The 144,179-nt window shown below is 31.8% G+C and overlaps 9 protein-coding genes and 1 non-coding gene across 23 annotated transcripts; 5 read left to right on the plus strand and 5 right to left on the minus strand.

The window, feature by feature from the left end:
- Positions 1–2,292: 2,292 nt before the first annotated feature.
- Positions 2,293–7,353, minus strand: LOC126846398 (FAST kinase domain-containing protein 1, mitochondrial). Of its 3 annotated transcripts, XM_050585758.1 has the most exons (12): positions 7,181–7,353; positions 6,879–6,975; positions 6,012–6,763; positions 5,659–5,945; positions 4,922–5,283; positions 4,515–4,836; positions 4,250–4,401; positions 3,942–4,184; positions 3,279–3,429; positions 3,086–3,209; positions 2,837–3,008; positions 2,293–2,762 (listed from the first exon to the last, which is right to left on the minus strand). In XM_050585758.1, exons 3-12 carry the CDS (start codon positions 6,757–6,759, stop codon positions 2,555–2,557), a joined length of 2,769 nt encoding a protein of 922 aa, XP_050441715.1. In that variant the 5' UTR covers positions 6,760–6,763; positions 6,879–6,975; positions 7,181–7,353; the 3' UTR covers positions 2,293–2,554. The 3 variants fall into 3 exon arrangements, with proteins under 3 accessions (XP_050441715.1, XP_050441716.1, XP_050441714.1); XM_050585759.1 differs by lacking the exons at positions 6,879–6,975; positions 7,181–7,353 and adding an exon at positions 6,998–7,169; XM_050585757.1 differs by lacking the exon at positions 6,879–6,975 and having other exon boundaries at positions 2,294–2,762.
- A 200-nt stretch (positions 7,354–7,553) lies between these two features.
- Positions 7,554–11,381, plus strand: LOC126846350 (ADP-ribosylation factor GTPase-activating protein 2). Its single transcript, XM_050585679.1, has 11 exons — positions 7,554–7,863; positions 8,644–8,835; positions 8,964–9,095; positions 9,188–9,337; positions 9,408–9,524; positions 9,645–9,800; positions 9,877–10,007; positions 10,070–10,216; positions 10,279–10,597; positions 10,672–10,875; positions 11,042–11,381. Exons 1-11 carry the CDS (start codon positions 7,789–7,791, stop codon positions 11,060–11,062), a joined length of 1,644 nt encoding a protein of 547 aa, XP_050441636.1. The 5' UTR covers positions 7,554–7,788; the 3' UTR covers positions 11,063–11,381.
- Positions 11,382–12,003: 622 nt separating this feature from the next.
- LOC126846528 (uncharacterized) lies at positions 12,004–14,547 on the plus strand. Of its 4 annotated transcripts, none has more exons than XM_050586022.1 (4): positions 12,004–12,126; positions 12,508–13,137; positions 13,212–13,644; positions 13,713–14,547. In XM_050586022.1, the coding sequence occupies exons 2-4, from the start codon at positions 12,556–12,558 to the stop codon at positions 13,940–13,942; spliced, it is 1,245 nt and encodes a 414-aa protein (XP_050441979.1). In that variant the 5' UTR covers positions 12,004–12,126; positions 12,508–12,555; the 3' UTR covers positions 13,943–14,547. The 4 variants fall into 4 exon arrangements, with proteins under 4 accessions (XP_050441979.1, XP_050441977.1, XP_050441978.1 ...); XM_050586020.1 differs by lacking the exon at positions 12,004–12,126 and adding an exon at positions 12,135–12,397; XM_050586021.1 differs by lacking the exon at positions 12,004–12,126 and adding an exon at positions 12,135–12,385.
- Positions 14,548–15,692: 1,145 nt separating this feature from the next.
- On the minus strand, positions 15,693–64,669 carry LOC126846061 (transcriptional enhancer factor TEF-1). Of its 5 annotated transcripts, XM_050585167.1 has the most exons (12): positions 64,370–64,669; positions 57,394–57,448; positions 42,187–42,325; positions 28,082–28,387; positions 19,541–19,671; positions 19,092–19,250; positions 18,486–18,523; positions 18,204–18,411; positions 17,839–17,901; positions 17,586–17,752; positions 17,260–17,494; positions 15,697–17,188 (listed from the first exon to the last, which is right to left on the minus strand). In XM_050585167.1, the coding sequence occupies exons 3-12, from the start codon at positions 42,224–42,226 to the stop codon at positions 17,075–17,077; spliced, it is 1,461 nt and encodes a 486-aa protein (XP_050441124.1). In that variant the 5' UTR covers positions 42,227–42,325; positions 57,394–57,448; positions 64,370–64,669; the 3' UTR covers positions 15,697–17,074. The 5 variants fall into 5 exon arrangements, with proteins under 5 accessions (XP_050441122.1, XP_050441126.1, XP_050441123.1 ...); XM_050585165.1 differs by lacking the exons at positions 57,394–57,448; positions 64,370–64,669 and adding an exon at positions 46,482–46,752 and having other exon boundaries at positions 15,693–17,188; XM_050585169.1 differs by lacking the exon at positions 42,187–42,325 and having other exon boundaries at positions 15,694–17,188.
- A 15,825-nt stretch (positions 64,670–80,494) lies between these two features.
- On the minus strand, positions 80,495–102,291 carry LOC126846059 (rabankyrin-5). The gene is made up of 22 exons (XM_050585162.1): positions 102,104–102,291; positions 101,487–101,691; positions 100,991–101,100; positions 100,755–100,899; positions 100,545–100,668; positions 100,304–100,453; positions 85,138–85,508; positions 84,767–84,974; positions 84,585–84,698; positions 84,286–84,505; positions 84,089–84,220; positions 83,884–84,004; positions 83,650–83,823; positions 83,477–83,590; positions 83,249–83,405; positions 82,795–82,995; positions 82,531–82,725; positions 82,339–82,459; positions 82,050–82,274; positions 81,843–81,981; positions 80,963–81,064; positions 80,495–80,891 (listed from the first exon to the last, which is right to left on the minus strand). The coding sequence occupies exons 1-22, from the start codon at positions 102,129–102,131 to the stop codon at positions 80,768–80,770; spliced, it is 3,480 nt and encodes a 1,159-aa protein (XP_050441119.1). The 5' UTR covers positions 102,132–102,291; the 3' UTR covers positions 80,495–80,767.
- On the plus strand, positions 95,793–99,852 carry LOC126846068 (uncharacterized). The gene is made up of 3 exons (XM_050585185.1): positions 95,793–96,190; positions 98,825–98,998; positions 99,074–99,852. Exons 1-3 carry the CDS (start codon positions 96,124–96,126, stop codon positions 99,376–99,378), a joined length of 546 nt encoding a protein of 181 aa, XP_050441142.1. The 5' UTR covers positions 95,793–96,123; the 3' UTR covers positions 99,379–99,852.
- An 842-nt stretch (positions 102,292–103,133) lies between the features above and the next one.
- LOC126846064 (60S ribosomal protein L3) lies at positions 103,134–107,780 on the minus strand. Its single transcript, XM_050585175.1, has 7 exons — positions 107,638–107,780; positions 106,272–106,464; positions 106,035–106,203; positions 105,546–105,681; positions 104,883–105,272; positions 103,981–104,136; positions 103,134–103,387 (listed from the first exon to the last, which is right to left on the minus strand). Exons 1-7 carry the CDS (start codon positions 107,638–107,640, stop codon positions 103,208–103,210), a joined length of 1,227 nt encoding a protein of 408 aa, XP_050441132.1. The 5' UTR covers positions 107,641–107,780; the 3' UTR covers positions 103,134–103,207.
- LOC126847302 (small nucleolar RNA U43) lies at positions 105,896–105,972 on the minus strand. The gene has a single exon (XR_007687045.1). It is a non-coding gene; the product is annotated as a small nucleolar RNA U43 (small nucleolar RNA).
- Positions 107,781–107,993: 213 nt separating the features above from the next.
- Positions 107,994–112,515, plus strand: LOC126846062 (RILP-like protein homolog). 4 transcript variants are annotated; one of them, XM_050585171.1, is made up of 9 exons: positions 107,994–108,056; positions 108,131–108,693; positions 108,762–108,900; positions 108,970–109,097; positions 109,186–109,389; positions 109,591–109,769; positions 111,087–111,254; positions 111,564–111,662; positions 111,748–112,515. In XM_050585171.1, the coding sequence occupies exons 2-9, from the start codon at positions 108,394–108,396 to the stop codon at positions 111,878–111,880; spliced, it is 1,350 nt and encodes a 449-aa protein (XP_050441128.1). In that variant the 5' UTR covers positions 107,994–108,056; positions 108,131–108,393; the 3' UTR covers positions 111,881–112,515. The 4 variants fall into 4 exon arrangements, with proteins under 4 accessions (XP_050441128.1, XP_050441127.1, XP_050441129.1 ...); XM_050585170.1 differs by having other exon boundaries at positions 108,015–108,693; XM_050585172.1 differs by lacking the exon at positions 111,087–111,254 and having other exon boundaries at positions 108,016–108,693.
- Positions 112,516–116,318: 3,803 nt separating this feature from the next.
- LOC126846067 (uncharacterized) lies at positions 116,319–120,956 on the plus strand. Of its 2 annotated transcripts, XM_050585183.1 has the most exons (11): positions 116,319–116,420; positions 117,199–117,265; positions 117,354–117,383; positions 117,449–117,472; positions 117,948–118,004; positions 118,100–118,129; positions 118,219–118,242; positions 118,383–118,433; positions 118,994–119,020; positions 119,710–119,811; positions 120,601–120,956. In XM_050585183.1, the coding sequence occupies exons 2-11, from the start codon at positions 117,205–117,207 to the stop codon at positions 120,873–120,875; spliced, it is 681 nt and encodes a 226-aa protein (XP_050441140.1). In that variant the 5' UTR covers positions 116,319–116,420; positions 117,199–117,204; the 3' UTR covers positions 120,876–120,956. The 2 variants fall into 2 exon arrangements, with proteins under 2 accessions (XP_050441140.1, XP_050441141.1); XM_050585184.1 differs by lacking the exon at positions 118,994–119,020.
- The last annotated feature ends 23,223 nt before the right edge of the window (positions 120,957–144,179 follow it).

A 144,179-nucleotide genomic window follows, 5' to 3' on the forward strand; every position in this document is an offset into this window, starting at 1 on the left:
CAAATGACTTAAAAAGCGTTTTTTTGAAAAATCCGGATTTTCGAATTCCCATCACTACTCTTAACCATATTATACAATAAATATATAAATGATACAATCTTTGCGTACACGTATTTCGGTAACAATTTTGTCATCTTCAATGCTAACGGTAGACTAACAAAGGTAAGTAAGATTTTTGTTTTATTTTTTTTTAATTTTACAAGTGTGAAAATTAAACATGTCCATTTGGATTTTTTATAATAATTTACAACAAATTAATATAGTATGCAAAATGAAGATTATATTGAAAACGGTCGTAAAAGTAGTATACAGAAATACAATACAATATTGAAAAAATGATAAGTACACAACAAATAATCATATATAATACAAATATAAATCAATAAAAAAGGATACACAATTGTGTCCCGTGAGGTCTAATTGGGGGATTTGGCCTATTTTATATAAACATAAATGTTCTTTTGGACGTCTACCCATGAAACACAAGGCGAAAATATTTTTTAATTACTAATTATCTTATAAGGTAATTGCACTCACGCACCAGTGATCACGATTATGTCCATTATTTTTTAATATTTCAGGATACTTAAAACTAGATTTATTTTTTATCAATTTCTAGAAATGTAGTAAAGCTATTTTCGTTCGAAGTTGGTCTGAGTTTAAGCAATACAAATAAAATGTGTTTAACATTTATTCTTAGAAAAACAATAATTGCTTTTTATAATAATTGTATTTTTAGCTTCGATGCGGAGCTGAGAAGGTATTGCTTTTACAATGATGTGTTTTATTTTTGTGTCTGGACCCACGATATCTCGTAACCGCTGAACCGATTTCTTCGTGTAGTAACTCTACAGATCAGAAATCATACCTGGAAGGTACTTAATTGACCAAAAAATTAAAAAAAGTCACCCCTTCCCTATCAAATTCGAGAAAAACACCCAAACAAATTTACAAAATTTTCCACTTAAAATTACGATGCTCTATAACTTTTTAAAAAATAGTCGAAAATGTTCTAAATTGATATGAATTGTTCTTCAAACATAGTACTATCGATAAACATTAACAAACCAAAAAAATATCATAAACCCTTTCCCTAAGAAGGGATAGAATTTTTTCCTTTATTTCACATTTTCAAGCAGTTTTAGAGATTTAGATCTGAAAATTAGACCGAAGGTAGATCTAAAATGGAACTATAACGTATACAATTCGAAGAGTTTATTTAAAAGTGATTTTATCACTTTCAGTTATAATAAAATCTGTAGACCTGTGACCTCTCCATCCGCACTATGCCCTGACCCCACTGTGCTGGCTTTTTACTGTTTATACCTACGTCTTCAATTGTATACTTATAATTGATTTAAAAAACATATAAAAATATTATATTCATTCTTGATAGCTTTAACCAGTTAAATATGCATACATGTACATATTGGTACTATATAAGGGGCACTAAGAGTAGATTTTTTTTTTGTCAATAACTCAGGGTGGTTTGGGTTTATTTATAGAATAAAAATTAACCGTACTATGAGATATCCCGAAAATCCTCTTATAAAAATGGGTCACTTGATTTGTTCAGTATTCTTTTTTTGTTGGGAGGTATATGTCTATGCTAATTCATGTGTTACACCAAAATTACGATTTTGGACACGATAAGTGTAAAATAAAGATGATAATGATTAAATTTTCAAAAAATCGTATTATTTTTAATTGAATTTAAAAAAAATCTACTATCCTATATCAAGTACTATTCCATAGAGTGCAAGATTTGTTTCCAGTACACCCTGTGTATATTTACATTTTAAGGTACACAGTGATTATTGTGTTTATATATGCATATTTGTTTTAATGTAATTTTTAAGCAGTACACACGTGTGACTTCAAAATATTATTATGAACTAATACCAACCAAAAAGGTTTAACTTCTAAAACAATGATAACCATAACATACAATTATTTACTGTATTCAGAATAAAATTCTACCTTAAAATAATCTGTTGTGACTGTCACTATTTTCGGAACCAGAGATAAAAAAAAAGGTTTATGTATTTTATTCTTTGGAAAGATTAATTTGAAGCTGGATATAATTTTACGAGAAAACTAACCATATATTGTGTATACAATTGAAATTTGTTTGTACACAGCGTGAACATTTAGGTTGTCTTTGTAGTTTTTTAATATCATAAAATGGTTTTAGTTAAAACACTATACACACATATTGTAGATTTGTATCTATTATATATTTTATCTTTATAGATTACAAAAATACTATGTGACATTTGATTCATTTAATAACAAAACAAACAAATGTATATTATATCAACAGCTAACAATAACAGGCATGGTTATTTTACTTAAATATACTGAGTGTGTTACACTCCCATATAAAATTATAATAATTTTTTAATAATTACTAACACATCATTAAGAAGAGAGCTTAAAACAATTATATTTCTATTGATTCAAGATGTCTGGTAGGAACTATTTAAAAAAGAAATATAACTAAAAATCAAATAGCATCATCTGCAATATCATTAGTTAATTTAATCAAAATAGTCTATTTCTCCTTAGGCCAAATTAAATTTCTAAGGTATGACATTTTAGCATCTGGTTCAGACATAAACATTGAGTTCCATATGTTCTTTTTAATCCAGATAACTTTGTAACCGAGTATTTCTAAATGCCTTTTTTTCATCATGAAGTATCCTCTTAACTCATTGTCATTTTTTCGTAAATCATTTTCATTTAACAGCATCAAAGCTAACCTAAAATGTTTTAATTAAGAAGAATACAAATATATGTACTTCAACCGCCAACACGCTTAAATTTCAAAACTCACTTATTGTTGTTAGTTGCCTCACTGGAAACATCGTCTGTTTTCAGATTTATTTCAAAGTCTAACTTGTAACTATATGGAGAATACGAATTTGTTCTTATAAAACCATTGTTTTTTATCAAATGCTTTAATCTTTGTTCAACATCTGAATAAAAAGATGATGTATTCCTAGACACTAAACAATTCCAAGATTATATAAATGTATACTTCAAAATTTGAAATACAGAAGCTATAAAATATTGAGAAACCCACCTAAAGATTGTATTTCTTCACAATACTTTGTATGGAACCAGGGAACTTCAAGTTCAGGATAATCTAGACACACAGCTCTATTTAGTACCATTAGAAGTTGTCTTACTTTCTGAGGAAACACTGCCTAAATTAAATGAATAAAAAAAAAATAATTCTATAATTTATGGCATCGAAAATAAATTAAATTAAATACCTTGGCATAACAGTTATTTAATTCATCATCTAATCTTTCTAAAAATTCAACACTAAATAAATAGTTTGTAATAGATGAAGGCAAGGTGTGAAAATAACACAGAGCCAATGAAGCCTTCATGAAATTGAGCCCAGACATTTTATGTTTATCCCTGAAATCAAATATTAATTATTAATCCAATTTATATATAAATATAGGCTCGAAGCATTCAACAACAAATATTAGAATATAAATTATGTTAAGGTTTTTTATTTTTTATATTATAATTCAGGAGTCAGAATATTACATGGTATTTCCGGTTCATCCTCCCAAATTTGTGATTTAAAGATAAAAAATAAACAACTCTGAAATTCTTGTCGCATGGGATATAAACTACTTATGTCATGTTATCATAATAAAAAATTGATACTACCGCATTTCGAAAAAAAAAAAATGCTTTTTTGTAGGGAGTTTTGTTAGGAGTATTTAAAAATTAAGTACAATTTTATAAGTATAATGCTTTTTGAAATACAGCATAAAGTTATTGTAAGCTCAATATGGGACAACATGGATAAATGCATGAATCTCAATATTTGTATACACAATAAGCATAATTATTATTTTCAAAATTTTTTTTTGAAGTAGCCCTGTACACATTTTATACTTATACTATTACTTAGCTACCTATTTATTATTTCAGCTCCATATGGAAGAAATTCTAAAAACTTTTCATCATGAACTCCAAGTGTATAAAAAAGAGTCAATAGTTTTTCAACATTATCGGCTAAAATATACTTGTGATTATTTAAACAATATTCTGCACATGAATTCATTAATTCACGGTCATACCAATCAGAAATAGACAAATTATATGTAAGTTCTCTTACAGAACGTGATGAAAAATCATTGGAAGTGAACTTTTTGAACCTGCAAGATAATATTTAAATGTGTATTAAAAAATATGTTTGATACATGGGTAACGGTTTACTTGCTTATCGAGTAACTTATAAAAAAGTTCAGGATCACCAACATTGTATCTATTATTGTATCCTCGAAACATAGCATTTAATTGATTAATATTTAAATCATCGTTCTGACTAAGTAATTCTAGTGATCGTTTATTTAATGCTGTACCCAATCTAACCTATAAAATAATTAACAATTTAATATTATTGTATACTTTTTAGTGACCAATAATATTGTGTTTTTACAAAGAACCTTGGTTTCTAAATAAAAAAATAATTATACTACACTTACATATTGATCTAAAAATTTGGGCAGTAAGCATTTTTTTTTCCGAATAAATAATGCTGTATGAAGACCTCGGCTAACTATATAGCAATCATATACATTGTATTGTCCCAGATTATTGAGAACATTTCTAACAAATTTTTCTGGAATTTCATTTCCAATTATCTCATTAGGGTAGCTAACGAAAAATGCAAAAATTTTACTGAACCTAGATGGAACATGAGCAGATAGTCCTTTTTCTAACTCATTGTTCAACCACAAAATCATTTGATTTTCAAAAGCATAATGTCTATATGTTCCAGCCATATTGTTATTAAAATGCATGTACCTACAAAACATTTTTTGAAAATCTTAGACATTTAAAAATAATAAATTTAATTGATGGTTGATAATAGCATACATTTATTTGTTACCTGTTGCATAATCTTAATAGCTTGTGAGGTTCTCGGAGAGTAGGTTCGCCAGTTTGTAAGCAATTAAGGACACTAGACCAATATGCATGGCAAATTTTTGTATCAGATGTTTTTAAATTCCTGATAATATTAAACAATGGCCCTACACACGCTTGGGCGAAAACATTATTTTCTAATAAAAATTGCTTTCTTAATAACGCCTCAATTTTTTTTCGACGCACTGGTGTTGCTGATGGAACTATGCAAGATAATAGGCGCAGAAGAGTGATATCAATTTCAGCCTCAGATTTGGACAGCCAGTTTGTTGTTACTTTATGGATTTCATCAAATAACTCGTATGGTTCCAACTGTTTTAAAATAACCTGAAACATATGAACACAACTACTATAAGAATAATATTACTCTTTTGTCAAATATTATTTAGTTGTTTGTTTATTGAGTAAAATTATATTTATAAATTTAATAATGTAAATATTTTCCATTAATGTGATACCGCAATATGATTATGTTTACCTTAAATACAGCGATAGACTAACCAGGGGAGTTTGGAAAATGGATATAATGGACTAATGACAATTCTTCTCAGGTAAATTAGGATATAGAAACCACTTCTGCTTGTTTAAATTACATTTAAATGTAAAAAAAAATATAATATATAGTTGTGAATGTTACTGTTTTTATGATCTAACCACATTTATTACAATAAGATTAAGTAAATACAAAGTTTTATACTTTACCATTTGTAGTTGAATCAAGTCATAAAGAGCTATGTTTTTAATGGCACCACATAGCTGTAGTAACAAAGTTCTAATGAGATAGATATTTTGATTAGACCAGTAAGGGCTGTTCAATAGTCTTAATGACTTTACGGTACATTTTATTTTGTCATCTTCTTGTGAATCATTCAGTAAAATTTCTTTTACTTTTTCAGCATAAATATCCATTATGGATTTATTTAAAAACCATTGTAAATTGTACAAACATATTGATAAATGTCTTAAATCTTCATACGAATCGCATTTGTCTAAATTAAATCAACACATAAATAAACATGCTATTGAAATTATTATTATATATTTTGATTACTCACAAAGTTTTTTTAAAATGATTGGCCAAATATCTTTGAGCATAAACACACTTGATAAATCTCTACGGCTAACGATGGCTACTGTGTACCTTGATAATATGCAAGTATTTATTTCTTCAACAGGAGTTGATATTAATACATTTTTAAGTCTATGAATAAGTTTTTCATAAGTTTGAAAATATGTTTCTACTCCTAATTTGTACAAACACAATACGCAGTATGATAAACATTGATTGTTCATTTGTTCATAATTTTCTTCTAGTAAATTTAATATTTTTATAAATTCAGGATTAGTCAATATATTTTCAAAATTTTCCTTAGAACTCAATTCTGAACAATTTAAGTTCTTTTCGTACATATAAACTCGAAAATATATAATTTGAAGTTCCCTGATCATAGCTAATGCCATTGAAATATTTTTCCAATTAAGTTGTTCTTCGTTAATACGAATTAAATCAAATATTTCTTGCACAGAATTACTTTCACATATTTTTGCTATTAATGGATCATCTTCCTCGGGTAATATTAATGATTTTATATTTCTTTTAAATTCAACTTCTTCGGTATCACTATCACTATCATCTTTAAAAGACTGAAAACAATATCTCCTATACACATGTTGACATGGAAATGTTAGCTTCAGTGGGTTACTTCTTCCATAGAATTTACAACTTGTATATTTGTATCTTGCCAATTGAAAACACCTACCAATATAGCTTAAATTGAAACCAATGTGTTTATAAAATGACATTTCCCTGAAAAAAGGATGACTTATTAATTTATTGCTAAATTTATGATGTTCCTACTATAAGAAATAACTTAGTTATTAAAGTGTAAGCCGTAATTATAAATGTATAATTTAAACTGTACCTCGTCAAGACAAAGAAGCTTCTTTAAACAAATAAAATTATGAAATGTGTAACTAAACAGAATTCTACATTATGGTTTATCTCTATACCAAATAGTCCTATAAACAAAAATGAGCTTACTGCGTCTACAAAATTATCCAATATACATAGTTCAAAATGCAATTTTCAAAAGTCATTCTTCTGTATTAATAATAGGTAGATAAAATGTGTTGTGTATGTCTGTGATTGAGAGAATTTTTTTTAAATTCTAAGTGTTTTACACAAACCAACCAACACACGTTATTTGCATAGTTTTACACTCACGTTTTTAAAAATTATTTGCAGGTTTCCAAATTCATATTTGATTTTTAAACTTAGAAAACAATTTTTGACCGAGAAAACCCGAAAAGAAGATACATTTTAAATTTCATTAGTTGTGCAATGAACAATGTTAAGCAGGTATTGTTTCAAAACAAATGGTTTTATTTTCAAAATTTGCCGACTTCAGATAAGAATGATAGGAGTTCAAAACATAGATATCCGTATATTATAGAATATAGATATTGAATGGGAGCAGGTGGACCACCGGCATAAAATAAAATTTCCTAGTATATAATTTTCGATGACATCATTATGGTCAACGTCATCTTGTGTCATGCAATTGACGGGGTATTTTCTTATCAACAATAGCATACTGCCTACTGCAAAATGTGTATTGCCTTGTTAATTAATTTTTAAGTTTTACGAATAGTTTACCCATTATTATATAGTTCTTAATAATTCTTCGCTATATATCGGCATTCATTTTTTACCATTTTTTAAGTACAATTTTCCAATCAAAATTTCGAAAGAGCCGTGTGTACCTCTCTATTCTTTGTTGCTTTGAGCGATTTTTGTCTTGTTTTCGTTGATTTTTTAACCAGAAGGTCAGTATGTCTGAAACGAAAGTCACTAGTGAAGATATAGAGTTGGCATTCCAAAGGCTCAGAGCCATGCCAGGAAATAAGGTAAAAAAAAAAACAATGTTTTAATAAATAATATTCACCAAATTAAGAGACAAGAAACCTATAATTCCTATTCAATTAGGCTTATATTTTAGGAGGGCAAGTCCATTCTAGGTGCACTAAGTAACAAATTTAAACTTATTGGCATATTAAAAAATCATTTAGAGGTTGACAAAGATATATCTTTATTGGGTGGCCATAATCTGATAAAGGTTTGGAAAAGAAACTTTGTGCCACAGCATATGAGTTAATATTTTTTTTTGGTCAAACTTATTGATCGATCTACTGTTGCACTAAGGAATCTGATAACAGATTTAAATTCCTCAGATTCTCTTCAAGCAGAAGCTTTTCTACTCTTTAAATTTTAGACTTTAAATTGTTCGGTAATCAATTTTATTAAAAATAAACAAACTTAAATAAAAAACAAAAGGAAAAAGGAGGAAGTCATCTTCTAGAAATGTTTAGTTGAGGAATTCTAATTTGTTTTCAGATTCCTTAACATATTAGTAGGTACAAACAAAAACATGTAGGTAAAAATTCCAGTGTTGTGATTTGGACAGACAGAGACAGGAAATAACGGGTACGCAGTAGCCAGTGCACTTAAGATTTTATGCTAAAGTTGAATTCAACTTAGTATGATTGGCGCTAAACACATTAGACATAGCCAACAAGGGGAGCTGTAGAAGTGATACTTCCGGAAGCAAATTTTTCAATTACGACTTTGTAATCAATATGGTTTGAAACAAAATTCAATATTGCCTAACTCCTGGCTTTATTTTCTAGACTTGCTTTGACTGTGATGCCAAAAATCCAACATGGTCCAGCATCACGTATGGTGTGTTTATTTGCTTAGATTGTTCTGCTGTACATAGGAGTATGGGTGTTCATTTGACGTTTGTTAGATCAACACAGCTGGATACAAATTGGACATGGCTTCAACTAAGACAAATGCAACTAGGTGGCAACGTAAATGCTGTGAGTATAATATTTTATAAGATGTTTTAATTTAAATTAAATAATTGCAAGTTAAGTTCCAATAACAACAATAATAATAATAATAATTTATAATTACAATTACAATTAGCTACATTGTATATTTTCAGACTTCATTCTTTAGACAACATAACTGTATGTCTAAAGATGCCCAACAAAAGTATAATTCTAGAGCTGCTCAATTATATAGAGATAAATTATTGCAAAGTGCTAGACAGGCAATGAAAGTTCATGGAACTAAAGTATGTAAAACTTAGTACTATAAATAAATTCATATTATTTTTCAAATTTTAAGTCATTTATCTGTCTCTAAAGTATGAATCTTTTTATTTAGCTGTTTTTGGACCAATCACATATCCACGAGACAGTTGAACCCAAGCATGTTGATTTCTTTGAACAACATACTACTAGTGCTAAGGTTGCTTCATTCAATACAGATAATACTTTTGGTGACAAGTTTGTACCCTTTTTGGATGAAAAACAAGTAATAATTTGTGTTACTTGAAACTCAGTTAAAATTTCATGGTCTTTTATATTTATAATTGTGTTAACAGAATAATGGAGATGTATCACATATGAGAGAACCCAAAGTTCTTTCTAATGTTGAGCAAAAGTCAATTGATCAGAAGTCTTTGTTAGGGGGCCGACAAGCACATAGTAAAAAATCTGGTGTAAGTATTTTAATTTTGAAAAAACTAAATAGCCTATATTTAAATTATGTTAATAGTAAAATACTAAATTTCTTTGTTAAAAAAAAATATTTATATTTATTGTTTTTTATTTTATTTTAGTTAGGAGGTAAACGATTAGGATTAGGTGGTCAAAAAATCCATGCCAATTTTGCTGACATTGAGAAAGAAGCTGAAATGGCAGACAAACTAAAATTTAACAAACCTAAAAAAACAGAAATTGTGGAAAAAGTGAACGATGAAGATCAAGAAACTCAGGTATAAAATTAAATATTAATTTTATATTATGATTATACCTAATATCTATTAATTTAAATATATTTATGATCGATAGATGTCGTCAATGCGACTGGCTTATCAAGATTTGAGTATTAAAAAAAATAAAGAAGAAGAAAAACTAAAACAGATTGATCCTAAAAAAGCGGCCCAACTTGAACGATTGGGCATGGGAAGTACATCAAAAAAGTAAGAGCAATTCTAAGCAAACTTAAAAATATATGGCTAATAATAAATATATTTCCAAACAGTGTCGTTAGCCATTCGGCCTTAAATGATATGATGACATTAGATAAAGAAGAAAAAAAACAGACGTCATTAGACGCAATTACTAATGAAGATAAATTTTACGATTGTTTTGAAGAAGCAAAAGCAGAAGTGTTACAAATGATCAGCAAGTATGGACCCCCCTACAGTAACAATGTTTTTTACTTAGTAATTATATTAATTATGCCTACAGAAATCATCAGCTTTCGAATGATAACTTTTTTGACTTTGACGATTTTAAAAGAAGTGCAAAAACTACTACAACAGCACCCAAAGTTTATGTTATTAAAAACGATTGGGACAATGTTAAACCGGCAAAAAAAGTTACCAAAGAACCAGAGGTTGATAGTTGGGACAATACTGAATCATCCGGAAGGAGAACTAGTAGAAACAATAGGATGAGAAATGCGGCTCCTGCTTCTACTCCTACAGAAAACAATGAAGCCTCAAAAAAGTTTGGTGGAGCTAAATCAATATCTTCTGCCCAATATTTCGGCAACAGTCAAACTTCAGTAAGTCATCATTACTGACTAAAAAATTATTTAACTTCAAATGCATACATTGTAATTAAAAATTTCAATTTTAGACCGAGAGTTCAAATTTGTCACGTTTTGAAGGGAGCAATAGTATTTCATCAGCTCAATTATTCGGCAGAGAAGAAACAACAGGAATAGATTCATCTTATCAAACACCAGATTTAGATGAAGTTAAAGAAAGCGTTAAACAAGGAGTTACAAAAGTAGCTGGGAAATTGTCATCTTTAGCTAATGGTGTGATGTCTTCTTTCCAGGTATAACTTTATTGTTTGTTGATTTATAATTGTGAACCAAGTTGGAGGTGTATTACCTTAAAGTTTTAAGACTCTTTGTATTAAAAATTGTATCAATTACAATAATTATAAATTTAAAAAAAAAGGATTTTTCAGTTGTATTATTATATATATATTTTTTTTACAGGAAAAATATGGTGGATATTAATACTACAATAACCACTCAATGAATAATTCGGCTGTTACATATAATTTCCAATGAGTTACAGATTATTATTATGACATTTATACACTGCGTATTATATATTTTGTAAAAATATGTATATTTTTAAATTATATACATAGAAATAAATATACATAATTATTTTAAATAAAATATTCCAGTAATAAAAAAACATGAAGGTTTATTTTAACTCATTTAATTGTTTTCATTTACACTAATGTACATTCTAAATATCATTGTAATTAATATTTTGTTTGCCAACTTTTTTATATCATTAAATGTTGATATCATATGAAGTTTTGAATTAGAACAAATAGTATTTTTTTTAAACAATAATACAAAATAAAACTAATGAATTTTACTATATATATATATAAAAAAAGTATAAATATCAGGATATTATTATAATATTTAATTAATATTTTTAATTATTTATTAAAGGGCCTCTACAGTCTATGTATTGTGGAAACTAACTCCGAATTTTAACCTAAATCTGCAACGTGTAATCTGACAAAAGTTCTGAAAACAAATAATATACATACTAGCCTAATGCATCAATCCAACTAAAATTTTAATTTTATTGTACAAATTATTTAAATAAACAATAATTGCAGTTTTTCAAAACAAGAGTACGAAGAATTTAAATGTTTTTGCAAAATGTACATATGAGTGTATTCTTAGGAACAGTATGTTTATTGGAAACATGTTTTTAAGCAAAAATAAGGCCTATAAGGTTTACAAAAGTTGAAATATCAAAATAGATGCCCTTTTGCTGTATTATTGTAAGAGTTAACAAATTTTAGCTTAATTTATTGAAAAATTGCATAATATATAAAGATAGAGGTCCTTATCTTGTTCATTTCCCCATGATAAGCTAATCTATTATCACGGACTATATTTTTTATCTATGCTAAATTGTAAAATAAATTAAAAATCATTAAACACGAACAAAAATATCATTATTTTTTGTAATTGTCCAATTATTCTATTCATATTAAATAATATTCATAATAGAATATATCTTCTAAGGCCGTGGTTATTATTTATTCGTAAGTAACTGTAACGTACCAACGATAAGACGTGATAACAGTTGTCAGTTAAAAAAAACGAAAATATTGTTTAAAATAATTTATTTAGTATTGACAATGCTGTTTAGACTTCTCACTTCAGTGTTCGCTCTATTAACATTTAAGAAAGGAAACCCTAAAATTGAAATACGAAATATTCGACTTTGTTATTAGTAATTCTGGATCTTCACACTAGTAAATTCATTGAACTAACGGATTTTTATAATAAAAAAAACATTTGGTAAACTGTAAAGTAAAATACTATCAATTTACACACATTCTTTTTCATAAAAAGTTTTTAACTAATTTTAAAACTGGACTAGAAAATAAATGCATACATTTTTTTTTTAAATTTCATTGCAGTGTAACGAACCAAATGTACCCGTCACAGTAGGTTTGTAAAACGCTAAAATGTCTGAGTTTGAATACACGGAATCAAGTGGAAATGACTCTAGTAGTGACGAAGACATACCTATAATTCCAATTAAAGGCAAAATAGATAACACGGCAAAAATATCAAAGGAATTACATTTATGTTATTCAAACTTATTCATTGATTGCTTTAACGTATTGGACACCTTTGTTAAAAGTCGAGTACTGACGTATTCTTCATTTTTGAACACATTTATTTCTACAAATTTTCATCATATATATGCTAAACGTAAAGGTAACCAAAAAAATCTATTTATTTCACCACATCATTACATCATGATAGCTCAAGAATCATTGGCTGCTGCATCGAAATTTTTACGATCAAAATGTAAAGACGTACGCATTGGAGCCGTATATCTGTTGTACACAATATACAAAACACAGCCATTAAAACAATACCAACTAAACGTGAAAATGAAACCCATTGATTATAAAGCAACAATAGAATTAGTCAAACAATGTACAAATGAAGGATTATTGTACCCTGCCTTTTGCTTTTACGAACTTGATTACAAACGAAAAATAACAATAACAGTCAGCACTATAAGTCCTTGCTTAGAAGTAAATAATAATCCAACTTTTTAAAATTTAAACAAAGTCGTAACATTAAAGTAACAATTTAAATATTTTTCTAGGCTAGTTACCCAAGAAAGTCTGTGAGAAAATTAATGGGACGAACTGCTGAAAAGTATTTTAATCTTGAGTACGAAGAGCGTGCAGAGTTAGATTTTGGGAAACTACAATTGATGGAAAGCCAATTACGTACTGAGTCATCATACATAAAAAAATTGGAACAATTGGTTTTAGGTACTGAAACAATACACGAATACAAGTCTGATCTTACTCGTTCACTAGAGGCTATTAAAGTCTCAAAAAAATGTAATACTACAGTTAAAGAAGATGACTTAGAATTATGTTCTAAAATTAAACGGTATAAAAATAAAAAAAATGTAGCTTTCCCGGGCAAAAATGAAGATGTACTCGAAGACATGATTACTACAGCACAATTACAAACAGAAACATCGGCCAGCTGCAGTCGTAAAGAGAATACAAAACATTTGAGAAAAAGTAATAGAAATATTCTTAATTTTTTTCACCTTTGATAATACTGTTGTGATGTAAACATTTTGTTTTAGGAAGAAAAATTGGCGGAATTGAAAAAACTAAAACCACGCTACAAAACCTAAAATCTGAACCTAGCGCATTGACAGCTTTATCTGACTTAAGCGACTCGAGCTCTAGTACAGAATCTGAGATGTCACAATGCAGCATGGATAGCCTGGAAAACCAAAAGAATGATGATCTTATTCGGCGTGTATTGGAAGCAAGTGATAGCGATGAAGCCAATCACAGCAGTCAAATCTAAATTTAAGTTCTATATATTTTTTATTGATGTTTTGTTCATTTTGTTAAGTTTAAAAAATCTTAAAAATGTATAATTACCAGCTTCCTCGATAGTTACCATAGTATTATTTCCAATAACATCAGCTAATTTTTAGAATAATTGTTTAGCCTATTTGAAAGTCTCGATTTTAATCACCATTCCTTTAAACTATAAATTTTCTTAACCATTGTAAAATTAAAATCGTTTGATAACTAGTAACTACTGAACTGATTCCTACGTTTAATTCCTTGAATAAAAGTTTTTGACAGAATGTTAGAAGAACTAAGTTTTCTGAAGTAAAGAGAATTAGTTGATACAAGCGGATAGGCGAAATATTTTGTTACTAGGAAAATACATAAAAATCGAGCCAAAACTATACTTATAAGTACACATGACCAACTCATGGGAGACTTCGTTTTATAGTCACACCATAATTTATGTATTTCTTTGAAATACTTTTATTATGCACATACCATGTATAATACATTTTTTTAAATCTAAATTTAAATAAAAAAATGTAATTTGTTTTGTCGAGTCTCAAAAAAAGTAATCAATATTGAAATAAATATAAAAAGTGTAATTTCTGTAAACGTACATTTTCAAAAATATGTTAAAAAATATAAAATGTTATTTGCTATTGTTATTTTCAGTTTTTCTTTATCATTCTATTTGTTTTGAATCAAGGGAAATATTTAAAATTATTATCTATTAGTAGCATTGAGCATAATCAATGTTAGTAGGTATGACGTGTGTATATTTTCACACATTCAGTAGCTGATAATTAAAATAAAAATAAAAACATTTAACAGAGAAAAGGTCTTTTGAAAATAGATTTTCCCTGTATCCAGGTAGGCGGGTGGCCCTATCCGCTTAGTGCATGCCATAGAGTAATAATATATCGCACTCACCGCATTGTACCGTAACAGGTGCATGACAATCACTCAATTTGGGTAAATTGGTAAAATGTATTTGATATTATTTGCATTTCGGAGTCTGAGAAATACTTTTATTAAACACTGTGAGGTTAAACTTCAGAAATATATCATAGGCCAGAAAATTCAATATATGTTTTTTTCAAATTCTAATGGTAGGTTTACCACATCAGTTCAACAAACATTTGTTTGTATATTAAGTGTAAGTATTAAAGCGGTTAAAATAATTTCATTCAAGCAACAGCTGAAGGAAGTTATGTAAACAACTTCATGAAACAATTTGTGCAACAAGTCTTAAATATTCAGGTAAAAAAGAGCCTGGGTTGTTACATTTTTTTTGAACATTTGACTACAATATGACTGAAATCATTAGCTACAATCTTTGCAAAGATAACAAGATTTGATAAATATTTTTAATAATGATCGTTTTTAATATCATGTCTTATAAAACAAAAGAAAATCAGAAAATATTTATACTTTTTGGTTTTTGAGGAGAGAATTTACTGAATTTCAAAAGACATGAAATATTATTCAATAATTGATCGAGGTCCAATGGACGAATAATTGTTAAAATTTACATTTATTATAAGAAAGTAGTAATGTAGTTTTGATTGAGCAAGATAGATAAAGGTTACAGGTAATCAAGACGAGGCTATCAAAAAAATAAATAATTTTTTTATTCATTTCAAAAAAAAAGTGTACAAAGGCAATTCAGGAGACGTTTGTACACCACACACATTTTGACTATATGAACACAAAAAAAAATTATTTGCAATTTTTTTGAGACAAAAGAATCGATGTTCGAAAAAAAAAGGTTCAACTTAAAATTAAAATATATAAATAAAATATAAAATATACAAAATAATATTATTAAAACGTTTATAACATTGCACATTAACATAAAATAATATGCTTAAATAAATCATCAAGAATACTGATAATAGCTGTCAACAGTAAACCAGTAATAATTCTATTATGACAATGTAACATAGAACTGAATTCATATACATTAAATCTATACATCTATTTATTATGTAAATATTGATTTGATGTTAAGTAGAAATTTTCAATTTGCTTTCACTGGACTTCATAGTTTATACAATAATATATTGAGAAGAAATTTCGGATTGGTAACAATTTAATAAAATTATTTTTATAGTACCCAAGTAAGTAAATGATGGTAAAGTTGTATGCTTTTATAAATATTATCAATCATATCAAAAAGAAAAAAATATAAATAAAATAAAAATATACCTCAAACGTCCGTTTCTAAATAAAATTTGAAAAAAAATAAAACAAGTAATGGTATTATTGTTATTTTTGTTATTATTATATTGTAGTCAATTTCAAACCGACTGTTTGAGAAAAATTCCAGAGATCAAATGAAATCATTTCTAAGTATAATATAATTTTACAGTGAAATAAAACTAAAAAATATATATCGGGAACAAAACGACAAAAAAAAAAAAAGTTAAACTACATAAATATAAATTTTCTACAAACGTTAAATGTTAAAATGTTTTACATATTTCTTTTCGTTTTATTTTAAGTTTTAAAAATAATATAATATATTTTTATTATATACAAATTAATCTACATAATTAAAAATTACAATTATAATTGTATATACATATATAACCAATTGCAACAGGATTCAGTCGACCTAGTTTTTAAAGAAAAAATAATTTTATTTTATTTTAAATGTTAAAAAACCTAGCCTCTTGTTTATACTTAATGATGTCCTGGTCTGTTTGGATTTAATGCACTACCATCTACTACTCTATAATAATAATAATTATATAAGATCAAATAAAATGTTTCATTTTATAATTTATAAAAAAAAAAATAAAACTAATGTAAAACAAAAATTGGTAAAAATCAAAAAGGCGATAAAGTAAAGTAAAAATAATACACAATAATAATAATAATAATAATCAATAATGATGTCCAATACATATAAGAACGTATGTCAGATTGCATAACTTAAAGGGGGAAATGGTTAATATTATTTCTAGGTAAACATTACCTATGTGCAATAATAGTATTTGTTTTTGGTATTCAGATGTCAAAAACTACTAGTATTAAACTTTGTTAATTGATAGGTCGTTTGACGAACAAGAAGGATCGACTGAAACCGAGCACCGTCATTCGACGCGACCGACAGTAAAATATTATACAATATTTAGTCTTTGACGAGTCTATACATATGATGTTGTGCGCCATGTTCAGACGTAGACACTTCGAAGACGTAAGCGATGCAAAGTAAAGTCTCTTGGGTCTCTCGGTTGGTAACCACCTATGAAGAAAAAAAATAACAATTGAAAATATAACTATTCTGAGTAGACAACAAAATGACTCATCCATTACTTGTAGTATAGTGAAGTTTTCCAGCACAGAGTTCATCATGTATTTTTCGGGCAAATGTTTGAGCTTGTGTATGAAATTAATCATGTATTCGCACATGGGCGACCTGTGTATGCGGTAAACAAACCGCCCGTTCTCAAACCGAGCATATTCCGTCTCAACCTTTTCTACAACTTGTTTACCAAACGAGCATACTTTGGTCGAACATGTTATGGTCATGTTTTCAGAACTCTCGTACCTATAAAACGTATTTTTTTTAAAAAATAACTCAAAATGAGACAAGTCCATAACTCCTATGCCTCGTTTACAAATCATGACTATTAACTTACTGGCTAGTGACGCCGTAAAAGGCACCAGCTTCATCGTGAATGTTTGAATTGAGATCAGCCCAGAATTTGACGAGGAAGAATGCGTTTTGAGGGCCTTTGTCGTACAATTCCTTCAGACCACCTTTTTTCTCTGGAAATTTATCGTAGATCTGCCTAACATCCACAGACTATAACAAAAAAAAAAACGCCGACAAATTAGGAACAACAATTTCATTTCACAGTGGTGTTGTAGTTGAGGAACAGTACTACTTACTTCTAGCAGAGGATCGGAATAGCCGACGGGTCCTCCGATGTGTACAAATAAATGCTTTTGGTACTGTAAAAAAAAAAAACAATTTAGCAAGGTAACTTAAGTTGCTTCATTAGTGCATTCTAAGATTATTATCGTACAATTAGTAATACCAGCTAGCAAATTAATATATATTCAGAAGGTATTACCTAAGAGTTAAATAATCTTTCATTAGATTTCGATGGCATTTAAGTGCAATACCAAGGCCTCTATTATTACAAATTAGTTCACACTTTTCTTGTCTAGAAACTATTCAGATACGTCGACAAACAAGTGACGCTACAAACGCTACTAGTTGTCTTAAATTATTTATTATTTTTCACGCTTACGATTTCGGGTTCGCGTTGGTGTTCCATGAACGCGGAAAACTCTACCAGGCGCAACTTGTGAGTGGCTATGGCTCGGCCGTCCCAAGGTGGCACGCTGGGCGGTTGGATTTCCGACGACACTGTCGTGGACGGAGGTGGCTTAAGACCGGTCGACCCAGCACCACCACCGCCGCCGCCAGCCGGATATCCTTGGGCGAACGGTTTGACACTGTCAACACAAACATCCAGAAGGTTAGCGAAATGTTTTCTTAGTAAAAAAATACCACGCTGTGTTATACTTACTCTTGCGACGTGCCCGGTTGCAGTCCCGGCTGCCAGAACTGTAACAGAAAAAAAAAAAACACTAGTTCAATCACAGTTCACACACACTCACGATAGTAGTCGTCGCCGGGTAAAAGCTCCGTAGCGGATATTGAAAAGCTCTCAACTATCTACAGTATACCATGATTATTTTAATTTTAAACAAACAATACAAAATGTATTTTTAAATACTCCAATTGAAGTGGTGAGCCACGACGAGTACTGGTGACAATTTTTTGAGCTTTTGATAATCAACAATTTGCCAATGAACTAGTGGCAATCGTTCGCGAGAAGAGACATTGAAAAAAATCATTTTTCATTTTGTTCCCGTGTAAAAATCACCTATCCCTTTCTCGGCGGTACTCACCGATTTTCAATTGAAATACCTACCCATCTCTCTATATTTTGTGTGTATATAATTTATAAGGTATATGTCGATACAGCACACAAGTAGAAAAAGCGACGACGAGGCCATTGCGTATAGAATAATGTAAACAATATTTAACTATTATTATTTAAGAAAAAAAAAGTAAAAAGTTAAGAGGTAGCGTGCGTTGGGAGCGTCGTGTAGCGTTTTGGTATACTCACCGGCGGGGGCGGCGCGCCGGGCGGATAAGAAGCCAGGCTGGCCAGTCCTTTGGTGTGTATGGCTGCGACGGTAGCTGAGGCCGACACGATCTGAGCGCTGGACATGGCCGACATGGTCTGCAACGCTTTCTCCTTGGCCGCGTGCTCGGTGGGCACCACCTACAGCCCCACAACACACGTTACACTCTACCTCTAACACACACTTGTACAACAGCAGTAACAGTAATGGTAATAGTAGTATACGGGTAGAAAATCAAGAAGAGAAAAAAAAAACTAAAAAGAAAAAAGCTAAAACCGTTTGTTAAACGGTTTTTGCGGAAATACAAAGAGCCGTCGGGGCAGCTCGAAAAAAATTAATAACCAACACAACGACAACGTGTATGGGGGCAGAGGTAAGGAATAGGAAACGGACTATGTGGGCGGTGGTGGTACAGGAGAGGGACACTCACCACTTTGAGTTTGGCTTGTATCTCGCGCAACTTCCGACGAGCCAACACTTGAATGTGAGAGCTGACTTGTTTCCGCGTCCGTGTCTTGCCAGTCCGCAGTTTTATGTATCTGGCTATCAGTTCGTTACGTCCTGTAAACACAAAAAACCGACCACAACTATTAGATACGGTATTTTTACTACTTCGAAATCGTGTTTGAACTCAAACCCAATGAAAATATAACTGGGTTGATTATGATGTTTAAGCCTAGAAACTGTTGTTCAGTATTTACCACCCAAAAATATTGTTTTTACAGACTCGACTGGGTCAGGCTTTATGAAATCCATCGTTTTTCTGAGGAGGGAGAAGCGACTTTATGATGATTTCCTTTTTTTTTTTTTTTAGCTAGTTTTAAAACCGATTTAAGGATTTTTTTTAAAAAAAGAAGGGGTTCGTTCCATACAAATTAAACGACATTCTAGTTTTGTTCCTTTACACAAAAAATATATTTTGTTTCGCATACGTTCCGAAATTTTGAACGAGTTCCATGAACACGTTTTTTTCGAGCACCAGTTACATACCATCTGTTTGGATTTTTGGAAACAAAATTAATTTTCTACCAACATCGAAAATGCTTGACGGACTAGTCGTGTACAAATATAATAGTACATACTAACTCAAGTATAAACTCTTGCCCGGTTTAGCTAGCCAAAAATATGCACATAATCGATCCAGATGGTCAGACCACCAGTCTCAAATCTCAAAAAATCTGGCGAACATATTTTTTACTATTGTTCGTTTGTTTATTTAATGCAGCATATTTTGCCCTATGCTTAAGGGTCATGCACTACAAACCGATCACTGGCCAATTCTAATAATTGCAAGCCCCAATCTGATTTGATCATACTCTATACGTTGGCTATTGCGTACATGAATATATATATAGTACATATAACGTTGCAACACATTGGGGCGTTTCGTCACAACCGCAAAAAAAGGCAAATAATAATAATAAAACGAAATTACTGTCATTACGATAAAATGATGTATAATTGTGTTATTATTAATTAGAAGAGATAAACCCGAACGATTTAATCGATAGCAATAGTACAGACATTATACGTCTTCGATGCCGAGTGCTGGACCATATCGCCGTTTAATTATCATAATGATATCAAAGTTAAAAACAAATTACCCAATATTTTGTCACTATATAAATACTATCATTATATTATAATAGTATACTACTATACCGAAGCAACCGCAACGAAACGCTAAAAAAACTTGCGTCTTACAACAAAAACGTTTAATTGTAACATTATCAGATATAGACATTGTGACTACATTAATACATTGGTTACTTATAAACTTTAAACGTATAATATAATCTTTGAAAAAACATTTATAATGTAAATTACTACGTCCACCAGCAAGTATAAAAGAGAGATAAGAGGAGGACTGATATTTTATTTGTTTCCATTATGAGATTCAATTGTTTGATTATTAATTATTATTATTAGTTTATACAACAGAACAGTATTATTATTAGAGTATTCAGCGATCCAACCCGTATTGTAACATATAATTCGATTTAAGAAGAGAGGAAATTTATTTGTTAAACGCTTACCCAATAGATTAAATAAATAATATTAACCTCAACCCTTTATGAAAGAACACACAGCGCATACGTCCCTGTGTAACGAATACATTTAACGCAACTGATACTTATTGATTTTCGTGCCATTGATACTTTGATTGCTCATTCCACCGCATCCGGGACACTTATAAGTACGCTCAAAATCGTGTATCGACAAGTTAAGACGTGTGCCGACAGTTGGTAACAACACTATTAAGTATCAGATTACAACGAAAGGCTTTAAATATAATATAATATGTACGTCGAAAAAATTATGGAGACCAAAATGTAAGTATGAAAAAGGGGGTGTTTTTTTTTTGTCAACGTTGTTTTTATGTTACCTATCCGCACCACTTTTACTCATATACGTGTGACTTAACGAGGATCCGCGTTCTAGGTCCGTTTTTGAGCGAACTCTCGGCGGATTCGTTTAAATTATCCGAGGAAAAAAACCGAGTGTGGTTAGCGCTGCTAATGCATTACACGTTACAAGAGCAAATCGCGATTTAAGATCTCTATGTGCGGTTAAGGCAACGCGGAAAATCGGGTCAAACCGAAAGTAAAAACGCGAAACGGCCGCCGCAACGATCCGTAATTATAAAAATGGAATACATTAGACACAGAGACTGTATCAGCTGCTGTACACCACGGTAGTGCACTGTGGAAAAAACACAACCAAAGTCTGTGTATTTCTCATCTATTGCTGCTGCGTGGGACACACAGGTATCCAGAGGTACATCCCGCGTGTACTAGAGAGGCGGTCACGGCGGTTTACGGGTTGACACAATACATACACTCTGTGTGTCATCGTTCTTGCATTATATATATATATATATATATTTTTTTTTTACCATTTTACTCGTTATTATTACATAACCGCCCCGGCTGCCGTCCAGCGTGCACAGACCGAGTTTTCAATAGTAAGTACATACGCGCGCGGTTATTATTATCATTATTATATTACTAGACTAGTACTACTACAAAAACGGTGGTACACGTCATCGCATCATCATCACGGTCGTCGTCGACCGTCGTAGCCATTATAATAAATATAATAATATGGTCGACTCCGCCACCGTTAACCGAAAGGTGAACGTTCCGGCAGCGACTGCTAAAGAGTGTGTGCGAGCGCGTGCAAGTGTACCTCCTGTATGGCTGTACAATAAAAACACATTATATATACTTCAGTACAGTGCTTCGTTTCACACACACACACACACACACACACACACACGGTGTCTTCTGCCCTTTATTTCCAAAATGCCCCCCCTCCCCTCGGAAACGGTACGGATGATTTTGTTTTTGTTTTTTTTTTCTGTCGAGTGTAATGTTTGTACGACAGAGTTGATGTCTCTCAATATTATTTATGTAAATGAAAGCGCGTTATGAGCACTGAAAACCGCTAACCCAGGCACACCTCAACTATATTATTACTACGACGACGACGGCGATGTATACACAGTATAGAGAAGAAGGTCGGCCGAGTAGAAAATAAACATACATAATAATATTATGTTTGCTTTATTTACAGTGCATTCGACCGACCTTAAACCAGTAAACGAAGTGTAAACGACATAATCTCCGAGACGATGATAAAACGGTTGTTATCGTCGTCTGGATATAGCAACAACGCGCTTAGCAGCCGTCGCCAATAATTACATTTTTATTAGTTATTGGTTATAATTTACAAACGGCATTTTCGATTTTAATACAACTACTGATTAGATTTTAGTCAAACTACTGATGTTATCACGAAGATGCCGTCTGAATATTTTTAATTGGCGGTGAAAAAAAAAATTAATAGATTGGATCTATTAGCTCAAATATTATATATACCGTTTGAATAACCATCGTGAAAATTTCTTACTGTAATACATACACAAAATATGTATTATACAAACTTATTGTATATGCATATTTTATTATATATTATAACCTAAGGAGATTCCAAACTTAACCGTTTTTCATGCTAAAAAGGCTTATTTTCATTCCAAGATAAGGATTTTTAAAGCCGGTTTGGATTCCTCATCTTGACTTCTTAAGACCCTACAAACAACTTTTAACAATTTTGGACTTACTACGCTTGTCAACATTTGATTTTAAAAATGTTTCTTTAAAGTTATTTAACAGATTATTACGCTTCTTCAGATTCATAAATGGAAAAAGTTGTTTATAGGATCCAAAGTATACGAGTACTAAGATGTTCAAAACAGTTCTCATTATCAAAATCGCATAATGGAATGAAAATTGACATTTTTTTTTATATTAAACTTTCGCTACAATTCAAAGAAAAATAACTTTAAAAGTTTTATAAATAAAAAAACTTTATTTTTCACCATAAAATCAGTCGGTATACCTAAAATGGCTACATCAATTATTGTTAAATATTGCCTATCCTTTGCCCTTTAATAGCTATTTCGTATTCCCATATATTGCTAAAATTGTCATTAAATATTAACGCATAATGGACATCACACGTTTATCACGAATAAAGGCTTTTAAAAAATATAATTTAATTTCAAGATGAATTGTAAAAAAGTGCACAATTTTTGTTATGTTAAGATAACAAAATAATTTGTTTTTTGCATTGAATGCATTAATTGTGTTATCTATTTGGGTTCAGTTTATGTATTAATATAATTAAAACACTATGCCCTAAAGGCATTATTATTCTATTACATTTAAGTAAATAAATTGAATTCCGGTTGAAACGAGGAAAAAATGCAAATAATAATTTATTTTGTTTTTGAAAGTTTTTTAAATGCTATCATTACGGCCAGTGACTAATATTAGATATTATATTTTTATTAGGCAGTTTTCGCTGGTACCTAGTAGACTTTTTTTACAACCGGAAACCACTCGTTACAATAATCTGAGGCTGTTGATAAATGTTATCGATACGTAACGGCGATATCGTTAAAATAATAATTTGTTTTTTGCACAACTCCTTTAGGGGCTAAAATAATAATTGTATTCGCAGAAAATATCAATGTTTTCATCGTTCCCAAATATATAAAAATAATTTATTTGTATACAACGAAAAAAAAAAAAGGCGTACTTGTTGATATATATTATATAAATATATCTTTTCCGGAGAAGAAAAACAAAACGAAATGATATCTGGTAGTTCTTATTATTTAATATTTGTTTTTTCAACAAAAACACGACCACGGAGAAATCATCACCGGAAGGTTGTTTATTATTATTACATTTTTTTTTTAGGGGTAGAAACAAAAGCGTACATAGGCGTTGCGGTACATGGGGTCCTGCTTTTCCCGAGACATATAATATCGTTTATTAAAGTGGTACTTTAATAATACAAATAAAAAACATCTCGAGCATTTATATTGCAAAATATTTAGGGCGAGCGAGGGACAAAAAAAATATATTAATATGAAAAATAAAAGAGAGTATCGTGGGATTACCATTGTTTATAATATACTGTAAGCGTCGACATGTGTATTGGCGGTGGTTGAGGTCCAAAATACCATACCGCCGTCCGTCCAATCTCTTTGTTGATCGAACGACTGCTTATTATTTTATTAATTAAATATAAACTCGAGGAATGCGGAAAAATACATTTTATTTCATCTAAGGAAAATAGCCAAATCTGCTACAACAACAACAAGTTAATAAATCGTCTAGCGAAATATTTAAAAATTAAAAAGAAAAAAAGGAAATGATAACAAAATTTTGGTTACCCTTATTTTCCTGTACTCCACGTTGATTCTGATAGCGGTAGCGTATTCTATGTTGTAAAAGATTAATTTGTTTCGGGAAAGAGTACTCTGTCGCATACATTTGTGTAAAGTATCGTTTAAATCAATCAGCTTAGCGTTCTATTAGGGGGGCCGTGGACGTGGTAGACATTTAGACAATGACGAGGACCAGTAGTAAGACGAAATTTGAAGTTATACTGGATGAAGCAATCAGCTCATACAGGGATGTAACTTCAGGGGTTTGGTGCAGTTTTATTTGCCACCGACGAGGGTATACACAATAGGATAAAAGAGAGGTGGTTGTGATACCGCAACGAGAGCAGAAAATCGCTCAAACAGTTTTGTGTGTGTGTGTGTATGAGAGTAAAAAGAGGCGAACGCGAAGATTACGGTGTTAATGGTGCGGCGGTGAAGCTCAAGATTCTATAAGCGAACGCAAAGGGGAAGGGAAGGGCGGTTAAAGGAGTAGGCGCAGCGGCGGCGGTGGCGGTCTCGACCGAGATGGCCTCTTATGTCTTTCTTTCATTTCTTATTACACTCCGAGCGAGGCGCTCGCCGAAGTCAAGGGTGAATTATAGCGGCACCCCGACGACCGTGTGTATATACACACTAATTGCACATTCTTGGCATAGTTCGCGTCCATCGTCTCCTCTTCTCCCCCGCTCGTATCCTTTTCATCCGTTATAAGCGCAGATCCCTTTCTCTTTCACTCCAACAGTATATACCATACACACACACACACACAGTCATGTATATATAGGTATACATAGTTCTTCACCCGCCCCAGCTAGGGGCCTCATCGCTGTCATTCGCCGACGCAGCGAAACAACCCCTTTGACCCGTATATAACCTACCCGCTCTATCCAGCCAGAGTTTACAGCGGCAGCTCTTACCCCACACCGCCGTCCTTGCGGGAAGCGCACGGTCATTTTCCCTACACACAAATCGGCGAAACATTCGACCTACCCCCCTGTTGCCGCCAACCAAACAAGGGTTTTCCCGTTCCCTGCACACACCCATTCCGAGAACTTCAAGCGTATCAACACAAAATTAAATTTATTGCGATGTGTTTATTAAATTTCTCTCTCTCTCTCTCTCTCTCTATATATATAACAAAATATATAAATAGTATATACCTATAGCATATACAAAAAAATATGAAATTAAAAAATCGCTTTAACAGTTTTCCACGACCGGGCATGAATAACGTTGGTACCGAGAACCGACAAAAGCAAGCAAAAAAAAAAAAAACTTATTACGAGACATGTAAAACGTCTGTAACTATGATTTTTTTTTGTACATTTACCAACAAATTTACTTAGGCGCTCCGCACCGATGGATAATGAAATTCAGTTTAAAGTGAAGGCCCCCTCCCCAAATTCGGGGACGATCTAGTGGTATCAGCAATTTCACTCTCCGATGAATACATAAGTTAAACTTTTGGCTACCCTCCACGTGACCCCTTTTAACAAACATCTGCGTTAGGGAACCCTCCCAATTCTTTTTTTTTATTGAATCTGTTTGTTGGATTTTCATGAACAATTATTATTATTATTATTATTATTATTACTAGACACCCTAATCGGTGCAAAGACACCGCTATAAAAGTGTATACAACGTTCTATTATGGTGCCTGGTGGCGATCGAGGTCTATGGCCGGAGAGGGTGAAAAATCTTTTCGCGCAGTCGAGTGGCAATGACATTATTTAAGGTTTTAAGTTTTCGGTGGCCAAATGAGTTTTGACTAGAGACAAGACAAAAGGGTGGTAAACTTACGCAGAAGACAAAAGCTTTGGAGAGTCGAAGAAATTTACAGAATTGCCGCCATGTTAACGGGCTAGCAATAAATTTACCAAAAGAGGGTCCGAAAAGTTTGGCGGTGGTACAAAAGAGAAATGTATAAGAAAATAATAACAGGTGTGCGTTTATATAATGCAATTCAAAATCTTCTTGCTGAAATCTTTTAGCGGCGCAGAAGGATTTTTAAATTATTGTTTTACAAACTGTATATGTTAATATTTATTATGCATGTGTGAAAACAACGTTCTCAAACGTTTCTATACATTTTTTCCACGGCAATAGCAAACATTTATACTTTGTACATCCAATGTTGATTCTATTTTTGAGCGATGAAACCAACAAGTACATTTAACCACATTAACACACACAAAAAAGACTAAATAAATAAATAAACCAATATTAAATACACGAGCGTAATTTGTGTGTATACAACAACATTTAATAAATGTAAAAACATATTTTAGGTTTTAAAAATATGCTGTTTCTTTCTCTATAGCTCTTCAATTTTGTTTTATTCCAGTGCTAATCGTTTTACTGTATAACGCCCGCAGTTTTATATAGAAGCTATAATAAATCCAACTAATAAATACAAAATGAGATAGTGTCCAGAATAAGAAACGCGTTCACTAAATATGTTTAATTATTCAGAAAAGCTAAATTCTCAAAATATACATCTTTTTACCGGTTTTGTATGCAAACCCGGCTATAAATATATACATTTTGGATTTGGGCATTTACAAAAACCGTTCTAACGGTTGTCCAACACTGAATGATCAACACAATGAATGATATTATCTAGTAGTTATTACAAAGTTATATGTACACATCATTTTACATATGTATTATAATTTTGATACTAATAAAATAATGATGATATTTAACTTTACCCATCGAAGAGTTTTGTAATGGCATACATTTTTTTTAGTAAACTTTATAAGACATTTTTACTACCAAAATGACTAGAACTCGTAGAAAAAATTACACTTTTAAAAGCTTATACAAATTATTCTAGTATTTAGTTGACACAATTGAAATTTAATTTAGTAAAACGAGCTACATTTTGTTAATAAATGGTCATAGCTGTTGGCCCTATAATAAATAAAGTCTCGACCCAGGTAACAAAAATCCAAACAATTAATTGCACGATATAAATTTTAGTTTACACTTTTAAATGATTGAAAATGTCAGGCAGTTTATTTTTCCTTTTCCCACAACGTTTTTTATTTTATTGATAATTCGTTTGTCGCTCAACAGTTATTATGGACTTTAACCACATACCTAAGTCCGGGCTACAAAATGAACTTGGAAATGTATATTGACTTCCTAAATCTTTACTGTGGATTCATGCAACTCGACCGGCACCAGAGGTTCCAACCAGGTGGAAAATACACAAAATCGGTGACTTACCATACATTTTGCCCTCGTCGGACAGTATGATTTTGCGGCGTCCGCAGGGTGGGTATATGGCCAGTGCTTCCTGGAAGCTCTGTTCTATGTCTGGACTCCAGACGCCCTCCGCGTCGGCCGCCGACAGTTCCTTGTCATCGTCGCAGTCGTCCACGTCCAGGCTGAGGTTGCTGCCGGCGTTCACACCCGCCGCGCTCCTCATACCGTTACCGCCGCCGTCCGGCCCGTCCGGGTTGCCGCCCGCTGTACCCCCACCTGGCGTCCAAGGCGACGACACCGTGCTACAGCTCGACACCACCGCAAAACCTAAATTGGTAAAAAAAAAAATGCTTCAATTAAAATAAAATAACAAAAAAAAAAAATTGTACAAAGAATTCTCAAATATTTCAAGCGAGTTGCGACACAGATATTTTTCGGTAAGACTAGCAACACGTCTGTTTTCTAGTCAGTTCATTAAAAATTGTAGTTAACAGCTGGTGTGCAAAACACCAAGCATGGACGAATGAAGTGACTCCTAATAATTTTGCAGAAGAATAGCCTTTACTCTTACAAACAGTCACGTGCAAAAGCTTAAACAACCTAGATTATCCAAGTCCTTTGAAAAATCGTCAAAATATGTTTGTATTTGAAGGTGTTTTAGGGTGTTTGTGACTTAACAATCCAATAGTATATCGATAAAATATATAAAGGCGTAGAGAAATAAAAAAACTATATAGTACACAATCAATATACGCACACGTGCATAGAATTTCTCAACTAATAAATTTAAGCAATTAAGAGTAAAAAATATGTATTTAATATAATACTCGACCAGTTTAACAACTAAAATGATACGAGGTCTGTTTCAAATACAGGTTTCGTTTTTTTAATATTTATGAAAAGCTATCTAAACCATCCATTAATATTTATATAGGTACATACCAAAAAAATAATTGGGTTTTATTTGATTTGAATATGAATATAATTTAATTTGAATTTTTGACTATTGAACATTTTTATTAGTAAGACGTGGATATAATAAAAATGTTAACAGTAAACTATTACAACTTAATTAAGAGATAACATATTAATAATAAGCAACTATCATAGAACAGGTATGGAGATTATTTATGGTTAGTTTAATAAGTTTAACGTAATTAATATTTACACATAAATTATAATTCCAAACACAAAGTGACCAGTATAGAAAGCACATAGCACTAATTTTTCTTTAGTTGTTCATGTTAACAAGATTTATAATCTATAAGACATTCTTAGATATCAATTAAAATTGATTTACATTAGTTCCGCGAAACAAAATTTCCATAACGAAGATAAAATAACAAATATTGATTTACATCCATACGACAAGTTATATTTTCTTTACTATAGAAACAATTAAATAGCAAACATCGCTACAAATATTATATTGACTTACTCAATTACTAAAATAAATGTTTAAGGAAAGAAAAAATAAGTGATGAAATACAAGCGTATGGTTTTTAATTATTTCATAATATAACATAAGCTGCGTTGAAGTACATATATATAACACATTATCAATATGTCTCCATATTATAACAACAAAGTGAGAACTCAGTGTTCAAATATACTGTGCATATGAGAACTATTAAAAATGTAAAAATACAAATATATAAAACAAATTTTTACAATATGTATAAAGGTTAATAAATATTTTAATAGTTGTTCAGTTTGATACAAAATGTGTACAACGTTATTAAAATATCATTTTAATAATACTAGTTTGAAAGCATAAGATCGAGTTTTAAATGTGTAGCAGATCATAATCGGTTTTATTGGAAATATTAAAAATTATAACTAACTATTAATTAAATAAAATAGCAAATTTTATGTTCAATTAAATAAAGTATCTATGAAATATTCCCTACTTATTTAATTTGTCATGTTATTGTAAGTACTGACAAATTAAAACTGTTAATAAAAATAAATTGTAATAAATAATAATTCTCATTACGATGAATAAAAAGCATTCAAGTTCGTCTGTGGTAAGATTGAATAGTAAAAAACATTATATTTGTCCGTTTGATATAGTTTATTAATCAAAAACAGGTTTTTTGTTGGTGTTGAATTACTTAGATTACTTTAAACAAAAAACGTTTTCTTAAGGTTTCGCGAGTTAAATTTAAAGGCGTTTCTATTTTCCGTCAAAATAAATGAAAATTTGTTACCTAATATTTTTTTATGAACCCCTGAAATAAATTAAATCAATAATATCATTTACTAATTTCCGATTACAGGCTAAATTAATAATTTGTTTATCGAGAGCACTATGTTCTGCTGTATGATTACCCTATATTCTGACGAGTTCATAATTATTATTTTTTTGTGAAAATTTTAGACATACAACACTTTATGTCGTACCACCTCCATCGTATGCTAATGCCATTTTTAGCTGTATACGCTTAGTTTAATTAAAAATTGTTATAATTTAGTATAATATGCCCACGGTTACTCGTAGTTACTTCAATTTTTTCAGACACAATAAAAAAAAATGGCACTTCATATTTGAATTATAAATTTTAAAGAACTCAATAAACAGTCACGTGATTTTTTCACTAACGAGATGATATTATTATCAGTGTACAGGTATTATATAGATAGTATATCCTATATGTTTATTAGGCTAACAAAACAAATATCGATTCGGGGCATTTTCAAAAAACATAGAAATTAAATTTAGAAGACTAAAAAAAAAAATTAAAATGTTATAAATTAAGTTAGGGGTTCTTAAAACATACTAGATAACAAGTTTGTATTTATTATGGCGGAAATCGGTAATAACGGTGACGCCCAAATTTAAAAACAGTAGACAACGTAAATGCATACTAGCCAACGATTAAATAACAAATGATTTACCAATTTACTCATATGAGGTATGCACGTGCAATTTCATTTAGGTGCTTATTTCAGGTTTAATTACTAACACTAATCAGCTACGATAGATTTTCCAAACGCCAAAGGAAATGGGGTCTGTCGTGTTTGCATATGTGTGTGCACAAAGAGCGACTAGCAGTCAGAGTGCGCTCATTTATGTAGATTTGAAATTTATTTACTAAAACCCATTGCCCGTTTAGGCGAATAGTCAAGCACAAACTCCAGTTGCTCGCGTTTCCGTGTCTATTCACACAATTATATGCAAATTCAAACATTCTTTTTATATAATTATTATTACTATTAGTCATAATATAAGTCCGGACGTTTTAATTGTCATCGCGTGTAAAGCGCGATCCGGTCTAATACACACGGACGGTATTATTTATGAAAATATTTGAATAAATTCAGCTCTATAAGCGTGTGCAAAAATTATACTTACGTTTGTATAAAAATGTGTGCACTATAATATGGACAAATGGTCTCTTAACGTTCCGTTAGCCGATCACATAATACGGATTAACAAGAGACTATTTTCTGGATAGTCGTTTTTTGGAGATAATTAAGATAGTAGTAAAAAAGTAGCAGATAGACTGACCAAGAGCCGATTTTAAAAGAGTATAATTAAAATAGTGCAACATTAGTTGTAATCCTTTTGGGTGTCAATCGTGCAATTTAAAGTATAAGCTGTTAGGTTTGAAAAATTATAATTTATCATCAATTACAATTTATTAATATTATCTCATAGAAAAAAAAGACATTTAAGTAGGTCACACGCGCTTTATATAAGTACATAGAAACAAAAATTTGGTAAAAATCAATTGGGCATTCATCAAGAATAATAAAAAAAAACTGTAAATTACTTTTTATTTTTAAATATTAATTTTCGGTAATACTATTATATAATACCTACGTATTATTGTTGTGCGTCGACAGGCGCCGTTGACCGTCAAGCCATGTATGAATAATAAAACATTTGCTCATAATGAGGTGGAGAAGTACATAGAAAAAAAAGAAAACGTGACACAATGTTTCTATGCTGGTCGACGACCATCCCTGAACGATATCGTGTTAACGTCTATACGTAATACTGATAATGAATATAATACCGAGAAAGATTTTTACATTTTTTTTTTATGATATTGTGTATGGAGGAACGACAGACTTAAATCCTTTATAACCGACCACAAGTGTATAGGCGTTTTTGTTTCCGCGCGATTATTCGATATTGTTAATTTTACACGGGGGAGAGTTTCGTAAGTAGACTAGAATGATCCAAGGTCGGCGGCAACGGTGTTCTGCTTTCACCAATACGGTATAACATAGTATTTACCCTATCTACAGCAGTAGTAGCACAGTACTACATGCACCGCTTGCCATTTCAAGGTCTTCCTAGAGAACACATTACCGGAGTGCAGTAATGGTCGCGCTTATTATTACTTTGTTATACTACATATTATTATTGTAAGTTATAAAAAAGTAACAACAATACCGAAATTATAATCAATATTTTTGTATAATACTATTTTATACGGTTTAAAACTAGGATGATACAATCGAGAGTAACCTACATGTAATCAGAATAATTGGCAAAAAAAAAATACAAGTAGGTTTTAGTACCTACAAAATTTAGTACCTACGAGTAAAAAATTCCAGGATTTTGTGTCATCGCCGAATTTATTAACTGTTATTACTGTTATTTTCAAGTGTAATTGAAAATTAACTAAAAAAATATGGTTTAAACAACGCGATAAATAAGGGGTGGTGTCAACCGCAGGGGTTTTATTATAATAACAATTATGAGCTTAAGCGCGACGATCGATCCCATTGTAAAGTGCAAGGGAGGCTGAAACTTTGTTGTTATTATATCAATTGAACGCGTGTGTAATGGCCGCAGCCCAATGGAATTTATGGGAATTGGGTTCGAGGAATTCGGCGGGTTTCCTAAAGGGTATAATGACATAGACACATACCCGTTAGCGATTATAACCGTGGGCGGAGGCGGAAGTGGAGTCGCACGCAATATAGTTTATATACAAAACACAATAAAACGGGGGCTGCGCCAAAAAGAGATTATCCATAATTTACACTGGGCTATTGTTTTGCGACAAACACCATCGCGAAAACACTTGTTAATTAGTCGGCGTTTTTATTTGGTCGACAAGAAATATAATAATCGCCCTCGTCCACATTATTTATAACAATGCAGTGTAGTTAAAATAATAGTCGCTTTGAGCGAATGACACCAGACAAAACATGCAGGTATAGAATGTAGACTACTAGACTGTAGTAAAATTATTCATTTAGTTTTTTGTGTAACAGTGGACTCAGTGGATCATTGGAACATTTGGATGTTAAACAAAAATATGATAATTTAGTAAAAAATAAATAATTGATATATTATAATAAATATCGAACTATAATATTGAGCACGAGTCAAAATTATTTATTATAAGGTAAAAACCAGAGTTGGGAACTGAACGCATTTGCCACTTCTATGGCAGGGGACTCAAAATCTGGTTTAATAAAAAACCGTTTCATAATAACAATTAGTATGTCAAATGCAATCATTTGAATAGGAGGCAGAAGCATGCCTACATTGTGGTCTTGGGAGACGGATAATCTTCTATCAGGTCACCAAAAGTTAGTCTACCGTAATTTTGTTGGAAAAAGCATTAATTTTTTTTCAGTTTTAAATAGAAAAGGATCCGCTGAAAATTATTTTTTATTTAGTTAGGTTAGAGGCTAATAACTTGTTAGAGACCGAGTACGCCAGGGAGCAAATTCTATTCCTGCTTCCTCCGTAAACAAGTCAATGATAGCAGGTATATGTTTGCATATTATGTCGACTTTAACTGATTTTTATTTACCTATGCGGCGTGTAACCCTAAAAATAAATTTAAGAGCTGGGTGCAACAACCAGACCTCTATTTATTTTTATTTTTGTTAAGCATCAGCCAGAGGTAAGGCATAAATTATTTTCTCTCTCTAATTGTGGCGAATAAGCAAGATTAATTCTTTATACTCCGTCTTGAAAATGTTTAAGAATTGTAAATATCTGGTTGAAATAAAATACTAAAGTAAAGACAACGAAAGGAAAGCGAGTCAAAGGAGTGTAGTGAGATTAGCGAGGTAATTGAGCAGAACCTATGTGTGGTTACTAGTTAGGGTACTGGATAATTATTATTTAATAAAATACAACGGGAAATGATCTCGTTTGAAAAACGAAACATGTATAATTTTGAGAGTTAAGACCCTGTCACTGTTAAATACAATGATATACACAGCATGTTAGCACTACCAACATACACTATTTCCAAACACGTACTTTTTTTTCTGCGTCTGGTATTAGATGAAAATTGCTGACTATTTAAATTACAAGAATATAATATATACATTGTATAATAAAAATAATAATAATAACAATAATATATGTTTTACATGCTGGCTGTAGCCTGTAAATCATAAAGAACAGTATTTGTTTTAAAGCACACATGCTGACAACCTACAAGGTGTTGGTGCGCGATCGACGAAAATGATGAGAATGCCACGTGAAAATAAGTATACCGAGCGAAAAATGTAATATTTTATTTGAAAACGAAAACGTTAATAAATGTTAAATAACATAGTGAACTGTTTACGGACAGTAATTTCGGCGGTAGATTCGCAGAAACACAAATTCGCCAAAACTGAAATACAAATATTTTCAGTTTTATTTCGAATAGGGTACAAAATATTTGAAATAGCGGCATCCCTCAGGGTTGTGATAACCCCGATTCGTAATACCGGGAACAGCATCTTTTCCCGCTAGCGAACAACAGCTATTTAGTAAAATACAAATTAAATTGCCAATCATGAACGAAGCTCTACAAAAACATGTATTTAATATTACAAATAGAACCGAGCAAAATCGGAAATTATGCAAAATAACATTTATGTAACACAATAAAATCAACGAGCGCCGTCATGACACCGCACTGTGATAAATCCGTAACCTATCCTCATTTGTGATAATTCATTTGATATTTCTTTTTATGCAAAAAAAAAACACAAGCTGTAATATATACATAAAAAATATATAATAACACAAATGTAGAGAAAAAAACACTATCGTTGGACCATATGTGTACTTCATACACAAATATACTGTCTGCTGTTATTGCCAACAAAAAGGATAAAAAGGAGTTTTAAAACGTGCCTCATAAACATTGAATTCACAGATAGTCTACAAGTAATCGGTCCTTGATTTCTTTTCGGTAATCGACCATATAAAATTATTTTATGATAAAACCATCTGCTTTGGTACCAGTAATATTTAAGAATTTTTAACCAGTCCAATAAGAAGTTAGAATTTTAAGTGTTAGGATGACCACTGGTTAGTGATGTAATCACTATTAAGAAAACCGCTTTGAAACAACGAATTTATAACTATCGGAGAGTAAGAAATTATTTTTTATTAACTCCATAAACGTAAACTGTTATAGTGTTAAAATTTGTAAAAAAATATTTTTTGTTGCATGTCATGCATCATCATGCCATCATTTATCAGTGATTGTATAATTGAGGAGATAGATTATATTATAGTGATCCGTGATCTTGCATTATGCGATGACTATTTTCTGATGATAAAATGTAAATAAATAATTAATTTTGTTCAGTCTAGTCTGGCCTCCCCGCGAGAAATCAACATGGCGGCGGGTTAACTAAAAATAAGTATCGTGTGTCCGCCGCCGAATAAACTTGGCCGTCGGCCCGTTTTCACGTGTCAAGTAAACTTAGTGGTGGCACCGATGGAAATTAATTACACCGAGTTGCGACCGAATTAATTTTTCATTATTCTTGTTTTCATTTTTATTATTATCATCGTCGTCAGAGTATAGTATAGTAGCAGTAGTGACGGACGGACAACTATTGTGGCGTCGCCCACGCTTAGGTTTCCACACTCGACAATAAAAACTGGATTCGAAGAGCCGTTAAGGGAGGCCAAGAAAAGACCGAGCCCCTTATGTCGACACACCTTCAAAGACACTATTGTCACTTATCTGGACGCTCTTGGGGTTTATCTATAACTGTGGTAATATCAAGACATTGGAGTTAAAAAAATATTACACCTACACATATTATGTACGACCATATAAACATTTTATTTCAATCGAAATTTCATAACATACAATACACGTACTTCAAATCAAATACAAAACGAAATATACACAACAATTCGCGTTTAAAAATACACGTTCAATTTCTTTTAAAACCTCATAATATTATAATATTTATTGATGTTTACCATATCGCAGCTCGTGGCACGATATTCTAATGAAATTGCTATTCTATTTGAAATTTTAATCTAACAAAATTGGTCACATAGAGCGGAAAAAACGGTGATCGCGCGTCACGTCAATTCATTACTCGACGGTCGTTATATATTTATGGAAATTATCATTTTGCGATAACATAAGTTATGTTCGCTAGTAAACCGAAAAGACTAAAGTCCGATAACGCTAATAACGGGTAGTTTGGCGAATAGCTATAATGATATATATATATATATAGCTACAAAACACTAACAATACATACATTTTTTTGCCAATAAAAAGGTGACAGTGAATATATTATAAATAATAGGAAAGAATCCGTTATCGAGGCGTTCAATTTTCTGATTGCACGCATAAACACACACACACAAAACATTTGTCGTCACCTCGAATACATTATATTAAAGAAATGATCGAAATCGTCTAAAAATAATACTTTATCCACTCGTCGTCCCGTGATAGGACAGTGTATAAAAAAATAAAAGCGATGACGCCATGAATGAACAGTGGCGGCCCGTATGGAAATAGCCGTGTTTTTGTGGAGGAAAAATCGTCACTCCTTTAGAATCCGAGCCAACATCGTGCGGCTTTAATCTAACGAGGAACGTATGCCAAATCGTGTATAATTAACTTGACCGGCGGCGGCAAATAAGCCGAAAAAAAGACCGGGACAGCCAACAAAAATCTCACACAGACACACGCTGCGAGATTTTTAGCGAGGAGGCCCTTTCGTAGGAGTACTACAACTATTGCTTTTGGCACTTGAAGCTTGAACACTGAAAAAGCGCCTTAAGTCGTAAAAGCACGATATATATATATATATATATATATATGATTATGTATTATACGTTAATATAAATAGTATTGTAAAGTGTTGATAAACGTCATTAACCCCCCCGAAAAAAACGCATCCCATGCAGAGACCGCGTGACCGCCGCCCTTGAACATGTTTATTTTAAAAATATTATGAACATTCATTCGACAGACTTCGAAAACGTGACGGTTATTGCCTAAAGTATACAAGACATTTTTTTTATTTTTATGACACACATGTTTGTCGCAAGTCGCAACCAATACGGGCAATTAGCTTTGCACGAACAATTATACTGAATATCTGGATGACGGATTTTTTTAATAAAGGCAACAAAATTAACTGCTGCAGAGCTCGTCATTGGAGCTTTGTGCAGAGGGGTAAAAGTTGACAACTCTCGTTGTGGTCACGACCGGGAAGGTAATTGAAAAACTATTGTCTACAGGAGCAGCAATGTAAATATTTGCGACCTAAATAGGTCGGCTGATGGTAATCGGGTAGCGGTTGCCGTAATTCTAGAATTTACATATTATAATTATCGTTGATCGTGAAAAACCACCGTGAATCCTCTTACGCACACGTACAGACGAATAAATAAGTATGTATATGAATTACACAAAGGATAGAAGCTTGTTGTATCTTAGGATTAAGAAGCGTAATTTATATTATTATATGTGTGTTGTATTATATACGGTTACGCCCCGCGGAGAACCGGCTAAAGATACACACGGTCGTCTCTCATCGATACCGTCTATATACCAAACTCGCGCTTGGGTTGATTCAGTGTACGGTTATTACATGTTAATTCATAAAAAAGTGTATAATATACAATCGCCTTCGATTCGGAAAGAGAAGAAGCTGATTTTCAGATCACGAAGATCTTCTGTTAACTATCGCATGACCGCTACCGCGGTAGTTTATATAATGAGTCGTACATTACAATACTTAATAATATTAAACGGGCGAGGGCACTTGTTATTTTAATGATTTATGATCATTGATTATCAATATATAATACATAATACCCAATAGTTTTGACGTTTACTACTTAGACTAGCTACAGTTTTCACCATTTATTCGTCGACTAAGGAAATTTAATAAATATGGCTCTAGGTAGTCTTACAAAGATTTTAAAGAGACGAAGTAAAAGCGCGTCCCCTAATCACACAATAAGTTAATAATGCTCATTAATAGGAAGGCAAGTAAATCATTTGATTACGTAGTTTTCAGTGGCGAGCTGCCTAATGTCTATAGGCAACATAATATCACCAAATGGAAATCGAAAACACCACTTAAACGTAAGTAGAATTACAAAGAAATTACTGTTTAACCAATTGTTGTTCAACTGTATGTTAGGTATGTTACACACACAAAGCGTCTTCGATTACTCTCACTGAGAGTGCACGTTTTATACCTAATACTTAAGTCAGTACTTCGCAGGAAAAACAAAATCGTCTGATTGTCACTGTTCCCAGGGTGTTGCCTGGGATGATTAAAATCATGACAAAAACAACCAAAATACTTTAGTTTAATTTGACGAGAGTCAGTGAGTGTAATCGGAAACGCTATAACGATTGTTTGTGATTGGAACGTGGTAATATTATAATATAGATTATAAGTTAAATGTGTTTCAGACGTAGACAGTTAAAAAATCCAAAAAATCAGCAACTGATATTTTCGTTTAGACGACAGGAATGATACTAAAAAATCTTGGCGATGTTAAAATATTATCTTCTAGTGTGTTGTTTAAGCTATTTTCCGGGTTGTGTGTTTTATGGCCGCTGTACAAATTTATCTCTACTGTATGGTTTTTATACCTAGAGAGACGACAAAAAGTAAATAAATTTCGAGGCAATCACCAAATCTCTCAAGAGAAAAAAAAGTAAAACGACCAAGGGAAAAGTACACATGGTATACAATATTATTATCGTTTCCTTTCGATAACGTCGCTGTCCCTCTGTCCAACTCATACATTAGGCAACGCCACAATGATAAACAGTCCACTGCTGCCGTCTCCTCACCCCCAACCGATGACGTCCAAACCAGTTTGTCCACTCATTCGTCGACTCCGGACGATAATTTTTCTCGTCCTAAGATTTTTAAAAACCTTATTTCCGTGCGTTTCTTAAAGGTTCTTCAAAAGCAAAAACTAGGGCTGTTCTTAAAGATATGAGTACTCAAACGGGCCGGAAAACCCCGTACTGATACTGATGATTGATTACTAACTCGAGCTTTCATCCTTTCGTTTTCATAAACATAAAAGCGGCTAACCCTGCGCCTGTGACGACAGTATATCCAACCGGAGGAGGAGGATATTATGCGAACACTGTTGTCGAACGACCGAGGATCGTGAGAAAGCAAAGGATAGTATAATAAAAAAAAATATATTTTAATTATTTATGTTTTGTTGTGCTGCGCGTATGTGTGTGTGTATAAAATACAACATGTAGGAGGCAGCATACAGGTGTCGTCCGGAACGGAAAACCGGTTTTGTGGCAGAGTCGTTCACCACAATAGACGGGCGGCGGTGGTTTTTTTTCAGGTAACTCGTGTAAGGCGACGTTGCCAACTCGACGAGTCCCTTGTGGTCAGATGAACCGCCGCCGCATGTACACGATTTATATATATATATATATATATAATACATTACTTATAATAATTATCGTCTACGGTGTGGAGGAAGAGGAGAAAAACGGTGTTGCGCGTATATACTGAGGACAGGTCAGTCGGACCTAAGCAAAGAGAAAAAGAAGGAGCAGCGACAGATACAACAGGGGTGAAAAAAAGGTCGGTTTCCACGGTCGTAAGGTATCCGCTGTTGTCTGTCTGTCGTCAATGGATGTGATTATATTTATATTTTATTATTTAATTTTCATTACAAACGAAATCAATTTAATAAAGAAACTATTCTGCTAGCACTCGAGGTCGGTGGACCATTATCCGTGCGGCCAATTAATTGGGTCAAAACGGAAGGAACACAATACACAAATGTGGAAACCCTGGAGAAAAAAGTACATGTACTACGCGAGGAGGCCGTATTAAATGTAATATTATGTACAAAAGAACTACTCGAGAGCCACTATAACATTATAATAATCGACTATTGCCAATATCGTCAACAAAATGGCGAATTTCTTTTGAAACGTCGGGTTTTGTCCTCGGGTACAATATTCTTCTTCTCTTGCCGTTTTAGACGGCTTCGTCATAGATTTTTATTACATTTTTTTCCCGAACGCTCACGACGTCAAAGATAACCCATAGATTTAATATTATATACTAACGATGCACATATATATTAATTTGACGCACCTTTTTTAATATCATAGTAGTTTTACCACAAAGAAATAAACATTTAAGGGTATTTGAATAATTCTGGAGAAAAAAACGTCGCCAATACATTAAATGTGTTCTATCTTATATGTAGTTAATATTTATAAATATAATTATATAAACCTATAATTTCGACAAAAATATACATTTTTTAATGATTTAAATCGGATAAAACTGGAGGAAATCCACCTAATGTTTTATAATTTAATTTAAAGAGGCAACATGATTTATCAGATAGACTTTGCTTGGTAGTTTTATTTTACGAACAAAGACATTATTTTTATCGTCGAGATATCTATGATTCAATTATGTCAGGTAGGCTGTACTCGGAGCGCGCATTTTCCTACTCGTGTTATAGAAAATTACAGCTGTATAATACCTATACCGGCGAAAATATTATTATTATTATTTCCAAGAGACCTTTTATTACTGCCAACCATACGAAGGATGGGCGCTAATATGTCGTCGATGTGTATCAATGGGAGAACTCAGAACGTGCGTGTGTATTATCGTCGTTTATTTTATATTGTTGTATACACACACACATACACACACACACACACACACACACACACACACACATACTCGTACACACCCCATTGAACGCGCTGGTTCTGAGAAAAACACACGTACGGTTTTAAGGTTTATTATTATTATTTTTTTAAAGGACCAAGAGTGATTCATCGCGTTGTGTGTGTGCGCACCTGCGCCTTATTACTCGGGGCAGCAACGACAGCAACCTGTACACGACGTGAGGTACAACAGAACTGTTATATCGTCGTGATGATCGTCGAGAAACGCAGTCTTATCACATATTAGGAAATGGACATCCGCGTATCCGGTCCGAGATTGACTGGAACAAACATATTTTATGGAAGCAAAATGTCTCGTATACTTTAGGTACCTCATCAAGTCAAGTTGGCAACAAACAATTAAAAACACCAATCGAAATTACTTTTAAAGAAAACTATTAAAATTAGATTTAAAAGAATTTTTAAGGAAAACATTTCTGATTTCTACATTCCGTTATTCTGTTATTTTTACTTCTTCATTCATGATTGAGATTCTCCCTCATACTGTGACAAACCCACTTTTCTCTTAGTATAAAATTCGCAGTCCATACTTTAATAAATCATCTAGTAGAAACAATAATATTGATATATTGCCTGAAGACGACAACAGTGGTACACGACTAGCAATAATAACAATATATTATATAACTTATATCATGAAAGGGACCCGCCAACGAGTGGGGTGGAAAATAGAACCCGAGAGGAGAGGTGAACACAGACATTTCAAAGGGGTTACAATTGGAATAGGAACACAGACACGAGCAAGCGTTATAATATCATACACAGTTAAAAAGATGAAAATATTTCAAATGCAGCATTCAGTCATATTATTGTAGAATTCGTTTCATACAGATAAAAAATAATCGGATAGAGAATAATAGGAATGTCGCCAGTCACACACACACACACGTGGAATATTAGATGACATACGCTTAAAAACGTCGAACTTGTGTGTGATGCGTTCCCGAACGTAACAATGAGCGACCGCCCGGAGGAGGTCATTGGACGTGTGAAGTCGAATGTCTCGACCTTATACAGCGTCCAATATAATTTATTTTTAATATTAATAATCGAATTAACGATTTTTTCAATCGAAAAATTCGTTTTAAGCATACCACGTGGCCGCCATTTGCTTGTAATATTATTATTATTTGTGTCGTGTTAATGTTTTTTTATTGCACGTACCTGGGGACGTCATGCTATCTTCCTCCGACAACGGGTACATCTGAGAAGCTGGCTCATGAACATATAACCCTTTGCGGACTCGTAATACGCCGCTGGCGGCGAACGCTTCGCGGTTACACTGCAACGCTCTATGAACGGGCTGAGGGCGAAACAGAAAACAAAAAAACAAAAATAAATAAACAAAACTACATTCACACAAAAAAAAACACGTCTAAAAACTAAGGCAAAGAAAGTTTAAAAAAAAAATAGTAAAGTAAAAGGACAGAGTTTGTCGGTAGGTTCGATCGGATATGAACAAACAATAAACAGACCAGTGGTGTTAAGTGGATTTTTCCCACAACGGGTCCTATCTGATACTCGGAGATAGATTTCGAAGGGGTAAGACGGGGGAAGAGCCGGAAAGAAGAAAAACTTTGACCAACCGAAATACGATTGGGTCAGTAATGACTTGCCAACGACATTTTGAATTCGCAAACTTGTTCTTATTATCTGTATCGTCGGAGCAACAATTATTTGCACTCGCCGACAACATTGCACAAAACACAAAACGTCCAACGTTATATTATTATCGAAAACCGAGTATCTACACTGCGGTACAACACAATCGACCGTGTCGTCATTTGTATAAAAATATAAAAATTCTCATGAGTAGTTCGCAAAAAAAAAAAAATAATAATAATAAAAGCTCGTGAAAAGAGAGATAGAGAGAAGAACCCATCTATAATGTTTTTACGCGGTTCTCGGGGGGGAATTTACTATAGAAATATCTTCAGGCGAGACGACATATTTACACTGCTCCTCCTCCGACCCGCGGTTATAATATAGTGTGATCATGTGTGTGTGTGTGTGTGTGTGTGTGTGTGAATGTTATGTTATATTTTCCTTATAGTGGTAATAATAATAATAAGTAGGATTTTGATTTTTCAAAACTATTCGAAAAAAAAACTCCCGTTTACCGTGTATTTGCCTGAAAACGACGACAGATGAAACAAAAACTGCATTCTGCCGGTCGCTATTGAGGCGACAGCGGCAAAAATACTATGAATACTCGAGTTCCTATACCACGAGCGCACCACACATTGAAATAAACGCGCCGCATAGGAAAACCGGTTCCGGCGCGCGCGTTTATTACATTATTATTATACACACACACACACACACACACACACACACACACATACATATATATATATATATAAATATATAATATATTCAACGTGTATTGTTTAAGCGGAATCGATTGCAAACAAATTTGTACGAACAACGGTCACGTTGTGCGGCCAAACGCGGTCGTGGACAGATCGTGTAGTAAAAAAAAAAATAAAAACCTTTAAATAATATTAGCAAACCGATTATTATTCAAACGACGGCCGGAAGTTATTTGCTAAAGATAATTTTTTTGGACGGACCCTTTGGATTTTTGCCACCGTCGACGAGCTAGCTACGAGACCCACGACGAATATTACATATTATTATTATGGACATTAATTTCTATACATAACCCAACGCTAATACGGAGTGACAAGCAACAACAAGTGCACGTACTAGGCGATGTCATCTAGGTACTATATAGATACTATAGATGTCACATGCTGTTTAACGTGATCTTAATTTTCAATAAATTACCTTTATAATTATCCTACTTCTCTCAGACAGATAATATACCGAGTTTCCGTTTAACGCAAGAAACTATTCTTGTTGAAAACATTTTATTTATGATATTTTTAAATATTATACATAACTACTAATTATTTAATTTTTTTATTTCACGAGAAATGAGTGCCTTGCGTTTAAAAGGACGTTATACACCCGAATTTCTAACGTTAAAACATACCTAAGCAAAATGTGTGTTATTCGTATCCAGTAACATCTTTATTCTAAGGGCACGAGCCCAAGGCCCCCAAACTTTGTGTGTCTAAGGGCCTCTGCATAGCCTAAGACGGCCCTGCTAATATCACCATAGTATACAATACGGGTTGGCCGAAAAAAATACGTAGAACCTAATTTATAGAACCCAATTGTTTTTTATTGATTTTATGTGTAAATTCAATTCCGAGAAAAATATGATCTATCCGGCCGCAACGCGATAAACTTGTCACCATGCCTATATGCGTAATAGGGCAAACCAAAATAACTACTAATAATACTTAATTAAAATATATCCTTGAATATTATAATATCCACCAGGTGAAGCTAATTTGTAATTTGTATGAAATATGACAACTATTACAGCATTAAAGCGCATACATGCACTAAAATTTACATCCATGATTTTTAAGCAAAATGATAAAATATTTTTCCTATAATGTAAAAAACTATTATCATAAACAAAAAATCATACAGCTAAGGGTTAATATTAAATAATTTGAAAAATAATCTACATTTAAAAATTTTACTGCAGTAGAACAGTGGAGTGTAACATAATTATAATATCCGTTATATACAATAGCATAAAGATAACAAATTAACCTGCACATACGATGGATTGATCAATGTTAGATACAATATGATATTATAATATATATTTATAAAAAGAGGAGTACAAAAAGAAAAACGAAGGCGATTGTGGTGTGCGGCCATTGTAATTTATAATATAATAATATTATACAGATAGGTATATCATTTGAGATATCATTGTGTAAGTACAACAGTGCCGTGTCTGCGCTGCTAAACGGCTACTGGATATCGATAATATTTATAATAACAATAAAAAAAGATAACACAGACGGTAATGCTATTTTTGCAATAAGCCGCGCGGTTTTCATACTATTTTATTATTATGACAATCGCGCTAATAATAATTAATACTCAATAATTGTCATTCCTCGCGTATCTATATAGTCCGTCCATCATATTATACCTGGTTGGACTATATACGGGACCGTTGTTCGTCGTCTAGCTATAATTGTTTAATTAAAACCACGTGCAATTCAAACTTAAAACATAAATCTGAAGTAAAAATACAAAAAAGAAAAGAAATTAATCATCCGCCGTTGAATGAATGGAGTAGCACACGGCATGCTTCTACGACAAATGTATGTGTTAAGAAATAAAAAACTCAAAACGATTTGAAAATCATGGTCATCGGTTATTAAGTAATGATACAAGTACGAATCGAACAAAACGACAAATTAAGCAGCTTTTATATGGAAAAGTAAGAGAGGATTCGTATATTACAGTAATATACCTGTAGGATCGTATGCTGCTCGTGATTAATGATCGTTTCCTTTCCACCGGTCGTGGTCGTTGTACCCATCATTATCATAAACCCTTTGTAATGCGGGGAACTCTCGCTGGTTGATATTACCATTATTGTTATTCGAATAAAAGGTCCAGCGGAACGTTTTGTTAAATTAATACCCGAGCGAATAATAATGATTATTATTAATAATATTAACCTACGACTGTAGATTTTGTAAGTCAACGCGATAGTCGAAAAAGTGTTGATTACAGTCGTATACAAATATATATTAATAGGACACACGATGGAAATAATTACATTTTATCAATGAGTCGTACCACTCTTAACCAATTAAAATAAAAAATTGCATAATAACTCCATATTTAACAAAGAGGCATTACACGTTCATTGTCACTTTTTAGTAAGGATGACAGCCAAAAATAAGTATAGGCGTATCGAGTACCTTAAGACTCGACTAAACCCCAAACATTACAAATCAATTATTATTATTTTTTGTTTAAATCAGACATTTAATTTATTTCCGGAAAAATTCGACGTAGATTTTTTGTTCGAAAAAATATTTATAAGCAGTTTATACACGAAAACCGAAACCGGTAAACACGTGTATGGTTAATAATTATTCAGACTCGGAAGAAGCTGACAGTTATTCGTATAAAATATACACAGTTATTACCTAAGTCGAAGAAATGCAGTTACCGAGGAAATAGCGTTCACTATTATACCCGACCTTAATCGTTTTTTCCCTTTAATCGGAAACTTTAGAAGGGAAGAGCCGTAGGTCGTATTTAGTGCCACAGGAATTCCTAACATAATATTATAATACGCGACATAACTCTGTATTAAAAATATAATATTATTATACGCCGGTGTCATGTTACACGCTGAGAAAACAATAATCGATAATGACGAGGGCCCGGGGACTGTAATATATTCGTACAACTAATCAATCGTTACCTCAGCGCAAGCATTACTACAATTTCGTTTGTTATACATAATAATATAAATTATGCAATGCGATATTATTATTACTATTTACATTTAATAACTAATAATATATAATATTATAGGCAATAATAATAATAATCACTTTTACTTGTATTGTCCCCCCAGCTCTTGGTGTCCGCGATATTTCGTAGTAATATCTTATGTCATCATCGTCGTCCATAGCAATCAAAACACATAGTATACTATATTAAGCGTGGGCGCCAAAAAACTGGACCATATTGACCTTGGAGCACAGGATTTTGTATAGAAAATAAACGCTACAATAATGAGCTCTCCTTGTCAGCGTGCGAGCAACAAACACACGCACGAAGGCGGCTATTGATTTCACTTCAATCGGGTTTGTGTAATAAAAAAATAAAAAAAAGTAATATAATATAGTCGCCTGATCTAATGGACTTTTTTCATCCATAACGGGGGATTCGACCCTCCTCTGTCTCTTCTACTGCCGCCACCGTGGTGATCGTCGTACAATAGGTCCGGAAAACTCTTTATGTCAACCAAAAGCGTCATTTTGCTGGGACGTAAAAAATAAACAAAGAAAAAAAAAACAACTTGATACCGCCAAAACTCACAGAAAAACAAGCTGTCGGTCGGTATCGTCGGAACTCGACGTCAAGCGACTGTTAAAAAACATTATTCTAAAAACCAACAAATCAAATCAATGATCGTACGTACGCTCGGTAAACTCAAAAATGCAATATAACATATTTTTAGTGCACGATTAGTACTAAACACACGTCGAACACAATTCCGCATCGCAAAAGAGTCTAGTACCGACTGATTACTAATAATCTAGTAAAAAAAAAAAAACAAAAAACAATAACAGCGCAGAAAAATAATATTACGAAACCGATAAGAAATACCTGTCGAACGGTTAATCAGCAAATGCCGAAGCCCACGCGACACGATAATATTAATTACAGTATAAATATAATAATAATAATGATGTATATATAATATTATTATGACGTTTTCGGTGTTGAATTGTGCCATAATCGCACATACATAACTATTTTAATATTATCAACGGTTACGCCGTAGAACAGGTCATACGAAACGCATTTAACAATTCAAACGAGAATTAAAACTTAAAAACAAAAAAAAAACTAAATGGAGTTTATAAAATATAATTCTATCCCTCGGCGAAATCTATGCACACCTTCTTTATGAAACCCCTTATTGTTAATACAAAAAAAAGAAACATACACGAAATGCGTTCTGTCTGGTTTTAGGTTTACACCCCCACGCGCGATTTCCAAAAACCATTTAAAATAAAATTTAGGGAGGAACGCCCATTCATAAATCCAGGACGAGGGTGCGCGTGCTATTTTATACATATATTTTTTTATAATTACACAAAAACCTTTGTCGTAAAATTACTGTATAAATCACTTTTTCCGCGCCAAATGGTATAACGATACAGCTGCAGTTGCCCGCGCCGCTTCAAGGATACACGAGCAATAGCTCCTCCTCTCCTGGTAAACCAGACGAGAACGGGGTCTCCGTGGTACTCACAATATTTACATTTTTTAATACTTTTTTCTCTTCCTAAAAGCCTCGACGACGACTCACGGTCCGGCGCGTCGCAGCAATCGGTTGTCCACCATTATTGTGCTAACACACACACACAACGCCAAACAACCAAGGACGTTCTATATATTATTATGGAATATAGTAGTATGACCGCGTATACACACTAAAATGTTACATTATGTAGGTATACGGTGCGACCACAGATCGAAGAGAACACTGTTGTATTTCGCGTCGGACACGCGAGCAGAGACCTTGGACGTCCGGAGAGAATTAGCTGTTATTTATAATATTGCGGTTTTTTTTCGTACCAACTTAAATACGCGTTATATTGTTTGTCAGTGTGGCGGTCGCCATAAGCCCGTGTAGTGTGTAACATGGAAATATTCCAGATATCTCCTCCTCGACGACCGATCGCGCGCAGCTGTGGTCAAAATATAATAATATGTAATATTATTATTATTATTGTTATTATTATCGTGGCCGCAGCCGCTGCCGTGCCGTGGTACGTGTACTTGAACTACATAACGTATAAAAAGAACTAAACGATTACGAAACGACCGCAAAAGGGTTTACACTTTACACACACAACACTGTTAATTATTGTTTTCCGACCAATTACACAGCCGCTTCTTGTTTTAATGGTGTAAGCGGTTGTGTGTGTGTAAAATACCACCCGCCGCCGTATTATTATTATATTAAGAGGTGCTAAAAAAAACGAACGTCGCTCGAGATTAAATACACTTTTCCGGTTTCATGAAAAAAAGAACACCTCACTCTGGTGATTATAGCGTTTCGTACTCGAATAGGTACATAATAATTATAACAGCAATTCAATTTCTTTCATGCACACGCACGGGTTGAATCCCGTTCAAGAGCTGAATAACCGTGCAAGTCGCCAAAAAGTATACGTGCAAAGCTTGATTTCACGAAGGTATTAATTCCGATTAGATATACATTTAAATATAGATAACCGTTGCCCAAGAACACATTATTTATTATAACGAAAATAATTTCAAATCGTCCAATACAAATCTATGGAAGTGATAATTTTTTTATTCGTTTATTTAGACTGAATTCGGTATTCAATAGTAATTTTGTTTAACGTAATAAAAACCTGAACAAATTACTGGTCGTTTTGAATTAATAGTTTTTAAATTAGAAAATCGGTTTAAAATAGCAAACGAAATTGCAATGTCATATTATATGTTTTATATGTCAGTGTTGAATGCGCTGTCTATTCCCTTCTATAATTTTATTACGTACAACTTTTGTCAAAAACTGGTTATAGATCAGAATTTTTTTTTTGTATTAGTCATTCTATATAGGTTACCGTATTTTTTTTTTTAATTTGCCCGTTTAGTCGTTCTTCAAACTAATATGAGAATATAATATAATGGCGAATTTTTTTAATTTGATTTAGCAACGGGTTATCGTTATTTTAAATGTAGGTTTTTGTTCATAAAATATTAGAAAATCCCGCTAACGTATAAACATAATAAAGTGAAATAACTATGCTTGTTTATGGATATTTTGCTTTAAAACCATTTTTTACCTTTATTGTTATATACAATTTAATTTTAGCTTAAAAAAATTGCGAAAATCACCTGTATGTAAATAGGGCAGTAGCGACTAGCGTCCTCTTAATAATGAAAAAATACACCATTTCAAAACCGGTACAGTCTCTGGCCCCTGATTCACGTCGTAAATGTGTATACTATGTATATACATAAATCTATTTAATACTTGAAACAATTTCTTCGAGGTGAAATGTTATCAAGTGATACAATTCTGAAGACCCTACACTATGTGTAAATTGACCGTTAAAACCGCGAGTCTTCTGACGGATCGCAGCAAGAGAGCAACGACGTCATAATATTATCTGTTAGACAAGTCCTTATCTCGTTCTGTCAGTTCTGTGTTTTTTCTTTCTATAATATAATCGCTGGACATTTCCGGGGACCCTTAACTGTCTCCATGGTAACGCGGCGTTAGCGACGATCGCGGCTCGTGCGTTTTGTTCGCCGCCGCTGACCGTTTACCACGGTCGGGGTAAAAGCGGCGGCATTAAAGCGCTTATATGGCCTTTGATAAACACGGTCCGATGGGTTTTACTGTCGGAAAAGTGTCGTCGCCACCGCCGCTGATGCCGAGCTAGTAGTTTTCTCCTTCTCCGCCGTATCGTCACATACACCAGGACAGAAGCGGCGGTACAGGGAAAACGGAAAGAGGTTGTTGGATGAAGGGGGGTGTGTATATTATATACCCTTTGACGAGCAAGCGAGACGGGGTACCGTTTTTCCGCATCGTCGGACGGACGGGCAATCCCTTTAGCCTCTCCTGTAGCAGCGGCAGTCTCTCTCCTTTATTCCTGTAAAACGACGTCGGCGACGACAGCGAGGGCGGTACGGCAGACGGTGGCGACGGCGAGGGAATGCGTAGGAAGAGCAGGCCTTTTGTTGTAAAACGTTATCGATCCGCACAAACACGGTATGCTATTAAACGGCTACGATTACATACATTAGATATATACAAACACACGTGTGCATTAATAGTGTACACGCGTCTTGTCTTCTTTCGTCATAATATGTCCGTCACGAGATATTGCGGCGGGGTTCCGTTATGAACACTCGGGACAATACGGGAAAAAAACCCGTTGTGTATAATTAATTATGATCTCCTTATACATTAAACAGATAGTATGTGTTAGAAATTAGATAAATTTTAGCGGTCAAATCGATCGACGCGCGCGTTTGCTCTTTACCGTTCCATTGCGCTCCATATATTACTATGTGCAACAACAGTCAACACTGACTTTCACCTTATCTGCATAAACGATCCGTATAAAATAATATTACAGCGCACACATTACACGTTAGTTAGCTGCAACAATTATTATCATAATAATTTCAGTCACGCAAAACCAATGTCGAGCGCCCTCGACTGTAATATTATAATACACATATGACACGTCATATTATATATGTACCCAGCCGAAAACAACGTTGCTTTATATTATAATAATATATATTATGTCGTACAATAATACGGACTCCGATGGAATAAACAAAAAATATAGTCCTCTTCTCGGTAAAAAATATTATCGTCGCACCACGGTTTACACATAATAAGCGCTCATTAAGAAGATTGTACGATGCGCGCATTATAAACCGATCCGATGATACTACACGTCTTGTGTTTTATTATCGTCGTCGGAAATTGAGGTTAATTCGGGGCAGACCTAATAGTAGCCTCTCTATAGCACACAAAATATTACTACTATTTATCAGAGTGTGCGTCGTATAGGCGGCGGCGTACGAGCAAGCCCATATTATGAGTCATAGGTTGAAAACGGCAGTTTCTTCTCGCAGACTGCGGGTCACGCGATCCGACGTAGCAGCAATAGCGACTTCTTACCCGGTCGTATTTCTCGGCTCGAAGGAGAACAAAAAAAATATATATATATATATAAAAAATCGGATCAAACGACGGCGCTCTTTTGAGATTTAATTGCCGGTTCCAGTCGGGGCTATGTAATTCTTCTTCTCTTCTTCGCGCTTACACACAAAACCGGTCATCAACAACGGCAGCGGCGGCAGGTCAACTCGGTGAAGGGCTGTTGAGGGAATATAAAAAGAAAAAAATACACGAAGTTCCGATTGTATGTACCGACAGTTGCCGGTTTTTTTTAAATTGATTGAAAAAAAAAACAATAGAATCGCCCATAAACACAATTACTGGTGTGCGGTACCCGGTGATAATAACAATTTTATCCTTTTAATAAATCGAGGAGATGCAGTTATAAACGGATTTGCACTTAATGCGAAACGTTTCAATAAACGTGGGAAAAAAAACAAAACGTTCCCTAAAAACTACTCGTAAAAAAAACACGTATCCTTCGCAGATTTTTCTTTATAACCTCATGTTCTTCAAACAATTACCAGCTTCGAAAAATTTGAAAAAAAAACTTAGCCCAAGTTTGGTTACAACATTTTACTTTCGGAACTCAATCACGTCGTAAAATCAACAGCTATAGTTAGCGGGCATGCGTTTTCCTATTGATTTATACTCCTAAAGAACACTTTTAAATGGTACTCTAGGTGAGACTTTCGGGAAACGATAAAAATTATATGTAATTTCTTCAGTAAAATCATAATGCGATAGAAAGAAAAAATAATCGACAACAATAATAATAATTGTTGCCTCGTGACACGTTGGCCGGTCTTATTTAGTATTATTATTGTGACCTGTTGCTCCACCTTTCAACTGGTATTAAAAAAAACCATGTATCTTTGTCAAGAATAATTTTCACGTCCCAAAAACCGTTTACGATTTATGGGCTAAACAAAAAAAAAACGATATTATTATTTCAATATTAGAGAGGGAAAAAAAGGAGAAACGAGTACACACGATTACGCATTACGTTACGTTATATAGAATATATCCATATAAACATACAGAAGAGAGTGTAACGACGATGGCAGAAGAACGGTTATTATATTATAATGTAGTAAGTGTTCGTATAGTAGTCGTGAGGAACAAGAAGAGAGACAGAATAAAAAAAAAACAGCCACCTACGCGCAACAATAAAAATAAAGTTTTCATTTTAACGAGTTTCTTTTTTGTTTGGAAAAAATCGTGACTAAAGTGGGAGCAAAAAAAAAACGGTAGTAGCGACAACACATAATATGCACCATTACCGTAATCTACACACACATACACCCATATATTGTATATATTATTATAAATGAGTACAAACAAAATTATTCTAGAAAATCCACAAACAGCGTTTAACTTGAGCCCTTAGAATTTTAAGTATCAGCGCACGCTGACTTCATCGGCCTAAGTATTACCGGTTAATGAAATTCCATTAAAATGTCAGTGCCCCCTTCTCCCCCTCGCTCACACTCTTTCTCAAAAGCGATTTCTACCGAACGATTATAACGCGTTAAGTAAAAATGCCATCGTTTCTGGGGTCGGTAAACGTTCTGAAAATTATAATGTATTATAACGCTATTATTCTTACCTTTTTCTTTCTTCCTTTAATTTTTTTTATACTTACATCCCATCCGTTTTTATTTATTCCAATGCGGAAATATCACCTCGAAGATTTATAACGCAATTAAAAACGGAAAATCGTGACTACCGCTCGGGTGACCCCAAACACCGCGGCGAGTATTCTTCAATCTATATATACATACAACAATAACAGAGAGGCGAGTAAACAATTACCGTAGAAAAAAAACTGCGATTTTGTCGTCCGGAAAACGCAGCGTTCCTTTCATCTGGGTTTATTTTTTTTTTAACCATACCTACTGCTACTGTTGTGCACCCGTCCACCAAGTTCATCGGTTTCCAAGGAGAGAAAGAGATTATCCGTATATAGGCTGTCGATGCTCAGACTAAAGAGTTTTACAGATCGTTAAGCCCGAGTGGCGATAGTAAACAATACCGAGGAAAGAAAAAAAATGAAAGGAGGGGAGGGGAAAATGACAAATAATGAAAAGTCAAAAAAACCAAATAAATTTTAAAAAAATGATAACGACTTAAACGGTCTCGCGGATTTGTATATACGAGCGGGTTTTTTTAAGGCAACCGACCGAAACGGGACGCCCGTTGTTCGTCGCGAATTACAATAATCAAATAAACCGAATAAAACCACCGCTATTGAATTAAAGCTAATTACACAGTGGCCAGAACCGAAAATTGCATCCAGTCATTATAGATCCGATTTTTTTGCCCGTTGATAATTTTTACGGATTTAAATCGAACGACATTAGAGACACTTGCCTGCTGCTGCTCCACGGCTCCTCTACAAATCTCCCTACTAACAACGTGACTATCGATTTTATCATCAATCACGTCGGCGGCCCGGAGACAACGTCGTTTAATGAGCAAAACGATTGCTGTGCAGAGGCCCAACGGATATGATAATATGTACACACTATACACCGTTCTTAGCTACGAAAGAAAAAATACATTTTAAACTATCTCGGAATAACTTCGGCGCAAACTTCAAATTGAGTTTTGAAAACTTTTTATCCGTCCGTCCGCCTCCGCCTACGACTTATTATAACAAGTTTTTAACAATCCATTAAATACAAACACGCACACTTTATTTTTTTTTTCTATTAGTTTTTAGTTGAGAAATTGATTTGTACGCGTAAGTTAAAATAATTGTAATTTGTTTTCTGTCGTGGTCAGTTAAGACATATTAAACGAAAACTCGATTAGAAATTTGTTAATTTGCAGAAAAAAAATTAAGGAACGAGTTTAATGTTGTAACGGAAAAAAATTGCGACTAAAAGATTAATTATTGCAATAATAACGCGCGCGCACATAAGAATATCAAGCAGGGAGAGTTGACCGTTTGGTATCAATTATAAAAAAAAAATATAAATAAATTTAATTAGTGTCACAAGTTGGACGTACTTTTATATTTGATATAAAATATCGTGTTTTATTTTTTTTATTGCCGACAGTTTTTTACACCATTACCTCCTAGTACCGTGAACAGCGAACCCAAGTTACCAAAGAATTAGGAGTATATTGTAAAACGAAAAATAACACCAAACGTCATCATTATGTTATTATTTTGTTAATTCCCGGCATGTCCTGCGACAAATTCTGTAGTCACGTTGTATTACTATCGTTTGTTATTTATTATTGACAACACACAATATTATTTCGCTCCCTGGACAAATTTAAGTACACTCCTCACATTCGTCGCGCATATATAGTCACCGCGTGTATGATGTTGCTCGGAAGTTGTTAAACAAATCACCAAGTTCATTGTCTTCGTGTTTCCCTTTGTCTTTTTGTACCTATTTTTATTATTATTATTATTATTGTAATAGTCAGACCCCGCCCAACTGCGCGGCGACCGACGATAGAAGTGAAAACAATAATCCTAAAGTGTATATAACTACAGTGTATATTATGTTCATTAACCTCTATATTGTGTGAAGTTCATTCATCAGAAGGTATCAGTTCAATTAAGTTTTTTTTCCTTCAATATTTGGGTAGTAAAGGAAAAACATACAGAGGACGAGTTGTATGGCAAAATTATTTTTAAAAATGTTAAATATTCATATAAAAGACAAACGCGTGGGAACAATATAATCGTAAATGTCAGAACACAAGGTCAAAAGTCCTTAAATTTTCATCAGATAACCAAGTAAACCCTATGTCGACAATTAGTGGGTTTTCGTCGAAATGAAACTATTATGAAATTAGAAAACAATATCTATTTCATCGATAAAAACCAATAAAATCTAAAGACCACGGTCTCGGCGATAACAGATCTGATCTATTAGTCCTAGCGTTGATAAACATTCTTTATAAGATATGACAATGTTAAACAATTATTACTGTTAAAACTGCTATATTTATAAAAACTTGCTCCGCCAGCTGTGTATAGTGTATTGATTACATCGAAAAAATATTACAAACGACCACCAATCCGTAAAATTGTCTCGAAGAGTGATTATTATCTCATTAATAAATTAATGTTAAACAATCGGTATCCGATGGTAACTGCGATGTCCAAAGACTGGCGGAGAGATCAATAGTTCCAAAGCGCATTCGCTGTTCCTCGATTGTCTGCTAAAAGGCTGCGTGACTGTTATTATGTAAGGTGTATTAATTATATGTATCCTTCTATTATAGCCGGATACCTTTTGTAACTCGGAGAAATCTCGGATCCAACGCTTGTTTCGTTCGTAAGCTGTAGTGTTTATTTTGATATTGCCGTATTGCATATTATTACCATTAAACTATTGCTCTGTTTATTGCAACGGTTCAATTTACCCGACTATCAAAGGTTAATACGATGAACAAGTATTAGTGAACGTATAGGATAACACAGATAAGACCTCAGCCGATAGGTGAAACATTAACATGTTTTTCTGTATAATAATATTTTATTAAGCTTAACAATTTTAAACCTTAATTATTCCATTCGAAGCGTTTAGCCGACCCGACATCTACGACTCATAATCATATTATTACTATTATATTATTGTACGGCAGTACGAACTCACCGGTTGACGCAATTAAACTGATAAGGAAAATCATATCACACACACTGCATTAATTAAACGCTATCGAACACAGGTTTATAGTAAATATTTTTTAAAAAATAACAATACAGTACACGAGTGCAATGTAGTAGCCGGTGATGTAGTCTGGCTGATTAACCTCTCTCACAGTTTTTCAGAAGGTGTCGTGACCGACGTCATTGGTATTACAATAATTGTTTTCCCACTGATATTTTGTAAAAATTATCGACCGGTCAGCGAATCAAGCAAACAATCGTGTGTGTATATATAGACAAACGGTGTGATCATTTAATTTATAATACATGCGACGTGCACCGCGTTTAAATTCTATAAGCATCACATTCACGTGACATCGTGTATTTACATACTATATAAATATCAATCTTGACCGACGATTACCTATTTTTTTTTATTATTCATTTTAGTAATTAACACAAATCACATTTGTGTATGATTTCATGTTTGCCTTGTTCGAGTAATGGCTAATGCAAATATATTGGCGACAACGTGAATATTCGAGTGACCATCGTTTATGTAAAACCGTAAACAATTCCATTGTGGACACCTTCAAACGTTATTAATTCTACACGACAGCTCATCACACATAATCTCTATAGCATTTTAATATTAACCTCTCGCTGCATAATGATAAAAAGAACAATATCGAGTGTTTTTTATTTATTTTTTTACAACAAAAACCAATTATTAATGTATGTTTATGCTGAAAGGGGTGATAACTGCGTTAGTACTTCACGAGGGAAGCGATTGTTGTAGGCGGCTGCAAAATTTATTCCACTCAATTGATCGATGAACGATATGAAACTGAAGGGTGAAAAAGCATATACCCAAAGGAAGGATTAAGGTTCCTGAGTGATAAAAAAAAGACTGACAATACAAAATAAAGCATTTGAGCTGTTTGCACACAAAGCCGAGAAAGTATAGGGTTAACGCAGTAATTTTGTTTGAATGTCGTAAGTCTGGTTTTCACGTACACTTTACACTTTGTCAAAATTTGAAAGTTATTCAGTTTATTAATGTTGACAGATTTTTTGAAATACCCTTACAAAAACAAAAAACAAGAATAATAAAAAATCCGTCGACCGCTCTAATAGAAACTAGAAAGAAAAAAATTATCTAAGTTTTTATTTTCTTAGTGAATTTTTGAAATTAAAAAATAATAATATATTATTACTATTACTATGTATTGCTTTTTAATTTGTTATATTCCTACAAGTCAGTAGACGCTGCTAAATCAATAGAATCAATAGTAGAGGCTGTCTTCCTCTTACATCTGCTAACACCAGTGGAAACGAACTAATCATAATGAATCGTTTTGTTTATAAGGGAATTGTCGGTACTTTAATGGATACATGACTTCTTTGTTAATTATAATAGAAAATTGTAGCTCACCTTCAGTAACTCCCATCATATGGTAAGGAGCAATTTTAACGAACGATCGTGGGACCTGAAAAAGGAAAAAAACATATAAAAAAAAATAACCAATCGCCGCGTTAAATAAATTATTGTCATTTTTATAATTATTTAGGATTTTGGCACGATGCTACCAATTATTGGGTGGGGACCTACCGCGATGACTCAGTGCGCAATGAGTGAGTGTATTTGTGTGTCATGCAGAACTCGTTTTGCCTTGGGTGGTATACATACACCTGATCATTAATTATGTTTGTTTTTAACTATTATTAAAAAGCGGGAAGGGCAACGGGACGTTCCCCGATCAAACGTTTACAGGAAAACGCAGATTTTGGTAGACGGAGTTAGCGAGGGCACACGAAAAAAAAACCGGCGTCGGTTTAATTATGTTGGCAAAGTACCACGAAAATATATATTATTAGTACAAGCGATTTGGATCTTAGCGAACACACAACTGCAAAACAATATATAGTCATCGCGTTGTAAGACTTAAGACATGGGCAAATCGTCCGACTAGGCTGTCGTTTCCCAAAGAGTGGTAACTAAAAAAATAATTGTTTTTTTTTTTTTAAAGTAAATATTAAACAATATTATCAACTATTAAAAGAGTCACACCTAATAGGTAATATATAAGTAAAAAATACAGTTTAGCCAAGCTGTCCGCCCACGTCCCTCCCTTCAAAATTTATGTATTTTGAAACGTGAAACTGCAAACAGATTGGCAGTGATTTTATGACCGTAATATTTTCAGTTTCTCAAACTGTAATCGATAATATTTGTTTTCACTCGAATGAACAAGTTCCGATAATTTACACATTACTAAGAAATTTAAATCATAGTTAAAAAGAACACGTACAACTTCTTAATTATTACCATATTTATTCGCGCTATTAAGAAATCCCCAACCAAACAATTAATTTCCTTTCTAAACTATGAATTAATTATATAAAAAGCATTTTCCGACTTGCAACTGCCTCGTGTCAAAATAATGCCAACGACTCCCATTGTTTTTATTAATTAAATTTATTATAATGTTTTTTACAACTAGGAAGTGAAAATTTACAAGAAAAACTCCTTAGACCAAAGACGGGTAGCAGAAAACATTATAAAAAAAACGGAGTTCACCCGATTAAGTGCTTAAGCAGCCAGAAATAATACCAAGTTACTGTTATATATTATATCGAAACGTATTTCGACACATTGAGAGTACACTGCAAATCAACACAACAATAAACGTGCGTGCGTTTTATATAATAATATTAATATGTTATATTATTATTGTTGTTGTTGTTGTTACGAGAAACGATTAAAAAGATAATAAAATCGGATAACAGTGAAAGGTCTTCTTCTAGTTGTTTGAAAAATGATTATTTAAACAACGGCGGTGGCAGTTTTATCACAGAGAGTGTCATCATGACGAAATAATCTTCTGAGCTGGCGGTAAAGATGATAATTATTATATTTAATACATAATATACAATAATATTATTTTACCGAGAAGAAAAGTGTGTGTGTGTGTGTGTGTATTTGCGGGGTCGGTTCGCGTTGGCCACCTGTTTGCTGTTATAACCGTGCGTACTTTTTTTTTACTATTACTTCTAGTACTTTTACCGACTATTGTTGCACAAACGCGCTTACAGAACCTCGTAGTCATCGTCGTCCAGGGTAGGTTGTTAATTTTAAGCCCGTCGCAATGAATCTCTCGCACAGACACACATACAAAGTTGACCGAAGGAGTGCAGCAAGCGGGATAAATTTCATCGTTAAGCGTTTGCTGCCATTCGACAAACGACTGTGGAAGGGATACAGTCGTTTAAACATAATAATATAAATTATGTAATTTTTTTAGGGGGGTTAAAAAAAAAGACTTCGTGTTTTGTCATCCGCGAAAGAGATACCATCTCGTCTCGGATAGTGGACTCTACAACGGATTTTTGCAAACGATAATTTTACGAATCGATTTGTTTTTATCGATTTTAGTCGTCACAAGATCAAAGGCTTTGCGCGACACCAGTGCCGCGGACGGGGGGGGGGAGAGAGAGGACGAAGAGTTTTCCGATAATTAAATATTCGAGACCAGCCTGAGTATAAACGGCGTTAGAGCGCATAAGTACACGCATAATACGTACGTAATAAAATTTTATGACTAATGGCCTAAACCCCGGGGCTTAACGCGTACGAGTGTATATTATATTTGAATGAAAAAGCAATTTAAAATTATTATTATTATCCCCTCGAGGATAATACTTTGAACGTTAGCGATCGAGCATTTATTTATTTTTGACCTTATTTCATGTTGTAAGGCCTAAGGTGCGCGTTGATACCCATTTTCACGTCACCGCCGTATATTCCTGCAGTCCATATCTCGATTATCAGAAAATAAAAACGTCTGTGTTTATCTGCCAACGAAAAACCACATTTGAAGAATACGATTTATTTGTTCAGTAGCAACAAATGCGTTTATAATGAAAAGCTGAAAATCTACGACGCGGAAGTAAACAATGTATCAAACCTATAATAATATCGTGTTGTTCAAAATATGTGTCAAAAATACTATGAGTAAATCTGTAAAATTAAAGTTGTGATATTTCACAAATCCTTACTGATACTACCACATCCAATCAAATTTTTACAGTACCGTGTAAAAGGTTTGAAAAGCAAGTGCCCGATCGATTGCAAACAATACCGTTCAATACACTATAAATCAAAACACCAAATGATAATAAATATACATATATGCTTTAAAATCGCCGACGGTAGTTTACTTTGAAAATTTTATTAAACTCTACTGCTTCAATAGTTTTACTAAGTAAAGAAAATGCAAAATAAATATTAAGCAATAACGCTGGCACATAAGTAACTAGTACAATAAAGAAGAAAATAAAAAAAATTAGCTTTTAATCATACATGTCGTGACTTTTATTGTATTGAAACTTATTTGACTTCGTTTTTAAAATTGGTTCACGAAACCTTACATTATTAATAATTGTAGATATTCGAAATAATAAAACATGTGTTGTTTGTATTGTATATAAGAATTCTATATTGTTTAATAGTATATATGTATATTTAAAGGCCAATAAGAACACATCGAACACGATTTCGTTTGAGCATACAAATATTATATACTTAGTTTCGTTTTCTTCCGGTGTTAAAAAGATTGTAATCTCTGAACGGACCAGATAGAACTAGAAACTTAACGAATAAGCCCTCAATCTTTTCTAGTCTAAATATTTATTTCTAGGCTAAAAAACAAAGCTTTTTTTTTTTGTTTAAGCTCATAAAATGTTTGGTATATACCCAAAAAAACTTAACTGGAACGAGCTTTTTGAAAAAAAGTTTTTTTTTATTACACATTTGCTGGATATTTTCTAAAAAGTAATGGATAGCGTGCGACAAATCGACCATACACTGTAATAATTGTGTTTTTCTAGAAATTTAATTATTATGATATTGAACCTAATACACCGTCCGAGTGTTACTTTCGTACTTAATATCGTTTTAATGCCGAACAGGTAGTTATCTACCCGTATCGCTATTTATGACGTCATTCAGCGCGCACATACAAGATAACCTAACCGGCGTCTCACCGCTTCTTTTTTTGCGCGTACCGAGCTTATAAAAGCTAATTATTAATTGTAGTTACAAAAAACGATGCCTAATCGCTATGGTTTCTCGGTATAAAAAAACACAAGCTAGTTACGTTCGGAATCATTTTCATACCTAGTTGTTTAATTTTTTGTGTAGAGTGCGGCGCATGCAAACTTAAGCATTTTGAAATCGTGCAAAACGCCACGTACGGTGTTAATTGGGTTATCGGGGTCACCGGCAGATGTTTAAGAGAACACACAATGTCGTTATAATTATTATTATTATTATTATTACACTGCAAATTATATCGGCGTGTCTATTTTTCGTATAACCTTCTTTTTTTTTTTTTTGCGACCTTTTCTAAATTTGTAGCATTTTTTTCGTCAAATAAATGACAATTTATTAAAATGGTGGCTTATTATTGAAAATATTATACCCACTAAAACGCGGTTAATCAACCAACATACAGATTAACAGTACATGTATCTAGGACTATTGTCTTTTCCTTTTGTTTTTAAACTATTATACCGATATAAGTAGTCGTCAAAACGCCAACGTTTCTGTCCGGTCGTGCATGTCAAAGGAACGATAACTAAAACGATAATACCGACCTCGTAAAATCACACCAATACGTTTTTTGTAATTTTGTTGGTCTTTGTTAGCGACCCACCGACAAATGATTTATACTAAAATATTTTTGAAACAAATAAATACCAAATAAAATATATACTATTAAATATTTACATCTAAATATATCTTTGTAGTAAAAAGTCATCATTTGATCCAAAAAACACTAACAAACAAGTGTTTAATAAATGGAAGAAATTTTGTTTAAAAATTCTTTTAACATTAGGTACAATGAGATAACGAGACACACGTCAGTAGTAAAATATGCATTAATTAAGAAGTGAACGCCACAATATTATTTAAATGAAGTATCTATTAAGATAATCTAGCGCGAGACGACAACTTTACACCGATTACTGGACACCAAGAAAAACTACAATCAATAGTTTTATAAAATCAAAATCAATTTTTAAAAACGCATTCTTTTTTTCGTTGTCAGATTGTCGAGGAGTTCAATATTGGAGAAATAAACATGATTCATCATTATAAAATGTTAAGTAGCTAATATCAAACTTCCTACAAGTGTTTTCAATAATTCTATTAGGATTGTTCAAATGGAAATGTATTAATTTTTGGGCTTTTCGGTAGGTACTAAAATAATTTATTGCGTGACAAATTTAAGTCAAACGATGTGAAATTATATGTAAATGGAAACGACGAGGTGTAAGTGTGTACATTGGTTAAGGTTATCCGCCTCAAGGGATTTGTGCCGCAAGGGACGAGCGGTGGCGCGAAACCGACCCTAAGTTTGCGTTGTATTTTCTATTAGCAGACTTAACAACATAAACCACTTGCCACACGTTTACATCTGTAGTTAGTAATCATTATCAACGTTATTATATTACTGTTGCTAGATGATCTCGCGTACGACAGAAGATTTTTTTTTAAATATGGATACATTTTATGAAGACACGTGTAGCATTAATTAATAAGTGTAGCTTTGCTAAAGAAAGACCCGTCTACGATTATCACACGCTTTAAAATTATTTATTTATTAAAAACAAAATAATTAATATTACCATACTCACACTTTATTGAATTTAACATAATTTTATAATCATCTACTTTGCCAAAAAATGAAGTTAAGCAAATAGGAAATTCAACTTTAAGGGTTGTTTTTTTACTAAAATCATAAAGCACACAAACAATTTAACTACGATCATTGATATGTTTTCAAACCGTTAATATACTAAAAACCGGTAAGTTACACAAAAAGTAAGAAAAATTATAACAACTACAAAAATAATTAACATTTTCTTTAGTCATAAAAACGTAAGTAACTAAAAGTGAGTCGCTACCCAAAAAACTTTAACGTTAAGGCAAATCAAAAAAAAAAAAAATGTGTTATGTAAGAGAGCGTAGTGGTAGGAGGTTTTCTCTTTGATTCTTAAATTACAATATCGTTTACCAAAAATGATCAAATTTTAGACATTAGCCGCTTTTCCGTGTAGACCAGAAGTCCAACAGGAGTGTAGGAAATAAATTATAAATACAGAAGCTATATTTGTACCGATATTTTTGTTTAATTACGTATTATTATTATCTACCGTGAGCTTAGTGAACGGATTATCATTACTAGTATTTTCAAAATGAATGTTTTCATTAGCGTTACCTACTTTCGACCGTACAAATAAAATCATCATAACAAAATGTCTATTTACCGAGTTTTGAGTATTTAATGTAAAATTGGTCAAAGTGATTACCGAAGGGAATCCGTGTCCTCGCGATTATTAATAATAATAATAATATATTATTATTATTCAACATCAACCATTGTACTGGTATACGTACTGTACTAATATTATATCTCGACAAAACACTGTAGGCCGTTAGGTCGTTAACGACGTTGGGTGGTTTTTGGGCAAACCGTTTAAAAACCACTTAACGACGGCCAAATAAAGCGGTGTTCATTATTATTATTATTATTATTGCCATTACCGGATTACCCTACAGTTATACACACGACCAAAACTGAAAATAAACTACACGGGTGCCTCCTAGTGGATTGATTACGTCAAAAACCGAATACCGTATGCCGACATTATTATTATTATTATTACTAATTAAATTAACCCACTCGATTTGTACGTCGAGTTAAGCCAAAATAGACGAGTCGATCGAGAACGGTTTATGTGAAAATTAAACGCTGGAAAATCTATCGATGGACAATGCATTTGCGTTTTGGCTTTCAAATGAAATCGTGTGTTAATAGGTTATATTAGAGACTACATTAGAGGATACTAATCCCAGTGTTTCGTTAGTAATACATTAAAAGCACAAAGAAGAGCACGCGCGCTTTCGGAACTCGGCTAGTCAAAAAAAAAAAAAAAAACCATAACAAAACAAACAATAAACCGACGGCGACCGTTACAACAAGCCACCGAACAACGACCCCGACGGCTTTTGCGGACAACACTGTTCTTGCATAAATTAAGGGTGTTAAAACCGTACTCCTCGATCGTCCGACGGAAGTAGTAATTAGTATCGACAAGAAAAATTAACATAAATAACGGCTGCGACACGATGACGCAAAAGGCGGGCGGCGAGATGATAAGACAGAACCGGAAAGCGATTTAAAAAAAAAAAACAAATTCAAACGCCGGAGTGACCGTTATTATTTGGGACCCGTCGCGGATTGATAAGCTAAGTAGAATACTGTTATTATTATATTTCAAACGCGCCACCGCCGCCGTTATTACTGCGGATTATAATAGATTTTATTATATCGTTCACTTACCCCGTTCTTATGGAAACGTTGTGGTAGTCTCGGTCGTCGTCGTCGTTATATAATTTTATTATCAATATTAAAATATAATATTGTATTTAATTATAACGCACCGTCGATTTTTAGATTTATTATTATTATTTTACCACAATACTACTACTGGTCGGCGGGCAGCTGTCGTCGTCGTCGTCGGTGCGGTGCGGACGTCCACAATATAATTCACGCACACACGCAGTCGCTGTATTCAACTGGTTACTGGTTACAAACACACGAAGCCGCGCTCTGTTTGTGGAATGCCAGGAATGGCGAAAAGAATCCGGACAACGTACCGGAGCGGCGGCGCGCGCATTGCGTGACGCACACAAACTCCAGTGGTGGTGGCGGCGGCGGCGGTGGTGCAGCGTGACGGCCGCGGTGGGGGAAACGGTGAGTCGGCGGGGGAGGGCGCGTCGGTCGGGATACGGCGGAGGAGGAAGCGGCGGCGGCGGCGAGTCCAACGGTCACCGTGTTTGTTTCCCCTCGCCCTTCCCCGGTCGTCAACCCGCCCGCCAACCGACCGACCGACCGACCGGTATTATAATATTCTACTACTACTGCAAACGGCCACGCCACGACGACAGTGTTTACCGACAGCCGGCGAAAATAATACCGTACGCTGTGCACGCACTGCACGCGCCCCGCAGGACAATAAGCGTGGTTTTCAACTGCAGCTGCAGCTGTTCTTGCACGCACCCCTCTACAACTGCCGCCGTCAAAGCTTGCCGTTCGAATACCAACGACGAACAAAAAATCTAAAAAACAAGGCATAGGGTAAAAAAGTACCTTCGCAACTGCACATATAGAAGTTAAAAATTTCATTTTGCGTACTGTATAGGCAATTTTTGTCAAAATGCTTGATTTTGAAGCTAAAAATAATTATGTATACTTATTAGTATCACGATTTTTTATCGGTAATTAATTATTTTGTCGGACCATTACAACGTTCTTGGCAGCATTTTAAACTATTTTTCTAAACTAGAGACAAATTTTTGTCTCTAAAATGACATCTTTTTTCAGTATATTCATTATTCAACTTGATACTTGATTTTTTCTTTCAAAACCGCGATAGTTTGTTTTCTACGAAATATTTAAAAAAATAAACTGTTAGTATTTTAAATGTTGTTTTCTTTTGAATATCATTTTAAGTGTTTCAGCTCTAAAACTATTGTGGTCCGAGTAAAACGAGATCTGCGTAAGCAGTCATGTATTTATGCTAAAATCCTGGGAGTCTACTGTCGAATTAACAAACGAGAATCAATATAGAGTACAATAAAGGAGAGACAGAAAATTGTGTAATTTTAATAACTAAAGAAAAAATAAAGGAAAAAACTGGAAGAGGGCGACGTAGATCAAGATTATAAATTAATTAATGACCATTTATAAATTGCTTAATTAAACAGATTATAAAATAACTAGGTACTTATAAACGTGATCAGTAATTTAAACCAATTATATTATGATATTGTAAAAAGAAAACGAAGCAGATAATATTTATTCTATCATTATGCAGGTTTTTTTTATAATTAAAGACGAGTAGTATCATAGGTAGGTATCACAATTGATGGCCAAAACAAGAAAAATGTAAAAAGTGGATTTTTAGCGTTTGAATGATGTGATGATTGTAATTTGTAACTTCTGTTGTCAAAAAGACTGATCGCTAATTTGATAATTACATTAAAATTCATTTTTTAATACTTAATTTTACCTTTTATTGTTTATGAATAGTCAAAATTTGAATTTCCGGGGAAGTTTCATTAAAAGGTGGTGATTTTTTAAACTTCTGCCATGAAAACTTGTTGTTTTGAAGGCTACGACTACTACTTTTTAAGGCGTTCGATATAGGCAATTTTTCGGAACGTTTTTTAGAGCTAAAATTATATTGTATATTTTTAATAACCTAATCATTCGAATTCTTTATTGGTATTTTATTTATTTGTTATCAGTCTTTCGCAAGTACAGCTTTAACCAGAAATTAGATTGAAAATGATTCTGTTGATTTTCTTAAAGAAGAAACCTAACCTAACCTAACCTATGGGTGGATACTTGATAATAACAATATATATATATATATATATATATATATATATATATATATATATATATACTTATGTATTTGATCATTAATTAAAAATTATACTTAAAATTATGATATACTTAATAATTGCTATAAAATACGCTTTTCCACATTAACCGTGAGAAAAAGATCCGTTTGAATTTTAAATTGAGTAACGACCCAAGAAAAAAGTCTGTCATGAGCGTAATGCCCAATTATTTTTTTAACCTATAATAATAAGCTATGTGTAATTAAACTATCAATAAAATACGAGTAGTACCTAATTGAAATGTAAGCAAGTGTAATTGCCAATAAAGTAATAAGTAACGAGATCGGAATGTTTACTAGGGCACCCGCAGGAGAAAATTCCACCCGTGCCAAAGTGAAATAGTGTTTATTGGCTTATTATAGCATTGATAAAAAGACAATTATTTTGAAGTACTTTTATTATCTAAATGATACTTTTCACGACTTCGTCATAAGTATGAATTGCCTAATTAACGCAAATTAACTGGATTGCACATATTAAAATTTATCGTGCGTTTTTATTCAGTCATTAATTTATTAAGATATAATTTACAAATAAAACGTGATTTTCTTTAAATTATACCCATAATAATAAATTATTTCTACAAAATTCTTATTAAAACCCGATAATAAAGTTAAAGTCAATTTTTGTTTCATATTTAATTTTTACATCATTTTATTATTAATTTATATAACTATTTATGTATTTAAAATAAAAAATTGAGTTTTGTGATTAATTTTTTAGTCGTTACTTTTTTTGACGGATATGGTAAAGAAGTGTGGGCACTACTAACAACACTACTACCACATCTAACAAGCACTTGTCGCTTCCTTGATTTCTTGGTAGCCTAAACTGTCTCTTCACCTAGTCTCAATGTTAATTCAAATAATGGTAATTATGATTATGGTTTATTATAATAATAATTTTATCATTTTTTTTTTTAAATGATGAAAATGTGATTAATATTAATATACTCGATGGTAACAAATTGGATATGAGTTCGTAACGTGCAATGTGTTTTAATATAATACAAATATACTTGTGGTAGGATGCATAAACGTTTTTTAAAGGTATAATGAATCGATAGCTGATGTTTAAACTCTAGTGGTACTTTAAACACAGTTTAACTATTAATTCCCCCCCCTGTAAACCCGTCGTTAATATTTTAAATACTTTCATAAGAATTAAAAAAGAACAATTTTAAAGACTTGTGCAAAAGCTAAGTGTGATATTTTTATTTTAATACATCAAAGAATCAAATTTAAAAATCAATGTTTTTATGTTACTTTGTGTAGAAAAAAATTAAACGCTAATTATATATTTATATATAATTTTTCCGCAGTTTTACTCAAACAATATGCGACATAAATAATTAAATTAATTTTATTAGAGTTCCTTCGATAATTTAAAATTAAAAAACAATTATAGTACCCTTACAAAACACTCGAGTAGGTATACGAATATTTTTTAACTTAAAATGCAAATTTTAAGATTTTTCAAGTTATGCAACATCTTGTTTAATTTTCATAATTGCGTAAGAGTATTTTAATACAGTAAAATTTAGTGATGTCGTCGTGTTGGTTTTAGGATGTTTTTCAATTTACACTTCTGGTCCTGGGCCAAAATTCATCGTTCCCTGGACATTGATCTCTGTTAAACGCACATAAGCTAACACACACACAATGCACTGAGCGCACACACATGTGTATAATACTTGTATACAGTTTTTTTTTTAAAAGACTCTAATTAGATCTGGCTTTTGTCCAAAACAAGTTACGTCTAGATGTTGTGTACACGATAGAGATGATTCACTTCTTACATCAATAACAATAATAACAATTAATAAAAAAAACAAAACTTTATTTTTAAAATTAATTTTTTTTATGTGTAGGTTTACAACTAGTAAAATTAGGCTTTATTTAAAGTTGCAGATAGACACAATTATTGTGCATAGTAGGAAATTTAAAATTTGAAGTCGACTTTCGCGAATATGTGCACTAACAAATAATTATTAAATATAAAAAATAGGCCTTTTTTACTAGACATTTGGTTATTTACATTACCTAAAATTAATTGCTTCCATATATTTTTGGAAATAACACAATATTCATAAATATATTGAATATATTTTAAAATAACGACAGTGATCACTTTTTTGAAAAGCTTTAGCATTTTTAAAACTTTTGTCGTACTAGCCATTTTAAGAAACTATAATGATTAAATGAAGGGTGTTTTAGTTTACAATTAAGACATTAAATTGTCTCTGTCAGATTTGTCAAAAATTAGCTTTGACCTTTAAAAACGATTGCGGCAAGCTACAACTGATATAAAATTGAGGGTTACCGTACGAAATCATACACCATTAGATTTTTTTGATGAAATTATTTCGATTTGTTTTCAAGTACTTAGCAAAAAGGGTTAATTATTTTTTTTTCCAAATAGCTCTTACTATTTTAGTCGATAAGTTTAAATTATTATTTTTAAAAAAATACATAAGAGGAAGTCACGATATAACAGAAGCGGGTAGGCGTAGATGTAAAATAATTATCGATAGAAGTAAATTTGCAATCTTTAGGGAATAAAATATACTTAAGTGTGAGTGTCATTATGTAGCACTTATCATTGAAACAAAAATTATGTGTACACAATAATTGGAAGCAATAGATAAGCGCCATCTGGTTGGTAAAGTAAACTTAGACTATAACTGATGCGTTAAAAATACTACACTATTTTTGCTGGTGTCTTTTAATTATTAAATAATATAACCTTGTAAGTAATGTAATTGTAATAAAACCCTGTCTGGTAATCAATTTGATTAATAAACCACAACCATATTTATTTGCAAAACATTGTACAATTATTATTACTATTAAAACATTACAATGACAGTGAATTATATAATAATAATAATTACAATAATAAAAGTAGATAATAATTTGATTAAAAATCGGTAATTATTAAATAGCTCTACCACATATTATTAATAATTTGTATTACATAATGTAACGTGACATAAAAACCTGTGTGGAATTAGGAGAAAACGATCATGACTTATAATTTTGTTTGCATATGAACTGCAGTACAATAATTAAAAAATTAAAATATGTAAATCATAGTTTACACTATAATAAAAACGATATCGTTAAATTACGCCTACCGTTTATAGTTAAAAAAAAAATATATTTATTGTTATTAATCTCAACTTTTAATAACATTTCGTATAATTATATAATTTGCGTTACAAAACATTGCGACTGCGCAAATATTATGTTTCTGTATGATGTTTTCTTAGCCCAAAATTGCTACTGCGTTTTAAAAATATAATTGTACTTTTGAATTCAAACAAAATAAAACATATAGCCCTCTTCAGGCTGTATTTTATAATTTCATAAGTTATAGCCAACATCCAGAGGGGGGCAGCAATCCTCCCCGTTGCCCCCTAGACATAGGCAGAGATGGGAAACTTCGGTCCGTTTAATGGTTAATCGAGGAAGAACACTTATGACGTGTTCGCTGCATGCGACCCTGGTTCTTATACCTACGAACGTGTCACAACGTAATGTCTTAGAAACGTTTATACGAATGTGATATTTTACAAGTTGGCTTGACTCTCATTCCACTTGTTAATATTAATTTTATTGTTTTAATAAATAATTTGCGATTTGCAATTTGCCATTTAATTGATTTGCTCCGAATGGGTTTTGAGAGTATGAATCCTATTAGTTTGACACCCATTTAAAATTACTAGTAAGCTGGTACTTTAAGGGCAATTTATAACATTTAGCAAATAAATAATAATATATTATGTACATTTTGTTTAATCAAAGCTCATGTAGGGCTAACACCTTATATACTCTGCAAATCATAATTCATATTCCAGTTATATATATTATATAATATATAATATTATGTAATATATTTATACATACACGAATTTAATAATACTAATAATACTAAGAAGTGGTTTGCCCATACTTTGTGCATAATAAAATAGGCTGTACTTGTTTCAAGATTGTATGACATATTTTTAATAATATGCGCTACATATTTATCAATCAATTTTGACATTCGTTAAAATGATCGTTTATCGCAAAAATATTACAAAAAATAATACACTTAAGCGTATACGTATATTTCAGTAGCAATACTATCATCATAAGAGCTCATAACAGGCTGAAATCTTAGATTCTGACTCGGATGATAGCATTGCTGCTAAAATAGACGTATACGCTAAGGCTAAAGTGTATTATTTTTTGTGGTGAAGGGTTCGTTAAAAATATTGTACTACTTGTTTAAATATAACCACAAGTGTTGCTCGGGGTTTTTTTAAAAAAGAAAAATCGGAATGAAACTTTAAAAATCCGGATTTCGAGGTTCTATTCCAAGTGTCCTATTTTAATATTTATATATAAGCAATAGTTTTAGACAAACATGTAGGGTATACAGCATACTTTTATAAGAATAAAAACATACTGTGGTTTAATGTATACAGTTTAAATTATTTTAATAACGATAGGGAGTTCAAAATTATATACATTAGGCACATAAGGCCCTGGTATTGATATGGTTAATATTGTGTCAAACGTTTCTATAACGTTCCTACAACATTTTTATAATATTTCTGTAATGTTCTTTTTACATTTCATCTACGGTATTTTGTATAGTATTATCGCATAAGACCCTGGTCATGAATTTTGTATGAATACATCACAATAATATTTTTGTAACGTGTTAAACAAGTACGATATTAAAAAAAAAAATTCTCTACAACAAAACAGATTATATTTACCCCAACCAAATTACTGTAAATTGTAGCACTGTTCAATGGTATTACTTAAAAATAAAGCTGAAACAGTGGATAATATATTAACTAAGTTACAACATTGCCAGTCATCCTCTATTTTTATTTATTTTTTCTTCACTTAATTACTATAAATTACTATTTATTTCTATAAATTACTAATAGCTTCTCTTTTAATAAAATATAAGTAACATCTATTTTATTTACGGTTATTAGTTATTACTGTGATTATTATCCATATTATTGAGTTTAACGTCCTAGCTAACGTTGTATAGTATTTTCCCAGTTATGAATATTTTAAGAGGACGTTAACCCTCTGTTTATTAAGGAGTTAGGTACAAGTAATCTTTTGCAAAATCTTAATTTAAAGGTTAAACTGTGCGGTGCATTAGTTACTATTAGTTCAGTAATTAGGACTCTTTTTGGTAGTTGATACTTGATTTATTTTTCTGACTATCACAACATCTTTGGCAGCGATTACAAAAAAAAAAAAAAAATCGTCTAAACATGCACACGCAAAACAGAAAAAGATATCCTTCAAAGTGATTTTAGAGTTTACAACATAAAAATAGATAGATGACAAACTTTCCGAGGGAACATTGTATGCGTTTTGCGTTATCTACAATGCATAGGCCACGACGAATGCAAAAATACATTTTTTTAAAATTCGGAAATCTTGTCTTCTCTCTTTCTCATTATATAGGTGTTTTATCTCCAAAATCATTTTGAAAGGTACTTGTATCTGTTTTGTATAAACATGTTTTTACCAACAAAAATCATCATCAGTAGACGTCCTCCTAAGTCTACCTCAAGAATCCTCAAGATTTTCCAACCTCTTAGAAAAACTGAGTCGTTGGGTTTTCGGACAAAAGCATTTTAAATTATAATATTATTATTATAATGTTTTATAAAATAATATTGTTTAAAAAAATCTTAACTGTATACAGCAGAGTTATGCAGTCATTTCATTAGGGCGGTAATTTCACATCGAGAATTCTTGGCATTTTCCCGTGGAATTTCGAAGTAATGCAGTTAACAAAAATGTTGTAATAAAGTCGGTATTAATAATATAATATTCAAATACGTAGAACACGGTTGGAAATACCTAAATAAACACCGTGATTCTTTTTTTTACATTGAGAGAGCACAAAATAAAAAAACACAACTGTTATACTAACATGTCTTTTTGACTATCGCGATAAAAAGTTGTAGATACCTATTAATAATATTACATTTTTTAAAAATACTTATTTGTTATATAAAATTTGAAATAATTTTTTACATGTGACTCTTACTTAGTAACTTTCGAGTTTAATTTTACCAAGCGTGCATTTTGAAATAATAAACGTAGAGATATAATTTGTCAAATGAAAATATTTTGAATAACTGTACATCATACTAAATATTATCCGTTATCATACCATAGAAAGTTTAATGCATCAGTCCTAAAGGCTAAAACTATACTACGATCCAGTGAAAATAGCTATTATAAACTAAAAAAATTAAGAAATTTAACTTCACGATTTTAATAATATAATATTTCAAGTTAAGTTAAAAATACATACTGTTATTTGTCTTAATACTAAAAAAATAAATATATATTTACATAATGATTAGTGTGCTTACAACATATCTCACTTAACCTTTAATAATAAAAACATGAGGTCTGAGGGGGTCTGATATTGAATTTTTAAATTAATGTTGTCTACCTGTGTATATTGTGTTATGAATAAAAGACTGATAAATGATAATACTTGAAACCCGTTAAAAAAATTTAACTTTTTGTGTAATTACCGTAGTTTATGTCAATGTTGTCTAGATTAACTTTTTTATATTAAGTAGAGTAAATTTGTTGCCTGCATTTTAATGGAATTGTAGTTTTTGGGCCCACTCTGACGCCAAAGTTTACATCTTTTTTTATTTTGTAATAAAAGCCGACTGCAACAAATACTTGTTACTTGTTGTACTGTAAATAACCACTGACGATTGTAGGATGAGATTAAAATATCATGTTAAGTGCGTATGCTAATGGAAAAGATGCATACAATATTTTTTTTTAATTTTGAACGCATTTATTTGGCGTAAAACGTGTTTTTTTTTAGTTTTTTCTACTTATTATTTATTTATGAATGCACATAATAATTATGAATTATACAAAAATAATGTTACTACGCCAAGGACATTGACGTAAATTTATCAGTTAAAAAACAAACATTTAGTATAAAATCTTTATTAATAAATAAGCCTACTACAAGAAACTGCATCTACTTTAAGACTAATGACTTGGAATTTGTCCAATGTTTATTTTACACATCAGACCTACTTCGATGTGATTGGCGGAGTTTTTATATTAACGTTTAGTCGTTCGATATGTAATTAACGGTAAATCGTATACATTTGGTTGTAGGTAATTACTAATTTAAGACTTAAACTAAATTAGTAATTTAAATACAATTGTTAAATGAAGTCAAAACTCGCGAGTATTGGTTATACGCAGACAGGTGCAATTACAATCCACGAGCCAGTTACCTATAGAAAAAATAATTTAATTATTAATACTACTGTATTCATTATTTTTATAGACAATGTAATTTTAGAATTTATAATCGCATAAAAAATAAACGTGGGTTAAAAAATTTCACTGAAAAAATCAATTGTTAAACTTTATACTGAATTTCTTTATTGAAATGAACATAATATTAATGTTTTAAAATTGTGTTCACTTAAAAAAAAATCATATGTATTAATCATTGTACCTTCAGCGAGTATTTTATTTATGATTATAAATTATAATGTAGAACGCACATCCACAATCTAAATCAACGTGGTAGAATAATAACTAATCAAATAGTTTTACAATAATAATATGTGCTATTACTTAATATTTTTTTCCAACTATAACACTGTGTAACTTAAATGAGATATTCGTCTAAGACCAATTCCAGCGACGAGAGTGGCACTTGAAAATACTGGGCTAATAATGCGTGTGTGCGATATTATTAACAATTTCCTTTTGGACGTTCAAGACATATATTGTACCGGACGTTTGGGCGGATATTTATCGCAAAAGAACCTGTAGTTTAAAGTTTTGCCGCGTAAAAAAGAGAACTGTTGTTTGTCGCTAGAATTCAAATTTAATTTGGCCAAAGCACCGAGAGACATTCGGCTCCAGCAAACAAATATATAGCCATTATATAGTGTATACGGACACGGCTACCTATGTGTGTGTATATTTATATATATATATACTGGCGAAAAAAAGTCACTATCCCACTGTACCCATACCACGTGCCCGCGAATCGAGGGAGATAGAGCTTTTGCCAAGGCGGTCGAGTGTTGCTGCTGGTGTAGTGTGACAGCGTAACAAATGGACGTTTGCGAAGAATACATGTCGTGCAAGCAATAAAGCACGCGAGTAATTGGATTTGCCAATTTGTCTGTTCCTACGTACAGTGTGTGTGTGTGCAGTATACGATAGCCTCGAGGAAAAACAAATGGTCGACAAAATGTTAAGCCAAGACGTCGTAGACGACGACGGTGCAACTGGGAAAGAAATGAAAAGGACAATATTGTGTTTGAACCTCTGTAAATTGTTCGGTTTTTTTTTTGTTTTTATTAGCCGACTCGCATACCGATATTCAAGTCATACATACACTCGGATGCGACCTGCTTATGCGCACGCTGATGCAGTTTACCCAAACACACGAGGGTTAGTTGTCTTGTGAGTGTTCATTAACAAATCAAATTCCTCAGCATGTACACCCATTTTTTGGGTTTTTGTTTAAGGACATCTCCGAAGGGGTTACTGAAACATAAAAAAATCTAAGCCTACACTCGGTCTGCGGTCTAGGCCCCACGCGAAAAAATGAATGAAAAATATACAAGAAATACTGCAAATATTATATAATAAGAAACGTATTTTTGAAAAAATATGCCTTTTTTATTACTTATTGCTTTTATGTTCATTTCATCTCAAAGTGGAATACAGTAGCGTATTAAAATGGTTTTCGAAAATCACAGCAGAGACCTGCAGTTTCTTAAGGCTATTTCAAACAACAAAATATAAAAAATGAAAAACAACGAATGTTAAAATAATTTATAAAACATTGATATTGGAGACAGATTAATTTAATACTCAATAAATAAGCTTGCCACTATTTGCAATTATTGATTAATTTTAATAAATAAATGATTTATTGAAACGAAAAAATTAAATCATGCCTCTCCTAACCTTCTCTCTACAAATAAAAAAAATAAGTCTTCTAAGATTACCGCGCACAAAAATCTTGTTTTTCAGTCTTTTACATATAGATTTTAATCATTATATAAATAAATATTGTAACATTAATTTAAATGATTAGTTATGCGATATTCTACCGTTTAAATACTATTCCAAGTACTTACAAACAAACATTATGGAAATTCAAACAATGTAACATTTTTAGATTAATAATTATTTACTGTTCACTGCGTTGTATCATTAAGTAAACGGTGGATTTTTTTGTTTGCTCCTAGATATCTACTGGATAATAACAAATTTGAAGTTTTAAGTTCAAGGTATATCGACCAAAATGATAATCTATAGCTGTTATACTTTTTAACATATGTGTGGTTTTCAACATGAAAGCAATTTTAAGATCAGTGTATACTCTATAAGACTGCGAGCTATAAGGCAATGTTTCGAATGAATTTCTTAGTTTTAATGTAATAATTTTGACTAAAAGAAATATTTCGAGGTTTCGAAAATGTTGTACATATTTTCTGTAACTAAGAAAGTATACAACCTAACTAATTTTAAAAAGAAAAGTTGTAATCTACACAACTCTCCCGATTTACTGACACCTCATATGATTAAATCTGATCGCTTTCAATAGTTGTTAATAAAACAACGCTATTATAAATGGACAAAATCTACACTGGTTAAATAGGAATGCTTCGTTTTCCGGTTTGTATTTAGTTCCACGACTGCGAGTGCTTCGTTTTTTTCTATATTTTACTTACTCTGTGCTAATACCGCGTGTCGCTGGATGGTTCATGTACTGAAGTTATAACCTAGTAAAGTGGCGGCCTTTAAGGAGACTCGATGCAAATCTCATGCTATTAAGTCTTCGAATTGTGCAAAATAAATGATATTAATTATTTATGTAGTTGTCAGGACACATGTACCTATTCTGGTTTATGCTAATTTAAATTTATTGCTATTTCAAAGCACTCAAACACATGAATCTGCTACTAACCGTTAATAACCCATTCTCAAACAAACAGCACCGCTGCTTTTTATCTTAGACTCCAACGGCGGCTGTCTGTAACCGGCTTCGAGTACCTCTTCGTTGTAATCGTACAACGTGGGAAGTGCCCGAAGCGCTAAAGGTAGATGATGTAATTGCTTGTATTTTTTTTAAATATAATAGTATGTTTTAACACCAATTATCTACACAATATCCTATTTAAAAACAAAAGCCAGCACAGAGGGGCGGGTAATAACGGGGACGGACCACTGAATATGGGGGAGATCACAAGCCTTAGAAATTATTACAGATGACAATAATTATAAAATCACTTTCAAATTAATGCTTTGAAATTGAATATGGAAAGATTTAACGAAAAATTGCCTATACCGAATCTCTTAATGAACAAAAATGAAGTGTACCTCTTAATAATAGTATTTATTTAGCCGTAGCTGTTATTAACAGCCTGTTAACAAGAACTAGAGCAGTAGAAAATAAGAGAATGGAGAGAAATATGGGCTTTTATAAGCGTATAGAAGAATATATTGTGCCAACAGGATTTCATTACTTGTGGTAAGAATTCGATGTAGCTTGAGTGTAAAAACGAATTAAATAAAGATAAAACGAGAGATAATTTTCCAAGGATTATATTGTTGCTTTTAATACTATGCTTTGATTTATATCTTAAATTCTGGCTGGAAATGGAAGAAATATGTGAATTATTTTGGCGGGGAACGTCTGCAGCAGATCCTGTTCCTACAGGAATGCCGAACCCGGATAAAATCTGGCGTTATCCTTTCCTGCTCTTGTTTCATTTCCCTTCGAATAATAAATTTAGGGGGGTGTTATAATACTTGTTATTAATTAACAACACATCTACCAAAGATCGTTCCATGCATCGCAGTATCGAACAGAAGAGGTTAGACCACATTATAACCGTAAATAATACATAATATTATAATATAAAATATATTATTATACTTATCCGGATCTCGGTTTAAACGGGAGTAAACTTCAAATAATATACAAATCTGAAATCATGCAAAATGTGCACAATATTCAATAAATATTAGTATTTACTCATTTATTTGTACATAGTGTGTCACTGTTAGTTGGTCCAGTGTATATAGTTGCCATTTGCAGTTAAAAAAACTGAATATTATACTAATCAGGGGACCAGTCCCGCCGTAGTTAATTCGTTAATCTTCATCTAAATTACAGGTACCCAGATTTCGGCAAAATACTTTTGGTATTTGAACTACAAAATATAAAATAGTATAATAAGACATAATATTTTTTACTTGAAATCTACAACTACATTATGTATATGCGGTAGAAAAAAAGGTTGTCATTTTTCAGTAAACAAATGAGAATTTTAAATACATTTTCAAGATTGTAGATAATATTGTTAATTTATTTGTGAATTTTAATTAAGTCACACAGAACTTTTTTTGGCATGCGTACGTTTTGTCGTTCAAAAATTAAGCGTCTGCTCATAAATTATCACTTAATAAAAACAAAACATTTAGATTTTCGGTATCTTAAAAATTATACTTAATTTAAAAGCACAATCGATAGGACTTTGTTTTCTATATTTTTTAGTTAACCCCACTTACGAAGTACACAACAGCTGACCAAGTATTTAAGTACTACATTATAAATAATGTATTTTGAAAATACTAGAATATAAATTAATTTAAAAAAAAACTTAATTGTCTGTTACGAGTTTGACTTTGGTTATTTCATGTTAGCCCTATTTGATTCTTTTTCGTGTACTGCATAGAAAACAATTCTTGTTGATAAATAACAGTTAAAAGGCTATCTTTATATTATTTTCAGTTATAACTTATAATTCTGAAAATCTGAGGCAGAAATAGTTTATTTTTTATTAAAGTTTAATTATAAGTGTTCAATATACATATCAAATTTGGTATGCAAAATTACTAGTATATTTAATGAGTTCATTACTTTATTTGTTTAAAAACAACAATGCACTTTTTAATTCACTCTTTAACTAAAGATAACGTCGACATTTCAGGATCGCTTACATACTTTTCGTAAATAGATAACATACATTATTTAAATTTATAACCCGTTGATTTATTTTGAGAAAATTAAACACTTTGACGACAAGACAAACTTTATTTTTAATCACTAACTTATTGAAAAATATAATTACAAATTTTCATCAGTTTCAAATTGTTTGTTCGACCTTCAACGCCGAAACATTTCAAATCAAAATATTTTTAAATCCGTCTAAAAATAAATCCCAGTCCCCGTCATGACATGCAAAATACAATAATTATAATTTAAGTATAGAGCTGCCTTAACCTACCCGCGGTGGTGATCATGTAACAACGATATTGTAGTATTTTACCCGCAGCAGTTTTATAATAAAAAGCGTTCTCTGAATTCTTGACAAGCGCTTTTACACGGTTTACCTACGCATTTTGCCACACAATTCGCAAAACACATTTGGCTCTTAATAAACACGATTTTATTGAAATATTTACGCACACTTGGTCGGTAAGCTGCTGTTGGATAATAATATCTTATTATTAATACCGAGACGGAATACTTGTGTTGTATACTTTAATACCGGTAAAAGCGGCAGTATAACAAATTGCACAAGCTTAAACCCAAGAATAGATTATTATATTCTTGGTAATTGGTTAGGTAACCTAACCTAGGTAATTGGTACATTTATTGATCGATTTTTCTACTCGCTACTTAGAAGTGAAATCGTGGTATTCGGCAGAGGTTAACCGTTAAGAGGACGCCTCACATGCATTATTACGATGTAAAAACATGAGTTAGTTTTTTTGATACAACTCTTTCAAAAATTGTCTTACAGCAAAGTTAATTATGTCATCTGAAGTTAATAAACAGGTACAAAAAAATAATTGTTCAAGAACTCATTTTGGTTTTAATACCAAGTTATTATAAAAATCTCGTCGAGGCGACACATATAATGTTCTTAACTTTCAAATGGTATTCAGTAACATATTCATGTAAGACAATTATTTTAGAAGAGCTGTAACAATAAAGTGAGACAGTTTTTTTTTTAAATCCCTGCCAAGGATGTTATGGTAGTCCAAAAACTACTAAAAAAGAGTCCTAATTACACATCACAGTATAACTTTTAAGTTGAGATTTTGTAAAAAAATTGCCTATACTTTACTCTTAAAAAATGGGCAGAATGGGCGCTATAATTCGTAAGTATGTGCATTAGTTAACTATTATTTACTATGTATAAGAAGATGATAATAATAATATGTTTTTGTCGGTTACCAATTCCGGTATCTTACTTTCAAAGGTCGTGGAATATTACGTTTGTTTAGAGTTCAGACGTTTATATCAATACAGCAGCTGATGTTAGAAGATTTTAACTAGGTCGATTGTTTTAGTTTAATTAAGACATCTAGTTTCAAAACCTGCCCCTCCATGCCAACGATATATTCAAAAGCGCTCATCCGGTAATTTGCTCGCCAATTTTCAATCTTACTCACTAATTTTATTAATACTCAATTAATAAACCCATAAATAGTTAAAATATTTTTAAGATTACATTGGACATGTCTTCAATACAACCGTAGATTTTATAATAATTCATTTATCAATACACGAAAATAGTATTATCAATACCATTAACGTGAGACAGTTGAAACTTATTACAAAAACTCATTGATTTTTGTAGTAAGTTATCCGATGAAAAATTGAACCTCATGTTCTACTAAGTTTTCATTTAGATTTTTAAAGAGAACAGTGTTGTGTGGTTACAGTGTTAGCCGTCCTGTATTAAAACAGTAATAACAGCTATATTTCATGACATTTAGAAAAAGCAGTGATTATTAAGAATTCATAATGATTGTTAGATTTAATGTACTTTATATTTAACATTAATTTAAACAAATAATTTAATAGTATAAAAAATAATAAAATGAATTTATAATAGTAAAATTATAGGCGATTAACAGCAATAATAAAAGGTTAAATATATAAATAAATACAAAATATAAAACTGACATATTAATAAACAAATTATCAGTAAATTGGAATAGTTCTAAATAAATTTAACATGAATTTGACAAATAGAAACATGTAGATAAATATTCTGTTTCTTATTGTTTTACTTCTTTGTATCAAACCAAATATAATATAGTGGTTACAATAATAATATTAAATAATAACAAACTGATTGGTTACATTCTCCTTTTGATATTTAAGTATACATATTTTGAGGGATTACACAGGTTATTTTTTAAACTCCCTGCAAGACTTGGAAGCACGATACGCACACTCGGACAGGTTTAACAAGGCCGTACTTTATGATAGGAACTTCTTGGCTGGAGCATTTACTGCACAATAGTCTACCACAATGGCGGCTGTAAAATAAGAATACATATCAGCTGACTATTATAATAGTAATAAGACGTATGTAAGATTTTTTACGTACCAATGGTGTTTACGCATGGTAAAACCAAATTTCATGCCACACTCTTGACACACTTCACATCCTTCGACCCACGGCGGTTCTTTGGTCAGGCTATCGAGTAATCTAAATTTTGTTTTTTAAAAAATTGTCTTATAAATAACATTTAGAAGATAGAGATTAAGAGGACGCCATACCATTTATTTATTAAGGACTAGAGTATAAGACAGTTTTTCACAAAACCTTAATTTAGAGCTATAAAAACAAGTGTAGTATACAAGTGTATACTTGTTAATACAGTAACAAGAATTAGTATTACTAGTAGTTTTTTTTTTGTTAGACTATCACAGTCATTTCTTTAGTTAAAATTACAATTTTTTTCCATCAAACAATTGTAGATAAAATACTGTGAAGTTTAAAGTGAATAAAAAGTAAAAATGGAAACACCATTTAAAAAATGATGAGTTTAATGATGTTTTATTAATAATTGTTTGTTTCCATCAGATTTTGAAAATAGTACCAAAAAGCAAGCATTACGGCTTACCAAAAATATCATAATATAGTAATATTTATTTGCATATATGGAAGAAAATAATTACAATTAAGAAAATGTAACACGACAAAACACGGTAGAACTTATCACCTTTCCAACAGTATAATACTTATGTGTGTATGTTCATTTAAGACTTTGTAGCATTTGAAATACAAACGCATTATTTTTATCACAAAAATATGTGTTTGGCGTCCTCTCAAGGTTAGATTGAAGTGGCTTATCAAAAACGACTCATCGAGTTTCTCATCAGAACGGCCCATAGATTTTAACTCTATTGACTGCACTCCGGCTTGATCTGACACTAAACGAGATGTAAATCTGTCATTAAGTTTACTTATCCTATATTCATACCTGGACAGCAACTGTGTAGTGGCCATTTGACAGTTGAAAATGGTAATGCCATCGTTGTTCATTGCACCCACGCAAGCACCAGCTTTCACTAATGTTCGACACAAGTTCCCATTGCCTTTCATATAAGCCAACAAAAGTGCTGCAAAATAAAGTAATTACAGTCAACTGTAAATGTTGTGGTTAACATTTAACTTAAAATTTTCATACCTGTATTTCCTTCACTGTCTTGAACTTCTAATGGATATTTGGGCATGTATTCCAAAAACACCTCACATATTGCGGCAGCACTTTCTTTACTGTGTTTGGCCAGTTCGTGTAAAGGATTGCGACACTTTAGGGTCATAGCTTCGGCGTTTATCTGAGATTCAGCCAACAGTACTTGTACGACTTGCAAATGTCCTTCACGACAAGCAATGTGTAATGCATTTTGTCCTATTTTCAAAAATGATATAAATAATCGTAAGTAGCAGTTTTTAGTTTTAAATTTATAACAAACCTTCACAATCGACCGCATCAAAATTAGCGTTGTTGGTCAATAAGGCGGTAATAATAGAAGCGTGGCCGGCTTCGCTGGCTACATGCAATGCCGTTCTCTTCATTGTATCTTGATCGTTGACCTAATAGTAAACGTTTGAACTTGAATAAAATGTAAAAACAGAAAATAGCGTACTGACAAATTTTATCGTACCCTGGCTCCAGCCAAAATGATACTGCGCACCAACATTTCATTACCAGACGCAGCCGCTAAATGTAGAGGTGTAGTCTGTAATTCGTTTTGGACTCTGGAATTAACGTCCACGTTTACCGAGAGCAAAAACAGCACGCTTTCAATATCACCCTTTTGGATTGCCATGTGTAAAAAGTTGCATCCTTTGTTGTCAAACTAACATCAAATACACACATTGAAAGTTAATATATTTAAACCAATTTGAAGTTATAACTTGCGAATTACTTGTTCTGCAGCTGCCGGCAATTTATCTAGTATTGAACGAGCGGCTTTGTCATTTCGACAAGTCAACGCAGCCGCAAAAGGAGTTAAGCCCGTACGATCCCTCTTGGTCAAATCAATTGACGGATGACAAAGCAACAAGGTTATGATGCCACTGTGCTGATTCTTAATAGCGACGTGAAGAGGTGTTTTATGTTCAGCATCCTGAAGGCAAATAAATTATTCTCTGTTCATTTTGTAATTAGTTTCTTAATTTTTTTTTTTTTTTATAACAGACTTCTCAAGGTAGTCATTTAAAACAACTATGCTTTGCAAAAATTAGTTATATCGTTCAAGTGATAATATAAAACAAATAATTATTAGAAAAACGTCATGATTGTTTAGTCTTTTTAGCGTTGACAATGAAGATAGAATCAAAGTTACAATTATAGTGTGTATTTCGAAAGCAAATTACTACCCAAGCATTAACATTGGCTCCGTGTTCCAATAGTGTTTGCACAACAGTTTGAAGTCCCCAGTGACAACATAAATGTAAAGGAGAAGATAAGTCTTTGGATTCTTCACCTCCTCGACCGCCGGGTCCAGGTTTTCGAGGACTATTTATATCACAGCCACTGAAAAAGTACAGACAGCAGAGTATTTATTAGTTTAGGTTAGAGTACAATTTAATTACAATTAATCGTACCTGCGAATAAGAAAACGAGCAGCGTTTTCTGAATTTTCATCAATTGCACGATGCAGCAGAGTCTGTAAGCATCCTTCTGGGCCTTCGCTCCATGAATCAGTATCAACACCATACCTTAAATAAACAGCATTTTAAAACGTTTTAGCTATAAATCGAGGAGAGGAATAGCTTACTTGACTAGGGTGGAAGCAATGTCTTCTTGATCGGCAGTTAAAGCAAGCCAAAGAATAGGATCACCGTTAGAAGCAGGAGTGGTCATGTCAACACCTCGCTTACATAACTCTTCAACAACAATATTCTGACCGCCAGCTACAGCAAGTTCCAGCGGTGTTTGATCATCTTGAGTTCTAAAAAAAAAAAAAAAAAATTTGTTTATTACCAAAAAGAATAATTGTCAAAATAATCACTTTGAATCAAAATTTGATCCTTGTTTAACTAAATATAAAGCCGTTTTTTCGTCTCCAATTAGTATCGCTTGATGGAGGAGAGTCATGCCCTCTCCGTTTCTCATATCGATATCAGCTCCACCTTAAAAATGCAATTATTATACACTACACAACTGTCAAAGTATATTTACTTTAATATTTATAGAAAAAAAGCGCAAACAATTACCCGCAATGAGATCAGGAACTATATGTTGCATATCAGATTTTAATGCCAATGACAAAGGCGTATCTCCCAACGAATCTCGTAGGTTTAAATTAACAGAAGAAAAATCATCCTTTGGTTCAGCTAAAATCGTATCTAACAGGGAAAAAAATATTACATCATCAAAATTTAGTAATAACCAACAATAGCTATTTCCTTACTATGATGATGTAAAATAGCATTCACGGCCCCTTCTTGTTTGTGAATTATAGCCGTGTGCAATGGCGTTAGTCTATACGCTATTTGTAAGCCATCGTCAGTGCTCAATATAATACTGTCGGGAGGTAATGTTTGCAAATTCGGGTTTGCGTGAAATTCTAGCAAACGTCGTACTAAACGCGACAGTCCTCTTTTGCACGCTATATGTAAAGCGCTTTCTCCCTGCAAAAAATCATTTAATTATATAAAATGAAAAAATTGTAATTACTAATTATTTTTGTTTCTTGTAGTATTGTCATACTTTTCTGTTTGTGTAGTTAATATTATCACAACGGGTTGTAATGAAAAGAGCTGCATCTTCGAGACCTTCGTCAGCTACTTTATGCAACATGGAATCTGACGTTTTCCTATAAATCTAAAAGTAATTGACATGTTGATATAAATACAACAATTAACATTAGCTAAGTGTCAAGAGTGTATTACCGGATTAGGATTGGCTCCGGCCGCAACTAACCGTGATGCAAAACTCTCTTCGTCTTCCAGTTTGAGCGTATTGATTAGAGCATAGTACAAAGGAGTGTGGTCGTCAACCGTTTGGACGTTAAGATTGATTTTGCCAGACTCTGCATATTCCAAAAGCAGTGTAAATATGTCATCATTTTGAATTAAAACGGCTAAATGCAAAGCCGTACTGAAAAATAAAAGATCATTTTTAAAAAAAAAAACTTTAGCCCCTTAAAAATACTCGGTATACAACGGAGAAGTTAAGATAACAATTAGAGCTATCGGTCAGTTACATGAATCAGACATTCGGTTTCACGTATTTTGCGTGAATAAGAAGAGGCTCTACTTACAATCCATTATTGTTGGGCAAGTTCGGATCTAGTCCAGATTTGAGCAACGTTCCAGCCACAGCGGTCATGGCAGCAGTGGATTCGCTGGTATCGGGATGAGATGACGAACTGGCAATCAGATGAAGGGCTGTGTTGCCTTGGTCGGGTGTGACAGTGCTCACAGAAGCGCCATGACTCAACAAGAAGTTTGCGGCATACGAATCGCCTCTTTGTACAGCTAAATGTAGTAACGTATGACCGTTTCGATCACGCAAATCCAAATCGGCTTGATTCTCACATAACATTTCCCCAATGCTTGTTTGATGGTCACGCAGAGCCAAGTCTAACGCCGAATCGCCCTTGTTGTCAAGCTCATTAATTTTTATGCCGAGCTGAAAAAAAAATGAATACAATTAATATATAAATAAACAATTGTATAAGGTGTAAAATTCATTTTTTAATTTTTATCACTTAGAGTAAACCAAAATAATAATTATTAATCGAAAAAGATTTTTTTTGCAAAACAATAGTATTACATGTTCTGATTTTTTCACTGTCAACAACATAGTTATACATTTGAATTATGTTAACTTATTATTTTTTAATTAATTTGTAAAGACTATGGGAAAATGATAACGCCTCGCGTAGAGTAATGTGATTTTGATAAACATTTATTTTATTTTTACTTATTAAGTTACCAAAATTTAAGGTTTAAAATACAATATATATATATATATATATATATAATATGTGGAAATTCAATTTTAGAAACCTGAGGATTAGGCTAACTGTAGAAAGTCTATAGTTTGATAGAATCAAAATACGATCAGGCTATCGATACTGTTGGCATAAAATAGGTTTTTGAGCAAAAATAATAACAAACAAAATATTAAACAAGGTTTTTTTCAAACTTAAGACATTACGACCTTGCTAAAAAAATGGTTAAAATAGTTATTTTGTATTCTATTACTAATTAATACTGGTCTGGACTAACGTCATTGGGTTTTTCACAGAATTATTTCACATTTTTTTACAGTTGTAAATTAATTAAACTGACCCGTTTTAATTTTTTGTTAATTTTGTATTGTCAAAAGTACAAAAAAAAATAATGTACAATGTCTTTAGCTACTTGAATTCTGTTTAATCGAAATGTAGGTAATAAACGATAGAACGAAACATTAAGTGCCTTTATAAAGCGTGTTTCTGTCGTTGTAATTTGTTAAATGTCAATGTTAAACACTGTCGGCAAAGATGATCACACCTCAAACAGGATCAATAACTAATAAATAGATTGTTAATTTTGTTTTTACACATTCTAGTGGTAGAGAAAAAAATTTGAACAATAAACCGGTAAACACAATTTGACATTTGACCAAGACATAATAATAAAAAATAGTATTTCAGCTCATAGATAATATTATGCACGATGTACATTAAACAATTCTATCACAGCGACATCCTTTCTATAGTTAATTCGACAAATTCGATAATACACGTTTTGTATCCACGGAACTACGACACCATTGTTGAAAAAACAATGACACATATTAGCAATTGTATATATCACTGTGACAATTATTCGTTTATAATAATCCATCCATACCATTTTCATATTGGTCTTGTTAAAAAAAAACAATTTAATGCTTTCCGTAATAAACGACTGCACGATTAAGATAACAATAATTCACTATCAGAATAAACCAACCAAATGCATAATTTTTTAGCAAACTAACACTTGTATAGAACAATTAGCATCGTAGCACTTAAATAGTTACTCCCTAATGTTCTGGAAATCCCTTATACACGATTGAATGGTTGTTTAATCTTAAATACTAAACATTTTTTTAATTAAAAAAGTCCTTAAAAGGTTAACGTACTGTTTAAACTTCAAAAATAAAGTAATTATTACTTATTATTCAATTTAGTTGATAACTGACCTCTACCATTTTTATTATTATTTAGAATTTAGTTAAAATAGACTTATGAACCGATTGCCGATTATAGTAAATTGTGACAACCACATATTCGTACAAAATTAAACGATAGATTCCAAATATGGCCAAAATATTATTTCACAGCTTGTACCCAGTTAAATGACGTCAATATGACTTTCATAGTCAGTCAATATGACTAAAACGATAATACTTAGGAGAATTAAACGGTATTATCACAAAAAATACAACAAAATATATTTACAAGGTCGGAAGACGATGATGATTTTAAATTAAATTCGACGTTTTATTATTATTATTATTAGTGTTGACCGGAAGCGCTGCTCCTTATTATTCCAACCAGCTTATTAGAAACGCTTATGTAGCTTGGCAAAGATTTGACGATCTCGAAATCATTGTGTGCCACCTCCAAGTACCGTTTTGAGTGCATGGCGCGATTGTGTTGTGAATGAAAACAATGTTTAAGTAGAAACAAAACGCCTATCACAAGGTCGTTGACATAAATTGCACACAAAAAACATATGCAAGATGGATTATAATATTATTATTGTTATCGCGTGGCATTATAATTACAATTGAATTCCGAACAGATCAGATAATATTATACTATTTTTAGTAATTATAAAACTATTTTTTTTTTTGAATTCTCGAGCCTTCAAAAATGTTTACAACTCGTCAGAAAAAAATGTAAAATACGTCCTTACTTGTTTTTTGACTTTCTATGAAAAAAAAACGTGGGTGACTATTATAACGCACTGTTATTATATATTGTTGTGAGACGATTAGTCAAATGACAGTAATTCACATTTCACCTAGGTATCTTGAAAAGAAAAAAGAAATGGAGGACGAGAGGAACCTGCTCTTTCACAAGTAACAACAAAATTGTTAAGCGCTTTCTAACGAACAGTTTAATGACAGACAGATTTCAAAGACAAACACGATTGTTTAAAGTGTGAGAAATTTGTTTGATAAATGTCTAAGATCAACTCCATCAACACACTTAAGACAACTTAACTGAAAGAGGAAATCTCTATTCACCGTCAAAATATGACTACATTAAGTTTTTGGTCGCATGTGCCTTAATTGTTTTTCTTACTTTGAACTTTTAAACACACGCTATAGAACTATACGTCACAAGAAGGTTATTAGCCAGAGGGCAAGGAATTTCAAATATTTTCTCATAACTATAAGTGAATATACTCCCTTTCCACTTCATACAGCTAACGCCAATTATTATTAATTATTTGTTTACATAGAAAAATATCGAAAAGGAAGAATCATTTGACAAAAACCCAAACCGAGCAATTGTTTGGCGTGTACCCGAAAATATGGCAATATTGCATATCCAACAAAATAAACCGGATCAAGTAAAAATAAAAACAGGTTATTGTCAAGTGAAAACAATTCCACTTATAAATTTTAGCTATTTTTATTTTTAATAAATAAAAAAATAAGCGATAAAACTGGATTAATGACGCGACATTAATTATTAATATCAGTAAAATTGAACGTTTCATTATAATTCATATATTATGGGATCTATGAGCAAAATTAATATTACTGTTTGTATATAATGTGGCTCATAGGTAATGAACCATCAAGTATTACCCCAGTTTGAAAAAATAAATAAATTGATAATTTCATTTGGAATAGTTTCGGATATATCAATCCCCGAAAGTTTTAACGCATTTATAGCTGATAATTTGTTTAAACTCGGGGAAAGTAATAGAAGGTAAAATAATTAACCAAACGGCCCATAACAGTTATCTATTTTTAAGTACAATATACTTTAATTATTATTTTACGATCATACCCTGATGGGTAATTTGTGATAGAAAATACAATTTTATAATACAATATATAAGTAATATATACGTATTATAGTATACGTAATGACCACGTGCGCATGTTATATATAAAACATATGCATAATGAACTTATTCACACTCTCAAGGATTCATAAACCATGCATTATTATTTCAACAGCATATTAAATCTATACAATGATATTTATTATATTATTACCCGACCTTTGCACGCGCTCGGGGTCAAGATCATTAATTTCTGGGTGTCGTGTAAATACCGTACATCACTAAACAATAGAGTAGACTGTTGTAGTTGTAGAACGGTTAAATTAAAATGATATAATTATATTGCTCGTCCGCCGCAAAAGACGGTAAAATCATCTCTAGAAAAAAATTACCTAATCGCAATTGACACATATGAGAAGTATGTAATAATCGAGTTGGAAATGCATGGCAAGTCCAAAAGTGACAAATTTTAAAAATACTATTTGGAAGCCAGAAGATACCTGGATATAATAGGATCAACGTACACAATATACTAAGAGCCAGTTTTAAAATAATTATATTTTATATAAATGTTTTTTTAGACTTATTAAATATTTTTATAAATTAATTAGTCTATACAGTTAAAAAAATTATGATTAAACGAAATTACAAATCCAGCTAGACGACAGAAAGAAATGTCATATATATATATATATATATAATAATATATAACTGGGATAATTTTAGAAAGTGCATAGATTAAATTAATAGTTGGGAAAAATGTATTAAAAAACGACTGAAAACTGAAACAAATCGAATAACGTATTTATTGTAATAAATAAATAATATTTAATTCAATAGCTTTTAATTTTTTTATTTTTACATAATATTTTGTTTGAAAATAGATTTTTATTAGATCCTTTTCAATTAGCTTGAACGTAGTCTCAAGTACAGTACAATAAACGTAAGTAACACTCGTTGTATAGTATTATGGCGATTTTTTTGTCTAACCACCCGATTCCGATTTAAATGAAATCAAAAGCCATTAATAGTCATGAATTATCATAACGACATGCGAAGACCTAACTATTCACTGCAGTGCGAAACCTCGTCAAAACCGTCCGTCATAGTTTTCATAATATTGTGGACACTTGTGGATTTGTATATTTTATACCTAACTAAACACATGCATTGATTTGCCGGTTATTAACGCCGTTTTTGTAAACATCATTCGAAAGCAGACAAAAATCATAAGGCACTAGGATTAGTAATCGAGTAAACGTTTGAGAAATATAAAATTTAATATTTCATACGTTCACTCTTTTTAATGATTGTAGAACGTACAGACTAAAAAAGTATTTAAAAAATAATTTAACATTTCGATATAGTCAATGTACCAATTTTGTTAGCTCAATATCATATATTGTTCTATTACTTTTGCACATATCCGTTTACAATGAACATAAAACTACCGGCACGTTAATTTACAAAAACCAAATGAAAGATTAAATCAAATTTAATATTAGCCGTATAGGAATGCATAGTGTTGTTTCCGTTCGATAAGCACATCAACAAAACCTGTAGGCGTATCCTACATGGGTTATTTTACCAGTATATTTGTCTAAAATATATGTTGGATGATGAAATCAAAAACTGAACGTTTTATATCGGACAATATCATTAACAAATAATAATATGATGAAAAACGTGATTTTTCACGCATTATATAATTATTAAACTGGACGTTATTATGTAATACAATTTACAAGCATAGCTAATATTTAAACCATTTTTTTTAGGTGGTCAAAAAACCTAAAAAAATAAATTATGTATTCTGTACAAACAATATATGATGTGAATATTTTAGTATAATGTAGACTAAATTAATTATATTTATATTATAATTTAAAAGAAAAAAACAATTAATTTCAAGTTGACATATTTATGTTTCTAAAATAACAAAAACAATTTTAATTAAGTAGGTATTTCCCTATTAAGGTCTAGTTTTTTGGAGTTTCAGTCAGTTGAAATCGATTTGGAAACGGTTATTGGTTTATACGAATCATTAATGCAATATGTATTAGATTTAAGAAGTATGTTTGATATCTATGAAGAGAAAGGAACTAAAAAAATTAGGACTCATAACATTTATAAAAAAAAAAACATAAAGGAAAAAGAAAATTAACGATGGATGAAAAAAGAGAAGAAGAAATAAATTTTGAAATCCGAGACTCGTGTAGGATTAATAGTTACTATACTCATGACAAATTAAACAGGCTAGATTACGAAATTTTTTTATCTTTGCTCATTTGTTTCAGTCATGAAAGATTTTATAACTTAAAATCAGAAATTATCACGATAAAATACTTCTTTTTCCAAGTCTGGGGCAATTTTCCTGTGCGGTATTATCTAGCAATCATGCCTGCGTTATGACTATACAGCTATTATTGACAGATTACATTCATAACTAGAAAAAAGAAAATTGTACTATGACAAAGCTAATAAAAAATTTAACTGCTTGTTTCAAATTATAAAACTATCACCGTAAAAACTTAAAATAAAAACAAAAATACTATAAAACATGTATACGAATGATCTTTCTTCTTAATTTGCTAATGAATGTATACAATTCAGAAGTTACTTAACGAATTTATCGGTAAATAAATTGCCTACAACTATAATCGATACTTTAACAAATTGTGTGTAATTTATTTATACATAATATCGTATCAATGAATAATAATCATCAAACATTTGCATACAGCTATAATTTTAATAATAAATCTCATTTGACAGTTGCGTAATACCTTAATTTTTGTTAATGTCAATATACAAATCTTTATTATTATTAACAAATATGAACGCTATTTTAATTAAACATTTTCTTTTTTATTGTATAACAGTGAAATACGCGACTCCAGATTAAACGAATTTTTCTATAATAAGTAAGTAAATAAGTTGAGTTTTCGAGTGTAAAGGTTCAAAATCCTACAATAAACGATTATTACAACAAAGGGCTAGTTAATATTAACCGGACGTTTAAAGTGACTGACAATATACAGATAGGGCTCAACAATTATCAAGTAGGGAGAGGAAGACTCTTATATAACCTAATGGATGCATGGAATACACAATTTGTCATTGTTAAATTCGATTTTATGTAGTAATATACTATGGAGAATGATGTTCACCTAGAATAATATGATTATTAAGCGAAGGAAAAAAGGTACAAATGACATTATGCCGTTGTCATGAAAAATAGAAAATTAACTTTTAAATCAAAATATAATATATAAAATAAAATAATGCACAATTACTTTTGACATTTCACAAAAATAATTTAATATTGTTAACAGGGTAGTAATGTTCAATATGCTGAAATGAGCTGGATTTGTATTTACTATTTATGGAAAGAAGATTTTTGTTTTAGAAATTATAAAAAAATTAATTAGCAGTGATACATTTTGGATGTATATAAAAAGAGACAAAAATTATGAAATATGTCAGGTTTGGCATAAACACCTTTAATATTTAATGCACATTCAAAAGGTCTTAGATTATAATATTTGAAAGAATATACAAATAGGGGTCAAGATATGGAAGTGAGGATGGAAAGTGAACTAAACATGAAACAAAACGCTATGAAGACGAAAATTTTAGTCTGCAGTAGAGAAAATAATTTAAGGTCAAGGATAAATTTAAAAGGAAATAAATTAGTACAGGTAGGCGACAAGATAATTGGGAAGTACTCTAAGCTAACAATATTAAACCCATATAATAAAAAATCAGCAATGGAATTAATATTAATAAATGAAGAGGAACGCCAACAATATTCAATAAAGAAACGTAGAAAATTGTTGCAACCCTATCCTTGGATTGAAAACTCTAGAATTATAGTACAACTAATTTTGTATTAGAATAAGGAATAATTTATTTTGAAAAAAGTCTTTGTTACTATATCGTCTATAAGATAATTTATGCTTGGTGGCTGAAGTTATGATAGTAAGAGAGAGAGAGAAGTAGAATGGATGGGAAAGAGAAGGGGAGAATAGAGAAATAAAAATAATCTATAACATTATTATTTATTACTATCAAGCCTAGGCCTTTGGTGGTTATTGATACTCACTTTTTCATTTAAATAACCCAAACCAGAAAAAATTCAAAAAAGTATAAGCAAATTATTTATAATGTTAATTAAACAGAAATTCTCCATGCAAGACAAAACAATATTATATAAAAATAAATATGATACACAAGTCTATTAATAAATTAAATATGCAAAAATAAACAGATCGGTTTGCTCATTTAGACCAACCTAAGTAGGTTATATTTTGTTTTTTGTATTCATAAAAATATCAAGTAGTTTCGTGACGATCGCTATAAATGTCAAACGTGTATACTTGTACTATTATGTTTTTTTTATTTGTAATTATTAAAGTTATTACAATAAGTTTGCTTTTCGTCTAACGACGTTCAACCCCGTAGACGGCGACGACACCACAGGGACACAGACTAATCCTCACGAATACCACATTATTATTTTAAGTTATAATCTTGACCTCGTTTCTCCATGAGAGTTGGTATGTGCGTTTAAGTGTTAACCGGTACGGTTTTCGTTTCCGGAGAGGAGAAAGTAGCTGCTGTATAGATTCTAGTTGGCCCACGATCCGGTTTAACTAACGGTTACACATTTATCCGTCAAAGACAAATAATTTCTAATTTTCCCCGACGAAAAACTCGCAAAATATAGATGACGTTTGTTGGTTATGTTGGCGCCAGTCAAAGTTATTATTATTATTATTTTATTGTATTTATTTTTTGAAGATTAAGATTAAACGGAGGAAAAATTACCAAAAAAAGAAACTTGAAACTAACTTAGGATATCTACACGGACGTTTTAAAATAATCTTATTAAGTTTTGACAATAAAATAAGAAGCTAGTACACATTGGGGGTGGGGACGATCACAGGATTTCACGAATAATAATTATAACTAAAAGTGGTAAACTCGGTTAAAGCCGACTAATGTAGGAAAACTTATAAAATATAAAAATAAATGATTTTATAGCCAATAAATGTTAAATTATGCCGTTTGATTTTTTGGGGTTTTCACGGTTAGGTTAGGTTCACAGTTATTTTAAAATTACACAATTATTAAATAGGTATAAGTCTTATATTTTTTAGATCTGTACACACATTTAGAACTTAAATAAGTAGGTTACAACCCCTTATCCTGTATGTATGTATATATTTATATAATTTTACAATGAATACATAATATCACATGTTATTTCGACAGAAGTCACAGTCTATATTAAAAAAAAAAAATCAAAGATATTTTGGGGAACGGTTTGAAACCTCAACCCTCCCTCCCTCTGGATACTATCTTAAGCATATAGGGTAAAATTTTTAAACTTTAAGTCTTACTTTAACATCTTCTGCTTTTTAGACTTGCTTCATGATAAAATAGTTAAGGTTATTAAAGTTATCGTTGGTACAAATGAAAACACCTCATTTTAAAACCAAATCAAATAAGTGTTAACTTATAAATCCAATAAAAGTAATAACTATTCGATTGATATTGGTACCTACACTTCATATTGTGCTCAGGAATTTGATTTATATACCAGTTATGTTGATATATTTTGCACCCCAGGGTTCTTGCTCCATACAAATACGGTCATGTTGAACGTTGGTCGTAACGCTCCGTTGTCGAGTACTTGGATAAGTAATTTTTTTTTTAGGTTTTTAAGTTTTGGATGTAGTAAACGACAGCACGTGACTGAATGCGCTTGAACCATGGAGTGGTAAACACGCTACCGAATATAAGGTCAAGCAAATGGTTTTTGTGTAGGTTTTTAATCTTTGATGCGGTAGCTGTTATCATCTCAATTATATCAAACATTGGCTACACAAAAAACTAAAGTTGTAACTTTTTTTTTTGTTTAACGCAACTGTCAAAAGTTGATTAAATTTAATATAAAAACAATATTTGATTAAATTAGGAGTGTAAAATAACACGCGAAAAATAAATGACCATGAACATTGACGCTATACTTTATTTCCTGCCTTTATGGCTTTTTTTTTTAATTATTGGATGAAACTGAAAGATAGAAACGTACAAAACAATAATAATTATTATTGTTAAGAGAATTTTTAAAATTAAAATTAATAACGAATGTAAAATACTTCTTGATTATTTTGTTGTGCTTTATAAATACAGTTAATACTTTTTTTTTATATCTATTAGATTAGGAATCGAAGCGTTTATTTAGGGATTTTAACATGAAAGATTTTTGGAAGTAAACCGAAATTTACCACTTGCATTATTCGACACATCATCGCCTGATGATATAAATGGCGAGTCGGCTCATCAAAAAACTAGGGATTTTTTTTTCATGACGGTTTACAAATACAATAATAATAGATAATAACATAAAATTACGTGTTTAGTAACATATCGACGGCTGTGTGATAAGTGTAATTTTACAGCTAGTATTAACGATAGAAGCTAAAGATCAAACTTTATACGCTAAATGCATCGTCGAGTTGTTGTACAAATAGTATAATTTATAAATGGTAAACGTTGTTGTAAAATTATACAAAAAAAAAAGTCACTAATGTGCACCTGTGATGGCTATATGCCATCGATAATACACGATTGAATTGCACATTGAAGCATAAATATAATGGTCAAATGCAAAGATTGCGTTTTTCGATCTTAAAAAAAAAAAAAAAAAAAAAAAACGACAAATATTACACTACATAAATACTATCATCTACAATAAAATAATAATAATAGCCATGTAATACAATAAAAACAACGATATAGTCAGCTGATGACTGGCCAGTGTGACTAAACTCCCACCAGCAGAGAGGACGGCCAAAAGGAAGAAGACCAAAACGGTAACAAAACGGTTTCGACCAACGTTGAAGTTCAGCCGAACAGTTACCGATCCGCAACGGTTTGGGACGGGTTATCGTTCACCTAGTCCGTTTCTGATCATCGTAATAACGTGTACACGCATTGCCTACTTTCATTTATTGTCGTTTTTTTTTTAAAATTTTAAATCGGTTTTCAGTTCGTGTATTTGTCGGCAATAAAAATAAAATGTGCGACACCAAGACGACAGACAGCCGGTGACAAAACGACACAGTTTTTCCATTTCTCAATTATTTTTCACGTTCCTAGAATACTTACTTAGAAAAATAATAATATAATCTACATTACCTACAAATTATAATAGTGATAATAAAAAAAAAACGATGATTGTTAACCGGCGGACAAACGTGTTATGGTTTATCACATTCACGGCGATGTTAGCGCATAACAGTAAGTATAACACTGAAAACAATAATACAACCCTTAGACTTGTCGACCGACAAAACTTATATACTTAATTATTCCGAAAAGCGTTATCATAGAACCTAACTTAAAATATATTCCAATTGTTGAAAGCTAATCAAAATGAGAAAGATTTAAACACGCGAACAGATGAGGTATCTAATATTGTATTTTTGTCAGCGCACTACTTTTGTAGCATTTTGACTTTAAAATGCTAACAACCTAAGGAACAGTTAATTATAACTGGTTATGACTCATTCTATATCTTCGTGAAGTATAATTAATTTCGATCATTCTGGTTTTCACACACGGCCCCATATGTAATAATGTGTTAATTAAATGTTCGAATTGTAACATTAAACCCATATAATTATAGTTTTAATTTGACATAATTGCATACAAAATCTTTTGTAAGATTACAGTTATTACTCGTTATAATAGTATTACAATAAAATGTATTTAAAAACGATTTTCAATTAAATACAATGTCATACAATTTAATTACAAAAATACCGTTTTGTTGAGTTTTTCAAAGTCGATTACAAGAATTGGTATTTACATAGATTGTATACGGTGTACAAACCAACAGGTTCATTTATAGTCGGCTGCCAAACCATCACAAGGAATGCAAATTGCATAGCACCATAGAAAGGTTGGGTTTCCCTTTTCGCTTACAACCGGTTCCGCGCTAAAAAATTGTATTTTAATAGTAAACGATTTTTATATCTGAATAAAAACATTTATAATTTCTTTAAAAACTCTGCTTGTACGCATGGCCTTAATGCAAAAATTGAAATATTGCAGGAAGTTTTGACAGATTTTGTTATTATTGTAAAATTAATAATTGGGAAAACACAAAAAGCAACCTTTTTTACTTACTTTTATCAAATCGTTAATAAAATAAAAAACGATATTAAAAAGAAAAAGTTACATTACTCGTCAGTCGTCGAGTAAAATACAAATTAATAGCAATGACAAATCGCTGGAAAATGGGGTTGGTCACTATTTTACTAAACCATACAATGAGCAATAAACCTAAATCGATTCTGCCAACGCTTATTTTGAGTTGACTCAATTTTGGAGGTTAGTCAAGAGCAGAAACCTCTAATCACCCCAAAAAAACCTATACAAAAAAAAAGAGTTATGCGCGATAAGTTTACATAAGACTAAAAAAAAATCTTGCATATTTAGAGAATTTCGGAGATTTGTATTATTTTTGTTCTGAAAAATGTATTTTACTCTTTTTTTCCCGCTGTTATAGGTATTGCAAAACAGCTAATAAAATAACGTCACGGTTAGATACTATAATTTTTAAACTATTCTCGCTTTTATATTATATAGAAAAAAATTTAACTGGGCGAATGTACCGTTACCGCAGTAGTGGTTTTTTACCGGTTCATAGTGGCGCGGCATGGCACTTTTTACATATTAAACAAAAACGGTCCATAGCCTTGCTCCTACTGAACACGTTATTTATTTTACTTCGTAAAATCTTTTGCTGCTAATAAATAGTTCATTAAACTTGAATACCGTTCGACGGCCCGCGGGTATATAGAGGACTTTTAAATTAAAAAAAAAAAACCCGAATTAAATGTTAATTATTGTTGAGCGGGTGTCGATTGTTGGCAGATTCTCTGTCAAAAGACTGACTATAGTGAGTAGGTTTAATCGTACAAAAACCACAACGCTGAACAAACCAAAACAAATCGTTTGGTATGTGAATCTCGTTATCACAATTAGCTATTAAATATAAAGTAATCGTCAAACCGACCACAGTCCACACAGAGCCGCCAATGCTATATCGTAAGATTTTAAGTCGAAACGCGCGCAAACAAAAAATATTTCAAGTACAAGGCAACGGGCCGTCTATGCCAACTTATGTGCACCAGTCACGTTTTTATTTTACTAACACGTCATCATGTAATCTTTAAAGTTATAAACAAAATTGGTAAAAAATAACTAAGTTGGCTTTTAATGTTTTAGTCCAGCAAAAGTTCGATATTTACCTAAAAATATAGGTAAAAATATTTGAGAGTCAATGCGTACTCCTATATTATCTATTTTCTCGGTAATAAATTTGACTACCAACAAAATACAAACGATATAATTAAAGATTTGTTCAACATTTTGCAAAGTTATCACTGGTTATTATAATTTATAATAATATATCGTGTTTAGAAAAATCACTTAACATGGTATCTTAAGAGTTCGATAAAACATTCGAAATTCGATACAGTTATAGAAAATGCCTTGTGAAATAAAATAAAATCCAGAACGTTTATGAAAAGGTGACTTAGTATGATGACCAGATGGTAATAAATTGGAAAATGAGTCTTAGCGACTTATTAAAACATTAACACAAAATGATGTATAGTATCGGTTAGCGGATAGCACTAACATTATATTTTTAGTCTGCTAACTGATTCAGTATCGAATCATCACATCATTTTAGATATTCTTTGCAATAATTTCTCAGTTAAAAAAAACATTCTCGTTGCTATCATAATATTTTCACTCCTTGATGAAGACACGAAAAATGATAATTTTACAATTTTTATTTTATAGTTTTGTACACTACAACCACTTGGATTAAAATACAATTTTTTTCTTTCTTTTTTGCAGCAGTCAGAAGCGAAATTGACTGTTATGAATGTACAGTACATCCGCCAGAAAGATATTTAAACAAAACGGCAAAATTGTGTTCAAAATTTGATTCGTCCGATTTATTCAAAGTACATTGTCCTTATTCAACGTTTTGCATGAAGAAATCGTTTCAATTAGAAATGCAAGGAGGAAGTAAGTACTAAAACATGTATTTAACACAGGTTAAAAGTAGCATTAACACTTATGTTTTTGGTATTTTGGTTAAAGAAATAGTTAAGGCAGCGGTGAGAGGGTGCGCACCTCAAAAGAACGACAACCAGGTGTTTAAAGATGGTAGGTGGCAGGTTGAAACGAAAATCGACTTAGACTCGTACACGAATGGATGTTTATCGGGAGACGACAAAGACAACCTAAGGACTTCCAAAACGGAGTTCTGTTATTGTGATGATAACCTGTGTAATGATGCCAACCAACCAGTCAATAATTTATCAAACCACTCAGACACCATAGCTGTTATTATCATTTACAACATAATGAGGTTTTTGAAAACACACACCCAACCGGCAACGTAGCATATTGTGCACGTTGTATGTTTGAATACAAAAAACTGTTAACAATTGATCTATGACAGTCACCGATAAATTGTTAGTAAGACTTTGACAACAAAAAAACAAGAGTAGAAGAAACAATATAAACTACTTGAGTATTTTCCTGTTTTTATTTAATTTATTATTATTGTATCATTTTAGTGGATTTTGTTTTTTTATTTTATTATTATTGATTAATAAATAACATGTATATCGTTTATTGTTTGAGAATCGGGCCAATATCAACGACAAGAACATGATAATCTTTAAGAATCATTTGATAATTAGTATAGTGCTACTCGGCTGTGTTTAATTGTAATAAGTAATTTAAGTGATATTTTTAATATTTACTCAAAATAAAAAAAAATAAAAATAAATGTGATTATCAATATTAAATGGTATTTAACCATTGTTACTTATTATATTAAAAATGAATTATTTATACAAATACCACGCAATTAAATTTCATCATGTTTGAAATAAATGATACATATAATCATATATTTTTTTCTCTTTTTACCTCTGTAATCACTATATTCAGGACTGAGACAGTTTATAGATTTGGCAGGTACATTCAATTATATTATTTTAGTTAAATGTGTATACTAAGATCTAAAGCTATTTGAGTTTCAATTGACACACAAAGTAAACAACTGCATTTTAAAATTATCTAAAAGATTTTTGTAAGCTTGAACAGTACTTTTTATACTTTCTAGTAACTGTTTCTTAAAAAAAAAAAAAAAATACAGGGTAATTACTAAAAAAATATTTTTAGATGTAGAATAATTGTCAACTTTACATCATTTACGTAGAATAATGTGCTGTCAGACGGTGATTTAAACTAATAATAGCGGTAATTAAAATTACGACCCACTTGTATAGAATTAGGTACTATCAAGCTTTTACATACCTGGGAGCTATGTTCAACTACGTACAGGAATACCACATCTTCTCGCCGTAACCTGACAGCGGAATGTAATGGATATTTAGTTTTACTTTTAAACATGTGATAAAGAAATTGAGCCGACATGTGTGCGAAATCATCACTTGTAAAATCATCCTAAATATACCAAAATAAAGTAAAATATCATCGCAGAATAATAATTTTAAACTGAACTTATTTTAACCATGAAATAATAAGTAATGCTTACCCAATGAGCTGATATTAAACTTGAACAGTGTTCTTTTAATGTTTGAGCTCCGATTTCATCAGCTGTCGTAAAGAACTTTACACAGTTCTTGACATTCACTGAAGCCATAAGAGCTTTCTCGCATCTAAACAATAATAAATTAAATGAATTGTTTTCCTAAAAATTAGTATTTGATATTCTCATTTATTGGTTAAACAATTTTTGGCTTACTTATTGACGAGATCGTCTAAAAGAAATGTGTCGGCTGTTTTCATTAAGCTCAAAGTAAAACTATCACCTTTGGAAAAATCAACTTGGTCAGTATAAATCCATTTCAGCAATGCTTTACCGACCTCTAATGGCAATACAGTCCAATCTGAAATAAACATATATAAATGTATAACATTACATAAAAATATGTGAGAAGACTATTATTTATTATTATTAATGCTGTATAAACAAATTACCTAGGTCAACGACTTCGGTTAAATCTGGAACACCCCAATTGTCACTACGAGATGACAAAACAAATTTATGGGCGGGAACATCGCCATTAGCTAATGCTATATTTAAATCGCTGGAAAAAACCAAGTTTTTAAATTTACTTAATTCAAGTGGTATTCATATATTAATTAATAATGAATAAGAAATTTATTGGTAAATTAAAAAACTAATTGGAGGCCGTTCTAAAACTTTTCAATAGAACTTTTTTTTTTGATATTTGTTCAAATAAAAATACAATGTTATATATTATTTAAGTTTTTAGTTAAATGTATTTTTATTTAAAACAGTTATTTAATATATATAAATAATGACCAGGTTTGCTCAATATATTACATGTATGAATGCCCTAAACGTAACATTAGCAAAGTTTGTGTTTATAATAATTTTAAATGGTTAATATGGTAGAATAAAATTAAACATGCAAAACACAACCAAGTAAAATATTATAATCAGTATTACCTGTAAAGTTTATTGTTGTAGAGCGTTGTTACTGTTTTTAACAATCTAGAGACAAAACTTTTATCGTTACAATCACCATATGTTGCTGCTAAAGTGGCATATTTTTTCTCCAAATCACTACAATATGCTTGCAGTTTCACATATTCTTCTTTCAATAAAGAAAGGTGTTGCTGTTGCTTGTGTTTTTCAGAATCTCCGGACATTCCTAAATTAATAAACGAGCAAATATAAATTAACAAATTGTAAATTGTTGAATAAAAGTTTACTAGTTTTTATGGTATTGACAAAACTTGTTAAGTGAATTAGTAAAACGACTTCACAAGTTATTTGTTATTGTAGAAACAATTTTCCTAAAAAACAAGTTTTCTGGTTTAACAGAAGGAACCTCCCACCAATATTGTTATGATACTTACATAAAATACATAATATTTAAAAAGGTAACTACTTCTCAGACTGATATTCAGACAATTGCAATGATTAAATAAAACAGTAATTTGACATACAAATTAATAATTTATAAGTTGTAACACGATTAAAACACACTGTATAATATGTAACAAGTCTGCGTTGTTAAATAAGAAAACGAAATTAATCATAAATTGAAAAAAAAAGCTTACCGTCTCGAAATAAATCAGATGCGGGCATTCTAATATCAAAGCACTTTTTTCCTGTTTGTATCTAAACAAGCCAAGTGCATTGATTCTGTATAACAATTAATTTTTACCGGTGGAAATGTATAAAAATTCCACTTTTCAATTTCAACCACCGCACAGATTCTACGGCGGCGAAGGTACCAAAAAAATACAAATTCATACTGATAACAGCAGTGGTTCTGAGGAAACCACAGTTTGAAGGCGGTTACCGAGATAACGACTACAAAGTACCACACAGTGAAATTGATTAACCAGAAATTCAATAGTATAGGAGCCAAGCCACAGAGAGCGCTAAATATGTAATTCACTTGATTGGAAAAAGTGCCGTTTTTTTTATTTTCATAATATAGCCATCGAATAGGTAGTAGAAGTTTTACTGTTATAATAAAAATAAACTATTTGTTTGACCTTTTATTTTGTATAAGACAATAGTTCATGTTTTTATATTAATGCAAAAACACAATATTGAACATAGGTCAGTTCACGTAGTAGGTACTTGCATACTTTGTATAATAATTACTAGATTTAACTTTATTTTTTAAAACGGCTTGAATAGAGCTTACGTATAGAAGCCAACCGAAATTGGGTCACAGGTTGGACCGAACCCAACCAGTTTCAATAAAAACAGAAATCTAACTCATTATCTCTAGTGATATTATTAAAATATCTATTGTTAATCACACGTTTTAGATAATAAATTTTTTTAAATTTCTGTATGTGGGTTCTAGGCAGCAGCCTATCTCAATTTAACCTTTTACCTGCGGACATGGAAATTAAAAAATTCTGTTACCTTTCATCCTATACAATTCCATTGTTGGTAAACACCCAATTAATACAAATTCGGCACTTTTTATTTAACAAAAGCTTTTACGGTTTACATAACACCAACATGTTACACCTAAAAACCAAAATGGAAGACACCTACCAACTAAATTAAACCTAAGATAGAAGAACTAGTAACGAGTATAACTTTGTAAGGCATAAAAACAAAAGATAATTGACTAGAAGTTATATTTAAAATTTTTTTTTTTATTATAAATTGTCCAAACATAAAAATGTATACAACAATTATTTGGCAGCTGCAGTTGCCTTCTCTTCTTCTCGAATTCTGTCCTTCTTCATTGGGCCCATAAACGCTGCCTTGTCTGCAACAGTCTGGAAACGTCCGTGACCGAATTTGGAAGAAGTATCGATAAACTTGAGATTGATGCTTTCCAAAGCAGCACGTTTCGTATGTACCAAGAGAGACTATATAAAATCAAAATATTACAGTTAATAAATATACATGTAAAACATTAAAAGTATGATAAAAAAAATAAAAACTGATTTTTTCAAACTGTCCGCATATTAGATGATAAAAGAGCATTAGCTCAGTTGGTAAACGTATCAGCTCATATTATGAAATGTCATGATAATTATTTTATGTAACAATGTATTACATTATGCTGAATAAATAATAACAATAATCTACGACCTCAGTCCTATCAATGCGTTAAACACAAACATTCATATTATATCATGAAATAAATGGCTCTAGTTGTTATGCATCATTGGTCATAAATATATTATTACTTTTAGTTAAGTTTTTTATTGCAGTCTTCTGACAGATATTAGTTAATTTATTATCACCTTATAATTTGTATTAAAACAAAAACTTCAGTTTCGGATAATTAAGATTTTAATTCACTGAACAGTCAAAGGATTGGCTCTGTTTTGCTCATCATAAGTTTTTGCCATAACACAAGGTTTTTAATTCAGTGGTGTAATTTTGGGGTACATATGTACTTACATTGAAAGAAAGAGTACTGAATCCACAATTTCAAAACATATAAATTACTTACTTTACGCAGAGTAATGACTCGCTTCTTTGGACCAACACAACAGCCTTTGATCATGATGAAGTCATTATTAACTTCACCATAATGAGGGAAACCACCCATTGGAGTGATGGTTTTTTCGGTCAAATCGTATTCGGTTGAAGCATTGTTCTTGATGACCTACAAAAATAATATAGAAAATATTAAAACACAAATATTATTAGAACTATTACAAACAATTCTATTTCAGAATATAGGCTTGTCAGTAGGAAGGCAGCATGGTGGTATCTTCATAGGTATCATCAAGAATGCAAACATCATGTGATATCATCATTCAACCCATAACAATTAAATAAAAGAAATGTGCTTAGCATGGTCTACTAGCAAGTCACAGCCCGACGGGCTCTTGCACGTTACGGAATAATGCCAACCTTCAACACCATTCGCTACACAAGGTAGAGAGGGTCGAAATTTATTTTTGATGTGATAGCCTATACGCCTCAATCTATTTTAAGACCCTTGGGCTATCAGAATGGAATTAACCATTCCATCATATTGATGAAGTTTATTTACATGTTTTAATCTTGGCTTGTCAGTAGGAAGGCAGCATGGTGGTATCTTCATTAATTTCAAGAATGCAAACATCATGTATTATCGTCATTCAAACCAAGATCAATATAATACAGTTAATATAAAAACAAAATGTGTTAAGCATGGTCTACTAGCAAGTCACTGCCCGACGGACTCTTGCACGTTACGGAATAATGCCCAACTTCAGCACCAGAACAAACCGAAGTTTGACGGGCTAAGTCAATGTATGATGTAACGGTATATACGTTGCGATAATTCACAACCCTTTAACCGATTGATTACCAGAAGGTAATCCATCAATATATAAGTTCTTATTATACAGTGCTAGGTTTTACCTTTCCGTCTTTAGTATGGATTCCAAGACCAATTCTGTAGATTTTCTTGTTGATTTCTGTACGGTGATGATAACCCTTTTGTCCAGCACGTGCAACCGTGAATTGGACACGACTGGGATGCCACGCTCCGATACAGGCAACTTTACGCAAACCCTTGTGAGTTTTACGCGGTAGTTTTTTTGTGTGCCAACGTGACGTGACACCCTTGTATCCACGACCCTTGGTGACACCGATACAATCGATCATCTCGTCGGGAGCAAAGACATGAGAAACTGGCACTGGTTTTTCGAAATGTTCCTTAGCCCATTGCACTTTTTCTTGAACTGTTCCTCCGTTGACTTGGATTTCCATAATGTGAGCCTTCTTTTGTCTTTTTTTTAACAGTTTCATCTAAAGAAATTTTTTTTTTATATAATAAATCTGATCGGAAAGAAATACACAATATAACAAGGGGAATTTGCTTTAATAACCTCAGACCGCCCTAGGGGTTGACATCAAAGAATTTATTCAGTGTCTAACTGTAATATAATTATCTTCATCATCGGTAATATAGTACAAAATTAGTCAAACCACAATTTTCTTAATTATAATTTTATTAATATACAGATATAAATGATGAAAATTAAGGAAACTGTAATAAGCATGATTTAAAGATGTAATTACCTGAGTGTGGGCAATAACACGGATGACTTTCGAGTACTTGGAGATCTTGTTAAGATCCTTCGATATTTGTTTCTTGCCGTTTTCATCTTGCCACTTTCTTGCGTACTTGACAAAAGCCTTCTTCTTTGATTTGTACCTAAGGTTAACATAGAAATGAAGAAAGGGTCTCATCAATGACTAAGTCATGAGTGGAGACGACACAGTCTTCTTGCTGTTTTTCAAACAGTTTGAATCAACAGCAAACAATTTAGCTCTCATCCGCTAGCGGAGAGGAGAGATCCACAATTAAAATATTTCAAAAAGTAAAATTTGAAATTATACTTTCATCAATTGATATTATGTTACAAACAAGCCTCAGACCGCCCTAGTAAATTAACATCAGGAGTTCAGGTTGTTTCTAACTGTAATATAATAACTAAATCATCATCGGCTTGGGTCAATGTAATCAGATAATTTAAAAGAATATCGTACAATTGATGTATAACTTACCAGTTTTTATAGAAACGACGACGGCAATCCTCAGACAAATGTTCAGCAAACACTGTCTTAAGAGGCTTGAGCCCGTAAGGAGTCTCGACGTAACCAACGACACCAACAATTATCATTGGTGGTGTTTCCAAAATGGTTACTGGCTCAACAATTTCTTTCTTGTTAAGCTCTTAAAATAATTTGATAAATAAATTAAAACACACATACAAAAAAAAAAGTTTATCATTTTGGTCTTACTTGATCCAGGGCGATCAGCTTCACGTACGACGTGGGTCATACCAGCTTTATAACCAATGAAAGCAGTCAAATGAATCGGTTTGCTTGGGTCATCTTTTGGGAAAGACTTTACTCTACCACGATGACGACGTGCACGCTTTTTCGGGTAGAATCCCATAGAACCATGGCGAGGAGCACTAAATTTACGATGAGACTAAAAGACAAAATAAAAATTATGTAATGAATATTACTTCTTGGAATAAATGTTCTATTATCAACACATTATGAGCAATACTGGACTTAACGATATTGAAATTCTACTATATCCAATCTTAACATTTACGGTTTCTTACTTTATTTAAAACCTTGACATTAATTATTTAATCTTAAATTATTGAAATTTTTTTTTTTTAGAAACCATTATTTGTTATTTTAAATTAAAAAAAAAATTGTTTATTACCAGCTTTGAACTAAGTAATTATGTATTTAAATGACATCCAGCTTGATTTATTACATCAGTTGTAAATGTAAGATATTAAATTACTCAAGACATATTACTAGGATTGACCATGTGGTCTGGGTAATAGGGTATATTAAATCTCAAGTTTGAAATAAACAGTAAAAAAAAAAACATATTATTAGAGCTACGATAAACATTATTAGAAACTATCCAGATACATTTAAGTATAGTGTGCATTGAAGTCATAGTAATTCTTAAACGTGTCACAAGCATTTGAATAAGAAACAAAGGTAGAAAAGACTAGCCGGCTACTTTAGTAAATACGAATTTATACAGAAACCAGACAAGTCACTAAAAACACGTGTCGATTGTTGTCAATTATTTATGTATATCGAACTTAGATAACCGCCGCCTTCTAGAGTTTTGCTTAAAGGCAAAAAATAATAGAAAACATTAGGATATGCGAATATAAAGTTAGGGTATGTTTAGAAATCAATTGTACTTGACAACAATACGATTAATGAGTACAAGAAGTACTTGTATAGACGGTCCGATTCAAACCACAATCCAAGTGTTTGTAGGTAAATGAAATAGTAAACAGAACACGTCAAAATTGACCGACTACATGAGTAATAGGCCTAATGTCAATATAAATCAAATTATTCAATTTTTCCCATATATCATGAAAGAAATAGTTTCCAACCTAGAACCAGCTAGAAACCGTCAGTAGTTTAAAGTAAAGGGAATGCCCTACACAGTAGGACCTACAGCAAAAACGATAGTCAACAGGGACATAAATCAGACACGTGTCACAGGTGAAAAATTGAATTAAATTTTTTTAAAAAATTATTTTGTGTTTGTCAAAGAACTGATGAAAACAATGCTAAATGAAGATATTAGTTTGGATTGAACAGTGTAAATACTTACCATTGTCGACGGTTCGGCGGATGTCTATGGATGAAAAATGAACTATGTAAAACACAAGGCCTCAAGAGCCGAAAAAGACAACCTTCGACCACTGAACGGTCAATGAAGGCGTTGAACGAAATGAGAGAGAATGGGTCTGCAGCGGCAGTCGGTAGAGGTAACCGCTTGATGATGTGACCACAATGGCCGCCGTTGGGTGTGCTGGCATCGGTCGGTGGGTGGGGGAGTAACGCTACGGTATCCAAAGGGTTTACTAAACGTATCTCCAAAGAGTATACTATTATTAACGTTTGAATTTTAATAAATGATAACAGCTGACCTAAATGATAACTGCGCTTTTTAATCAATTCAGACGCGGCGTAAATCTCAATATATATATGTGTAGCACATAAACGATTATTTACAATCAGACATAATCGGTAAATATTTGAAATTTGAATCGTAAAACGTAAATGGTAATCCGATATTAATTGTACGCTAATATTTCTATTAGCTCGACTATGAACGGTCCACCGAAGTCGGCAATAAGGTGGTTGCGTTTCGTTATCAAATCAACGGGACTTAAAGGTCAACAGGTTCATTGATTGTTTACTGCAGTCAATATCCCGTCTGTATGGTAGTCTATTTTTGCACTTGCTTTGTAACTTTCGGGCTTATCGAAATCCTGGTTTCTCCGGTGAGACGTTCCTCGAAATAGAACAATAGTGTTCTGTCAATAGTCTTAAACTGGAATCGCTGTCAGTCTATTTTCACCGAATGTTGCCGAACGTTGTAGGCTGTGCAAAAATGGAAACCTACAAGTGCTCCCTGTCCGTGGTGGACGTTTATGACATAGCTCAGGACATTGGTCGAGAGTTTGAATCTATGATGGACGCCTACGGTACAGATGCCATAACGGGACTGATGCCGAAGGTAGTAAACGCTCTGGAACAATTGGAGATGTTGGCCATGAAGAATGAGCGTGAAAACACAACTGTCGACGACTTACGTGCTACTATACAACAACTGGAAATGGACAAACAGGAACGAGCTGAAGAAAAACTCAGATACGAACAGGTGCTGTTTCTTGTATGACACATAAAACAAAATTATTTATGAATTAATGCTATTGTTTTGTTGTGTAGGAGATGGAACAAATTGAAGAAAAGTGGCGAGAGGACTATAATGAAATGTTAACCACTGTTTCAAGATTGCAAGACGATAACCGTAAACTGACTGAGTCCTTACAAGCTGCAAAAAAAGACAAAATTGTTGAAACTAGATGTACATATACACATAACAAATCGTTTATTAGTCTGATTGGAAATTAGTATTTTTTTTTTTACGTTTTAGCACAAGTTTTGAGTCCTGATCTTGATACTGTAGCACTTCAGCGCCTCCGTAACACTGTAGACCAAATGAGAGATACTGTTAGAAAACATGAACACGAATTGAATTCAAAAAGCAATGAAATCGATTCTGTAAGTTTAAATGATAAACATGGATATTTTTATTAATAATAATATTGTTTTAAAAATTAATTTATGGAAATATTTTTGTTTGTCAAAGCTTACTATTCAAACTGAAAGGCTGCAAACTACTTTAAAAGAGCTGCGACGTAAACATCGTTTTACTCAAACTCAGTGTCGCAGTTTAGTTGAAGAAAGAGCCGATATTCTTGCTCAGTTACAGTCACAACAAAGAGAATTCATATCATTAAGACAAAGATATGGCATGGCTCAAAAAGAAAACGAGGATCTCTCTAAGTACAGAGTAAGTAGTGAATTATCTGAAAGTAATACCGTAGATCACAAATGAACAATGTCTGAATACTTCGTGTTGACATTTTTTTTTTGGATTTCATAATAGTTTTATTATGGTTAAATCCAGAAATGCAAGTAATGTCTATGTATTGTATATTAATTCATTGGTAATACAAATATATTTATAATAATCAATAATTGTTCTTTTCAGGATGATATGCCCGATTTAAAAAACAAAGCCATATATGATTTAGACGACCCTGATAGACCCAAATTTACTACAAATGAACTTAAAGATATATTGACTGAACGTAATAACTTGAAAACCCGTGTCAACGAATTAGAAGACGAACTCCAACAGTATAGACCAATGGAACAAATGGGAGCATCGTAAGTTTAACATTAACATGTATTGATTAATAACGCATTAATTAATGTGTTTTTAATCGATGGCATGATCTTCTATAATAAAATGAACTATGTTGTTAAAAAACAACAATAACACTTATAGTATTTAAGGGGAATGGAAAGCGCCATATTTGTATTTAAATTTAGACCAAAAAGTTACTTTCTGAAGTGTTCAACCAACCAATTTTTTTTTTTTAAAGTTTACCATTTTTTTTTTATGGCTAAAAGCTGATTTTTTAGTTTTATTTTTAAAATTATAGTATAAGGGTTAAATTTTTATAGTTTTTTCTAAAATATCTAACTAATTTTCTAATTGCTCAATAAAAAATCAGCCTTTTAATCCCCATAGAAAAAATAGTAAGAATCACATAAAAAAAAAAACTTAAAACTGTCGAATAGATACACCAGAAAATGACTTCTACAAAATTAATTTTTTATCAATCTTTTGCTATGACTTAGAGAAAAATAACTTGATAAGTTTCATAACTAAAAAAACTTAATATAACTTCATTTTATAATTAGTCGGCACATTTAAAATGGCTACTAGATACATTTTTGTCAAATATTGCCTATCTTTGGCCCCTTAATAAATAGCCTTTTCCGTTCCCTTTGATTATTTTAATTATATTATTACCATTTATTTTTTGGCCCAGAGAAATGCCTAAACATATTTTGCTGGTATTTATACTAAAACATTTTTAAATAATAATGATTAGAAAATTTACCGGCGTAAGCATTAGTTCCTATTGTTCTAAATAGTTATTTCAAATAAAAAGAGATGAAGCCTTAACCCATTCTAACCTAAGTATGTATGGATGCGTAAGAGATAACAATTTTGTTTAAAAAAAATAAATACGATTTTCTTACTTGTGTTTTTCAAAAAATATTACATTAGAAATAAAGTTTGCACGTTTTTGTGGGAAACATAAGACGCATATTTTGATATTAATTATTTGTAATATCTTAACTAGATAAGTTGTGGTACCAAAAATTAAAAAAATATATATTTGTTTATTGTACTTTCATGAACGGTCTGAAAGAGTTGAGAGAAATACTTTGCTTTGTACATTTATAAATTATTTACTATTAGAACAATAATTTTTGGACTTTGAGTCTAGTGCTTATGCCAATTTGATTTATTGATCATTAAAAAATTGCTAATAGATTTTTAGAAATAATCTAAAACATGTCACTAAATTTGCACGTTATTATTTTCCTTTTGCACGCTTGGTCGATTTGCTTTCAAAACGCTTGGTTTGCCTCAACTCTACCACTTTGTGCATGTTACTTATACATTAGCCAGACAAGAGATGAAATCCAAGAAACGCGGATACGAAGAATTCTGTTACGACAATGGAACAGAATGGACCGAAAAACTATTTTCCCCATTTCAGGCGTTGAAGAAGACACGCAAGTGTCAAGCATCGCCTCTGAAAACTCGTCCGACATAACAACATCACCTTGCAGGTAATGCTATTTGTAATTCTTTTTGCACATCGCTTTGTAAATATCGTAGTCAAGCTAATTGTAGATCACTCGGCGTTTTAAACAAATTTGGTGATAGATTGTTTTAAATCTTGTAATTGAAAATCAATGTATTTCTTTAAGCGTTTGACAATATCTCGTTAATCCAGAACAATAAGTGTGTAAGATTGTGTTGGAAATAAGTTTGTCGCTAAGAAAAAATATTACAGTAAAATGTGTTATACTTTTTAATATGAACATTTGTCTTAACATTAAATTGTTTCTAATTGGGATATTTATATTTCAAATCAGGTCCGACGACGAGCAGGAAGAGGGACCTGTTCAAGGACCTTTACCCCTCGAACCCGACGATGCACCATGGAAACGATCAGAATCGGGTATTCGTAAATTGTATGTATAATTTTCATTAATACCTAAAAAGTGCTTAACTGTTGTAACTCGTGTGTATTCATGGTACGATTTTTTGTATTTACAGTTTTCGTAAAATGTTTGGCGAGACGAGCAGTATGTCATTTCCTAAGACTAGCCCTAAACACTCTAAGTTATCGTTACCCAAAATGGCTGTATCCTTTGGCAGTTCGTCTATTTTGGGACCACCTGAAGTATGATAAGTGCTAACCACTGATCTCAAAATCGTATAACATATTTTTTAGTTTTCGACAAGTATTCTAAGTATTTTCATTATAGTTTTTTATGAGGATTGAATGATGAACATATAAATTAATTTTTCATATTTTTGAAGACTTGAGATTATTATTATTATTATTTTTTTGTTTATAAATTATTATTACTATTTCAATGTTTTCGTGTTTATTTAAATTATTATTTTTATTATTATTTTTTATTGCATTATCTAAAATTTGGCAGGGGTATAGCTCGTGTGCATATTTATTATATATATTTTCATCATATTGAGTTCTATGTAATTGCTTACGAAATCATTATATACATATTATATCGATTGTAATATTATCATCAACAAAATACTGTAGCGTCCAGTTTCTAATTAGTATATAATGTTGGCGCACTGAGTAAAATTATAATTTATGTATAAATGTGTGCCATAATATTTATTATGAGTCAACGAGTCTGTTTCATTGAAGAAAATATATTATTAAATGCGTTACTGCGATTTTTTTGTTTAAAAATTTACATTAAAACAATTATTGACATATTGCAAAAAAAAAATGTTATTGTTTAACTAACTTTTGTGATATCATAAAGTTAAAAAATCCCATGATAATTTGTATTTATTTTATGATGTATTATTATAATTTTTTGAAGTTTTTAAAAAACGCTATTTTTCCAATTACAATGATTAAAAACCGTACATTTCATTGAACGATAGTTAATAGTTAGGGCTAACGCTTTTGACCTACAATTGTAACTCTTATTATTATAGAGTGAATATATTATATAAATATATAACCTTATTAACGTAACAAATACCTACAATAAATATACAAGTATGTTTATTATGGAATACTTGAACATTTATTTTTTTAGTGTAATGTTAAATTTTTTTTATGTAATTAAATATTTCTGCATATTTTTCATGCTGTGCTTTTTGTAAAATATGAACTGTAACACGTGCTTCAAAGTTATTATAAAAGAATACCAAATTGTAATTTATCGAATGAAATCAAATAATCAAATAAAATATTGTGATAAATAATTTTTTTTTTCTTCTAATACTTCCTTTTGAACACAAATTCAAATTTGAATATTTTAAGCATGTTTTATACATTATTCATCTAATAATATTTAATGTACATATCAAATTATAGAATTACAATTTTCAATAATACAATTAAAAAACATTAAACTATTAAATATTGATATCTTTTTTTGTGAAAACATATTTAATATATTCTATTTAAGTCGAGAAACATACTCGGTGGCCACACTAATAGACCCCCAGCATACAAGTCAGCCACTGAGTATGTTTCTTTACTTGAATAGGGTATAGTGTATAATCATAATACTGTTTAGTAATACAGTACGAGCCAAATATATAAATTATTTAAATTTTACATTAAGTTTAATTATTTACAAACACATTTAATTCTTGTTGAAGCCACTAATTTTATCAGAAAGTGAATATCAGTTTAGTGGTTTTATTAAAATAATAAGAATTCAGAACTTTTTGTATACACCCGAAATAAAATTCTGATATTTATTTTCGGTAGCTCGCAAGTTTAGAGGCGATTAAATTAACAACTATTTTAACCATAAGAGTGGCGCCTTATATCAGACGAATCACCCTGTAGACGTGCTAGAGAAAAAGTGTCCAGGACGAATTCGGATTTAGTAAATGAAATATACATATGTACCTATTTTGATTCTTGAATATTGTTCCAAAAAAAAAATGTTAATTAAAAAAAAAAAACTATTCAAGTTCTCTAAACCGATTACCGTCCACGGGAACTCGAAATCCGTTCGAGTAATCCGCGGCAAGGCAGACACCGCACAATAAGAAGAAGCCGTCGGTTATTATGCGCTTGGCCGAATCGTTTTCGGTCAAACGCACTCTCCTCTGCAAGCTCTGTCCTTGTGTTCCTTTCGATGCTTTGTAATAGTACCTCTACTTTATTATTCCGTCCGATCGGTTTTTGTATTATTTATATATATATACAGACTACAGTGTACACACACACACGGTCGTCATCATATTATTATCCTCTGCGTGCGATATCTCCCCTTTCTTGTGTGTGTGTGCACCTTGCCCGGCAACGATCCTCTTCGGTTTCAAAAGCGGCTCTGGGGACGCGTCTCAAAACGCATTTTATTATTGTGTGTGTATTTTTTTTTTGTCAAACATGTTGCATCGGAGGAGGACTCGGGGGAATACCACACGAGGGCGGCATTGGGGAGAAGGAGCCGCCGGTCGCCCGGGGGATCGGTTATCGTTGTCGCGCTCCGCTGGTCCGCCTTGTTCGCCGGCACTTAATCACAAACGCGTTCCGCTCGTCATCCGTCGACTCGGAACTGATTACACCACACTCCCCGACGACCGCCATTTATTAACATATTAATATATTATGATATTATTATAACGAATATAATAATATATACGAATATTGGGGTTTATTAGACGACGGTATGCTGGAACAGTCACCGCACTGCGTTGTTGTCGCTTTACACGTCTCTGCAGTGGCGTGCGCAGGAATTTTGTATGGAGGAGGGGGTGTCATAGGCTAGTACAACGATTAACGAAAATGTATTTCAATCTTTATTATAATAACAAAAAAATATTCACAACGGTATTTATTACTGTTTGCTATTGAACTGATAAATTATGCATACTTTTAAAGAATTATTAAATATTTGTATTTACTAAGTACTACCAATATTTATGAATAACAACACTATACATAAAAAATGTATACTAAACTATTTAGTAGGTAACTAACAAACTATAGCTCTAATCGAGGCGGAAATTCATTCTCCTGGCTTTTACAGAAAACTCATTTATAACCTGTTCTGAACTTATGGGTTCACGTTCACTATTTTCATTATTTTATTTTTTTTTTTTTAATGTAAAATGGAGCCACTACGTTTAGGCATAATGAAAAATAAGTAATAACTTATTAGACGTTTTTACTTTAACTTATTATTTAAACGTTGAAACATTAAATTTAACGAAATTTAGCTAATAAAATACATATTGATAAATAATAATGTTATTGATTATCACTATAAAATATAAACACAGTACACAACAAAGAAACTACATTAATTTTTTGATTTCCACCAACTTTATATGTAATATATATATATATATATATAACCACGGTCCACAGATAGAGTGTAATTGTCGTTACTGGTTAGTGGTTAATGTTTGTGGTATCACTTATCAGTTATGTATAAATACATATTATTTTGAATTTAATAAACTTAAATGTTAATTTCATGTTGATGAATTGTCATGTTTAAAATATAAAAAAAAGTCCCATAGGGGGGGATATATCCCCCATCATCCCCCCCTGTATACGCCACTGCGTCTCTGGTACGTTCAATTAGGTATAGAATACGGTTCTGTTGTATGGTTGCACGCGCACTATGGTGTTGGTTCGTATAACCAGCATGACTATCTACTAGTATACTTAATGCGCGTAATCTATCGACTCTAGAGAAACGGAGAGAGGTCGTGGGCCAAAAATGCTTGGGCAATTTGTTATCAGGTATCACATACTCTTTTGGCTCGAATTGGTTTTCGGGTTCCTAGGCTCAATGCTTGACCTATATAGCTCCGGTCAGAAGTGTGTTTTTGGAGGGTGACCCACTAAGAAGAGCTGTGTCTCGTGAGAATGCTAAATCTTAATTTTATTAAGTTATATTGAATTTTTAATTATGTATTAAGTGTATGAGTTTCTATGTTATTATGTGTTATTCATACCTACTTTAATATTATTATACTACTGTGTACCTACACCAACAGTGACCACCAACGTTGCAGTGCCGTTTATGCTGGTAGTGACGCTTGTCGGGTAATTGTAATGCGCAAAGTAAATATATAATATGGTTTCATGATTTATAAAAAAAAAAATTAGATAGAAATTTAAAAGTAGGTTGAAAAAAAAATACGTGGAATAATTAAGCCAGAATGTTTGCACTTGTCAACTGTTAGAGTCTAGAAATAATACAAACAAATATTTATAATTTCGACATTAAATTAAGTTTTAGGCTAAAGAAACGTTTACATTTTAAAATAGCAGTAGACAAAATTGTTGGCCTTATATCATAAATCATTAACAAGAACATCAAAATAAATGTTTTACATATTTTGTTCACGTATTCCTACTATTATTACGAATTTGATCGATAGAATAGCATACACAATAATACATGGTTAACATTTTTAATGTAAACACTAGTGATATTTCAACCAAAATCAGAAGTATTAGATAGTCTAAATAATGCATCAGAGAAATGAAAAAATATACCTACTCATATTAAACAAAAAACAGCTAAGTAAATAAATTATCTTAGGGCCCAAAATAAAATATATTTCGATTTTATTGTTTCGATCGACATAAAAGCCTACCCATATTCACAAAAAACAGTTAATTTAACAAGCTGATCTACCTGATGATTTTCATTTCAATCATTAAAATAATATAGGTGTACTATAAAACTTCAAATATTGTTAGTATGATTTTATATATTTTATTAAGTTTTTTTAGTTTATTATTTTTTTATTTTTTTATTTGCCTGCGATACATTTTTAACCAAGTTCTACTACAGAAATTGTACACGCCACATCAAAAGTAAAAAAAAACTTCCAGTTGAAAATCAAAATCAATAAAAAAAAACCTAAAATTTAACATGAATTTTAAATTTTACAACATATAATGTATGAGGTACATCTAGCGTGGAGCTATAATAAACTTTTATAGTTTTTTTTATAGAAATCTCTGTTCAAATAATTTTCTTATAATAAGATGGAAACCAGCAAACACTGCAATATTATTACTATTTTAAAATGAAAAATCAATTCAAGTCAATACCTAGTTCAAGTTTACCTACACGAATTTCTAAAGTGTCACAAATCAAAAAATAATGTTTTAGGAATACTGTCGTTGAATAAATCGTTTAGACAGCTAACTAAAAATGATTAAAAAATTAATTTTTTTTTCAAAATTATAGGCGCGAGAACATAATTGTACAATATTATTATTGCATTATTATTTTAAAAAAGTGGTTATTTATTCTTATTATACTTCTGTCACTTTAGAAGAATTGCTTGTGCGTAATAGGCCATGTTTGCATTGTTTGGATTCACATTGAGTCACATAAATAAATAAAACAATTTGCAAAAAAACCCATTATTCTATTATCTTAGCTCCATATTGAAGCTACTAATGAAATGGCGACTGAGTCTTGTATAAACATATTCATAATTTATTTTTATTATTGATTGCAGATAAATATGAAACATTTATGTATTTTAATATCATTTGCCTTTGTAAATATTTCGGTTGCTGTATGCGGTGATTATTTCATTTTTACTCATAACTACATGAGGTTGTAGAAATCTATAAACTAAATTCAATATTTATCTTTTTTTTTTTATTAAAGGTGAATATATAAAGCAGATGATCATGACAAGTCAGTAAACTTTTTTGGCATAGAAAATATTTTTTTAAGTTTTACTTTTTTAAAATTTATTACAGACAAACACATTGAGCAAGCAGGAGGTAAAATATACTTAAAACACTAAAGCATAATGTTTTTGATAATTGTCCGATTATCAAATGATGTTTAAATTAAAAATTTTGGTTTTTATAATCTATTCAGATTAAGAATAAATTATATGCAAAGTACTAGTATTTTAAACTAGGTGTAAATTTATATAAATAAAATAATTTATAATTATACTCAGATAAGCAATTTTTATAATTTAATTGTAATAAATTTGGCTAAAGGCAGTGGCTATTTAATACAACAAGATAAGTAGCATTATCTGAAATGGGCTAAAGCACAGTGTATTTATAGATAAAAATAAAACTTACATAATTCCAATTACTTTAAGATAAAATTAATGTCTTATCATTATCACCCTGTAAATGGATGTATTATTTTTTTGGTTTTTATAATATACATATTATTTAACTATATAAATTTGTTCTAGCTTATTTTTATGGCCTAAACCATCATATTTGTTTATTCTAGCTAAATTGCCGGAAATAATTGAACGTATTGTTCTTTATGTGTCAAAATATAAGATAGGTAATTATAATTAAAAAGTATATAAAATAATAATTATTTATCTACAGAATGCTGTAGATAATGACATTAACACATTTATGTTATGTTCATTTCAGAGGACTTATCGCTCATGTTGGCTGTACCAGGTAATAATTTTCTTAATATTTTACAGAAACGTTTCAACATATTTATGTGATATGCATTAGGTATTAATGTTTGAATTTTTTTATTTCAGAAAGTGAATACGTGCACCCAACGCGTAATAACTAACCTTCATATATTTCATATTTATAATACATTACTCATAGTCTTCTTTGTAAATTATTTATAATATATTGAAAATAATGATATAATAACTTGATGATTTCTATCTTCTGATGTATTTTGATTGAAATTCAGGAATGTTACAATGCCAAGGTCAAATGCGATCAGAAGTAAGGCGCACAATAGGTAATAATATTATAAAACTTAACTTTTTTACACACATTTTTTTTTTTTTGAACGCCTTGTAGATATATAGTGTATAGTTTATATTATGTATGTATAGCTTTTTTTTAAATGCTTAAGTTTAAATTGTGTTTTGTAAAACTATTGGTTTAAATAAAAAATGTTGTCATAAACATGTTTTATTTGAACTCTTTTAATATTTGTCAAGTTATTGACAAAACCACCAAATGTTGATCTTTCCGAAGCTTATAAAAAAAAAGCTCCAGTCCGATCTATAGAGAGATTTTATGTATATGAAGTATACATATCAATAAGGTTTTGAAAAAAAAATGCTTGTTGAAAATTGTTTCCTCTATTTGCCAAACTTATATCCGTATTCATTGGCCTATGAACAAAAAATGGGTTTTTTAATCGTGGCTATTAGAAGTTTACATTTTTTACTGTATTTTACATTCATTTATTTGTCAAAATATTCCACATTTTATGATGACAGTTATATCATTATAGATGAAGTAAAAATAAATTATTTTTTAACTGTATATTAATTTATATTTTGGTTACAGGTCACTATAGACCTTTGATAAACGAAAGTAATTACAACTAATTATAAATATTCTAGAGGTTTTGATTGGTATATTGCTAATGTATACGTGACTAAAGGCGGGGGACTGACCCTTGCAGTAGGCCGTTGATTAGTCTATGCTTCCTTTATTTTTATTGAGTTTATCGAGCTATACATATATTTGACAAAAAGTACAGAACGAGTAAAAATCATAAAAATGTTACTTCGACTAACTTATAAATTAGGTACTCTCTGTCAGAAGGGTAATGAATGGGCCCAATAAGGTGCCTTTCGGGTATGATTTGTGATTTATAAATTTGTTACATGAAGGAATCGGTTCAGCAAATAGAAGATATCGTGGGCCCAGACATAAAAAAAATAATACATTAAACACACTTTATTGTAATATACCGCAAGGATATTTCTATTTTTTGGGCCAAAAAATATAAAATCTGAAAATATGTTATTTGTAAAAACTATACCTTCTGAACTCCGCATCGAGTACCGTTTTCTAAATTTTAAAGGGAAAGGGGTTAAAAAGTTTTTGGCTCAATAAATTATCTTTATTTACTAATGGCAGGTTGGCAAATATCAGCAACATTACAGTTCTTTATAAAATATCACTCAACTATATCAAGAGCAACTAATACATTATTTTTTGTAAACTCAATTTTTGTAATCAATATTTGTTGAATTTTTGTATTTCTTGTTTTTAAGGCGATTTTGAAGAGGTCCAAAGAAATGGTCTTATTAGTTTAGGAATGGCAAGAAGAAATATAACTAGAGAAGCTGTAAAAACTTTAATTCTTGCTCGTATAGGTAAATATTCAAATCTATTATTTTAACCATTATATATATGTATATCTAATGTACCTAATTAAATACAATAATTGTACTATTTTAATTATACTAGGTTTATTAGCTTGATGTTTTTTTTTTAATAGTAACTATAACAAAAAAAAAAAATCAATTTACAAACATTCTTTTTTGTCACAGCAAAGATAAATTTAGTTATTTTAATAAGAGTACTGTAGAGCTCGTACAACATGAATATTTGATTTAACTTTATTCCTAACATACCCTTATTAGTAATATTACGATTAGACTTTGTTTTTCCAGTTCAGTTCTTGTTTTATAATTGTCAATGGACTCTTTTGTTTTAATGTTAATTTATTTTTATCAATTATATTATAGAAATTACCTAATAATTTTTAATTAGAGTAGACAATTGTACATATAAAATAGCTTTCATCACGAAAAGAATACTTATCCTACAAGTAATACAATCAGAGTTTTATTGAAGACAGTAAAACTTTGATTTCCAATGACAGTGTTGAGTTATTTATAAAATAAATAATTCATTAAACAAACTATTTTTTTTTTAAATTAATTTTTTAGAACTTTGATGCATAATAGGTCAGGATAGAGTGTGCTTCCGTGTTCTCTCCATTTCAAAAAAAAATGTATTGACTGAGAGTAACATGTATGTGCAATACCCAGTGTATTGTATTATTTTTCTATGATTTGTTATAGACCTGTATAAATGTTTTCTTGCAAATGGAGAAAAGTAGTAGCAAATAAGCTAAATCGGTTTTTTTTGTTTTTAAGATAAAAACCGAAATCGAGCTGTACCAATGGAATATTTCAAAGATTCTCCCGTGATGTGTCGTTTTATAGGATTGTTCAGAAGTATTAAATACCCCAATGCATACATAATAGAAGCGAAGATTGACGAGACTGAAACTTGTACTCTTAAAGATTTGAACGGGATCGTTATCAGATATAAAACCTCCATTCTAGGCAATATTTGGAGTTTAAACTCTAATAATCAACTAGCTAAACCATTTGCTGCAGAGTTAAATAATTTGGAACTGGAATCATAAGGATTACATTTTTTACAGCACTATTGGTATCAAATTTAAATAATTTTTTCATACTGCAGTAATATTCAAGTTGTCAATAAATGTGAAGTATTTTCAATAATAAAAAGTTTTAATTACGACTATAAACACATATTTCGTTGCTTATGTATTGGATTTATATTGTTATTTAATAATTGTTAACACATTTGGATAATATTATAATAGTGGCGTAAAACTTCCCATACTTGTAGTAAAAAGGCATAAAATATTAATATTAATTATAATTAATTAGTTTGACCATTTAAAACTAAAACTAAAGAGTTGTCTGCAGACAAGGTGTACCACGTGAAAATAGATAATGAGAAAACTCGTTATCTATATAAGACACTGAAAACTGCTAAACTAATTTTACTTACGATCAAATTAATGGTTTTTTTAATGATAAAACTTGTAGCTAGTAAAAAATATTTTGAAAATTATTCTCTTATAAACTAATAATTATAGACATCCATTCTTATCACAGTAACAGATAAATTTAGTTTTTTCTATAAAAGCTCGCACAAAATGGATATTTGTCTACACTTTATTCCTAACATAAACTATTTAGTAATAATATGATTAGACTTACTCTCTACAATTCAATACATCTTCTTTGGTCGTTTATGGACTTACTGTGCTGATTTTTCTAACTTATCTAAAAGATAATGTTAAAAAGCCAAAAAGATCATAATGATAAACTTAATAAAAAACTTTTCATTTTTAAAAATGACCGTTTCTTGTTTTTTATAATGTAAAAATATATCTGTTCATGTATATTATAAATGTATATATTTCTGGCTCAACTATAAAACAAAGATTTCGAATAGATGTTTTTGAACTTAAAATTAGCCCATTAACCATAATTATGGGGTTATTATGATAAAAGTTATTTTTTTATTGTGCAATATAAGATAACCCTTATTAACCTCTTTTTGGTCTTTACAATGAGCCATAAGACTTTAAAGGTTAAGTCGTAAAATCACTTGGAAATATTATGTATTTTACTGCACACCTAATGTGCACATTACTCCGATAATAACTTTTATAGTGCTTAATAAGAGTTTAGAGTTACCGTGCAGTGTATAGCTTTGTTTTTCATTTTTAAATTTAAGTCAATTAAGAGTACACTGTGGCAATATAGATCCCAAGTTGGTATAGTAGGTATATTTCAAAACGTTTTGGTGAAGCATTATATTTATTTAAAATGCCGGTCGTGCGCGGACGGGATTGTTTACTTTTCGGAAGGGTGTGTGCGTGTGACTGATCCCCACAAATCAAAAATGAAATTTGAATAACGTTTTTATCTGCTTTGAATAATTTTATCAGCATAACAATATGGTTACTATTACACAATGCATCATCAATACACATACAAGATAAACGCAAAGCAAGCTTTTCTCACGGTAATTTCGGTTTCAATTGTTGATAGTATACATATTATAATTATATATATATATATATATATATATATGATTTACCCAGAAACTATCGATTTAAATTATATTTTAATAATATTATATTGATATAATCTCTTAAGCTCGATTCATACAAATTACAATATATATGTATTTATCCATATAGGTAAATATTACTTCCGGTCATTCTGGGGTCATTACTGATTTAATTCAGTACATTTAATTTTGACGAAGTTTTTCGTTAATATAAATTGATTGTATAATTAAAATCCTAAAATTTAAGTTTACATTTACCCCATAATTTACAATTACGACTTAATTTCGAAGAAAATGTAATTACCTATTGATATTATAAACACACTTTTGTATAAAAAGTTGTCTGACAGATCAAACAAATTTTTGAAGTGATGTTAAATCTACAAGATTTAAAATACTGCCACCAACATACCTACTTTATGAAAGATACTATTTAACGTAAGTATGGTTATAATCCAAAATGGGTTATTGCCAAATTTACAAAAATCGATTTAGACACAATATATTTTTTCTGTAAAAGTGGCCTAGAATTTTGAAGTAGGTTTCTTCGACATTTTTTTGATTATAACACGATTAAAAATGTGATATTTCCTTTATTTATGTTTTGCGTTTTACGTTTACGTCTCATCTGGCGTTGTATTTTTTAATTAATGTATTTATTTTTAAAAGACTTTTACGGAGTACCATCAATGGGTGAGTTCTCCACTAATACTCGTTGTAAAAAAAAAATTGCTTACTAATTGTATTATACAATTTGGTGTGGAAATCGTAGATTGACCGTGTGATTTGACACTTTATTAACTAAGAAAACGCGTGCCACCGCTTGGTACTTGGTTGTGGTATATTATTCATAATATGTAAAATATTAACATGTATATTGCGGGGTCAGAAGAGGACATGGACGAATATTCGTGTAGACCCGCTGCTGTATACAGTATCGTATATGTAGGGTCTAGGGTTCATCCCTTATTCGGTGGCTGGCGAGCAGAGGAAGAGGTCCCGTAGTCGCCGCGGCACACGCGCCCAAACATCCGCCTGCATTCTCCTCTGTGGCGATTTATCATCGGTCGCGTGTATAGATCCTCAGGGAACCACCGCACAGCTCCTATATACACCGTGTGCACCGGTGCCAAAATTGTGGCGACCAAAAAAAAAAAAAAAAGTAAAAAGGGTCCTCCTCTTCTGTTGTTACATATTATGCGCTCCTCGCTCTATCCGGCGGCTAAACTCCTTTTTTTTTTTTATTCTTTCCGTTCCCCGAGGAGTAAATACGTTTAAAAAATTTGTTATACTGTCGGCCCATGGTACAATATAGTATATATATAATAAACGGGCGTTTAATCGACGGCACACGACATCACATGTTTATTTCACGGTCAATGCGATCCCCATCGTCCGCCCCATATAGGACCAAAATCTAACCGCGGTAACACGCGTTCAAATTAACCTCCCGCCGTTCCCGCCGAACACCTAAGTTGAACGGCGCGACGAATCCTATATATATTAGTGATCTACTAGTGTGGTAGGATCGCACGCGCTTACATCGACACCCCCTCCCCCTAAAAGCTACGGCAATTAACAACAGTGTGTTAGCGCCAATGTACAGTACGCAGTGATCATGTATCATATTATGTATGTGTATCCAAAGGCACATCCGCTGTTTTTGTATGTATGTTTTTGGCAATGTCCGTCTAAGCGCCATTGTCATTGTAAGCTGGGGCTTACTCGGATAGCACACCGATCGATCAGAAATCGTATGCGGTTAGAACATCATGGAGGGAGGGTAGAAATGAAAAAGTATGTCAGAAAGCCGGAAGATAATTTTGAAAAGTTCGTTAAAAAAAAAAAACTGTCTAGTCAGCGCGACTGTTCAGAAAATAAGACCCCCCCCCCCCAAAAGTAACTGATTTATAAAGAACAGAAAACGTATTAAACATTTTTTGTATTCTACAAAAGTTACCTATTACTTTCTAGTCGCAATATGCGGGCTATAGAGGAATTTATACGACCTTCTAGAAAACGTATACCTATCAGAAGGTAACAGTCGCCTTACCTTAAAATTCCATTATAGCTTCATATTTTATTTTATTATAAACCTATACAAATAACACGTTACCTGAGTTTATCATGTATAATAATGTGTATTGTTAACACGTGGCAACCGTTATATTGTTATTGAGAGAAAAAGGTGAAGACTTTCATAACGCCATAGTGTTGCAGTGACATTTGGTTTTGATTTTTGGCTGTTAAGGCTGGTTTTCTGTTCATTGAACCTTCGAAAATCCTAAAAAAGGTAAATTTACATTGTACTCAAATATTTTACATCGACCTAAGTCCTAACAGTGACTATTCGAGTTCTCACTGAAATACGCCTATTAACCTAACATTATTTAATGACGTTACAAAATGTATAATTCTCCCAAACACGTGTTAAAAAAAAATATTTATAGTAATTTTTTAAACCATTTAATCTAATCGTTTTAATTAATTTTTTTTTTTTTTTAATTATGTATATAATATGTTATGTATGTTCAAAGATATGGTACCTACATCTATTTAAAATTCTCTGTCAACTATTATATTAAGTATTTATCTTGTAAAATATATTTTAGTGACTGTCACTTTTAAAGATAAGAAAACCATAGCTTTACCTAATACTTGTATTATTTGAACGTTTCACTGGTTTTTAAATTTCTGTGTTTTTTTTTAATTGTGTGAAGTGTCTTAAATTGTGCCTATTTGATGTAGAGATGTATTCTCCGATACTTATTTTTCCTAAAAGGCTAAGCTCGCAAGTAGACTACAAGTTATAATTTATAAAACAAAGCTTAAAATATAGAACGCACTGCGCAATTTTTGACGGAGCTATATGATTGTATAAATATAAAAACAAGTAAAGAACAAAGGTATAATAAAAATTGTAATTATTTACGGCTGGAGGTGAGCACTGAAGTGAATGTTGACTGATCGACATTTTGGTTCTAACGCGTGACCTTTGATCCGAAACCTTTCAAAGCTACCTTTAATCCCTTTTGGTGGCAGGCTTTAAATATTGTAATTTGCATTTAAATAAAGTGTGATGATAGCTTTTTAATGGCGCATTATACTATAAACGTGATAGGTTTCACCGAGTGCCTGTTTGAAAAAAATGTATACCATGTTAAACGAAAGTCGGAACTGTATAGGTAATATTTAAATACTCGTGTACACGTGTCTGGTAAGTACAATAAACTCATATGTTTGTACTTTAACCCTCACAAGAGCGGAAACCGTACAACTGTAGCACTGTAAATGGTGTATACAAGGGTGGACATGAAGGGTGGTTGGCGGTTCTAGTAGTGGTAATACTGTAGTATACTACAGTAAATGGTAAATGTATACATTTACTAGCAAAAGGTGTTTGAGGAAATTATTTATAGACGTTTGATCTCCGATTTATATATATATTATGAAGGTTTTTTCTTTCAACCCACGCTCAAACGTTGATCAAAGGTTACGCCCCTCATTTAAATACATTTATTCAAAGATTACCATAAACGCCTATGAATAAATTACAGCCTAAGTTGAAGTTTTCAAAATTGGTATACACGGTGTCCATTTATTTTGTTGGATGCATTTACCTAAAGTTACTTTGAGTTATCTGAATTTACATAGACGTGTTTATAATTGACTATTCAGCTAATATCAAAATTGCCATAGTCTTATATTTCGGAACTAATTAATTTATATACAAATTTAAATACCTAAAAGACGTATTGTTACAAATCGAGAAAGAGTAGATTTGAAGTTACACGTGTTTAATCTATTTTCGGTTAAAATTGTACAGCGCTCTACGTCTTATTTATCTTATAAATATAAATATTACTTAAATATCGCTTCAAAGAGTTTAAAAAACGGGTAAAAATATTTTTTTTATAGTTAATATTGACTTATTTTGTTCAAATTATCGAACAAATATCTTCAAATGGACCTCTACAGTCTACATTATATATTTCATATAACGCTCATTAAGGCGCGTTGTGTATGCAATTTCTAATTTGATAATCAGGAATAAATGTTAATTTTTGTCAGGAATATTACAAAATTTGGTTAAAAAAAAAATTTACCTACGTTGCATTTGTACGAAAAATCAAATCAAATAACTTGCCAGTACAGCCCTCGTGGCTTTTAGTATGACTGATGCAGAACTGAAATAAACAAGCATGAAACTTTAATTAGATTCTGGCTGCTGCAGATGCAGTGAAAAAGCAGCTGAACTGGAAAACCGAGCCGTAAAACATTGAAAGATAAATACTCTTTTTAAAGGACGGCAAAGGAATGGCATTTCATTATACTGGTTTTTTTTTACCTTAACGTCGTCAAAGTCGAGTAAAACCAAAGGGAAATCTGCCACCGCTAAAGAGCTTTTTTTTTGCGTAGCTCGCTTGACAAACACATTTATCAACTTGTAATGTTTCTTCTTTACAACAGTACCGCATTTGGCTTCTCTTGTCGAGCTATGTTGTTTCCTATACGCGTCCCGAAGTTTATAAAAAGGGGTTACTATGTTGTTTGTTTAGGTATACACTCTACCCGTGTGCTTTTCAGCAGTGATTTTAAAGAACTCAATATTGCAGCAATACAGTTACCTATTTACTGGAAATATACTACAACTCCGTGAATTACGCAGGTTTAACGATTTTATTTACATTTTTTCTACTTGTACACGCTTCTGTAATAAGATAAAGTCTATTAAGGTAGTTTGAAAAAAAAAAGAAACTTTTCAACGGTTAAAACTGCTGTGCACAAACATACGTTTGAAATGATGAAAAGATTACCGAAACCGTTTTCTTAAAAAACATTAAAAAACTTCACTTACAAACGTCTTCACTTACATAACCTCGCGAGAATGTTAAAAATTATTGCGAGAAGCTTGAAAAAAGTTTTAATTTTTTTTCTAAGTTAAAATAATAATAATAATGTCGTTAATAGAAAGAAAGAGGTTAAAGAGAATTTCAATGTACCGCAATCATAATTTTTGATCGATTATGTTTGGTATTATGTATTTTATTATTATGTTCATATAGGATTTGGAAGTTTTAACAACTTTAGTGTAGTGAATTGTCGACCATCATCAGGTAAAAATGTTGAGATGTACTAATCAAAGTAAACGTGGTTCGACGGTTAAGTTTTTTCCAGAAAATTAACATTAAATGTCACGTGGACAATACAATCGTGGTCGGCACACACCAGTACACGTGCATTGATCGTTATTGCACAAAAGCGATTGTTATTATTTGTGTGCTACAAGTCGATGGTCTTTTGATACAGTTTAAGTTATATACCCGGGAGGACAACCCAGAGGGTAATTTGGTTGAATCTCAAACGATCGCCACCGTCGACGTCGTTCCAACTATCCGACTGTAGTGGTCGTCCCTTTTGCCATCAGAAAATGTTATCTTTATGACATGTTGTGCAATAACAGGGTTATTTACGGCTGGGATAACGTTATCGAAAACTTTTACTCGATCCCGTCAAAGTGTATAATATCTCCGCACCGTACCTAAATACTTTATACATAGAATATTATAGCATACACACAGACGTAAGAATTAAGTATCGGCGTGTGCATTTATATATTATTATATCGAACGCAATAGTTAGTTGAACCCGAGATGGTGATTGCGAAGAAAATAATATGAAAAAATGTGTCACTGCAAATTATCTTCGAAAAGACATTGGAAAAAGTATAATAAAATATTACCAAAAGGCAAAAGATAATTTCAAACGTGATGCTCTTTCATATTATAAGTAGAGTTGTACAAAGTCTTATTCGAATAATTTTTTCTATAATTTATTTGAATAAAATAGTTGTCTTTTTATATATTATACTGATTTTATATATTTTCTAATCTAAATTTAGTATATGTTAGATGTATACAAAATAATATTTTATAATATAAATACTTGAAAAATGCACTTACAAACTATTTAAAAAATATTTTTAAAAGTTATTCGAATAACATTTACTTGAATAATGTGTTATCTAGAAGATAATTTAGATATTAACGTTTTATTCGAATGATGCACAACTCTGAATACATGTTGTATAAAACGGTTGTTTAACAAACAGTGTTTAGCAAAGATGAAAGTTGGTCGATTGACCTTTATAAAACAAATGACCATACAATAATGATTACTACAAAATTATTAATATAACCCAGCTCGTTTTAGATTTGATTTTTAGATAAGCAGTTATCGAATTGTTATTGTTTTTTTTTGTCTGTTGTAAAGAGAATTTTCTAATCATTCAACTAATTTTTTTCGACAGCATCTCTTTATGTTTACAAAAACTGTCAACATTAGGAACTCAGTAAGTTAATTTTACCTATGAAATTGTTAAAAGAGTTTATAATATTGAGGGGTTTTTAAGCTAAGTTTTAGTATAGATAAAATGTTTAAGAAGTTATGTTAAAAACTCATGCCACTTAAAGAAGTTCTTAAAATCTGAAAAAAGAACCATTATATTTTAGTATCTTATGTCTTTATTTATACTAAATTATTTTCTAAAACAAATGCTGAGTGTGTAACAGTTGTATTTTAAGTGAACAAATATTTTTGTCTTCGAAAAAAACGCTCCTGTTCTATTGTGATTCAAGTTTAATTTTTTTTATTATACCTACATCTAAAGGACTTACATGATAATATGTTTTTAGTGAGATTAAGTGTGCGAACAGCTCATTTCAGAGTTTAAAAAAAAATACATTTTTTTTTTTGGAAAAAACCTTTAGGGAAACGTAATAGAATCGCAAAATTGCCATGTTTGTTTTTTTTTTTCGTGTGAAAATTTGTAGGCTGTCGACGACGTGACGCGTAATGGATACAGTTTAAGCTCCAGCGCGTGACAGGTCGGGGTCAAGCCTGTAAAAAATGACGTTACATCTCCCTAGACGAAATAATCCCTCTGCTGGATTCGTTGGGGAGAGCTTTTTTTTGTTGGTATTTTTCACCCTATTTGGCGGCAACGACGGTTTGGTATTTTCTCATTTTCCGCCTTTTTACGTTAAACGCCTTTTCGTTCTCATTACATACAACATCTGTTCTCGTCCGATGATTGTACCGCAAAAAAATCCTCAACGCACTGAAGCGATGACTGTAAAGCTTCAACCATTTTAGCTTGAAAACTCAAAGCGGCAATATAAATTTGTATTAGGGATAGGATTAGTAAAATTGTATAAGACGTATGAAGGTTTTTTTCCAGACAAGTAATATATTACAGATATACTATAAAAAGTAACCCCAAGAAAAAATCATACCTAAATAGATGTTAAAATAACACAATAGTCACATTTTTTATAATGTTAAAATAATGTTTAATTGAAAAATCGTATAACTATTTGTAATAATATTGTCAACATATTTTTGTTTTATACTATGGCAGGGAATCTTGATAACACAATATGTTTCAGTGTTATTTTCTAAGTATTATAAATTTAATAATTATACATGACATATTTTAAGCCCTCAAACAAGTGTTGTACTTTTTAGATTTCTCGACAAAACATAATTGGAACTAATTATATTTAGTATTTAACTGCATCTTTTAAAATTGAAACCTTTTTTGAAAGCTAGTTACGGAAGACAATAGGTATTAGTAAATAATTAGTTACATGTTATGTCATTAAAAACAAAATCAATAATTAACTTTTACTCTTCTTTAGTTAAAATAAAATAACTCTTTGGCTGTAAAGTCAAAATTACAATATCGAAAAATAAATTTAAAGTTAATTTAATAACATATTATGAAGTACACAATTTTCGAGTTAAGAATTTACAAGGTATTTTTGTGTGAGAAAAATGTATAAAAATTCTTAAAAATGTTGACAACGGCACTCTTTTGTTCCGAGCTAACGCGTTCTGAGTACCTGAGTCCTAACTATGAACAGGTAACTTTTTCCAGTAAGTTCTATAACAGCTGTGTTTCAAGCCTTGGCCCTAGATTAGATTATTCAATTGCATTTTCCCATTTAGCTCTGGCGATAGCTCTACGAAATAGCTCCTCCATAACGACTACTTGCGGATCCAGAACGACAAGGCCACAATTTTCGCCCTTACCGTGTATACGACTTTCGAAAGCCAAACGTTTACGAAATCATACACAATATTACATCGCACTGTGTATATACAGTGTACACACACATACACACACATAACGGCAATCATAAATACACAAAGCTCGTGCGCGATCGGTGCCTGGGGAATACACATGAAAATCGGTCGCCGCCCTCCTTCGTCAGCTGCCGACGCTGCTGCAGCAAACAGATAAGACCACTCGTCCCTATACTAACACACACATACACAAATACACACACACATACACATTATACTGTACACCATAACCCGAAGGGTCCGTTTGACGGGCTCACGCACACACACACACACACCGCTTGCTCTGCCGGTGACGTTGATAAATACCACCCCGTTCATTCATATTATTATTGTCGGCCGTACACTATTGCGCTGCAGAGTAGAGGTATAGTAATAATAATATGACCTCTTTTTTCTAACCGTACCGTTTCCGCATACAACATGCGTAAAAATATTGTCTATCCCTTTTTTTCTCTCTTCTCCGCGGTGTGCCAATGTGATATTACAATGTACAGTGTGTACACATTGTACGCGTTTAACACGTGTGGTCCCCCCCCCCCTAATATAATATTATATATATTTGGTTTGAAATTACTGTTTTCTAATACGCTGGTAAACGCACAATACCGGATTATCCTTGTATTTTTTTTTCCGTGCAGAAAAATAATACAACTTCGTTTATAACCGCGTTTAAAACCAATTGACGCGAGCGTCCGCTCCTTTTATAATATTAATATCTTTATCCGATATTATATTGTTATAGAATTAAATACACGTGCGTTTATGTTTACCGATATTTTTTAAGGGGTACATTTAATTTCTATTATGATCAAATAACTATATAAAGATCAAGAAAATAAAGGTTTTTGATATCAATATTATACACCTTTTACATTATTATGTACCTGTAAGCTGTAAAACACTTCATAAATCATGTCCACCAATATGTAGTCGGAATTTCAACACTTATTGTGTGGAAAGTTCTAACCTTATATTTAAGGTACTCTATAGAGAAAAAAAACATTCAATTAAAGCAAACTGGCCGACAGACAGGTTTCTAAAGTGACACAGTATAGTTTTCAAACATAAATGCTACATAAATGGTTATAAAATATGAAGTATAAATGGTAGACGGTAGTCTAATAATAATAATCAAATAAAAATGCTGCGGTGTACAAATTCTATTTCATTGTTGTGTAAATGTTTATGAATAATATTTAGAGTATCGCACATGATTGAATAGGAAAATAATATCATATAGTTGAAATAAAATAATTTGTTTTATTGAAACGGTCAACTGAATTCTAATAATTTAAGATTATTTTGCATAGATGATTTATCAAAAACATTTCGGAATAAAGTTGGTAAACAAAAGCCATTAACAACCGACGAATAAAGTTCATGCTTGTCGAAATCGTTAATACCGCAAAATTAATAAAATGTAAAATTTATGTTGATAGGACCACAGTTTAACTACAAAATGTTTAAATGCAAATATGCACGTACACCAATACAAAGTTAATAATATACTACAACCCTTTGGGACGGTCGATTTTTAAAACTACAATTTCGACCGTTTGATGATTTTTTTCAAAGTTCTACAGTAAGTTTTTTTTAACCAACTTTTTATTATAAACATCACATTAGACGTTTAGATACTGTCGCCGTTTTGTTTTATTTTCCACATAAACCCTTTTCACAGTCGAACAATCCAGTGGCCACGATTAATATACTATTATGATAATCTGTTTAACATATTTACATACGAGTGCGTTTTTCTTATAATCTTCCTTCCCTCCCCCCCCCCAACGATATTTTATCACAGTTAACGACGCAAATAGTGCGTAGCGGACACGCTAGTTATCACTGGTAAATATACGGTTACCTCTTTCTCTCCCCCGCCCAGCTTCTACTTCTGTTTCTGAGTTTTCACCAGCGCGGAGAGAGCTTATCTGTGCCATAGATCCCCATGTGACGGCGGAAAAAAAATCTCCCCTTTAGATCTCGCGCTTTCCGTATCTGCCTTTCTCTTTTGCTCTTTGCAATACAATAAAATATAATATATATATACGCGTCCATCCATCTCTCGCGGTCGTTCTTTCCCGTTATGTGTTCGCCAGCGCAGAGTATAAACAACAACCGACTTTTGCATATTATAGAGAATCGAATTCCCGGATGTTTGATGGTATCGCCGGCGCAGCGGCTGTTGTCCCCGGGGGTTTGCCACCCCCTCTGTCCCACAGCTTTTGGTGGTGGTGGTGCTGCATATTCTCTACGGTCGTGGTGCACATGATTTTGCCGTCAGTGTTATCACACCGCGACCAGTTACCACCGCCGTCTCCCCGACCCTATTCGCGGGCTATGTGTTTGCATAATATTATATTGTTCTCATTGTTCCGTAAAGCCGTCAGGTTTATATTATATAGGTAGTGTACGTCGGTTTACTTTTATTTTTATCGTCCTTGCAGCCAGATTTTTTTCCCCGACAGTTAAAAAAAAAAAAAAGGGATGAAATAGATATAAACTTTTTCTCTTTATTAAAAAAAAAATTCGCCAGACTTACTTGTAAAATATGTTTGTCTCGCGTCATACGCGTGTCCCTTCGTCTGCGCCGCCGTTGAGACGTGACACACCTAAGCTGCCAACGTCGCTTCAAAATCTTTTATCTACTTTACCGTCGTACGTGGCGGGTATCACGTCGTCACGTTGTTTTATGCATAGTAATGCGCGTCATATACTCCCTCGTTCAAAACCTATACCTGTTGATCCCCCCCCCTCTCGGTTACCGTCAATCCGCAATAGAAAATATATTCAAACTTCAAAGTAAAATATTCAACCACACGGACCAAGCACATACATACAAATAGGACCGATGCGCGGATAGGACGGAAAGCGTAGATAGAATGCATTCAACCATTTTTGTTTAGTCTGTTGAGCTCATGGGAATTTACGACCTACCGGATGATCATTTATTCATTCGACAAAAACAAGGATAATTATATTTTATTTTCAACTATTATATATTTCTTATAGTAGTATATATGTGTGTTATTAAACTCCCCTAATCATAAACGCATACCATATTTGAATCGCTTAAAACATGTGAACTTTCGGGTAATGATAAAAATCAATAGTATGTACATTAATGAATATTTTTGTTAAAAAGGACACGAGTGCCCTTTTAACAAAAATTTAAAAACTAAAAATGTTATATCTCTGCTATAATCATTAGCATATGTGCCGTTTTAACACACATGATGGAACTATACACAAAGAACAGAAAACCAAAATAAAACGATTTTAACAAAAAATGTAACATATGCCCTTTTAACAAAAAGCGATTCATTTAACATAACCGTCGAATTTGGTTTCCTAACGACAATGACAAATTTATTTATGATTTGACACGACTAAATAATTTCTTCTGGAATTTAGCGAGAACTCAATATGTATGGAATCGTCAGGGATGTTGTGTCGATCGTCGTTCACGCTTTGTTTTAGCTTCACATGTACGATTGGTTGTTTTGAGAAACTTTGTAGCTTAACCGTCACACACACATTCTGTGCGACACGTGATCGTGTTTGAATGTTATTGTTGGTCGTTTTTACACGTGCATCGTCTTTCGCCACTTTCCTAACGCGGTCCACTTCCACACGGTCGCGCCGGGGTGAACTTTGGCTGGAAAATAAGCAATCTATATGCATGTAGAAACTATGCGGCAGCGGCGGGTAGACGAGCATCAACCAACGGTCTGATGTACCGCTTTAAGCCGCCGTCGTTCGTGTTACTCCCATTGCTATTGCTGCTGGGTTTATAATATACATACATATAGTTAACTGTGTTTAGCTGCGGTTTGGAATGGCCGTACCCTCAAGAATTGCTAATCTCCGCAGTTACACCACCGACGCACTGTTTTGCCGGCCGATATCAACCCTTAAACTACCAACCCTTTCATCGCTTTAAGCTGTTTATTTTTATTTTTTAAATTACGATTAGATACCACAAGCTCCTATTTTCAATTATATGCTTTTCGGCCGTTTCAAGTATGTGTATAATGTATTCAACTTTAGACCAAGGGTCCGGAAAAAGCTCTGGGCAAAATTAACATTTTTCCGTAGAATTAAAAATTGTTTACTGAAACATAAATACGGAACAAACGAAATATATTTGCTCTAAAGAGAACAGTTCGTTGAAAAAATGTACTAAATGTGTAAAATGCTTGTCCGATTCTAAAAAACGTTTAGTCTTAGAGATTTATTTTTTATTTGCCCGGTACTTCTTCCAGACTCTTGTTTTAAACTATTCGGCTCCGTTTAGTATAATCATTTATTAATAACTACTATTTTGTTCATGTACATACTATGTAAAATATTGATTTTCATCATTAAAAAAAACTAGTTAGAGATGTAAGAAAACTGCTTTTTTCATTTTTAAAAGAAAAACCAAAATGAACTAATGGACTAATGGTTCACAGTAAAAACGATTGTTGGTTACTTAAGTGTTCTATAAAAAATATGTTTTATGTTATTTATGATAAAACAATAAACGTTGTTTTGTACAATAAAGGTCTATTATTAAATTAATTAAAATTTTCTTCAAACCTCTCTCTCCTAAGAGAGATTTGAAACTAGTAGGTAAACTAATTATTTATTTTCTAGAAAACAAACTAAAATGACATAGAAATCAATGTAGGCTCTACCTCATGAGTCATATAATAGATATTCTGAACAATTCAATTGAAAAACACAAGCTTAACATAAAATATTAAAAAAATAAGGTTTTAATATGATGCTGGAATAATAGGTGTGTAATGACTAATGAGTATAGTTGAAGAAATATAACATCTGAACGATTAACCAGTAGATTGCAGCACAGTGTCGACTTTGTATTAATATTATACACTTACTGGAACTAGTACCAATATTTAATAATTGATGCAGTAGTGTTAGTCTTTTATTACTATTCTCACCAAAACTATTTTTGTGTTTTGTACAGTAGCTGACCATACTATTTAGATGGATAAAAGTAAACCGTATAAAAAAAAATCTCTGCGTTTCCGTTCAAATAATTTCTGTTCGTCGATTTCCCGAGACGGAGAAAAAGCAAAAGGAAAGAAAAAAAAGGGTCTCGGCCAGAAATAGCCATGAGGGAGTAATTTGCGTTGAACGGAGAATGTCTTCTAGAATTTCAGCCGCATCAAGCTCAAAACGATGAACGACTCCACACACACAAAAAACAATATATATATATATATATAATATGTGTATCTATACAATACAGAATGGTGTAGAAGGCCGATGTACAGTATAGATAAACAATAAAGTATCTACGCGGTGTTGTTGGCTACAAACGTGACAGGGCGGTGCGAAGGAGGGGTGGGCGTTTTGCAGAGCACTGCAGTCATAACGGGCGAGGGGAGGCAAGTTGTATTCATGTATATAGGTAAAAAGGGTCGACGCGCAGAGGTAACTTCATGCATTTAGACGATCTCATTTCGCACAGTGTTCGCCGACAATAGAGCGAACCGGCAATGTCCGGACGCCAAAGTCCGGAGGTAATAAACACCTACCTATACATGCGACCGGCAGACTACTGTTTTTCGAACACTCAGCAGGGTCGTCGGGTCGTCTCCGGGTCGTCCCCTTTCGCAAATAACATATATTATTATCATTATTACTAGTGTATATGTATAACACGTGCGAATAATGTGTATATACATACTTTGTGGGTTGCCCGCTTGTGTTAGCCGGGGCCTTCTTCATCATAACGTACGCGAATAGGGTGTGAACAGTTGGGACAAGCGACAACCTTGTACAGCCTTTACCTAATACACAGTACCTGAATGGTAATTCGTTTTTGTTTCAAAAGTCGATACAAAAATAATTAGTTTGAGAGGGGGGTGAAAAAAACACTATAAAAAAAATATATTAAATTATTAATTAACCGAGTATTTTGTATTTGTTTGAAAATTATGTCTTTTTGTAAGTAAGACAAAAAAGAACGAATTAAACTGAGATAAAAAAGCCATGACATTTGAGACATTAGCTGAGTGACAAAATAATTTTTAAAAATTAAACGGTATGTGGTTTATTATAAAACAAGTAATACATATACAATGTGATTTTTTTTTAAATGATCCACTTAGGTAATATATAATACGGTTAATTAGTAATTAAATAATATTTTTGCAGTGTTTTTATACAATATGATCTTAATTTTTCTCAAAATTCTATTGTTTTAATACCCTTATAAATTAATTATTTTCATATCAACTTTTAAAACTTGAATGTTGACTTATATATTTTATTGATTTTTTTACTTTATTGATAATTTGTTTTTGATGATGAAAAAAGTGTAATGTTTCTAAATGGTTACACGTAAAAGTACTTTCATTAAAAGTAAGTTAATTATAAATAATAGTTGATAAAGAAATACCTAAATGAAACGATGTACATTTTTGAAGTGTTGAGAATAATAAAAAGTTACAAGTGACTATTTTTTGCAAAAATGAGTTTTATTTGATCGTACATTTTGCCAATAAAACATTTTTCTATGTATCTGTTTTTATTGCACAGTTTTTCTTCAATGGTTGAAATAGACATTCGAAAATAAATAATGAACATAACCCGTTTACTCATAAGCTTAATAGGATTTTTTTATTATAAATTTATGAAAATCAGTTGTATCTTGTTGATCTTTAGTATTTATTAGTTCTTATTTATATTTTTTTGTCGAACAACATAAGCCGCTAGTCCTTGTACAAAAAATATTTATAATAACAATGCAGTCAATGAGAATGGAATTATAGCCCCTGCGTCAAAATAAAACCGATAAACGCATTAATAATGTCATCGGTAGTATATATAGTTGACATGACTAGCGCACGCATATACCTACTGGTGTAGTAAATCGAATTGCGACGGAAGTTAGTTTGTTTTGGACATGAATTAAAAAAAAAAAATAAGTGACATGACCCGTCAGCGATTGATATCTGCTGATATCATCAAAATGGTAAAAACAGGTAAATATCAAAATATATGTATTATACTATGACTTTTTTCAAGCCTCGATTCCGTAGATTATATTATCGTTTAATGTTTTTGTTGACGGTTTTGTGCGGATTCCGCTGAAAGTGTACGTATAAAACTTGAACGCAACCAATTAATAATTTCTCAAGCTACGTACACGAGGGTTTTCGCCTTTCAAAGGGAACACAAAATCAATTATTACGCGAGCATGGAGCCATAAAAGTCACGTCAAAAAGTTTACACGATTAAATTTGACGAAATATACATTATGCGCCTATTTGATTTATGCGTTAATGCCAACTAATTTGCGTTCAACTGTTGACTGGTAGCGGTTAAATTTGTATTTGATTAATTGCCTCTCGGAAAACCGAAATGTATTATGCACTTGCCCCAAAAATACATTTTAATATGTTATATTATATTTGAAATATTCAACAAGTACACGTCAAAAATGGCTCTACATTTATTGAATATTTTATTGTCCTAACCTGACTAATCAATAGTCATACAATAATTTTTTTTTGTAATTTTAGTAAAACAAAAAACAAGCCAACTTCTCATCTTAAGTCGAATTTACCTGAAATTTCCAAAATACACGCGCAGTGGAAATAAATACGAGTTGTGACTCAAAAGTGAGCGTTTCGCGGTGGATATGAATAGGAACAAACTACAGTTTAGGTCACATTAATATTCTCAAGACTAAAGCACATCTTATTAATGCCGTCTTGCGTTTTTTAAACGGTTATTATGATGTTTAGCTAAATTGCGTGCACTCGAGTGTCGTTATTAAATGTTTTAATGAATAATGAACACCGGTAGCAATCAAACAGGTGTAAAAGCACTCAACACCCGCGCCAAAGCGTCCCTCTGTAATGTTGTAAAGGGGAATTCTAAATCCGATACATTGTTTACAAATTAAAAGGGTTAGGTGTAGTGTATCGTACCTATCGCGTTTAACGTGTTTAACATTGGGGAAACTAAATAGATTAATGACTGGCGCTTCGATGTACCACAGAAATAAAATAAAAAAGTACTTAAAACTAAAATAAAAATACATTAGTGTGGATTGTTATTTATGCGATTTAACTGCAAACTTTATGAACTTATTATTGTAAGCTTAATATACTTATTGGGCTCCATTAAATTATTTATTTTTATTTAGTTTTGTATTAAATTATTGTATTTTTATACTATGATTTTTCAAACTAAAATATGGTACATCAATTAATTTATTTAAATTAATATTATACTGCTAAATTACCGTTATATTTTATTTCAATATTTAATAATTACTACTGCTGTTTGAATACAATAAAAAGCTTACACGCACGAGTAGACTGTAAAAGTGAGAAGGTAACCATAAAATTATATTTTGTTACAATTTAAACTTAATGTATTGATTAATTACGTTTACAATGAGAATATATGAATTAATAACTTGAATAATCAATCAGTCAAATGTAATTCAAGCTTATTTATGTTTTTTTTATTATTGATTCGATCTTTAATAGCTATATTATATTTTGTATTTAATGGCGTACTAACACTCCTCTTTGTTAATACGGACAATCTCCGCTTTGATATGTGCGGAAATTGAACACAATAACGTCGAGGCCTATTTGAGGTTATATCCGATGGGCTACACGGTCGACAGCATCCGGTTTCCTAAAAAATGGAAAAAAAATATATTCGTTGGAATTTGTTTATTTCGTTTGAATACTTGTCGATAGATGGCCGCGAACACTGATAAAAATTAACACGGGGAAGATACTTATCACACAAAAACGAAGTGGCCATGTTCTAGACCGGCATATATATACATTATTATTTTTATAGTTGTGTATATATGTATAATTTATTATGATCATAGCAGTTTTAGAACGTGGCCGCCACGTTTTTGTTTACATTGGCGTTTCCGATTTCATTTATTTTGTGAAGGTACCTAGAAAAACTGAAATAATAATAATAATTATAAAGCTGTTGTTTGATGACGGTATAATATATTATACAATATATGTATTACAAACGTGTGAGAGTGTGAGAATTTGTGAGGATCAGGTACACGAGCACGTTTGGAGTACTGCAAAGACGGCGTGTGCCGGAGGATCGATATCTCATTTATGGCAATATAATGGATGCGGGTTGTCGATCGCAGGTGGCGGCGACGACGGTAGAAAAGTTGAAGGGGTTCACGGTGCTTTCGTCAGCCTGACAGCGGCGACGAAGACAATGGATACGGTTTGGTCTTATGAGTAGGTACGTTGCAGAGTGCGCGAGGCCTGAGGAGATGGCGGCGGGAGAAACAGAGGGGCGAGACGGGGAACGGGTACGCGTGTGACATAGGGCAACGTTCGCTAGGGGTTAAGGAGGGGGGGTTAGCGCCGAGTTTATGGCCGTCGTTAAGGGGGTGGGGGCGGTGGAAGAGGCGCACAGAGGGGAGGGTGAGCGAGGGCGAGAAAAACAATTTCAGCGACGACGGCGTTTCTTCCTATTACCCACCGCGACCGCTTATCTCTCAACTTCCACCGACCTCTTTGTCACCCCGCCGAGGAATCCCGTTTAAGCAATGGGAAAAGGGCAAAATAATAAGAGAAAAAAAAGAAAAGAAAAAAACACCCCTCTCATACTCTCTTTTTCTTTTTCTTTCTCTCTGTTCACCCGCTGTGCGCGCCGCACCTCTTCACCTGTCGCGACCGAACGAATTTCCAGCAACGTACACTGCAAGTACCCAAGAGTTGTTTTGCGTGTGTGTGTGTGTATACTCGACGACAGTTTTCCAATTACGTTTCATTTTTATTTATTTTTCCTCGTCCTTTCTCCGGCGGGTTTTATTTGGATTTTTTTTACATTTATTCGAATATGTATACAAAAAAAAGAAGTAATCTGCGTTGAAATAAATAAAAAATAAAGGGAAAATTTTGCAAGAGAGAAAATACAGCCGAGAAAATAATAATAATAACTCATTTTAACAGTACCAAACTGTGCCGCCGATTGGTTTTCGTGAAGTATATAAATGTACTTTCTTTTGCAATACATTTTCTATTTTAATAAAATATTTTGTTATTCGCTGAGCTTACCGTAGTGATTGTTTATGCTCCTTCTCATTATTTATGTACAGCATGGTCCTGAACTTTGATTTATAATATAATAATAATAATTATTATTATTGTATATTAAATGATAACATGGAGTGCATGCAACACTTAATAGTTAAAAAAAAAAAGCAATATTCAATTTTGATATTATAATAATTTATTAATATTATTATTAATATATTCCTAGTAGTAGAAATAGTGGCTAGAAAATATTTTTATCTCAAAAATTATAATCATTTTGTTTCTCCAAGAAACAATTTTTATTTTTATCTTTCGTGAATGGCTTACCACTTAAGTTCTTATAAAATTATATTAGTTGATACAAACAATGTACTATTTGATACGTGATAGTGAATTTCGTTATTTTGAAAATAACTCTTTATTAATTTAATAAGTTATAATATCTTAAAAGTAAATGGCGCCTTAATTTTTAACTTTTTAACTCGTTAATGTCTAAGTTTGCGTGGGACAGTGCGACAACTCCACAATGCTACTTTCTGCATATAAGGTGTTGTTAGACTGTTTTTAATGGAGCTTTAATTTGACCAGTTTTATGTGTATGTATAATTTTTTTTTTAAATATAATTTGTAACCGAAATCACTCTTTTAACTGATACTATTATTAGCCGTGCGTCTTCCGAGTTTACAACAATAACGTTAAACAGTAGGATGTTGCGTGTGACACAAGTATTATTATAATGATAAATTGACGTACTCGCTTTTCATTGCAAAGACAAATTTATTTTTAAACAACTTAGCGCTCAGTATACTATATATTACCGGAGTGAATCGTTAGGGGTGTGTTTTAGGCGTCATACGCAGAGGAAAGAGAGCCGTGAGAGAGAGAGAGAGAGAGGTGAAAAAAGAGATATTCACATCATTATAAAATATATAAGTTTAAACACAGTCGCGCACGTTAAGGGTTATCCGGCTGTATACACTCATGTTTATTTTATAGCCGGCACAGTTAAATAGAAATGATGTCAATCATTTTCCGTACACCGCGTCAAAGTCACGTGAATCGACCACGCTATATACTTTTTCGGCAACCTGATTTTGGACGCAAACCTATGTTATTATGCACCACATATTTATTGTATTTGTTGCGTCCATTTCGCTATCATAACAGTCACCGAATTCGTTTATGTCCGTGGACCATCATCATCTATGTATGTTTAGCATTGGGCCATAATCGACAACTGTGTTAATGTGGGACGACCGATTTGGGGCTTGTCTCGCGTACCGCTATTTACGCATGTTGTTCTTCACACGAAAATCTTTTACCAAATTCACCGACTCGAATGTGTGATTTTTCAGCACTCGTCGTACACATAATAACATAATATCTAGATATAATATATTGCACCAGCCTAGTACGACGACGCAATAACTCAAAGCATAACGAATTTACGCCGTGTACAATGGCGAATTCTTTTTTCCCTCAGAAATATCCGATGCGTATACCCATAGGCGTTATGCCATTGTTGTTATTTTTCTCGATATCTTCGGATGGCACACAATACGCGTGTATACACACTCACTTCTTATTGTCGCAAACACTGTGTCGTCGCGGAGGAGAGAAGATAATAATAAATACATATATATATATAGTAGGAAAATCGAAAATTGGCGAAAAAAATATACCTATAGCGCCGCTGATATTGTCAATCAACGGTGGCGCCCGCACCTGTATGATTCGTTTTTAGAGTGGCGTCAATGATGTACTCTCATTTCGGTTCGAGAGAAGACGAAGGGGCCGAAATAATAAACGAATTCAAAACGAAAGCCAGAAAGTGTAAACACAACGCTGGTAATAGCGCATTGTCAATTTATTATTATTGTCGTTTACCGTGTAGAGCGGTATCCAAAGTAAGTATCCAACGCTGATACGTGCTGTCAACTCCTACACACATATAACCATAACATCATTATGTTCCTATGTATAATAATCTATTATGTAGCGTTAATGCCTGCGAATCATTATTCACGAGATAGTTGATTACTAAAAAATAGTTATTGTGAAATCCAGTGTTCCAGTGCGCTCAATTTCACACTTTACTTTTATTTTTTTTTTAAATACCGTTAAATTCGATATTTTGTAAACTCTATTTGAACATAAACGGCATTATTCATTTTTATACATTAATATTCTCACAGTTTTTAAATTTTTTTGTATGTATGTGACTGGCGTTTATTACAACCAGCTTTAACGATCGAGTTATTGCAGTAACTGTAATTGTATATAGTAACTCAAAGGAGGTGGAATAGGTTGTCCAAGAAGACCAGATAGGTACAGCTGTAGTGCTAAGTGTGTAATGTAGGTTACTCAAAACCGATATTAATTTATAATAACACATTTTAGCTTCGATGAGATAACTGAGAAATTAGAAAAAGTCAACTTATTCATCCTCAAAACCGTGAAACCCTGAAAAAAAGTTGACCGGTTTTTCAATTGTCGAATCGAGTCGAAATTTCTATAGCACATTGATTTGGCATGCCTCTATCCACATATAGCCTTAAACCCAAATTTCGCCCCTTGGAGAGCTGAAAATTTGTCTGAAGATAGGTCTAGCATATACCTTTAACGTAAAAAAATCTGTATTCAAAATTTTTTTTTATAATAAAAAATCCCAAAAAGTGACTTAAACACTATAAATTTGGATTTTAAAGACCATTATGGTTTTACAAACTTAAAATTTAGTATATGACCTGCTAGGCTGCTATATGATCACAAAATAAGTATACTTTATAAAAAAAACAAAATTAACATAATTGGAAATTATATATATATATTAGTTTTGAATCAATCAAATAATAATACTATATTATGAAAAATATAATATAAGCAATGTGTAATGATTGTCTCAGTAGGCTAAGTTTGTTGTGAAACAAGAGTTCTTTCTTTTACTAACAAGTAGGTATGCTTGTTTTAAAACAAATTATGTTTTAAGTTATAACGCAAATAAAGTAATAAACTTAATATTAAAAATTGGCAATTTGACAATTTAGTTTATATTTGTAATTTATTCATAATAAATACAATATCCAAACCCATTCCCAGTTTTTTATATAAGTTGAACAATAAGTATTCCGCGACGTTTATTTCTTTATCTAAAAAGCAAAATAACAAATGTTTAGGGTATGGCCAACAATCATCGTTAACTCGCTAATGTATAATTGTTGGAATTACCATTAAAATTATAAGTTGAAACATTCGGGTGATATCCTTCCAGAAACTTTTGCGCTTCGTTTTTTGAGAGTATACCGTCGTTGTCCGTGTCAAGTTGTGCGAATATAGACAATAATGATCTGACCTCTTTTGTACTTAACACCTTATCCTTCTGCAGAATCGCCAAAGCAAGATTATGTACAGCGTAACAAATAATTAAATAATAGAGAAGTAATGCATTACAGCAAAGGAATTTTAAATTGATGAAAAATAAATTATATTACATTTTCATGAACTGTTCTAGAACGTTCTGCCGTTACGATCATCAACTCCATCAACTCTTTAGCAGCGGGTCCTGTGTAAGTTTTAATAATATGTTATTTAAAAAATTATTATGTATGGAACGTGCATATAT

This window comes from Adelges cooleyi, unplaced genomic scaffold (assembly GCF_023614345.1).
Source record: "Adelges cooleyi isolate 19-005CV unplaced genomic scaffold, UGA_ACOO_1.1 ACOO_flye_CR_arks_rails_tigmint_CR_PRNA_9, whole genome shotgun sequence".
NCBI classification, from domain to species: domain Eukaryota; kingdom Metazoa; phylum Arthropoda; class Insecta; order Hemiptera; family Adelgidae; genus Adelges; species Adelges cooleyi.

Coding starts and splice junctions, on each gene's coding strand:
- LOC126846528 (XM_050586022.1), top strand. CDS start 12,556: ATGTCTGAGTTTGAATACACGGAATCAAGTGGAAATGACTCTAGTAGT. Junction 13,138..13,211: donor CTATAAGTCCTTGCTTAGAA/GTAAATAATAAT, acceptor ATATTTTTCTAG/GCTAGTTACCCAAGAAAGTC. Junction 13,645..13,712: donor TACAAAACATTTGAGAAAAA/GTAATAGAAATA, acceptor ATTTTGTTTTAG/GAAGAAAAATTGGCGGAATT.
- LOC126846398 (XM_050585758.1), bottom strand. CDS start 6,759: ATGTCATTTTATAAACACATTGGTTTCAATTTAAGCTATATTGGTAGG. Junction 3,009..3,085: donor TGAAGAAATACAATCTTTAG/GTGGGTTTCTCA, acceptor GGAATTGTTTAG/TGTCTAGGAATACATCATCT. Junction 2,763..2,836: donor GAGGCAACTAACAACAATAA/GTGAGTTTTGAA, acceptor AAAACATTTTAG/GTTAGCTTTGATGCTGTTAA.
- LOC126846059 (XM_050585162.1), bottom strand. CDS start 102,131: ATGCCCGCATCTGATTTATTTCGAGACG. Junction 100,900..100,990: donor AACCGAAGTCGTTGACCTAG/GTAATTTGTTTA, acceptor TGTTTATTTCAG/ATTGGACTGTATTGCCATTA. Junction 82,726..82,794: donor TGCCGGCAGCTGCAGAACAA/GTAATTCGCAAG, acceptor ATTTGATGTTAG/TTTGACAACAAAGGATGCAA.
- LOC126846067 (XM_050585183.1), top strand. CDS start 117,205: ATGAAACATTTATGTATTTTAATATCATTTGCCTTTGTAAATATTTCG. Junction 117,384..117,448: donor AAAGCAGATGATCATGACAA/GTCAGTAAACTT, acceptor AATTTATTACAG/ACAAACACATTGAGCAAGCA. Junction 118,434..118,993: donor AGAAGTAAGGCGCACAATAG/GTAATAATATTA, acceptor TTTTGGTTACAG/GTCACTATAGACCTTTGATA.
- LOC126846350 (XM_050585679.1), top strand. CDS start 7,789: ATGTCTGAAACGAAAGTCACTAGTGAAGATATAGAGTTGGCATTCCAA. Junction 7,864..8,643: donor GAGCCATGCCAGGAAATAAG/GTAAAAAAAAAA, acceptor TTTATTTTCTAG/ACTTGCTTTGACTGTGATGC. Junction 10,217..10,278: donor GTGTTACAAATGATCAGCAA/GTATGGACCCCC, acceptor TTATGCCTACAG/AAATCATCAGCTTTCGAATG.
- LOC126846061 (XM_050585165.1), bottom strand. CDS start 46,553: ATGGACGACGATGATGACATAAGATATTACTACGAAATATCGCGGACA. Junction 19,672..28,081: donor CGACGAGGGCAAAATGTATG/GTAAGTCACCGA, acceptor TTGTGTTTACAG/GACGTAACGAACTGATAGCC. Junction 18,524..19,091: donor CCGGCGCGCCGCCCCCGCCG/GTGAGTATACCA, acceptor TTTCTGTTACAG/TTCTGGCAGCCGGGACTGCA.
- LOC126846062 (XM_050585171.1), top strand. CDS start 108,394: ATGTTGCCGAACGTTGTAGGCTGTGCAAAAATGGAAACCTACAAGTGC. Junction 109,098..109,185: donor AAAGCAATGAAATCGATTCT/GTAAGTTTAAAT, acceptor TGTTTGTCAAAG/CTTACTATTCAAACTGAAAG. Junction 109,770..111,086: donor ATGGAACAAATGGGAGCATC/GTAAGTTTAACA, acceptor CTTATACATTAG/CCAGACAAGAGATGAAATCC.
- LOC126846068 (XM_050585185.1), top strand. CDS start 96,124: ATGATTGTTAACCGGCGGACAAACGTGTTATGGTTTATCACATTCACG. Junction 96,191..98,824: donor GGCGATGTTAGCGCATAACA/GTAAGTATAACA, acceptor TCTTTTTTGCAG/CAGTCAGAAGCGAAATTGAC. Junction 98,999..99,073: donor ATTAGAAATGCAAGGAGGAA/GTAAGTACTAAA, acceptor TTTTGGTTAAAG/AAATAGTTAAGGCAGCGGTG.
- LOC126846064 (XM_050585175.1), bottom strand. Junction 105,273..105,545: donor GTGTTATTGCCCACACTCAG/GTAATTACATCT, acceptor AAATTTCTTTAG/ATGAAACTGTTAAAAAAAAG. Junction 104,137..104,882: donor TCCATACTAAAGACGGAAAG/GTAAAACCTAGC, acceptor TTATTTTTGTAG/GTCATCAAGAACAATGCTTC.